The 142696-nt window shown below is 39.9% G+C and overlaps 12 protein-coding genes and 1 non-coding gene across 22 annotated transcripts in view; 5 read left to right on the top strand and 8 right to left on the bottom strand.

Annotated features, from left to right (window-relative positions):
- Positions 1-24971, bottom strand: part of LOC103712111 — a 35479-nt gene extending 10508 nt beyond the window's left edge. The window contains exons 1-6 of one of the 5 annotated variants that reach the window (XR_003386626.2): positions 24712-24971; positions 24423-24567; positions 20842-20969; positions 14212-14351; positions 13999-14067; positions 849-1073 (exon numbers count right to left, since the gene is read on the bottom strand). Coding sequence is in view for 4 of the 5 variants with exons in the window: in XM_026806591.2 (XP_026662392.1) it covers positions 935-1073; positions 13999-14067; positions 14212-14351; positions 20842-20969; positions 24423-24567; positions 24712-24817 (727 nt within the window). In the remaining variant the exon portion in view is untranslated. The remainder of the gene's footprint in view (positions 1-848; positions 1074-13998; positions 14068-14211; positions 14352-20841; positions 20970-24422; positions 24568-24711) is intronic. The other 4 variants (XM_026806591.2, XM_026806590.2, XM_039123754.1 and 1 more) reach the window with 4 other exon arrangements.
- LOC120110039 lies at positions 7789-7894 on the bottom strand. The gene has a single exon (XR_005510817.1). It is a non-coding gene; the product is annotated as a small nucleolar RNA R71 (small nucleolar RNA).
- A 2122-nt stretch (positions 24972-27093) lies between the features above and the next one.
- LOC103712110 lies at positions 27094-46442 on the top strand. Of its 6 annotated transcripts, none has more exons than XM_008798516.4 (8): positions 27094-27263; positions 34196-34324; positions 34420-34521; positions 37902-38087; positions 38199-38303; positions 40705-40851; positions 44431-44590; positions 45089-46442. In XM_008798516.4, exons 1-8 carry the CDS (start codon positions 27180-27182, stop codon positions 46252-46254), a joined length of 2079 nt encoding a protein of 692 aa, XP_008796738.2. In that variant the 5' UTR covers positions 27094-27179; the 3' UTR covers positions 46255-46442. The 6 variants fall into 6 exon arrangements, with proteins under 6 accessions (XP_008796738.2, XP_008796736.2, XP_008796737.2 ...); XM_008798514.4 differs by having other exon boundaries at positions 40705-40857; XM_008798515.4 differs by having other exon boundaries at positions 38196-38303.
- A 670-nt stretch (positions 46443-47112) lies between these two features.
- LOC103712108 (elicitor-responsive protein 3-like) lies at positions 47113-53737 on the bottom strand. The gene is made up of 5 exons (XM_008798512.4): positions 53499-53737; positions 52635-52700; positions 49232-49358; positions 48841-48955; positions 47113-47490 (listed from the first exon to the last, which is right to left on the bottom strand). Exons 1-5 carry the CDS (start codon positions 53563-53565, stop codon positions 47431-47433), a joined length of 435 nt encoding a protein of 144 aa, XP_008796734.2. The 5' UTR covers positions 53566-53737; the 3' UTR covers positions 47113-47430.
- A 1027-nt stretch (positions 53738-54764) lies between these two features.
- On the top strand, positions 54765-55704 carry LOC103712107 (chromosome transmission fidelity protein 8 homolog). Its single transcript, XM_008798511.2, has 3 exons — positions 54765-54976; positions 55101-55305; positions 55521-55704. Exons 1-3 carry the CDS (start codon positions 54815-54817, stop codon positions 55550-55552), a joined length of 399 nt encoding a protein of 132 aa, XP_008796733.2. The 5' UTR covers positions 54765-54814; the 3' UTR covers positions 55553-55704.
- Positions 55705-61463: 5759 nt separating this feature from the next.
- LOC103712142 (transcription factor MYB3R-2-like) lies at positions 61464-71214 on the top strand. Its single transcript, XM_026806589.2, has 8 exons — positions 61464-61929; positions 62751-62805; positions 63110-63167; positions 64270-64364; positions 64451-64554; positions 66394-66522; positions 67536-68720; positions 70833-71214. Exons 1-7 carry the CDS (start codon positions 61826-61828, stop codon positions 68671-68673), a joined length of 1683 nt encoding a protein of 560 aa, XP_026662390.2. The 5' UTR covers positions 61464-61825; the 3' UTR covers positions 68674-68720; positions 70833-71214.
- Positions 71215-75694: 4480 nt separating this feature from the next.
- LOC103712102 (thylakoid lumenal 17.4 kDa protein, chloroplastic) lies at positions 75695-88198 on the top strand. The gene is made up of 4 exons (XM_008798507.4): positions 75695-75890; positions 77897-78021; positions 78714-78960; positions 87494-88198. Exons 1-4 carry the CDS (start codon positions 75779-75781, stop codon positions 87715-87717), a joined length of 708 nt encoding a protein of 235 aa, XP_008796729.1. The 5' UTR covers positions 75695-75778; the 3' UTR covers positions 87718-88198.
- A 1221-nt stretch (positions 88199-89419) lies between these two features.
- LOC103712103 (probable galacturonosyltransferase-like 3) lies at positions 89420-91129 on the bottom strand. The gene is given in 2 exon segments (XM_008798508.4): positions 89420-90554; positions 90556-91129. Coding segments are annotated over 2 exon segments (1020 nt in total). The 5' UTR covers positions 91042-91129; the 3' UTR covers positions 89420-90020.
- Positions 91130-94036: 2907 nt separating this feature from the next.
- Positions 94037-99430, bottom strand: LOC103712105. Its single transcript, XM_008798510.4, has 3 exons — positions 98536-99430; positions 98148-98437; positions 94037-94351 (listed from the first exon to the last, which is right to left on the bottom strand). The coding sequence occupies exons 1-2, from the start codon at positions 99378-99380 to the stop codon at positions 98182-98184; spliced, it is 1101 nt and encodes a 366-aa protein (XP_008796732.3). The 5' UTR covers positions 99381-99430; the 3' UTR covers positions 94037-94351; positions 98148-98181.
- A 2232-nt stretch (positions 99431-101662) lies between these two features.
- LOC103712101 (luminal-binding protein 5) lies at positions 101663-107035 on the bottom strand. Its single transcript, XM_008798505.4, has 8 exons — positions 106855-107035; positions 104957-105224; positions 104660-104874; positions 104326-104568; positions 103204-103683; positions 102800-102954; positions 102603-102685; positions 101663-102491 (listed from the first exon to the last, which is right to left on the bottom strand). Exons 1-8 carry the CDS (start codon positions 106910-106912, stop codon positions 101999-102001), a joined length of 1995 nt encoding a protein of 664 aa, XP_008796727.1. The 5' UTR covers positions 106913-107035; the 3' UTR covers positions 101663-101998.
- Positions 107036-112009: 4974 nt separating this feature from the next.
- Positions 112010-115260, top strand: LOC103712100 (probable beta-D-xylosidase 6). The gene is made up of 6 exons (XM_008798504.4): positions 112010-112866; positions 112955-113121; positions 113265-113362; positions 113470-113820; positions 113904-114320; positions 114396-115260. Exons 1-6 carry the CDS (start codon positions 112084-112086, stop codon positions 114992-114994), a joined length of 2415 nt encoding a protein of 804 aa, XP_008796726.2. The 5' UTR covers positions 112010-112083; the 3' UTR covers positions 114995-115260.
- Positions 115261-115712: 452 nt separating this feature from the next.
- On the bottom strand, positions 115713-116418 carry LOC103712099 (histone H2B-like). Its single transcript, XM_008798503.4, has one exon. It carries the CDS (start codon positions 116328-116330, stop codon positions 115869-115871), a length of 462 nt encoding a protein of 153 aa, XP_008796725.1. The 5' UTR covers positions 116331-116418; the 3' UTR covers positions 115713-115868.
- A 6083-nt stretch (positions 116419-122501) lies between these two features.
- On the bottom strand, positions 122502-124723 carry LOC103712097 (calcium uniporter protein 2, mitochondrial-like). Its single transcript, XM_008798502.4, has 2 exons — positions 124109-124723; positions 122502-123100 (listed from the first exon to the last, which is right to left on the bottom strand). The coding sequence occupies exons 1-2, from the start codon at positions 124607-124609 to the stop codon at positions 122630-122632; spliced, it is 972 nt and encodes a 323-aa protein (XP_008796724.2). The 5' UTR covers positions 124610-124723; the 3' UTR covers positions 122502-122629.
- Positions 124724-142696: the final 17973 nt, after the last annotated feature.

The following is a 142696-nucleotide window of genomic DNA, read 5'->3' as shown; positions in this document are numbered from 1 at the left end:
TTATGTACCTTTCTCCATCAAAAATACAAAGATATGGTGCATGTAGATGAATGTAGGCAACCTCTTGCTTTCTATCTCCTCTTTTCCTCTTATTCCTCAAAAGCTTTTTAACATTTCAGCTAAGAAGAAAATTTCTAACCTGAAGTTATTTGTGTTCATGGAGCAATGCATTCATTGGATGGACAAATTTAATTCGATTTTATGTATTTTTAGCTATCAAAATTATAAAGATACGTATTCACTCCAGCATCAGGATATGTATGCATAAACCAGTAGACAAATGGGATATCCAGTTTTGTAACCTTACCAACAATGTCTTCAGATAAAGAATAACCTAGACAAAATGATTTTTTTTTTTAGAAAACTGAAGACTTCCTGTTCCTTGGACATAGTTGTACTTAAGAAATCAGTGCACATCGACTAGGATAATTTATATGATCTGCATGGGCTCTCATTTCAATCACTAAACCCACAATATGACACTCAAACCTACAAATATGTGGATGAAGCAAGTTTCAACCCATCTCAACACCGGACCCCATACCATCCTATAATAGTGTCAGTATGTCCGATATGGAGGCCAATTCGGCATAGTGGGTGTCAGTACACCCCTTATACCATGTACTGGTACAGTACGGTCAGTACGCACCAATACCGACTAGAACAACAAACCTTGATGAAGATTGTCTAGTTCTTCCAAAAGAAAATTATGATAATGGTCCTTGTAAAAGAATCAACTAATAATTTGAATTCAATAGTGAGGCATGTGGTAAGACAACCCAATAATAGAACCCAATCACTAAAATGATAGAGGAGTGGAAAATTTTATAGAAAAGGAGCACAAATACCTTTAATAACACAAGCAATATTATGTGTGCACGTGCACCACAAAAACAACAACAACTGTAAAGTGACTAGTCCTTATTTTGTATACCTTGTGTTGCCTGTACAATAAAGGGACGAAATTGTAAAATCAAGTTCTGAAGAGTAGCTAATGCATCTTCAATAGCATCTCCAGGTGCAGTATCAAAGATAGATATCAAAAGTATACACTCCACGCCATGGTTGAACTCCTGTTCAAAGATAAACAACAAGTTTAATTTCAAACAATGAAAACAAAATTTAATAAAAAAAACAATACAAAGTGAAAGTGGATTTCTCTAGAAACAGACATCCCAGTTCACCAAATCTGGATAAATTCAAGAAGTACCAACTATATTAGCATACCAATTTGCCCACCAAACTTTGAGTTACAAGATTTAGAAAGCAAAAATATATTTGAGAATTGATTGCAAAGCAAACCTAGTGACACTACATTTAGATATTTCACAAGAACTCCTCATACTGTTGCTAGTATTTTATAGTTATATCAATACACATGTAGATGCACATGGCCATTAAATATTTAGTTCGGATTAAGATTTATTCATGAAATTTTTTAATATTTATGTGCTATCATAGAATGTTGTACCGCCTCAAATTGCCCAGTTCAGGGTGTATCGAGCCATACCAAGGGGGACCGACACAGTTCCACCCCTCAGTTCAAGGGAAGGGAAGAGGGAGAAAAATAGAGAGAGAGAGAGAAAGGGAGGGGGAGGATGGCCGGAAGACGACTTTCACCCTCGGTTCCCCTATGTTGAACGAAACAGGGGCCTGGAGAGGATCGTTTTTTTATTTTGCAAAACACAATACCATACCATATCGTACTGCCGGCCAACCGGAATGGATTTCGGTACAGGATCCGGTACCAATAGCGCATACCTTGTTTGCTATATTATATCTTAATCTAAATAAAATTTAAAATTTTGCATTAATATATGTTTCATGAAATTATTTAAGCATAATATTTTTATCCGAATAAAATTTAAAATTTTTCCAAGACCAACAAATTATTTTGAACTTGGACTATAGAAGACATGGGGCTATGCACAAATTTAGGAGTTTCAAAGTCCAACAATATTAGAATACTTTTTTAGAAACTACAGCCAAGGGTTATTTTTGTTGGAATATGCACTTAAAAGTATCTTACACCTATTAATTTATGGAGGGATAAGAATCAAAACAGAAATTTACTATCCCCAAATTGAGACTGAGAAGAAAATAAAACCAGATTTCTGTTACAATGAGATAAGAAGTGGCTTTTCAAGTTGTCATTTATTTATTTTTTTTTAAAAAAAAATGAATGGATCTCGTAGAGGCCTATCTCATTGTTGGCTGAACTCTATATAAACCTAGAGGGGTTTTTGAGAAGACTCAGTCAATACCCTCTTTTCCTCTTCTTCCTCCCATACTGGTGCTGCATGAAGGCTCTCCATCACCTTGAACTTGGGATTGGAGGGGTTAAAACATGGCTCGAATCTAAGTGGTCGTAGTCTAGACCCTGTCGGACCTACAATGGTGATGTCATTGTGCTCCACGATGACCGCAAAACTTGCAATCGGGATCAAGATGCTCACAAGGCGAGTCAAAGATCTTGGGATCAATTGATTCAAGGTAGGTTTCTGTCCCATCTATACTGAGATAACACTGGCATCAGAGCACCTGTGCTTGCCTTTGCCCCTCTATTCTTTCTTCTTTGTTGCCCGTTAAAAAAAATTGTGATGATGGATTGACAGAGAAAGGGGCCACCATGCTATCTTTGTAGTTGGCCTAGCCCCAATTTGGCGGCCATGGCCATCCGCCCTCTTGATAGGGAAGCAAGGACAATGGCCGGCCCCATCCAGCCGTACGGATGAGAGAAGAAAGAAAAGGAGATATGATGTTTTCATTTTGTAGATCAAAATCGAGACTCCGTCGCTGGAGGGGGAGAAGGAGGAAAAAGAGAAACAGAGAGAGTGGGGGAGAGAGGGAGAGGGAGAGGAAGGAAGAGAGAGGCCGGCTGGGGCGGTAGGCGGAGGCCAGGGAGATGCGGAGGCGGGGCTCCGCCTCTGGTGCCCTGTTTCGTTCGAAATAGAGGCCCGAAGGTGGCCGCTTTTATTTTTGCAGAGTTTTTTTTGAAATAAAAAAATTAATTAAAGTCAGCAATGGGTTTACTGACTTCAACTTAAAATCTGCAAAAATAAAAGGGGACCCCTTTGCGCCCCTGTTTCGAACAAAACAGGAGACCAAAAGCGGAGCCCCGCCTCCGCGTCTCCCAGGCCTCCTCCCCACGGAGGCTCCCCGGCTTTCACTAGCCAGCCTCTCTCTTCCTTTCTCTCCCTCTCCCTCCCTCCCCCACTCTCTCTCTTTTTCTCTTCCGTTCTCCCTCTCCCGTGCCTCTACTGTGTCAGTACTGGGTCGGCATGGCACAGCGAGGGGCCGTACCAACCCGTGCCACTGAGCAACCAGTACGAGACCCGGTACCGGTACAACAGACGTTGGTTATGATCTTATCATGTTTGATTATTTCATATAGAGATTTGTTTTGTCTTCTAAAGCGATAATCAAAGAGTTTTTATGGAAATTTGATTCTATGCATTCTTGTCAGTGTTGGATATTGCTTTATTCTCTCAAATCATGAACTTCAAATTATAAAAATTTTGATGTGTCGCTATCATGATGATCATGAGATGAAAAAAGGTTCTTCGGCCTCTTATTTGTTTAAAAAAATTCTGAATGGATATCATAGAGGCGTATCTCATCATTGGCTTAACTCTATATAAACCATGGTATACTGAATCGGCCCGTACTGGATCGGTCCGGTCCCTGACCGGTCCGATCCGGTCCAAGCATGGAAAGGGGCCGGAACTGAGCGGTACAAGCCCGGTACCGGTGCGAACTGGTTCAAGCGTGGAAAGGGACCGGAACCAAGCTGTATAAGCCCGGTACCGGTGCGAACCGGACCGGTTCACACCGGTACCCGCCCTCGGGGCAGCGTGTAGGGATGAGCGCCCGCGCCGGCGCGAGTGGGGAGCCGCGCCCGCGTGCGATTTCGGAAGAGATTCCCCAAGGCAGTGCATCCGTGCGGGCGCGAGCTGGGAACCGCGTCAGCGCGCGTTTCCAAGTGCGATTCTTCGAGATAGTGTGCCTGCACGGGCACGTTTAATACTACATAGTGGCATTTAATGCGGCAGGCGTGCGTCCGCGCGCGCTGCTCATTAGCCGGTTCGGTAACGGTTCAAACCGGTCCGAGCCGGAACCGTACCGGTCCGGTAGGCGACTGGTACGCCTACCAGTACAACGTACCTTGATAATAAACCTAGACGTGTTTCCAAGAAGAATAATTCGATACCCACTTCTCTTCCTCTCCTTCCTTCCATATTCGTGCTACATGAAGGCTCACCATACCTCGAGCTCGGAATTCGAGGGGTGGAAATACGGCTCCAGCCAAAGTGGTCATAGCCTAGGCTACATCGTACTTACGGTGATGATGGCGTTGATAAGTGCTAAATAATGTATAAATTTATCTATTTTACATAGCACTTATTATTATTGTTATGCACATATTTTAAATTTAAACATAAGAAAATGTGTTTTCCCTCTTCATTACATTTTAATAAATTATTAGAGTTAATTCGAGTTTGATTTAATTATTGATTGAGCCTAATGTATGCAGGTCGACTCAAAACTCAACTGGACGAAGCCTAAACCCAATCCCATTATTTTCTTCTCTTCACACGTTCACCCATCAGAATTTTATTTTCCCCTCCCCACGTGTCCAAATCTCCCAATCTCTTTTCCCAACACATGGACATTTCCTCTGTTTCAGAATGGAGATCTTCTCAACGTCCATGATGAACCTCCCAACTCATCCCCAGCCATTCCGCTCCTATTCACGGAATCACCGCGCCCAGAAAGCCCTCCGCATCAGCCCGCGTCCCCGCCTCCTCACGGCTGCCTATTTATAACCTCAAAACAGAGCCATCTTCCAATCCAACCCGATCTTCATCCCCTGATTTCCTCCCGCGATGCAAGCTCCCCCGCTTCCGCTTTCAACGAATTCCTCCCAGCCGATTGTAGGATCCATCCTCTCCGTGGATTGCGCCCCAGCATCCTCACCTTCTCCTGATAGCTCCCAAGCTTATCATCTAAAATATCCTTCCATGAAGCTCCCAGCTCACATCTCGTTCATCTCCCAGCTCATCCCCTAGCATCCCATGATCTTCTCCCATGTCCGCAGATCAAGCTAACAGCCCTCATCCCGCTCGGATCACTCCACGGATTCCTCCGCATCCTCCCTTGCTTCAGCGGAACAGAGGACCAAATCTTCCCGTCGTAAGCGCTATCATCCACGGATTCAATTCTTCAACAGAGCCATCCAGCCATCCATGCTTCTCCCCAGCTTGATGGATCGTTATCCCAGCCGTGGGCAACATTCCAGCATCCACATCATCCTCAACTGCCAGCCACATCGTCAACGCGATCAGCCCCAATCTTGATCCCGCAGTCAGCTCCATCGATCCAGCCGTGCATCCCGCCCCAACGATCACGCATGCGTTCTTCCTCCTCTCCACACGAAATCATGGATCCACTGTTCTAGGAGGAGTCTATATAAGAAGAGAGGAGGGGCGGTGGCAAAGAGGGAGCTGGGGGGAGAAGAAAACAGGGGAGACCCCCTGTTTCGGTGAAAAGACGAATCCAGCCGAGAGAGAAGAAGAGAAAAAAGAAATAAAAAAAAAAGAGAAAGGAGGGGGAGAGAGAGAGTATTTTGGATATTTTGGGAATAGCCTTTCATTTGAAGATGGCAAAGGATTTCTTCAGCCAACCAATGAAGATGACGAGTACCATGAGCAGCTAAGCCTCGGTTTAGGGGTTTGATGAAGCCGTGGATGAGTATTTATGTTGCATTTCTTTGATTTTTAGCATTGTAAGACAGTTGCATATTTAATGAAATTCTGATCTTGAAATGTCTTGTTTAATTTGTGTAAGATGTTTATCTTGTAGAAAGCCTCTGCATGAATTAATATAGTTTATCGAAATCGAATCCAATACCTGTGGTTTGGAGGAGACTGTTATGCAACTACCAGATTTATCTTTGAGAAATTAATCATCAGATGAATCATGCTAAGTAGGACAGACCATGCCAATCCTTAGAGAAGATGGTTTGTACCAGGCCTAGATGACTCATACTGTGGGTTAGATTTCAACTTTTTGTATGATTGTCCTAACTTGTAGTTAAGAGCAATCAGATCATACACGCATCTAAATCATTGAAAGCATCATATTTACGAATCCATCGGTGGATTCTAACCCTAAACATCTTTTCCCATAAAATACTCCTACTATTGCATTCATCTTACTTTTAGCTCTCATTAATCGATAACTCAAAAGTCTTTTTACTCTAGCTTATGCCCTTTGACTTGATTTAGTTAAATCAAGTTAGCAAATTCTCCTTCTTAATTTACTTTTAAAAGAAAATTAACTTATTCTTCAATCCCTGTGGACCGACACCCGTAATCACTATCCTACAGGATACGTGCTATTGCGTGGTTTATTTTCAAAATTAAAAGAACCGATCAATTTTTGGCGCCGTTGCCGGGGATTGCTAGCATAGTTATTTTTCTTATTAAAAAAATATATTTAAAAATTAAAAAAAAAAATTTAAAAAAAAATTTCTATTATTGTTACTTTTCTTATCTTCTTTTTCTCCCTTACTAATTTTTATTTTTTTTATATATTATTTGATCAGGAATCGAGAAAAAAAATCTGGGATGATCAAAAGGAGAACTGCCGGAAAAGAAATGCTGTAGAGGTTTGCAAAAAAAAAAAAAATTAAATTGCTGGGGAAATTCCCTTTGGTAACCTCTAAACTTTTCTTATTTAAATTAATTATTGGTTTGAAATTTTGTGGTGATTGTTTGATTTTAATTATAGCAAAATTGTGAATGCATGCTTGATACACATACACAAATCAATTTGCACATAGTAAGGGCAATCATCCCAACAAGATAAGAGCCGGATTTCATCACCGGACTCTTGCCCAACTTAGGTGAACTCAATCTCACATAGTGTCACTTTAATTAAAATCAATTAGACATTGGCTCCTAGGGACATTCGAGCTCAATAGGACGAAGATCACCGAAAGTTGCACCAATTTCGCTCTGTGGCTTAGTTGATGTCTAGGCAAGCTTTGTCTCTATAAGGGAGACAGTTCATCTGTTCGAGGCAAGTGGGTTTTAAGTGGGACCTTTGCGAACGCATCGTGACCCCTCCACTTACCTGGGAGCTTACCTGGTCAACTCGGTTCATTAGACCGGATTGGAGGCTTAGGTGCCCTCTTCAAACCAGTTAGGAGCTGTCTAGTGATTTTAGGACAAAGACTAGGATTGATATGCTTTTCTCTTTTATTGCATGCTTGATTGATCGAGTACTAGTGTATGCACGGTAGTCGTTCTAGAGTACAAAACCTATTACCTTTTGACCCTGAAATAGAACGAACCCTTAGGAACATTCGAGCTAAGATCAAAACATTAGGATCATCCCCACCTTTTAAGATGGCTGAAGAACAACCCAAACTTCTGAGGGAGTACTTTACTCCCACTATTTACACTTCCCCATCTTGCATTCGATTACCTGAGGTAGCAGCTGTACAATATGAAATAAAGTCTAGTGTGATCCAAATGCTTCCATCTTTTTATGGGCTCACCAATGAAGATCCATATAAACACCTAGATGAATTCCTTGAAATTTGCACCACTGTCAAGATTCAGAATTTCACTGATGATGCTCTAAAACTTAGATTATTCCCCTTCTCCCTTAAAGATAGAGCCAAACAATGGCTGAATTCTTTAGAAGCTAACTCAATTCGTTCTTGGGATCAAATGCAACAAGAATTCCTTAAAAAATACTTTCCCATAGGAAGAACGAACCAGTTTAGACGTGCCATTACAAGCTTCTCCCAAACTGAGGGAGAAGAATTTCATGAAACTTGGGAGAGATTTAGGGACCTAATCCGTAAATGCCCTCATCATCAAATACCTAAGTGGCAACTAGTGCAATGTTTTTATGACGGATTGACAGAACGAAACCGTCAGATGATCGATGCTGCATGCGGGGGCACTTTTATGCTTCAAAATGAGCATGAAGCATGGAAATTATTTGAAAATCTTAATGAAAACTCCCTCCACCATGCTTCATGTTCTCGTCAAGCACCCCCGAGTTCTCAAAGAAAAGGGACAATTTGTGAAATAAGTCATTCTATGGACCTGTCTAGCAAGGTAGATGCATTGTCCCATAAGATTGACCAACTGATGATAGGTGGGCATTACATGAACTCTTCCCAAGCACAAGTGTGTACTATTTGTTCTAGCCCATCCCACCCTATTCATGAGTGCCCTTCAGCGCCCCAATTCCCCGAACTCGTGCAAGAACACATCAATGCTGCTCAAACACAGCCTAGACCGGGTAATGACCTATTTTCCAATACATATAACCCGGGATGGCGAAATCATCCAAACTTTTCTTGGAAGCAGCAAGCTTCGAACACAGCCCAACCCTATTCCCAAAATTTTCAAAATCCTCAAATTTTCAAACCCCACAAAATATTCATCCCTACCGCCCCTCGATTCAATTTCAACACACTCCTCCTCCACCCCAAAGAAACACAGCCTTTGAGGAGAAAGTGTTGAACGCCCTTCAAGGTTTGGAAACCATTACACAATTAGTGCACTCTCATACGCAATCAATCGCCAAGCTAGAATCCCAAATGGGTCAACTAGCTAATGCACTAAACAAGCGAGAGGAAGGAAAGCTTCCAAGCCAACCACTAAGTAATCCTAGGGGACAATACATGGCTCAAGAAAATCAACTAAATGCAATTCATCATGAACAAGCCAATGCTTTGACTACCCTAAGGAGTGGACATGTAGTAGACAATAAGATTGGGGAGGACAACAATAAGGAAGATGAAGAAGAGGATAGAAATGTGTCAAATGAAAAACCTTCTTCTTCTTCTTCACCTAGTCCACCTTCTGCCAAAACTCATATCCCAAAGGCCCCATATCCTGAAGCTCTTACTTCACCCTCTCCATTTGGCAAAAAGGGAACTTCATTAGAAGAGATGATGGAGGTCTTCAAACAAGTTAAAATCAACCTCCCACTCCTTGATGCCATCAGACAAGTTCCCTCCTATGCCAAATTTCTCAAAGACCTTTGTACACAAAAGCGAAAATCTAGGACACATGTGCCTAAAAAGGTCTTCCTAACTGAGCAAGTGAGTTCTATTCTCCAACACAACACCCCTCCAAAATTCAAAGATCCTGGTGCTCCCACCATCTCCTGTGTCTTAGGAAATAATTTCATTGATCGAGCACTCTTAGATCTAGGGGCAAGTGTCAACCTTTTACCTTATTCAGTTTATGAGAAACTTGGTTTAGGTGAGTTAAAACCAACCTCGGTATCCCTTCAATTGGCTGATCGATCTGTAAAAACACCACGTGGGATAATTGAAGATGTTCTTGTCAAGGTAGATAAATTCTATTTTCCAGTAGATTTCATTGTCCTTGATATGGAACATGAGCCCAATCCTAATAAACAAATCCCCGTGATCCTTGGGCGGCCCTTTTTAGCAACAGCCAATGCATGCATCAATTGTAGAACAGGGGTAATGAACATATCATTTGGGAACATGAAGGTAAAATTAAATGTGTTCAATGCGGCCGACCAACCCGCAAGGAAAATTGAGTGTTTTATGATAGACAAAATAGATGACCTCATAGAAGGAGATGCAAAAACTATCTCACTATGTCTGGCTGAAGACAATAAACTTAGCGCTTGTTGGGAGGCAACCCAATTCTCTTAGATTTCTTTAACATTGAGGACAATGTTAGGTTTAGGTTTGGGGGTATTTTTAAGTATTTTTTTGTTTGCATCTCTTGTCTTCGTTTTCACTTCATAATGTCAGGTTTTTCAAAAATAAAAAATAAAAATATAAAAATATCTTTTAGAAAAAATGTGTGTTCATTTTCATTTTTTATAATAATAAATAATAATAATAAAAAATTTAAATAAAAAAAAAGTTTTTGTTTTTAAAAAACCTACTTTCTATACATGAATGCGAGAATGATAAACACACAAGGTATATAAAATCTAAAAAGCCCAATGACTAGTCGGAAGTAATACAAATTTAAGTTCTTTTTATTAAGTCTCTCTTAGGGAGTTGTAAGCTAATTAATACTTTGGAATTTCACTACACACTGGCCGACCCCTCTAAGGTCTAGGCTCGACATTATGTTGATAGTATAGTAGCAACCTTGGACCCTGATGAATCATACTTATCTAATCCAAAAAAAAAAAATTATCAATAAAAATGGATTTAGTCAGGAACATCGAAAAGGGCTACCTATTGTCAAAGGTCAAGTGGGCTTGTGATGAGGACTTCGAGCATAAGTCCGTAGGGGAGTCTTGATGCCCGACACCTTATGCCAACTGGTGTGAGAGTGTCGACTGATTGCTCGTTACACGGAGAAATCACCACAAGAGTAAAAGTGCACAATTTATATATCTTTCTTGAAAAAAAAAATTAGAAAAAAAAAAAACGCTGTATTGACCTTGAAAAAGACAATAGTGTGAAAGCCGTCGTTGTAAAAATTCGAGTAAACTGGAATATTACAGATAAAGCCCGTGAGGTACTAAAGTAAACATCCACAACTCTCGAAATCCTGCAGATAAGATGATTTTGAATCAGTGAATAGGTCCCTTCGACCAATCCTTGGAAACTACTAATCTTTGCAATATTTTGGAGATCCGAACCCTTAGCTTGTGTACGGTCCAGATTTCACCGAGCACTCCAGTATAAATAAGTCTTACAACTCCCTAAACAGAAACTTAATGACTTCAACTTAGATTGCATACTAACCTAGAATTTGGGCTGACTTAGTAAATAAAATCGTGTGTGCTTTGAAATTCTTATCATTTATATATCTTAAATTAGATTTTAATAATAATAATAAAAAAAAAGAGTTTTTGAAATTCTTAGCTAGTATGCATTTGGAATTTGATTTTTACTTCATAGATCAATCGATAAAAAAAATAATAAATAAAAAATAAAAAAATAAAAAAAAAATCATTACAATAAATGATTTATTTTAATATTGAAGTTTGTGGGTATCTTCACTGAAAACCCTTACGAGACTATAACTCGTCCACTAGGGTAACCTAGGGGTTTAAAGCCTTGTTGCATATGGTAAATGCAATCGCGATTCCTGCGAAAGTGAGTTAATTTCTTTTCTATTTTGCTCGAGGACTAGCAAAATGTAGGTTTGGGGGTGTGATAAGTGCTAAATAATGTATAAATTTATCTATTTTACATAGCACTTATTATTATTGTTATGCACATATTTTAAATTTAAACATAAGAAAATGTGTTTTCCCTCTTCATTACATTTTAATAAATTATTAGAGTTAATTCGAGTTTGATTTAATTATTGATTGAGCCTAATGTATGCAGGTCGACTCAAAACTCAACTGGACGAAGCCTAAACCCAATCCCATTATTTTCTTCTCTTCACACGTTCACCCATCAGAATTTTATTTTCCCCTCCCCACGTGTCCAAATCTCCCAATCTCTTTTCCCAACACATGGACATTTCCTCTGTTTCAGAATGGAGATCTTCTCAACGTCCATGATGAACCTCCCAACTCATCCCCAGCCATTCCGCTCCTATTCACGGAATCACCGCGCCCAGAAAGCCCTCCGCATCAGCCCGCGTCCCCGCCTCCTCACGGCTGCCTATTTATAACCTCAAAACAGAGCCATCTTCCAATCCAACCCGATCTTCATCCCCTGATTTCCTCCCGCGATGCAAGCTCCCCCGCTTCCGCTTTCAACGAATTCCTCCCAGCCGATTGTAGGATCCATCCTCTCCGTGGATTGCGCCCCAGCATCCTCACCTTCTCCTGATAGCTCCCAAGCTTATCATCTAAAATATCCTTCCATGAAGCTCCCAGCTCACATCTCGTTCATCTCCCAGCTCATCCCCTAGCATCCCATGATCTTCTCCCATGTCCGCAGATCAAGCTAACAGCCCTCATCCCGCTCGGATCACTCCACGGATTCCTCCGCATCCTCCCTTGCTTCAGCGGAACAGAGGACCAAATCTTCCCGTCGTAAGCGCTATCATCCACGGATTCAATTCTTCAACAGAGCCATCCAGCCATCCATGCTTCTCCCCAGCTTGATGGATCGTTATCCCAGCCGTGGGCAACATTCCAGCATCCACATCATCCTCAACTGCCAGCCACATCATCAACGCGATCAGCCCCAATCTTGATCCCGCAGTCAGCTCCATCGATCCAGCCGTGCATCCCGCCCCAACGATCACGCATGCGTTCTTCCTCCTCTCCACACGAAATCATGGATCCACTGTTCTAGGAGGAGTCTATATAAGAAGAGAGGAGGGGCGGTGGCAAAGAGGGAGCTGGGGGGAGAAGAAAACAGGGGAGACCCCCTGTTTCGGTGAAAAGACGAATCCAGCCGAGAGAGAAGAAGAGAAAAAAGAAATAAAAAAAAAGAGAAAGGAGGGGGAGAGAGAGAGTATTTTGGATATTTTGGGAATAGCCTTTCATTTGAAGATGGCAAAGGATTTCTTCAGCCAACCAATGAAGATGACGAGTACCATGAGCAGCTAAGCCTCGGTTTAGGGGTTTGATGAAGCCGTGGATGAGTATTTATGTTGCATTTCTTTGATTTTTAGCATTGTAAGACAGTTGCATATTTAATGAAATTCTGATCTTGAAATGTCTTGTTTAATTTGTGTAAGATGTTTATCTTGTAGAAAGCCTCTGCATGAATTAATATAGTTTATCGAAATCGAATCCAATACCTGTGGTTTGGAGGAGACTGTTATGCAACTACCAGATTTATCTTTGAGAAATTAATCATCAGATGAATCATGCTAAGTAGGACAGACCATGCCAATCCTTAGAGAAGATGGTTTGTACCAGGCCTAGATGACTCATACTGTGGGTTAGATTTCAACTTTTTGTATGATTGTCCTAACTTGTAGTTAAGAGCAATCAGATCATACACGCATCTAAATCATTGAAAGCATCATATTTACGAATCCATCGGTGGATTCTAACCCTAAACATCTTTTCCCATAAAATACTCCTACTATTGCATTCATCTTACTTTTAGCTCTCATTAATCGATAACTCAAAAGTCTTTTTACTCTAGCTTATGCCCTTTGACTTGATTTAGTTAAATCAAGTTAGCAAATTCTCCTTCTTAATTTACTTTTAAAAGAAAATTAACTTATTCTTCAATCCCTGTGGACCGACACCCGTAATCACTATCCTACAGGATACGTGCTATTGCGTGGTTTATTTTCAAAATTGAAAGAACCGATCAGGCGTCGTGCTCCATCGATAATAGCAGACCTTGCAATTGGGATTAAGAGGTTTGTAAGGCGAGTCTATGATTTTGGAATTAAGTGATTTAAGGTAGGTTTCTACCCCATTGACACTTTGATAGCAATTTCTTTTGGAATTGCACAAGGAAGTCAAGCCACTTTTATATATATTAGGGATTAAGGACTAAGGATAAATTTTTAAATATTGCACTATATCACACTTCATGAAATTATTTAAGTATATTATATTTTTTATCTGAATACAATTTAAAATTTTGCTGCAAACAACAAACTGTTTTGAATTTGGAGCTCTTATTATGCATAAGATTAAAAAGTTTTAAAGTCCAACAATATTAGACTTCCTTTTTAGAAAAATATAGCTGAGAGTTATTTTTTGAATTGAAAAATTGAGAAATCAAGCCACTTTGATAGAGTTTATATTCTATTATAATTATATTATATTATATGCATAAAAGTAAAAAAGTTTCAAAGTCCAGCAAAATTAGAATTCCCTTATAGAAAGTACAGCCAAGGGTTATTTTGGGAATTGAAAAATCAGGAAATCAAGCAGCTTTTATATGGTTTAAGGATATCAACAGAGTTTGTGAACAGCTATATGGCGATAAAACGTAACTTGTCTTGATTTCCAATCAATCAAAAGAACAGCATTATGACATATATATATAAAAATAAATGTATCTAAGGGTTTAACAACCATGTGATCACCTACCTCTCCCCTCCGGAATATGGAAAGAATATCATCCTCTACTTCAGATTCATAATCCACAGAAACTGATCCCTAAGAGATCCAACAAATTATAATCACACATAACATCTTTTAGAAAAAATAAAATTCTACAGAATCTTTTGAAAAAAATGAATAAGGAATACAAGAGAAAGGAAGAGTAAGGGACTGGAAAGGTAATTACATGTTGGGGCATACATAGCAATATGGTGTGACGTGTTCCTTAAGAACTCGAGAGTAGTAAGAGTTAACATAGAACCTTGCAATGTCTTCCTTTTTTTGAAAACGCATATATACTGCATGGGTAAAATTATCAACATTTGGATCTTCTATGCAACCTGCAAGAGAAGAAATTCATTTAAAATATAAGAGAATCAAAATCTGATATTTGAATATAAACGTGGTATTATGAATAGACTTAGTCTTTCATATCCTCACACTTAAATTTATGCATCGTCACATAATATGGACTCAAATGGATGAAATATTGTAAAAAAAAGAGAGAGCAAATAGAACTAACATATGGAAAAAAGCAGGCAAGGCTGAATCATCCTGAATTGCTAGGTTCGGGATGTACCGACCTATATTGGTCAGTTATTAGGTCAGTTTGTGTGGTCGACTCAGTACATGCCTTGAATCAGCCTAAACCGACCTAAGCCAAGCAGAACCGCCAAATTCCGCTCAGTTCGGAGCAATTTAAGCCCACACCACCCTAATCATAAGTATGGAGACAGAGAGGCCTTCCCTGCCTCCTTCCTCTCCCCCCCCCCCCCTCTTGTTTTTTGATTTTTAGGGAGAAGAAGAGAAGAAATTCCAATTAAGATAAAAAAAATTTGCTTCTTAAGGTATAATCTCCTCCACCCTTCTCACCCTCCTCTTTTTTTTTTTCTTTTGCATGCAAAAAAATGGCAAATAATAGAGAAAATAAGGCGAGATTGTTCCAAAATTTAGTATGATTAGCTACTTGATTTAAGGTTAATCTACACAACACTGAAAAAATCATAATTTTTTGTTCATCATGTAATTTTTTAGATTCAAAAACTAACTTTGGATTGAAGATAATAATAAATAAAATGATGTTCAATTTTTTTTTTTTGTAAAATCAATAGAATGTCTAAAGATATACATGCTACTTGCTATCTTCAATTTGATAGCAATTTATTTTGTTTAGATATGATTATACCTATCCAAACTGGCAGTTTTGGAAACGGATCGAGAGAATAGTTAAGACAATCGCACCATTATATCAAGTGCTTAGGACCATGGATAGTGGGAGATACCCTCAAATGGGCTTCTTATTAATGATGACTACTAAGGTTGAGATCAGGCAAGCAATCCAAAGCATGTTGATTAGTATCAAGGTATACTGAACCGGCCCGTACTGAACCGGTACTGGCTCTGACCGGTCCGATTCGGTGTTAAAAATCGGTACCAGCCCGTACCGATCAGTATCGGCCCGTACCGGTTTCAAATTTTTTTGGAGGCTTTTGGATTCATGAACCAAACCAAACCAGTGGTACCGGTTCGGTACCAGTCCGAACCGGTACCGAACCGTTACCGACACCCATCGGTATGTCGATGTGGTCGGTATGGCAGACCTTGATTAGTATATTGACATCATTAAGAAAAGATAGAATTACCAGATGGCAAGAATTTATATCTAGCATGTAATTCAAGTGTGATCCTCAAAACTTGTTTATTCTTATAAAATTAAATCCAAGTACAATTACTTGAGTGTTAATTAAAACAATTACGATATGTCTTGCAGCCTACTACCTGAACTCAAAGCTCCAATACAGTGTCCTAGGAATGGACATGGACAGGGAACTATTGACCGCTTGTACAATGTCATTTATAAGAGGGAGCCAGATCCAATCATTGTTACCGGATGTTTGGAGAACGTAAATTATTTTTTTAGGATAAAGGACCATTACTTTATCAGTTCAAGCAGAATTGACATTATCTATTGTATATTTTTCACAAACTAAAGCTTTTAGGGAGGGCTCTCATAGCTTTGGTGAGAGGTAGCTATGGCAAGCAAAGATAACATGAGGTCTTGTTAGACACCAACTATAAGTAATTTAACATTTATGATAATTAATATCTGATATGCAATTTACTTGATTGTATTTGCAGCTGAAGTGGTTTCTTTTTGGGCTAGCATAAAAAGTCGAAACACTTAAAAAGGTTGGCGATTTTGATCCTCTCACAAATGGCCTTCTCCAATGCCTATGAGCATAATTGGTCAACTTCCGTCCTAATTCACAGCAATCAAAGGAACAAACTATCATAATAGTGGTTGAACGACTTGGTATATGCCTACTGCAATCTAAGGCTCAGATTGAAGTGCATCTAAGAGGGGGTGGAGCCGAAGTATGACGATCCACTTCGCAATGATTTTGTATATAATGAGGATTTGATGATTGATTGTCTTGAGGGCCAACAACAAAAGCCAGATCTTGATGAGCCAGAATCGCCTCCTTGACCAATTGGTTTCATTGCAAGGGAGGCTGGGGTGAACATAGAACAATGGATAGAAGAACACATAACATGCTCATAACCAACCAAGCAACAACAGAGGTACGGGAGAAGCTAACCATCATCGCAAGGCTCTATGTCTGAGACATCTTCTTGGAGATTTGACAGAAAGATTCTTAGAAGAGGCCATCATGGTACCTAGTTTAGTCAGGAAGGTAGGACCAGTCAAGGTGGCAGGCCTAGTGGAGCTACCCAGCAGATCCAGACAAGCAAGGGCATCTAGAAAAAGAAAGCAATCTCTCAGATGAACAACAACAAAAAAGAAAAGAGAACTGTTGATCTATTGGAGAGAGTAAATAGAAGCTTATCCATTCAAATTTTAGGATCGGTGAGCCCTCGGATGATCGGTTGCCCAGATTATCTCACTATATGAGCAATGATGATAATGGCATTTCGGACAATGATGCATTTGGCCACCAAAGAGGTAGTAACAGACATAGTGCAGGTGCATGACTCATAGTCCTATGATCTTGGTTAATTCACCAATGAGTCGTAGTTCACTTATGCCCCACAGGATACGGATCATGGAACATGACCTAGAGCCTGCAGGGATACAATTACAAATAGGAGATGCCCTCCGCGAGGTGGTTTGAGACACGACATTGCTGCTACAGATGATCTTGCATGCAAAGTGGGGTCCCCGGATTATCTGGATCCGAATTGTAAACCGGATCTTATTCCACATATTTGGATATGACCTATATCGATATCCCATCTCACAGATATTGTATTCGAGCAACTACTATCCTCCATGGTTTTAGCAATTTATGGGACAGATTTCACTGCCTTGATCTTTTCTCAAATGGGATGGCCAACCCAGTATTAGACATCGAATCAAAATTAGGGTGGCTATCGAGGAGGATTAGATTATGGGATGTAAGGATAGGCACATTATCTTGGTCAGCGTCAGATCTCAAATGCAGACCATGATTAGGATCCCGATATATACGAGCAACATAAACATTCTACGAGGAACTAGATGTCAATATATATTTTGTATTTCAAATCATTTGATCATGGAATGCCGTACCGGCCCGTACCGGCTGGTACGGGCCGGTACGTACCAGTCCGGTCCTACACCGGTACCGGAACCACAAGAAAACCGGTATTTCTCGATTTTTTAGCCGAACCGGCCGGTACGGAGCCCGTACCGGTCGGTACCGGCCGATACCGCTTGGTACCGGCCTCGTACCGGTGCGAACCGGCCGGTTCGCACCGGTACGATTTTTTTTTTAGAACCACAGCGCCTCGCGCTATGGTTTTTGAAACCACCGCGTACCGGCCGGTACGTATCGGCCCGGCCGGCCACCGGTACGCTGACCGGTACCGATACGGCGGACCTTGCATTTGATATATGCAATTTTAATTATATGTGCTTATACATTCTCAATGTCAATTATATTACAACCGCATTCATTAATCAACGATCTTATCTATTGAAATTAATATGACAAAAAACATCAAAGTGGCATTCAACTTATAATTCAAAATTTCAAATAACAAAAATCATTAAAATAATCCTTCAAAACAAAAATAGTTGGAAAAATAAAAAACCATTGAAAAAACAAAAAAATGTTTACATGTACCAAACTGGTACGCCAAACATCGTGTGTCGGTATGGTACATATCAGCAACATATTGTACCGGTCACAGACCTGTACGACACATGGTATCGGTTCGACGATTCTTGGAAAAAGGTATATAAGAAAAGAATCAAGCAAATCAAATTAATAAAGGTAATTCATTAGCAATCCTCATCATCGTTATCATTATTCGAGCCTTTTCCCATTGATTATGGGATTAGCGAAAAAGAAAAACTCAAAAAGGTGAAGGTTCCATGGAAGGATCGACCAAATTCATGACTGGCATACCATGTGGAGGAGAATATCTGTTCTTATGTGAGACTCAACTCAAACATGTTGTAGATTGGGATTCAACTCCCACCTTCATTGTTAAGCTGGAGAAATCATAAAATTATTAGGATTTGATTTTTGGTTGTTTTACATGTCTTTCTATATAGGGTTATGTGCTATTTCGTTTTTTTTTTCTTTTTTGGAAATATTTTGGGGATTAATACTTGCCTATATCAAGAATCATATTTGGCTTCGAAAGCAAGTCATGTAAAGCTTATAAAAGGATCTATTAGGATCAAATGAAAAAGCATTTTATGCGATTTGTTTTGAATGAACAAAAGGATTACTTTAGGCCAGATTTGGTCTTTCTTATCGTTTCTCTTTATCCCTATTATATTCTCTATTTCTTTCTTCTTCTCCTCCTCCTCTAATTACTTAGCTCATTTCTCGATCTACCTTGTACGGAGTCCCCGGCAGGTCCTTGGAGGTTGATTGATGGGAAAAAGTCCGAATCCCGTGTTGGCGCCCTTCAGTACCTCACTCTCACCAGACCTGACATCTGCTCTTGTCCGCTAACAACTTGATCCGGCTGGTGCACCAACCCGCCTCCATTCCCGAGTCCGAAGCCGTCGAAATGGTCATAGAATATCGGAAAGAGCAAAAAATAAAAAAAATCCGGATATTAATAGAAAAAAGGAATTTTGAGAAAGTCAACTTACTCTTACTAAAATATCAAAAAAAAATGAAAAATGCCCATGACGGGTACGTGTGGGATAAACCAAATCCTCATTGAATTTTCTTTTGACTTTGCTCGATCCATGGGGAGCCTATTCTAGTTGATACCTTTATTCCCATGTCTTCCAGCTACTTCCCTACTTTTTATTATTCTCTCTTAATTCTGCTGCTATTCTTCTTCTGCACTGGATTGTTGGCACTGCAGATTGATCTTTAGCAGAATATTAAATCAGATCTATATTGGAATTAGCTTTAAATTGTTTTAACCCTCGTTGTCCTATATCACATGCCCAACCAAATGCAAAACTTTTGCCATGATATACCTTAATGTGATGCAAATGAAGTTGTGATCTCTTAAATATGTGGGCCCCATTTTCAGTGAAGAAGCATCTACTCTAATATTAACCATAATACTGGGTAAAGCCCATATTCTATAAGTACTCTAGATATGAAAATACAATATATAGGAAAACATTAGTTAAAGGTCTCAAAATCTAGCCACGTGACTGGACTCTAAGGCTTTGCACTATACATAGTAGATAGATTTAGATATGTAAAGAATATAATCATTTTAGGAGATTACACAGTCGTATATAGTCTATTAATAAGTACATAATCTTTTTAGGAGATTACACTGTCATAAGTCTATTAATAAGCACATCCAGTCTTCAGAAGAAAGTCCAAGTCCTTTTTAATTTTGGAGCCCTTAATGTAGCTTTGAGTCCTATGGTATCAATTCTCTAACAAGGGGCATACTATGGACCTTCTGACCTGCATTCATCAAAAAGAATCATAGTATATTACTTTCTGATCCTCGCCATTGCTTAGTCAAACTATTATTGCTGCTTCATATGCAATCACTAACGTTGCAGTCCTTTTACATTTTTCACTATCTTCAGAGCTCATTACAACCCTGAACTTTCACTGGGCTAGCCAAAATCACAATAGTTGTTTTAAAGGCCAAATGAAGAGGTTTCTAAGGATAGATCATGAATGATGATGTTGTAAAAATAGTTACAAATGCTACGGGTAGAAAAATTGTCAATGACATATCAAAGCAACAATAAATAGTTCGAGATTGTCATTGACAATATTTGGCAAAGAGAACCGTGGATCATGAAGTGGTTCACTGTATACTTTGCTGAAGTGCAGGTCCCCAGGTCAATAACATACATCTTATTGGATAAAGAATAAGTAGGCAAGGTCACTGTTTAAGAAAGAACCTAGAAAGTATGAACAGAAAAAACAACAGTGATTGAACTATGTACCTCTGCCCTTATTTTCAAGACTAATGAGGGAAAGATATCATGCATTTATGGTGTTCTAGCTCAAAGCAATCTATGTTCTAGGCAATAAAGATGACAATAACTGTTTTTGATCTTTGTTTCCTTCTTACATTTCTTAAACTATTAATCATAAACCTAAATATCCTTCAATCACTAAAAGACTCCACACAGAACCCAGATTGCTCAATTGTTTATTTCACAAAATATGATCCTCGATAAAATAACCAAAAGGTCATGTTAAATATAACAGAGAAGGCTAAAACATAACCATGATAAGTGATACAGTGAACCAGGTCAAATCAAGAAAGAAAGAAAGTGGCTTCTAACTAGACCACTTGATTGAATATAGTACCAACTGAAATTCAGGATACAAGGTTTCAAGAAATGTTTGACAATGTAAGAATATAAAATCTTACCCAATGATATTGCAATAATTCCACTCATCTGATATTGTGATGTATAAAGGTGATCAAGCATGTCTTTTTCTTCAACATCAGATAAATCTGACTTTGCTCTCAGAAGAAAAATATGCTCCACAATATTTCTGTAAAAGATCATTAGCTAGAACTTCTAATAATCCCAGTTGAATATGTATTTTATACTGCAATAGTTCTAAATGCTTTTGAATTATATACCAAAAGACAAGCAATGATCTGTGATAAATTATGATGTACAAAAAGAGTCAACTTTCAAGAAAATAAGATGGCATTCACATGCTCAAATATTAAGGATAGACGCTAGAATTCCTTGCAGACAGGGGATCAGTTATCAAATCTTGGGAATCATTTGCTTCTTCTTTTCATGCATCAACAGCGGGCATAGTTTTCATGGATATGATCATGATATGCCGTACCGTACCGGATGGTATACAGTACCGGTTCAGTACTGGTATACAGTACCGGTTCAGTACTGGTATACAGTACCAGTTCGGTACTGATATACAGTATGGAGGGCATACTGACACTCGGTATGCTAAACCAGCTCCGTACCAAACTATATCGATACAGTGATAGCATGACACCGGTACAAGGCTCAGTACCGAAATGGCGTACCATGGATATGATACTGAGTAAAGATTTAATACCAAGAAGAAAAAAAAAGAACTAAGGTGATATGAGAGGCGGAAATGGGGGAAAGACCATTTCATAAACCTCTAACTAATAAATGGTACATAAAACAAGAAAGGAACCATGAAACAGGAGATTAACTACAATGAATGGCTTTGGGAAGATGGGGCTTTGATAACTATAGCTAGGATACAAGGGAAGTCTTTTATCTTGTTATATAAACTAGAATTTGTTATTCTTATCCAGATAATAAGACCATAGCATAAGCATGGGGTCAGTCTCCCATATTGTATTCAGTTTACATACAAGTGTCAGTGTCACCATCCAATAGCAATTGTGACTGTATAAAAGAAGGAATCTACTATACGTAGAAAGAATGGAGAACTTAAAGCATATTGTATGAGTTGAACTTTCTATAACAGCTAGCTTTTCATTTCCCCAGATATCATACATGGTCACTCAAGGTCAAAATGAGTGCAACCAAAAGCAAGGGTTTTGCTTCTGGGGTTACAGAAGCATAACAATTTGGATTTGCTGAAAGTAGAGGATAAGACCAGTCCTGATCACAAACGAGAATCATGAAGCCCTCTTCTATCTAGAAAGGGAATTTGGGTTGGGTGATCAAGCATAAAAATCACATCAATATTTTAATTAAAAAATTAATCTTTTAAGAATTTGATGCAATGAAAAAAGGGCTCTTAACTATGATAACTAGCAATCGCCTGATCCAATTGGAGTGGCAAACTAGCACCGATCTTCACTAGGGCTTCCTTCACCTCCATCGACATCACACTGGCTTCAAAGAGTAACTCCTTTGGGCTCTGGGGTTGCACTACATAAAAAGCCTTGGAGTTGCACTTAGTGTTGCTATGGAAGTCGCACTACAGTGAGATGAGATCATGCCACTAAAGAACAATCAAAAGGATTACATGAAAATCCAAAGATTCACTATCTTATATGTAAAGTGAATATAGCTTTCTACGAACCCTAACATCATGCCTCTAGAATTCTCTAAGCCGGTTGTACAACTTCTAGAACATCTAATAACACTGATAGCACCATCAGATTCATCAGACAACTACATGGTGCCAAAGGACGTGTTTTCTATCTTGATGAGGTCTAATCAGCAGCATATCTGGATCTGATGAAAGATTTTGAACCATCAGAAGCTTCTGATGACACCATAGAAGCCATCAAAGTCTGCATCTTTGGCAGCACTGATACATCTTCGGTATTCTGGTAATATCTCAGTCATCCAGTCTCCAAATAATGTGATTCAAGATGAATTAACAAAATAACTTTACGCTTAATTAAATAAAAAAAATCCCATCCCAAAACTCCACATGGACAAACTTTAGCAAGGCTTTAGTGTGGAAGCTACCTACGACACTCTCCTATAACTATCATTGCAAAAGTTTTGAACCTATCGGACACCTAAGAATCTAGTGATACAACTTCTGCTTCCACCAATGAGTGCTAATATGGTTTGGAGCAAAGTTCACCGTCTCGGTACCGAACCCCATACCGCTACTATTCTATTACAATGTCGGCAGCTAGAAATACTAAGTGTCAGTACAGTACGAGACTGCATACCAGTCCGGTACCGATATGATATAATATGCCTGGTACAGCAAAGTTTGGTCTAGAGGTTACTTAGGGTACATTCAAATCCACATATCCAATTTTGGCATGCATATCAGTTTTAGCCTTGCTCCAATATATCTTCCAATGCAACCAAAACTTCAACTTAAGCTATAGTGATCATCCGTTCCTTGTATCAGTAAATAAGGGCATCTGCTTACGAATTTCAATGCAATGTATATACTCTTGTCATGTTAAGAGCACCTATGATGATGCATGATATTCCTTGTTCCATGCTAAAAGAATTCATGTCCCAATTACTTCACAAAAAATTCAGGTACACTTATTTTATAGGCCAACATCAATTGGTATGAAGGATCTTCAGGAAGATAAGTATTTTTGCTTTAGGAATTCAACAAGAGAATCTCAACAATCTATCTTGCCCTGTGTCAAACCAAATCTATCATTAGTCACCCAGGCATCATTTTATAGGATGTCAATGTCCACTACTTGTTTGGCCAATGCCATCAGTTAGCTTTTGTCTTCTTAAGTAATTTTCTAGGAATTGTCTTTAATTTTTATTAAAAAAAATAACATACATAACAAATTATTAAATTGTTAATCATAGATATCAGCTTTAAATATATTTCTTAAAATTACAACAAAATTGTAACTTCTAGCCTAGAACTTGATTGTTCAAACACTAGTTTCCCTACTTGTTAGCTTCCGAATAGCGAACGTTATGCTATTCTTGTTGATGTCCATTGACTATGTCTGCATTTTTTTGAAACTAAATAAATGCATATGATGCTACCACCAGATCATTTTCCTTCTATACTGTTAGTTTTTTTTAATACAAAATAAACTTTTAGATGATTGAGGTGAAATGAGAGTGATCCAAATGACATAAGTTTTGTTCTTCCTACAAATTTTAGGATAACATAGACAACAATAAATGCAATCACTATCCATTATAAGAAGGAAATAAACATTGCATATTGTTGTTCATATAAAAGGCAACCAGCACAAGCTCCCATCAACAATCTGCATATAAAGAACTTTGGACTAATGACTTAAGCACAAAAATATTCAAGCCATCCTAAACTCTGCGCAGTTTTTCCATGGTCTTGTTCACATAGAGTTGTGGTCTATAATCGGCCGCATATTTGATGGGAAAAGGCTTGCATAAGGGATCCGTTTAACATCTCAGTGAAAGCGGATTATAGCAAGCCTCATATCCCAAAAAGAATAAAATATTCACTTTCTTGCTTATCTATCATATATAATTAGAATCATAAATCAAGATACTTATGGACATAAAATAAGAAGTGTCAAATTAAAGATTGCACCTTTTCTTCACACGATCATCTGCTAATGCATCATTAGCGGACACCAACCCATTGCAACCTAAGAAAATCTTTGTTCCATGATTTTTCCGCCTCAAATGAATACTTCCTCCTATTTTTGATCTCAAAACTGTAAGAATTTCCAAATCTAAAATGATAATCAGACAAGAAAATTCAGGAGAATTTTTCTGCTCATTCACTTGATAAGATTTCAAGGAAAACATAGTAAAAGGCACGCAAAAATTTTCTGGTAAAAGAGCACCAAATTAATGAGAGAGCTGAGCTAAATCACCATGGAGCGGTCTTTTGGGATTACAGACGACGAAGCCTTTGGGAGAAATCGGGGCTAGGGTTTGATGGTACGCGGGAACGGGGACGGTTTGGATACAAAGGGGCATTCTGGGAAAGGAGGTGAGTATTTCGGGAAAATAGTTTCTCTGCTTCTTCTCCTAAGTTTTCTTGTTCCACTTCGCTTCTCACTGCTCTGTTTTTGATGCGATTTTTCTGAGGAGGAGGAGGAGAGCGAGGGGATGCGGAAGGGCAACGGGTGGAGGGGAGGAAGGGAGTCGCCGAGGTGGTATAAAATTACCGAAATGACCCGGTTTCGAGAAGAATTGGAGAAGGGTTTCGGTTCAAGGAGTTAGGAAATTGGACATGGTATAGGGACTGAACGGTCCATGTGAAATTGTAACGGCTACGAAGAACCCTCAAAGAGGCCGTACATGGCCAGTAACTTCGAAAGTCCGAAAAGAAAGCGCATTTGTTATTTTTTAAATCTATTAGAACGATATAAACCATCTATTATAGTAAAAAAAAAAAATTACATATAATAGACAAGATTTTGGTTGATTGATGCAATATTGAATGATTTGAAATCATCATTATTGATATATTTCTTTATGAGAATTTGGCCATAAATATTGCGGATGTTTAGTAGTAGCCTAGCAATCCTGTTTCAAGTGTCTTGGAAGGAGTTATTTCTTTGCATGGCATCTTAGTTGAAAAATTATTAAATATAACTCTAACTTATACTTTAATGTCATGACATATGCATTAATATTTTATAAACACAACAAAAATCTACATACTTCAAAGTATAGAATGTGTCAAACAAACTCTTAAAAGTGTGCATAGATGCATGTACAAGCATGTCAACAAATAGTTACTATAACTTGCTCTTTAACTAGCTGAATAGTAGAATATTTTTCTTGTTTATGCTGACTGTGGGTTGATCTAACAAGAAAATCTTTTAATTTTTTTAATTTAATCTCTGTTAAATTACCCATGCAGCAACAACATTTTGTTTATTTGATAGGCAAGAACAAGAACTGAGTTGACAGGTAACTTTATCATTATGCTCAATAATCAAATCATTTATGAGTGATGCACACAGCAAGTTTAATCTATCTTGTGACAGAAAAAGAAAAAGTTTACCGCCAAATCAGCATCAAGTAGGTGAGAGAGATAGAAAAAAAAAAGAAAAGAAAGAAAGGTCTGCACCGACGTTTGTCCCAAAGCATTTTTCACCACCGCGGCTATCGTCCTCCCAAGCCCCAAGCGGCAACCTGGTTGGCAGGGTGGGGACCAGAATATCTACCCTATTAGCTTGACTGCTCTCTACTTTGAGACATCTAAATAATGATAAAAAATAGTGGGCTTCCAAGCCAAGCATCTCCTAAGAGAGATTAATCAGGACTTAGTAGTTGCTTACATGGCTAGTCATACTGAAAGTACTTTATGGGCCGAAGAGGGAGAGCTCCCTCGAGCACTACACCATCTTTATTTTATTGGATGACCAAGCATATTTTTAGAGAGACTAATGGAATACAGACTGGATGGTCGCTTATGTGGCCAGTTATACTGGGAGCACCTTATGGGCTGGAAAAGAGGAGCTTTTTTGGACACTCTACGATCTTTATTTTATTAAGTGGCCAAGCATGTCTTTAAAGAGACCAATAGGACTGCGGACTGGGTGACGCTTATGTGGCCAATCATACTAGAAATACCTTATGGGCTGGAAAGGAGGAGCTCCCTCGCGCACTCCGCGATCACGTATCCTTGTGCCTACTATATCATGTACCGCCATAGCATCAATAATAATAATAATAATAATAATAATAATAATAATAATAATAATAATAATAATAATAATAATAATAATAAAGAAACGCGGACATCTACCCCCACGTGTCTCGATCCCCCACAACCCATTACTATACTCCGCCACGGACCCGGGGGGCATAACGGTCACATCACAAGCCCCAACCGGATTTCGCTCGCTCACGTGCTCCGCTGGCACGCCGCTTTCCCCGCAACAGCGTCCACGTGTTCCCGAGCTCCTAAAGGGCGCAAGCAAACATATCGTCTTCGCCTGTATTAAATTCGTCCCACTACCAACAGGAGGAAGTGGGAACCGGATAGAGAGAGAAAAGGCGAGCATCTTGCTCGCACGGACACAATCCCCCGAACGCGCGCTCTCTCTCTCTACCACGACAGAGCAAGAAAATTATATAAAAATAAAAATCAACTCAAATTATGAATAATTCCAACCGTCTGATTTGATCTCCCGGACACCGAGGCCGCTCGCTCGTGCTCGGATCTCTAGGCGGGGTAGCACCAACACGTGGGTTTCGGTGTCTGAGGACTCTTATAATCACGGCTTTTTTCGCCGAGAAGCGAACGGAGATAAGAGGGGGGAAGGGAATAGGGAAAGGGAGGAATCCGGCGAGAGATCGCCGGAAAAGGGGGAGGGTTTTGGGAATGTTGGCGGCGGAGCGGCCGGAATGGCTGCCGGAGGGGTGGAAGATGGTGGTCAAGACGAGCATGACCGGAGATAAAGATGTGGTAAAGTGGATTCGTCTCCTCTTTAGCTCCGTTCTCCGTTTTTTTCTTTTTTGTGTCATTATTTCGCTCTTTTTGCTGTCAACTTGCAATTTGTGCATGGATTTAGGGTTTTGATGATAAAAGAAGTGTACTAATTTTGTTTATTTCTCTTTTTCTTTCTTCTTCTCTTTTTTGTGCTTCATGTTATTGCCATTTTATATCGGAAATATGGAGTTGGATTTCTGTTTTGGGATTTTGTGGAAGTTTTAGAAGAATGGAAGAAGGAAACATTTGATAGACAGTAAAATGATAAGGGAAAGGAAGGGAGGGTTATTTAGGTTCTTGTGATTCTTACAGCTGAAGTGTCGGCGGCTCCTGAGTTCTTTAGGCTTCTCAACTGGTGCAGGTTAGAAGGGATAGAAACGGGGGGGAGGGGCGCATGTTAGCTGACACCTTTTTTTTTTTTGAACTTTACCATTCCAAAATTACCAAATTGGCCTTGTCCGACACTGCTGGAAATAACGATTAGCATTCTGAGGTGTTCTTAGGTTGCTGAGGAAGAAGTTCAGAGTAAAAAGGAATTGGGGAATCATTTCTAGTGGCGATGAATTGGCACGTGCCACTTTTTGATGCTTAAGCCCCATTGGTGAGTCGGTGTAGGATTTGCTTAGCAGCTGGGCTGTTATATGGTATAAAATGATGCATGTAGGTGAGTTTTTCTAAATAAGTTGTAAAGTGTCATCTTTTCCAATGTTTTGCTGATCTTTCCACTTTGAGATGAGTATTTGAAGAGGGAAATAAGGATTTTCTTTTTAAATGATTCTAAGGTCTGATTTGCCACCCTTCAGTTTTGGATAAGATTTCGAGAGGTAAAAAAAGATAAGTCAATTAAGATAGCTAGATGAAATTATGACTGCTTTATTAACAACTTGCTCCACGATTTACTAGTTTAGCTAAAGTTTTCTTTTCAGATTTTCTTTTCTTTCTTTTCTTCTTCTTGCATTAATTAATTATCCTTTCCTTTTCTTTTCTTAAACCAAAGAAAGCGTAAATTACTTCATATGTAACATGAAGTTATAGGAAAATTACATGATTTTTAAGGATTGTCTGAATGCATAGTGGATGTTCGTCTTGTGGGCTGTTCCTATATGTGAAGGGGAGATATGCATGGAATGCATCCTGGACAAGATCGTTTTATGGGGTTACCGAGTTGAAGTTGATCAGTGTCCCTAACAGATTCTCTATTTCAATGGTGATTTGTGGTGCCTCCAGAAACCTGGGTTGGTGTTATCAACATCATTAAAACACTCATCCTATGCCTCGCTTGCTTGACTTTTATATTTCAGTTGACTCGTGGGCTTCTCAATATGTTTTTTTACCGTGGATTGGGATATTATATGAATTGGATAGATGGGCACTGAAGCATCAGTCAGGAACGACCGCATTATAAGTTTTCACCTCATCATCCTCTAGGTATAATAAGGATTCCCAAGATGAGGTCAGTTTTTTGACTGCACTGATTATGAACATCATTGCCTGGACAGGGAATGAGAAAGTGCGATACAAGATATGGAAGTGGGAGTAAACTAGCAAAGAAACATGTGATACAGGGACATAAATTGCATGGAAAAGCAAAGAATACATGACGCATAACGCACATGATTGGCCAAAAAGAGCGTAACATTCTAGCTGATCGACAAATTTAATCTCATATTGCTTGCTATTCAAGTGAGCACAGATCAAGCTGACCATGAGCTGAGTGCAAACAACTTGCAGCCTTAATGACATCTAGCCATGGTTGCAGTATGTAGAAGTCCTCTATATACATACATGTGTATAATCATATATAAATAAAGAATAAATCACTGAGAACATGCTAAGAGTATTTGTTTGTTGTATTATATGTACCAAAAACCTATTACATCATATCTCATTGATGCTTGTCCTTGAATTCAAGTTGGATATCATGCAATTAAATGATGGCTGAATCAAGGTTTGCCGTCTCGGTAATAGGCCCCATACCGGTGCCACACTAGCACAGTGTTGGTACAGTATGGTACAAATTCTTTTTGGCATACCGAGTATCGGTACGCTACCTGTACCGGTATCGGTACCGAACCAGTACGGTACGGTACGCTCTGTACCGTCTGGTTCGGGCTGATACGGCGAACCTTGGGCTCAACCATGCAACAAACAAAGGGAAGGAAACTGTGATGGTAGTATAGAAATCATTAGGTGCTGGAGATGAGGTGACCTAGGCATAAAGCTCAAAGGGCAAAGTTAGAGATGCTCAAGGATGCATGACCATGAAGAAGAGTTCATGGGCTCAAAGATGCAATCTTGTGGTTGATAATAAAAGCAGTGACAGTATGGTGAATGATGAGGTGAGTTCATTGGTGGACTCAGACACAACTGACTTAAACTCTTAAAGAAGGATGACAGTGTTTTGGCAACCACTCAGAATGGTAAATAACATGTATTTTGGTGAAGTTAACTGGCATTAGCAGATTAGCTAACAAAAATAAACTCATAGAAATGTAGACAGGCATAAAGCAATGATGCAGTCCCATAAGCATAATATCTTCAGACTTTGCATGTGGGCACTGCTGATACGAGGAACGCCACCACCAGATACCAAAAGTGGCACAAAGTATCTGACACTTTGTTGACACAAAAAGCTGATTTGTATGACCTTTTGTTGTTTCTCATCTTCTTTCTCTCCACCCCTTACTTCCCCTTTGCAGTATCTGTACGTGCTGCATCTTTGTCTTCTTTTGTCTCATTTTCTCCTGCTATCTCCTGCTAGGTTTCATGTTTAACCATGAACAACTATTACAGTTGGCTATGACTGCCGCATGTTGCTTGCCCTATTGGCGGATTCCTTTTCAAGTCATAACAAACATTGAAGATATACTATTAGTGAAGATACATGTGATGTGATTCAACACCAAATGATCTTGTGAGTGTGGAATACATCATAAAGTAAATTTTCCACCCGAAGTAAATTAACCAAGTACAAATACTTGGAGATGTACCACCCAATAGTCAAATCTTGAACCCTCCTCAAGCACAGGAGGGGGTGCGACCATGAGGGCAATGCTGAGTTTGCAATATTTTATCAGTGTTGTAGAGGTGATTGTTTAGTCTCTCTGGGATTCTTTGTTGACAAGTAAGTGATATAGCTCTAGAATTGTGACTTTTTGCTCTACAGGTGTATACACATTCAGTCATGTTTGCATAATATATTAACTCCAGATCTTTTGGAGTTCATATGAACACTTAATTGTTGCAATAAGTTGAAAACGATATTCTGAATTCTAGTGACAAGAGTGGTACCACTGATAATATGCAGATCAAATCACAAATATGAGGTTGATGATGCTACTTTTTCTTTATGCTCAAGCATACTATTCATTTCTTGATTCTAGGAGGCACAGCTAAAGTTCACTCTTTAAAACCTTTTGAACAAAGAATTGTGACATGATTATGACTTTGCTCTGAACAATATAAATATCTCAGGAAAGCTGCAGTCATATTTCTTGAGAAGTAGGTGACTGAGGCAATATTGAGAGGACGGCGAAGTCTACGATGTGAAACTAAAGTTTCAGAATTTGTACTGTGGAATTGGTCCTGATTATTTGAATTGTTTAGCTTAATGCTACAGAACCTCAGTTCACTTTATATTATGGAGGACCCTTCTTCGGAGTCATGCACTTATTTTGTACTTTATTAGACAGAAAACTAGTCCCAAATGATTCTTTTGTCTTTTTCCCCCTCCTTTTTATAGGCTGCTTGAGATTATACTTCTGCCGCCACAGAAATCTTGCTTGTGAGGACTGAGTTTTATTGGTTTTTCTGAACTCTTCTAGAGACATGTGATAATGAAGGAGAAGAGTTCTAAATGGCTACATCTTTTTGGGTGAATCATAAATATCGAGCTGCTTGGCTAGAGATCCTCTTTAATTCCTAAATAATTTGTATTCTTGTTTATAGAGTTGCTATTCCTTCACAGTAAGCTTTATCAGAATTATCGAAGGGAAGTTTTAGTTCCAATTATGAGCTGTAAGGGTATCTTGATGGGAGATCGCTGCAGTCAAGTTATAAGAGATGTTGAAAGATAAGGCCACGACATGAAAAAAATGTAGTATTCTAGCCATCATTGTGAAGTTGGGAAAACAACATGGGATAATCATGTGATATACTAGTGAGGATGGTGATTTACAGCAGTAGTGGTGAAACCAAGGGGTGCTGGCCGTGGTCGTTGCTCCCCCGAATGTGTAAAATTCTACTAGTATAGTATATAATATAACAAAGGAAACCTAGTTCTGGTATTCTACTAGTCCAGGTCTGGCTCTCCCAAATGTGGAATACAAGGATAGGAAAGGAAAATCAAATTCGTGATCTGCTGGCTCTATTTCCTCATTACATTCCTATTTTTCAGGTACAAACTATTATCAAATAAGATAGTATTGGATTGGGCACATTAACCATGATGTGGTTTTATTAATGCTGTTTGGTTTTCTCAAGATGAGAAGACTTTTTACACCTCTATCACATGCTTACTGATTTCCCCATATGATTCTTACACAACACATCCTACCCTCTTTTTTCCTTTTCTTTTGGTGTTTTTTATTAGCTAGTAACATCTCGTCCAAACTCCAGAGAAACTAAAATGGTGGCTTTCATCGTTTGTGCAATGAGTCATTGTTGCGTTCTAGCAAAAAAAGAGTCATTGTTGTGCCAGTTTGGTCTTTAGAAAGAAGCAATGACCAAGGAAAGAAGTGAAGAGCAATAGTTAAAACATTTTTTAACTCGTTGTTGTTGCTGGCAAGGATCCTTTCATATCAAGCTTCTTGATCATGATATTGTTTCCATTTAGAGGTTTTCTTAGGAAAAATCTTCCTTTCAAATTTTCGATGTTTCTCTTACATATTCATTGTCTTAATTTTAATTCTTAAATCTAATAGAAACATCTGTTTTGTCCATTGAGGTTCTTATCATTACTTGATTTGCCCATCCATTTTCCTAACCAACACATGCTCCAAATGAAGTGCACTGAATATAGGCCCAGTATGATCTTAGTAATAACTTTTTCACATAATATTAAGAGAGAGATTTCAAAATGCTAGCAAAAGACTTTGCTGAAAATCAAATGCTATTAAGTGACATCAAAATTATCATGCTATTGTTTTATCATTCCTAACCCCCCCCCCCCCCCCCCCCCCAAAAAAAAAAAAAACACAAAAAAGAGAAACAAAAACAAAAGAAAAAGGGACAAGGCAAATATCCTGTTTCCACCCCTTTGCAGCAGATTGGACCTACTAATGGATATAATTCTATGATTCCTTCTGTGAACTTACAGAAACAATCATCTAAGGAAAAGAAATCTCAAGTGTTGGGACTTGAGAGAGTGTTAAACTTTGGTTTACCAAAGTTCTGAGATTTGATTATTTTTGAAATTTCAATGAAATTTCCTTCTGTAAATGTTGTGCCAATGTGTTGATGGTTGGACATAAAAGAGCCACCAAGATGTCTCATAGGTCCTTGCTTGTGAGATATGGGTATGTCTGTCCTTTCCACTATCTAGGATCAACCATGAGAAGAAACTGAGATACCAACAGATTGGAACAACATGGAAGATGAGTGTGACAAGCCCACAAATCTATTGCATATTGGCAAAAATTAATCAAAAAATGAAGGCAGTGTGCATATGTTATGTGCATGTTTATGTACATATATTTGGAGTTGAGTCTGTCGATGTTCTTTTTTGCTCGCAAGGTTTCAAATTCCACCAGTGAGTGCCAGTCAATGTTTCACCGGCATGTATATACTGATCTAGTACTGGCCACCAGCACTTGGTATTGAGTCCATTATTTTTTTTTTCGATTTCTACTTAAAAGGGGATCATAAGTCATCATTTAATTGTTTTGTGTTTTGTCATTATTAAACCTGATATTGATTGTTTGCCTGTTCACTATCAACTTAAGCTTGTAAAGCCTTAAGGTCCAGTGGTTAGCATGGTATTAGAGCTCAGATTTCTGGAGGTTGCAAGTTCAAATCACCTCCATATCATTTATTTATTTAATTTCCTGTTGTCATCTAGTCCTTGGTGTAGTCTCTGCATGTATGATCCGAGCTGCACGTGTGGTTTTGGGTTTGGGAGGAAGGGGGGGATGCTAGGCCTAATACATTCTGTTGATCCTTTCTCTCTTCTCAAGCTTTTGAGACCTAGTGGTTAATTAATAGGCATCAGTCAGCAGATCTATTGGCACAACATTACATAGCATTTGCCGCATCAGGATGCCCAATACCTCCAGCACTTAAGTTGTATTTTGTGTTTGTGGAGGTGCTCATACATCTTTCAAGTTTGAACTCTGATTATGATGTCAGTTGGAGAATTCCAAATTAGCTTCATTTTTAAAATTCTCTGTTGTTCAATATTTGCTAAATGGTTTAGTTACATATTCTTTTTTCTTAATTTTACAAAGAAGTTAGTATTAGAAGCAAAAGTATGTAGCATGGTTTTGTATCTAAACTCCTTTTGTTCAAGAACCTTGTGTCAAATTAAAGTTTTTTAACAAAAAAAATGCAGTGTCTTCACTTATATGAAATGGAAAAATTAGATGCAATAGAATATCTTACTCTAAATCATGATTGCCAGCTTTTCATTTCATTTGGGCTGTATTGCCATATGCTGACTTTTCTTGTACACAACATGATTTATTGGTCAATTCATTAATTGTAGAAGGTCGTTTAATGTGATTAATTGTCTTTTTCTTATAAATGATGATTAAATAGAAAGTCAATTCTGCATAATAAATTAAATAGGGAGGTCATAGGTGAAAAGGTAGAATAAAAGATACATTATAGTTCATGAAAGTCATTTGGTATGTCACAACCATCTTACACAGGTTGCAACTTATACTACTGTGAATTGTTTATGTAATTTTTAGTGTTACACATGTCCAACATCTTCCCGTACATTCCATTCGAAAGAGGAGATTATGCACTATCTCAATTATGAAAGGGTAGATGGTTACATATCCAAACCAACATCTTGTTTTGGAGATAACGTGCATCCAGTAAGTTTGCTTCTATTATGGATCTATTTATTGACATGCTACGTGGAGTAATGGACAGTTTGTCCTGATATACTAATTTTTCAATAAATAATTAGCTTGCAGAACAGATAAAAGATTTTCCTGATTGGCTGCCTGCTGGTTGGGTTTTGGAGTTTAAAACTCGAAAGAGTGGCACGCACGCAGGGCGACAGTACAAGGTAGTGAAATTAAAACATATGCTTCATTAGTTATTCATGAAAGCCCAATTTGTACTTCACATTGATGCCTTACAGCCAAATTGATCTTGAGCCATTTGTTGTGTCACTATTGGGAATTATTCTGTTTAGGCAACATGCTGGTCCATATTATCTAATATGTCATGTGGTAAGCAGCTGTATTTGCTGAATTTGTGAAAATTTATTATAACGTAGAGCATGTTTTAGTTGGCATGCCAGCTTGAATCAATGGCATAGTATCATTACAAGGTATGGTAAGAACTGATTTTACAAAATTGCCTATTTGCATGATCAGTGATTTAATTCATGGTTCCATATTTAAAACTGAAGTTCCTTAGTTCATATCTCGATGGAGTAAAGGTATCATATTTTCTCAATACTAGCATATTGTATTAGCACCTTACACCTCTGATTTCCAATCATTACCAAGTGTTTTGCCAGCATTTCCTATTCTTTGCTAGACATACTTATACCTTGCATGTATGTGGTTACACATTCTTGCATGTATATTATACCTATATATTACATGAAAGTGAATGATATTTGCATTTCAATTTGGCTATACAGCTTATAAATTATACCTCATTAATCAAAATGATGCCCTATTTAATCTTGTACTATCTTTCCTCTTTGCCTGAGGATTGGATAATCTTAAACTAAACAAGTGGTATGGCAGGCCTCCCTTCTTTCCAACTAAGCGATTATGTTTCACTGCAGGCACCTAAGGTTGCCTTGGTTGGAATTTAGGCACCAATTTAGAAGCTTGGTCATAAAGCCAACCATATATATGTCAATATATATTAAGAAAAATTACCCCTAAAAGCGGATTCCTTGTAAATTGTACAACTTATCTAGCCTTGCTTGTCAAGGTCATGGCATTTAAACCTTGAAATTACCTTTCTAGGTTCATCTTGAAGAGCATGGAGATATATAGCCCAAACTCCACCTTCATTATTGCAATTAGTCTCTGAACTAAAATCTAGATAATGGTACTTTATTTAAGTAGCATTAAACAAACTGACACTGGAAATTGACCTTTGCCTTCATCTACCAAATATCTACCTCACTGGAATGCAATTGGACGACAAGAATTTGAGTATTCAATATAGAATTTAGCTGTTAAATGCCTTATTTTGCTATGGCGAACAATGGATTTTGCTTTATTTCTTTTCTTGGCTGGTCCGTGGTTTTTGGTTATTAGTTTTGGCAATAGAAGTTCACTCTTCACAATCTTTCAATCATGCCCTTATTTTGAAATTCGAACAAGTGTTGTATGCACCAAATTAACATACATCCACCTCATTCTAGTGGCTACTTTGATCAAATTATTTTCAATCTTTCTTCTACCATTTATAGCTCTCCTTCAAATTGGATGAGTTTTTCAAAGGGTTCAAGGTAATTTCAACATCTTTTTTCTTTTATTCAGGATAGAGTTTAGTTGTTTCTTGTGTTCCTGTTTGGACCCATTAAATCAAGGTCCACCGTACCGGGTCCGGTAGGCGTACCGGTTGCCTACCGGACCGGTACGGGCCGGTTCGTACCGTGCTCCGGGCGGTACGAACCGGGAAGCTCTTCCCCGCCGGAACCGGGGAAGAAGAAGAGAACCAGAGGGAGCGCGGGGAAGAGAGGGAGCGAGCCCACCTTTGGCCGCCATCGGAGAGCCGCGGAGGGGCGTCGGAGGCCGGTGGGGGGCGGCGGAGGCCGGCGGGGGGCGGGGGAGCCCGCGGAGGCCGCGGCCGCGGCCGCGTCACTGTTTCGAAAGAAATAGGGGACACGGCCGCGTTTTTTAATTTGGGGATTTTAAGTGAAGTAGGCAAATCGGTTGCCGACTTCACTTAAAAATCCCCAATGTTTCTTTCGAAACAGTGGACGCGGCCGCGGCCGTGGCCTCCGCAGCGCCCCCACGGGCTCCCCCGCCCCCCGCCGGCCTCCGCCGCCCCCCACCGGCCTCCGACGCCCCTCCGCGGCTGTCCGATGGCGGCCGAAGGTGGGTTCCCTCCCTCTCTTCCCCGCGCTTCCTCTTTTTCTCCTCGTCTTCTTCGTCTCCGGCAAGAAACCGGCCTGTACCGGTTTCCACGGCTCCGCCGTACTGGTAGCTGGCCGGACCGGTTTGTACCGGCCGGTATGGGCCGGTTCGGCATACGCTGCATTAAATCCTTTCCATGGGCTCTTAGTATTGGTCCCTATCTTTGTCTTATACAAAGTTTTAAGTGCCAGTAGCACCCAGGGTGCCAGCCACTAGCTGGCATTGGAAATGTGCAGCTTGCTGTGTGCTGTTTCGACATGCAACACATATCAGCGTGCCCCTGACAACACCAGCACTTGCTGTGGCAGACAAAAAAAGTGGGTTCAACATGGGCTTATTTTAGGTTTATTTATAAAAAAAATAATGTTAAAACTTGATTACAGGCTATTTAGAACATGTTTCATGCATTAAAACATTATTTTGATCCTCTACCTAATGTCATACAACTGAAAAACTATATATGCATGATGATTACCGTGAAATATGTCAAGTAAGTTTTTGACATCCTAATAATTCACTCAGATAAATTTAATGTCAAAGCAATAAAGATAGATTCATTAATCAGAATCTTGTTCAACTAATATAAATCATGACGACTTGCCAACACATTGTTAAATAAAGTACACTAATATGACATCTTTTAGATAACACTAATAACGCATGGACATTACCTCATCCCACATCGAGTCCCTAGAGGGTTTGTAGATGTTCACCTTAGGTATCTAATTTTCAGTATGGGGTTGGTAGATATAATCTAACTACTACTGAAGTGATATGAAATAGCGGTACCACTCATTATATTACTTACCTTATGTACTTTATGCACTGCACTGGATCATGTAATATATAACCTAAGCAATATAAATGGACGGCATAATTGGTACACCAACAACTGGCTAGTGTGAATGAGTGTGTCTATTGGTTGGGTATGACTGTACATAGAGTTCGAAGAAACATGATCTGATTGGCTTTAGCCATAACATGTACGCTTCTTCATGATAGCTTCAGGACATAAGCTGCAAGCTGCACATAAGATTTCTTCATATCTACATTAAATGTTCCAAAATTTTGCATCTGACTTGGGAAAAGGCATATCAATTCAGTAATCTCATTAATCCTGTGCTTACGGCTGGTTGCCTGGTGTAGTATCAACATAAAATTCATTGTCTGACATAATGAAGTATCAGAATATGTCACGGAAAAAAGGGAGCAACAACTTATAGGAAAAAACAAGTAATATTTGTTTAATGAATGTCCTCTGGTATTTAAGAATATCCTTTTATAATAGAATGCCTAAAATATGAGAACGACAATTTTGTTCCTTTTGTTTCTGCAGTGCTACATCAATCCAGTTACTGGTTTTAGATTCTATTCCAAGAATGAAGTACTTCGGTATATCAAGGATGGAATGTCGTGTAATCCCAGAGCCAAACGGAAAAGAAGTGTAGTTACAAAAGTTACTGAAAATGCTTGCTCTTCAACCAGTCAGAGAAAAGGCATCAAGAGAAGCACCATGGAAAATGTTTGCTCTTGATTAAAACTTCCTCCTTTTCCTTTATTGTCTTATTGTTATTCAATCATCTGAATCCTCTCTGCATCAGATGGAAATTCTGAACTTTCTGTTAATTAGCAGGTTAGATCTCAGATTGAATATACTCCAGATGGGTTGCCTAGTGGCTGGATAAAAGAAATTAGATACCGAAAGACTAGCTCGAGATGTGGAGCAAAAAGAGACCAGGTGCTACCTGATGCAGCATCAGCTTTTGTTTCTGCCATGTTAATTATTTTCATGGATGTATACTTGTTATGATGAATGATTGAGAGTTAATTGCAGTATCTACTCAATACCATATTGGTTTAACCTGAGGTCATTGAGTTAAGTTAAATTGGCATTGCATTTCGTTATCATGCCACAATCTTGGCATAATGTTTCAAGTTCAACTATTTCTTAATCTGATCTCCCTTCTGGAACAAGAATATTATACCTATTACCCTTCTAAATTTAATTGGGCTACACAGAATATAGAAAGGGGAATATAGGATGGTAAAACCCCTTACTAAAATTGAACATGTACATGTGCCTGTTGTATCACATTTATTGGGAGATGTAACTCTGGAATCATATTGCTATGTGTATTTTTTACACGAATATTATGTTGTCGCTTTGCTTATTTATTTTTTTTGATATTAGGATCTTCTTACAGTGTCAGTGATCCTTCTGCCCTAGTCATTTCTTCTAGCTAAGAAGGATTCTATGCGTTGTTGCATGGACACAGATACAAGAATCAGATTCGAATGCATATCTAAGTGTTCAACTATGCAAGAGAAAGAAAGGCAGATCGGGGATATGTTGGAAAGGATATAATTTTAAATAAATTTTATATTTACACCTTTAAGTATTGTTTGTTAAAAATAATTAGAAAGCTTTAAAAAATGAAATTGTTTGTTAAGGTCTTTCTTTTTACATGCTTCTTGTTCTAACTTCCAATTTATCTAAGGAAATCATAAAAATAATATTTTGCAAAGTTATTATTGTACCTACGTCCTTGACCGATTTCTAAATTAATAAATGTTCACTCCGAACATCAAAACAGAGGGGTTAAACTCATTGTTGCAAGACCTCAACTCTTGACAATTATTAAAAGTGGAAACCAAATAAGTCCATAAATATCCACGTATCTGGTACTTATCCAACTCGGATACATATCTGAAATGGATGTTTGATGCTGGACATGAGTCCATGTAACACAGATTCTATGTGGTAAAGGTGATCACAGTGGAAGTGGTCGTAGCAAGGTTCTTGAGATGACTGGTTGGCTTCTAGAGGCCCAATCTTGTAAAGTGTTTGTATTGTCTTAAACAGCTAGATAGTCCATTTGAACAATTCATACATACAGCTTTAACTTTTGTCAAAATCTGATACAGATCACCCACTAACTATTTGTTGGAGACTTTTGGATATGTATGTGCAAATGTTTGGATTTTTGCATAAATATCCTTGGAAAAATTTGCTATGCAATAGTAGAGATTTTTAAAGGGTATAGGTGCAAGAATCTGGAAGGGCATTTTTGTCTTTTAAATTTACATGGTAAATCATAGATGCTTAGCAATGGCATTGCAACACCAGTGGTTCAAAGACCAAAAACTATCGCTTCAAAAGTGTATGTATGCGAATATCAACTTTATAGTGATATGCAAGTTTTACTATTTGGGGAGAAGATATGCACAAAAAAACCCTGATCAGGGTAATTAGACTATAAACTATTGGAGTAAGTTTTATATGTTAATTAAACATGCAAAAACAAAGAAACTAATGATCACATGACATAAGTCACTTAGTCTTAGATAATTTTCGGATAGTTTTCCAGTTTCATGGGTGTGGCTGCTATGTAGTCATTAGCTACATATATGTGTCATAGTAGTGCTCTTTGTCTCTCTTGGTTTCTGTGGCCTTTAGTTTGGTCAGTTAAGATACAGGCAGTACCACAATCACATACCATTATACATGGTGATTCAACCCAACAATAGATATCTAGAACAAATGTTCAGGCCTCACGTATGATTGTCTCTAAAGATGATCGGGGACTGAGGAACCTGATCCCTTGCTCTGCTCCAAGCAAATTTATGGCTAAGTTTTTAAGAGTTACATAGTGCAGCAATTTACTGCAGAAGGTGATAGCCTAGCACGCACAGTGTCATAATAACTTTTACTCTCATATAGAATAAGTAAACAATATTGAAGATCCAGTCATTTCTTTATTGCATACTTCTTAAAGCTAAAAGTGTTGGTATTTACAATATATTGTGATGCATCATATCCTGATGTGTATCCTGTTCTATTGAATAACATTAACCTTCCAAGTTCCAAGGATGAACATGCTGGTGCTCACATTCTTCTTTCACTTTAAATGTTGATAGCTACTTGAAACATCATTTATTACTGTCTTCCATGTAACCAGTTCCATTTGTTATATCCTAGTAATTTTATTGACTTTTTTTCGGATGATTTGGTTCAATGCAACTTGTTTTCCTAGCTTACTTTTAATTTGGTCCTTACTCCTTAGGTTTTATTTTTATATTTATACTAGATGGTTCGCCTGAACTAAGTTATATGTATTTTATTGACTTCATTGGTACAGTACTACACTGATCCAGTAAATGGATATGTATTCCGGTCCCGAAAGGATGCCATTCAGTATATTGAAACAGGAGAAGTTAGTAAATATGCAATTAAACCAAAGAATAGAAATACCAGTGGCTTGTATACCTCTAAAAAGGAATCCCATGTAAGTGTGAATCGTCTACTTTCATTATTTTCGACATCTTTGAGTACTTGCACTGTTATTTCCAACTTCATTTTATTTTCTATTACTTGTAGCTTTGTGATATGCTTGACAATGACATAATTTTATTGTTTGGTGACCAATTTTCCACAATATCAACTCTGAAACACAAGGATGATGATGCAAAATGACTATAAGGGTAAGGGATGAGGAAGTATATAGCTCTGCAACTGGAAGGCTAATTGTAATTTCTCATGTGTTTTGGGGATTCTGTACAAAATAGGAAGAGGAAGATAATTAAATAATGAAACCAAAAGTGATACGGTGTTCAGTACAAAAGATTGTTCATTGGTAATAGGTAAACATGAAAACTATTTGGAAGATCCAATCAACCGCTAGGATTTGGAGTTATAAATCAATTCTGCAAGAGAGGCATGCATGGGTAGATTTGGCAAGTGGTTATCATAGATTGCAAGTACTAAAAATACAGTTGTCTATGCTCATTGATCCGATTGGGGAGAAGGAAGAATTTCCTCAACCCGCTCTACTCGAATCTCAAAAAAAAAATAGTAAATTTTTTTGGCAAAAGTAGAGTCTAGGTTTCTTTTTCTTTCATTGATCCCCATAACAAAGAGAGATACACAACATCTATTTATATTAGTGAGGTCTGTCCTTGCATAATTTGAGTTGGATTCTTCTTCCGATTCGAATAGGACTCAACTTTCCAAAATATGTATGGTTAGTGGAAATAAATATGAAAAAACTAAAATTCTATAGGAGGTGGGTCTCGACTTTACATCGACTTTGCTTCAACTGCCCCACCTAATTCTTCCCAGATTTGGAGATATTGTTACATGAAGTAGAAAATTTTGGCTACAGAGGCACTACCTTCCTTTTTTTTTTTTGTTTTGGGGGGGGGGGAAGGTGAGTATATTGTTGCCGCCTATTTTTTTGAGTTAGGATAACTAGGCGGGTATCATACATTATTACGAGGATTAATAGGGCAGCACCAGCCACAATATGAGAAGCAGTATTGGAGACAGTATCCAGGCTAGAAAATCAAGGCCGTGATTATGAAGTTGATCCAAATGTTTATGAGGCCCATAGGCACTCTATGTGGAACTAAAAATGAATTACATACTGTTTAATTGCTATAATTGAAGTATTTATAACTTTATTGTTCATTTTATGGTCAATCATTCATGTGTTTGTTTAAACTTAATCTTATTTTCTTTAAAACTAGTATCACTAAAGTCAGTTGATTTCTTAAGGACCTAAAAACATTAAAAATATATAAAAATTAGAAAAATATGATGTCCACCTCATTAAACTACAAAAAGAAAAAAAGGAAATCAGAAAGAAGGTTTCATTTATCGATATCAGCCGAGATGTTGCAAGTTGCAACACATCATGTGCCAATACGATATTATACTGTTACTCACCAACCTGGTACCTAATCAATACTGATATATAGATAATTTGCTTAAAAGAACACCCTTAATATTGAAAGTAATTGCTCAGTGATATCACTTGCACATCAATCTTATTTAGGATCTTCATTTTGATTTTTTGTTCTGTTTCATATTCTGTATTTTTGTTCTCTTGAATTTTAAGCCCTCAACCTATGAGTTTTTCCTCCGTAGTTGTACTTCAGCATTTAGTCTTGTCAAGTAATACTTAATTATCTGCACATTGCAAGCGCTGTAGCACAATTTCCTAAATATTTGTCATAAAAGCTCATCTAAGATTATTGTTAAAAGATTTGATCTTAACTTCATTGGAGACTTATCTGTAGGCGACATGCACTGCCCCACTTGCTTTCATGATGGCTCCTTTCTATGAGCAATTGTCTTGCGAGCCCTCTGTTTCCAAACAGCCTTTGAAGTTGTAGGTTCAAATGAAAAAAGAAATTACTTTATACCTTGAACCTTGTCACACGTAGGGTATCGAATGAATGAAATTAGCTAAATTTTGATTTTAGCAAATTAGAGTCTCTTCATGTAATGCCCTCCCCTTTTTTTCCTCACCCATCACACAATGATGCATGCTGCAAACTCTCTCTCTCTCTCTCTCTCACACACACACAGACACACTTCTCACATAAAATTAGTGAGACGTAGAGGGAGATTCATGATAACATGAAAGGTGATGCCAGGTTTAGAGGGAGAATAGCAGATTCTTTTGAATAAAAAAACAGAAAAGTAAATGTACTTGTCTTTTTTGCTTATTGTTGTTGCAAATAGACATAGAGAGGGGCTAGATTAAATGAGGTAGTTTGAATCTCTATTCAGAATAGAGTCTCAGATAAGGATCTTGATTATATTTTTAATGCATCTGTAATAGTGTAGTTTTAAACAATTTTTGAACTCCATCCTAAAAATCTTTTTCAATTCAAGATTTTTTGGTGGCTTTTGGTGAGATTTGAAATTTTATCTTACGATTAATAGTTAGCAAAATAACATGGGCCTTTTTTAATTCCTGAATTTCAATTTATTTCTGACAAAAATTAGTCTATGAGGCATACAAATTATAGAGTGCCGCTATACCATGCTTGCTTTATTGCATGTGCTGCCGCAGCAATGCATTGAGTGCGAGTGCCTTGTGCATGTGTAGCCATAGTGATTTCCATAATTTATGTCACATTGCACTAAGAAAAACTATTATTATGCAAAATTTATGCTGTTCCAGAATTTGAAAATTCTATTCCTATCTGAAAGTCTTTACAATATAGCACCTAATTGTTACACACACTTGATTTGGTATACTTGCATATCTGTTCATTGTCATGCTTGTCCATTGTATTTAAGTATTTCTGGTAAAATGCTTACAAAGTTTCCATTTATTTTTATCAATTGAACTTTATATGTATATAGTCCTTGTTCATCTTCTGGTATGAACCAAATTGGTTTTCTAAGATTTTCACCATTTTTCCTATTTCTATCACCTTGTTTGGTAGTTTCGTAGTGCCCTATATAAGTTTAATTCCGAAGTGGTTGAAATATTTCATACAATTTTTCTGTTCTGATAGATGAAAGGGGTGGAAGGTTGACATTGTGTTGACAGAATATATCTTAAAAAGCTTGCCAAGCTATGAAAAGGAATGAATTTCCATGAGACAGGAAGAAATTTTTAGTAGTTTGATATCAGTAGTGTCAGTTGAAGACATTCCTAACTAAACTGTAATGTGCATTATATATGTGTTACATAGATCCAAGGAAATTTTTGCTTGCCAATAGTTAACTTGGAAGTCATTCCATGATTTCCATCAAAATTATCATCTTTCATTCTTTTTATGCTAGTTATTAGGGGTTATTCTTATTTACTCTGATTATTACTCTTGCTTTTAGCACTATCTGTGTTGGTTTATTCTCACTCTCTTCATTTATCTGCAAATCCCATGCAATATTTCCCTTCCATGAGTTTTGTGAACCATCAAAGAGATCCATACTTAAGTTTTGACAGCAGAACCATGATATTCCTCATTGTATTGTTAGGTGCTATCTTCAAATGTCCATCTTTAGCCTTTTTTTGAGTGTGTTTAGATTCTTCCATCCATGTTTCTTATGTAGAATTTTGTCACAGCCTTCTCCTGCAGCAAGAAGAATAAAATCACAAGGAACTGCAGTAAAGCGATGCCTCTTTTCAGAAGGAACACCTGACCCAAATGTGAAGATAGTGACAGAGATCAATCAGTTGCCTGAAAGACTGTCCGTGCCACTTCTGGAATATCCTTCAGCACAGAGTAAAGTCCTTCACTATCACAGCAATAAACTGGAAAACTTGTTGATTTTTCCACAATGAATTTTCATCTATTTTGTTGAGATTTTGGTGCAAATAAACCAGGCTAACCCTCAATAAACTTGAGGAAAGATGAGAAGGAGCTGAAGGTGATGCAATTAAATTCCTGAATATCGAATGGCATTGGCACATACTTGTTGGTTTTGGCTAGGACAAAATCTTTGACCCAGACCAGCTTCTGAATGCTTGTCAGGCTTGGGGATATGCAAGAGTAACCTGTATAAATTTAAAATTTAGATACAACCCAACCTTGTACTAGACCTGTGTAAGGAATCTGATGCCATACTAGATTGGATCTCTATCCTGGTGGATCTATCTTTTAGCACTAAATTCTTTTTGTGGCATGTTTGATACGTTGCGGATGGACGGTACAAGATTTTCACTTTTATCAGTAATTTTACAGGCCATGCTCATCCTTCTAATTCATGCATCTTTATTGCAGATATGGGTGGAACTGACTCTAGTTGCAAGACTTTGTCAACTGTCAAGGACTCAGGGAATTCAGAGGATGCTCCGGACGATAGAAAGCTCGATCCAAGATGTAATGCAGTGGGAGTTTCAAGACAGACATTGGAGTCAGAAACAGTTAATGTTTCAGAACCAGCAATCGATAAGTTACCAGAACCTTTGAGCGATGCTATGTCAGAGGCATTCAACAAAACCCTTGAACTGTCACCGAGGAAGCTGGACCTGTTGAGCGATACTACATCAGAGGAATTGAACAAAACCCTTGATGAACTGTCACCGAGGAAGCTGGATGTGGTACATGAGAATCTCTCTGAAATGCAAGACAAAGAGCCAGACGAAGCAGCAGATAAAATACCAATAGAGCTTGAAATCATGAGGCCTCACCAGCAAGAGGATATGAGCCTGCCAGCTGTAGAAGGTAAGCTGGCGGAGGAAAGAAAACTGGATCCAAAGATCGAGGAACAGATGCAGCCCAATAAGCGCCGTAGGGGACGTAGGCCTGGCTCAACGAAAGCTAAAGCTCTGAAAGCACTAACCATGCCACTCCGGGCTTCCAAACGTTTGGCTGCACTAAGAGCTGATCGCATGGCCAGTTCTGGAACTGTTAGCCACTCCAGTGGTGCACTGGCAAAGTTATCTGATCAACTCCAAGCTCATCCAACAGCTACCAAGAAAAACAATCAGCAAAAGGAGATACCCATTATAGACTTGGAAATTCTGGAAGAGCCAAAAAGCAGGGAGCGTCCGGGTGAACAAGCTGCTCCTGTAAAGCAGGTTTATCTGGGAGAACTGAATGAAAATAAATCAGGATCCCCTCTCAGATTACCATTTGGAGATTCCTGGCCGGATCCTTGCATTGAGTTTGCTTTCAAGACCCTTACGGGTGATATTCCGGTGCTGGAGGATACTGCAGCCATCGAAGAATATTTCCATCGGCACCTGGGCACGAGCAAGAGCCCAGGCCAGCAAGGTTCAGCTTCGTTAACTTTCAGCAACCACAAAAGTTTCAGCCAGGGCGAGTTTTGTGTCCAGCTGCAGCCGCCGGACAATCACCTGTCGCCATGCTCGTTCGAGAATGGGCTGCAGTCCAGCCAGAAGGGGAACGAGGAAAGGCACTGGCTGCCAAAGTTAAACCGGTAAATTATTCAACCTAAGGTGAAATTAACCATGTATATAGGAACCCAGATTTGAGGTGTCTTGAACTATGACTCTCCATTTTGGTGCCTTTGATAAGGCCATGCTGTAGAACGCTCTGTAAGCCTTAGTAGATTGATGATATCTCATGGTCTTTGCATCCTTTGGTTCTGGGTGCAGTCTGGCTTGTGACACCATAAATATTCAGGGGGTGCAGCTCAAGATAAAATCTCTTTTTAGGTTCTTCAACTATGATAACCGTAGTTGAGTGAATTTGCGCCCGTGAGCAGTGGCTCTAGCTGCTCGGAATTCAAAGGTTCATGAAATGATCAGAGCTTTTCAGGTGCCTGGTTTAGTAACATATGTGGATCATTCGTTGCCGGAGTTTTCGTTTCAACTGCTTAAAGGAGTTGGTTGTTTGTGATGCATCCAAGGTCTTTTCTGCAGCATGCACCCCGGCGCCGGAATGACTGCATGCGGCCGCTGGCACTACAGACCCATCAGCACTGTGTGGCGCCAGCTGCTGTGTCCAGTTCTGCAGGTGCCGCCCGATTGCTGCTTGCCCTGGAGTGCTCGCGCCGGCCGTATGACGCATGGCTTTGAGGCTCCATGGGACATCAAACATACCTTTCACTAAGATGATATTTTGGGCTGCAAATGATAAATGAGCTATCTTGTTTGAGAATACGCCATTGTTGCACTGTATGGAGCTCAAATGTCATCGTTGGTTGTGCTTGTCTCCCTTTCCCCGCAAATTAAGTGGAGTTTGATGCTGGAGGAAGTATTTGCACACAGCTTCTGTCTTTCCTTGCTTTTATATTCACTTTATTTAAAAGCTTGCTGTCAAAAAGGTTTTACAAATAATTTAAAAAAGAAAGGGCTTCATCGTTTTCCTCGAAAAAGGTTTCATCACATACATCAGTTCAGTCTAGTTCAATGTACTTATTAGATTTTGAAAAATGAAAAACAGAAAATAAAAAGCAATACAAGACAGGCCCAAAGTAAGTTGAATGATATAGAAGTTAATAGAACTCGTAAATCTAGGAACATGAAACGTTAACTTCACTCTGAAACAATAGCTTGTCAAAGTGGAATTAAGAAGGTCGGATCGAAAAGCATCCATAGCACCTAGTTAGCTAAAATTCCTGTAGCAAAAAATGGATTTCAGAGGTTTCTCCCATCTTAGTTAGATGCCCTCCATCCACCAAAGTTCTCTTCAGCAAAGCCTTGTTGGCGATTTTCCTACAAAGAAAATTATGATGTTAATTGCATGCTAAAGCCTTTCAATATAATTAGGATTAGATCAAGAGATGATGTATATCACCTTCACTGGAATTCTAGTTCAATGAAAACCAAAGCTGTTTGCTTTCGTTTTTAGTCATGCAACTTAGAATTGGCAAAAGCCCTGACAGTTTAATGCTATTCACTAAAAGAAAAGGAACACCCATAGCAGGGTTATTCTCATTTACACGTATCTCTAAAAAAAGACTCTGTCCTCGATATAAATGCCAAGCATTTCTAGTGATTGAGGAGGCAAATAGTCTAGTAACTAGAGCTTGATATTTCCTTGACATCTAGGTGTACATACTAAAACATCACCTCACCTTCCCTTCTCTCTTTAGCATGTTCCAATGTACTCTTCAGAGAATTTTATTGATCATGAGAAAAAGCTAGTTCCTTTTCTAAGAACTTGGAAAAGCCTAGTTCTTTCTACAATAAATTATTTGTCAGGTAGGAGGCTCCATAGGAATATAAGGTACAGTTAGTCTAATTGCAAAAAATTGTCCATTGTGATCAAAGCACTCAATAATTTTTGACAAACTATATCTGACAGACAGCTTACGTTGGCATGGTCCAAGCGATCAGTACAAGTTACAGTAATGCATTTTCTGGTTGCATGTACTATTTTCAAGAAAATAAAATCTAAACTCTCTGATCGCCCATGATAGCTAATTCTGCCCAAGAGTAAGGATTCACATCGGTGATTTTGCTTAAGCAAGAATCTAAACTAAGTGGGTAAGTTGGAAACTGCAACAATCATCATGGCCAAGCAGGTGACCACAAGTGAAATGTCTTACCATACCAGTGAATCTCTAGGTTCTTTTATACTTCAAAATTTTTCAATAAAAAGCTTCACTGTTTGATGGGAATTTGAGCATCATTTGAATTAACTGAAATACTTGACTGCTTAAGCACATACTACAAACAAGAATGAAATATCAATATACAAGATTCAGCCTGGAGAATTTTAGAAGTCACCCTTCTGCTATGATATGGTGGACACATACATGTAAGTCACATGACGTATATTCAGATTTTAGATATGACAATTCCTTAAAAGAAGATGATTGAACACAGGGGCGAGTGCATATACAGCTATATGCACTTATGTGGCAAATATATTCATATTTATGTATATGCATGTCTATAGGCAATTTAAATATCGAAGTATAGTTAAGCTACATTTATCTAGTTCTTCAATTATACATGAAAATACTTTACATTCTACCAAGTATCATGCACAATCTATTCTGTGATAGTATTGTGCACTTGAAGTATCATGAAGCAGGACAAATTTTTTAGAGAGAAAACCTGTGGAGTGAAGGTGAGGCCAACTTTGATTTCTCCACGATATTCTTGATCCTTGACAACATTGTAAACAGTTGGAGGAAGGCTACCCTCAGCGAATACTGGTTCTAAAGGGATCCTGGAAATAAAAACAGAAAAGGAAAGAGTGTCACAGGAAAAAAAATTTTGTCATCATAAGAAACTAAAAACAGTCAAATTGGGTGAATATGATGCCCAAGTCTCATTATAGTTTTGTGATTAATTTAAACACCCCTTCAGCAAAACATAAGACTGGAATATATATAGAAGTTTTAGGACTAATTTGCATAACATGCACTTTCAGTATGTTGTGCAGTAATAAATGCCATCACTTCACATCAATACTTAGAGATCACAGATGACATAAAATACTCACTCTGCCTCTCCCACAAAATCATCACCACTACCAGCATCACTGTCCATCAGCTTGATACAGAGCTCTGTGGCATTGTCAGAGATGGTGAACACAAAGCTCTCATTCCATTCAGGATCACTTCCCTTTCCTGCATCAAGACATGCACTGGAACATCAACAAATAGAAACAGAAACCAGGTATGATGAACCCAAGTTAAAACCCTCTTAATAAAGTACAATAAAATATTACATACTAATAACAGGTCATGAATTTTTGATACTATACAAAACAAGTCTGGTTGATCAAGTTAAACACAATAAACAATTGAGGAAATAAAAGCCATCAGTATGTAGGATCTTAACGATATTTCTAACACATAAGGCCATTCCATGTCAATCTTAAAACACACTTTCTCTGTTAATATATGAACCATAAAGCTAAGTAGTTCACTGGTGCCAAATTAATATATATTTTACAACCATGCACTTCTAGCCTGAGAACACCTTAATATAAGCATATGGATGTAATGACTGTGTATGTGTGTGCATACTATTAGTTTGATGTTTCATTTTGCAAACGTTAAGTGATAGATGAAATAATATTGTGTTGCCCGTTATTTCCACTATTTACCTGTTACAGGAGACATATCTAACTTTTCACTTCCAAAAACTCGTATCACTTCCAAAAACTCATATCAGAAAAGCCTCCGATTGCTTTGCCTAGCAACTACATAACATTGCAAAAACTGTAACGATCTAAAGGCATATCTGAACACTTCTCTGACATTTGGAGTGTGGAGTAGTAACACATCTTTTTCCTATACTGTTCTGTCATATATAACATTAATTCTATGTTTGGTTCATAGCATGAGGGATGAAATGTGATTCAAATTCCATCCTTGGTCCATGTTACCATTTGATTTGCCCAATGAGTAATGGAATCAAGTTTTCATTGGAATCACCATTCCCTTAAATTGAGGAATTGTGATTCCACTTTACATGGGGAGAATGGCCATTCTAATCCTTATGAGAATGAATAATACCGTTGCTATATATTAATCAGCAGCATTATGGTTAAAATATAAACGAATAGTATCTTAGAATCCATTTCTTCCATTGCATGGGGACCTATATTATTTTGCTTTAGGGGCTTCCACTCTCAATATTTGAACACCAATATAAATCTATAAACATATTTCAATCTGTAAGAAATATGTATTGTATATTTCTCAGCTGACACCACCATTGCTTTTACCATTTACTGCTGCTAAGAGTACTCCTTTCTCTTTTTATATTATATAGTTAAAATTGTTGAGTTTCCTCTATAGTCCTTTCCATACTCTGTACTCCAGAATGTTGAAATCTCCTACCCATATTTCTGTTATCTCTTTAGTCCATTTGTCCAATAGTCCCCTTTTCATGCTTCATCCTCTCCATTCTTACTGCATTATGCTTACTAGTTTCTCTTCTTCTTATGCCCTTTGCTCATTTATTCTCTCTTTCTACTTCACTCTATATATTTTTCTCTTTAGTGACAAAGGCCCATCTCTTTAGTTCCCTGATTAATATCCCTCTTGCCATGAATTCCCAGCCTTTTCAGGACATTTTGGCCCCCTTGAACTTAAGAATCCTATATGGTGAATCAAATATTCTCATTGTTATGGTTACCTCTCCAAAGGTTCATATCTCTCACAATTTTTTCCCTTTCCATCCCTGTCATATTTTATTAGGATTCCCTGGTGTTAGGATAGTGGACAATATCATGACAAGATAATGTTGCAACTATATATCGGAGTAAATTTTGATGATCATTTAAGCAAATTACAACTAAGTCAGTTACTGCAGATTACTAGCATGAAGATCTTTTCTAGATAGCTTGGAACTCTATTATTGCTATATAAAAGTGGAGTAAAACCATCATTATCTATAATTGGATGACTTGGATGACTCCATTTTGAACTGATGACTTAGAAGCAAATCTAGCATTAGTTCAAGGAAATGAAATAGAAAGTGACATTAGTCACCTTTCAATCTTAGTTATTATTGAAAATGCAAATTATGAATTCCTAACATTATCTTTCCCTTTCATTCAATAGATCTCTCTGTGATATCCTTGTTCACTAGTTATTTTTAGATTAAGATTTTATTTTAATGTCAAGGTGTACTTGTGTTCTGTTTTTGGGTGACTGATATTTTGTTCTAGTTTATGTTTCTGTTAGATTAGTTTACCGGTTTTTCTCATGAATTTCATCTATTGCTCTAATAAGAGTGATATCATATCTTTATACTTTAATTCTAATTGTCGAATCTTATCTTTCCTACTTCCATAATGATATCTTCAAATTGGTACAGAGAGATGAAACCACCTTTATCCTGAATGAAATTGCAAAATCACATGTAACAAGCAAATGTAGTACCTGCCTTCTCATAAAAGCAAGCACAGCACATTCATCATCCACCTCACACTTCTCTAAAAGTTACATGCTCGAGTTAATATCTAAGATGAGATATTATATTTTGAATCCTAGCCAGTGCAGCATGGATACAATTACAAGAACCGGATTTGGACACATGTCCAAGTATTTAACTCGGCCAAAGAAGGAAAAAAAAAGATACAGGGATCCATAGAAAAAGATAATTTTAATTAAATTATATATTTATCTTTTAAATATTGTTTGAAATACAAAATTAGATGATATTCTTTTGTTAAGGTCTTCAACAATATTTGTTTCTTAATAACTTATAAAAAGGATATTTTGCAAAGTGATCGTAATATCTACACCCTTGACAACAATATCTAAAAAGGAAAAAGGTCACCTTCAACATAATTATGGTGTGTTAGACTTTTCGAGTCCTCAAGTGCCTAGCATTTTTTTTTTAACGTATCAAGAATTTCAATACATATCTGTATTCTTTTCTTGCAACCCTGTTCATGTTATTTTAGGTCTTCCCTTTCCACTTCCTATATCCTTCAACAAATGTTAAATTACCCAAGTTTTTAGTTCATCTCATCACCTTGCACCAGTACCTAGATATTTTACTTGTTATTCTCACTGCAACGGGGTGACTGATGTCATATATATATATATATATATATATATATATATATATATATATATATATATATATATATATATATATATATATATATATATATATATATATATATTAACTTTGTCATGCCAAATCCTTTCTGTCAAAATACAGGTAACTGTCATGGAGTTGAGACATCAAAATTAGAACCATCTAGAGCTCCTCAACAATGAAGCTAAGTTTAATTGTCCAGCTGATTTCCTTTATATTTCCCATCTGCTATCTCTTTCATTCAGAAAAAAAAAAACATTATGATCCATACGGGAATATTTCTGCTATGTATTGAAAGAAATCTAGAATGCGCAAAGTTTACAAACTATTGATAAAGTTACCTGATGCAACACTACTTTTCTGCTCCTGCGTACGACATACTAGGATAGCATATGGATCCATGTTACCTGCTCCACGATTTGCAATATGTTATACCGGCAGTTTACTCCGAACACATAAAACCAATGTTTCTAATCACATGATAACAATTACCTATGTCAGCTACCAAAACTGAGATGAATTAAAATCTTGGTTTATCTCGGCCCATGTACAGTAAATGAGGAAATTTGGAGGGAACTGAGATTTTTCAAGATCTCAGCCGATAAACTAGGACTGAGACATCATATCTCAACCAGTACTGTAAATCCAAGATTATCAACTATATTTAAGCATTAATTTCGAGATTTATTAGTCAAAAAAACTGAAATAAGAAATATTTTTTAAAAAAATATTGACCTCGATATGCTGGATTTTATCCATTTACATCAGCCGGGATAATAGGGCTGAGATTTTATACATGCATCATACGGGGAGGTCCCGGATTCCAATACAAACTTACATCTTGGCCTTGCACAAAACTATTCCACGGTCAAATCTAGAAAAGAGAACAAATTCGGTACAAAACTTGGCAAACAAAATAAAAATAATGTTTTTGGCGAAAAGAGTAAATCCGGAGATCCAGCAGACTATATCTAATCAATATAACTAACAAACTATTGGCTTCATCGCAAAAGCGTACGTATCGGAGAATCCAGACCCCGGCCAAAAGTAAATCTAGATCTGTCACAAGAAAAAACCAGAGATCGAAGTTTCGTGCAAAGATACTGGAATTTCAGCCCAAAAAAGCCGGTGGAAAAGCTGTCATTTAACGATCTGTGGAATCAAGAAAAGAGATCCACGAGAAATTTCAAGATGGTAGAACGTACAGAGGAAATCGGTGTTCTCGAGGCCCTTGGCACCGACGAGAAGCACTTCCAGCGTTCCTTGGACCATCGTCTCTCTCTCTCTCGCTTCGCTCTCGCTTCTCGCTATGATCTGGATTGGTTCTCTTCTTTCTTTGCGATGGGTAATTATAGAGTGCCGTGTGCAATGAATGCGAGAACAAATAAAGAATGGGCGGACGATCCGGTTGCGAGGTATTCGGCCATCGGATCCGCCATTTCAGCGGTCCGAACCAGCACGCATAAAAATAATATAAAAAAAAATTAAATGGATCAGGTCCAGATGTATCTAAGATAAAATTATAGATGGATTCATTTCAAATGAAATTATTCAACCCCGTTTGCTAAAGATGCTGATAGCAGATCTTTTAGGCGTAAAACTTTTTGAAGTATAGCTTTTTATAAAAAATAAAAGCTATAAATTAAAAAAAATATTTTTAATACGATAAAATGATCATAAAAAATATTGGATAGTATTATACAATATAAATATAATAAAATATAATATATATTAATACATAAATATATAATATTATATAATATTACTATAATGTAATATAATATTATTTTAATATACTTAATATAATATTATATGCTATGGCATAATAATTTAATATAATTTAAAACTATATAACATATATTATAGAATAATATAATGTAATATTATATTTATAGTATAATATAATATTTTGATATAAAATATTATAATTAGAAACTAATAATTGTTGGGGCTTCTGTGGATTTTTTTTTCCGTGTATTACTATATGATGGGATACTTACTATACTTATATGATTTTATGGGTGTTTTGGTCTTAAAAAAAGTATAAATCTAAAACAACTTTTCAATGTGTTCTAAAAGTTCTCTTCCGATGAAGCTTCTTCTAAGTAGACGTTTTCAGCTTCCTAGCAAAGCTAAAATAGTTTTTCGATTTTTTTACCAAATATGAATGTACCATTCAAAAGTATTTTTGGAGCATCAGAGTATTTTCTGACGTGTCAAAAGCTCTACGGGCATAAGTGGATTGCTTTCATCCTAGGTATAACCTAAACCCTTGTGAATGACACCTGAATCAGGCCTTGCGTCATGGTTATGGGCCTCATAGACTCATGCATTGCCAGCCCAAACCGAGCCCAGCGCATGAGGTCATTTATAGGAAGAGTTGGTAGTCGCATGCGCTCGGATTCTCGCGCCATTTTTGCTTGGCGGGAAAGTTCAAAACTCCCGCGCGCCATCGGGACTTCTCATTTACAACCTCCCCGACGAAGTCTCGGGAGGGAGAGCAGGGAAAGGAAACGCCGGGATGCAGATCAGGATCCGCTGCGGCTGCGGCGAAGGGACCTGCGCCGAGTGGGCCGTCGTCGAGCTCCAGGGCGTCGTCGAGCCCCAGCCGTCGATCGGTGATCAGATCCAGGGTCTTGAGATCGGACGCCTCTGCTGCACCTCATCCTCTTCTTCCTCTCCGGTCAGCAGCATACTCTCCGGCACTCCTCCATCGATTCTATTCACCGTTCGATCGAGATCCCCTGGCTGTTACTTATCGGTGCGTCTTTTTTTTGGTTTTTTTTTGTTCTCTCGGTGGACTTAAGGGAAGCTACACCTTCACCGTCGGCTACCATGAATTGACCGGGTCGAAAGTGGCACTGAAGAAGCCACTGTTGGTGCTGAAGAAAAGGAATGCAGCGGGTAGAGAGGAGCCGGAAGTGGGAGGCTCGTCGGTGGTGGAATTGGAAGCCATTGGAATTATTCGCCACAAGATACTCTTCAAGAGCAGGCCCAAAGCCTTGATTTCAAGTAAGCAATTTCCCTGCCCCTTAATTTCAGAACGAGCATATTCGCTTGGTTGTCAAAAGAATAAAAAAAAAAAAATCTGTCTTTTAATTTTGGTAAACTGCGATGGGGTGGAAAGCATTGATGGAATATGCGGTTCAATTGATCATGAATGCCAAGCTTTAGGAAGTTCCAATTTTATATGATTTCTCATGCATTTTTAATTTATTTTTTTGCAGGGGCACAAACAAAAGAAAAGAAAATCTCATAAAGACTGAATGCATATGGCTAAGGGGAAGATTTCTTCTATTGCCTGAACTCAATGCTTTTGAACTATGGAAGTTTTTTCTAAGAGGGTGATGGATGTGTGGACAAATTCAATATAACCATGTTTTCATCAATAGATGTCAAAGTTTATCTGTACTTGTGAGTAAGATATAGTTTTTACTTTTTTTCCCTACATCATGGTAAATCTAATTGGCACTTCACTTCATCCTACCAATATGGCACATATAAGTCATTACAGTGAGATTGGCAAGTGGCAACCTCCTTTAAATATGATAACCAAAGAAATGTTCCATATTGTCATTGATGTTGGGTCCTAACTTTAGTTCAAATGTTATGAGTGCATGACACTTGAGGCAAGGAGTTGGGGTGGGGGGTGTATAGGGAAAGGGGATTGGATTAGAAGCCTTCCTAATCTAAAAAATAAAGAAAAAAAAAAGTGGTATAGTCAACTGCAAGAAAAAAAAACATCTCAAAAATAATTAGTTTACCATCATGTCATGAACCATCATAGAGCAAAGGGGAGTAGATGCAAGCAAATTGCAAGGCAGCATTGGTTCAAGAACAAGAGAAAAGTTACCTTCATAAGAATAGTTGTCACATTAGTTATGCCAACTTCATTTTGGCTCCACTTTTAAATAAAAGGCACCTTCTTGGATTAGCTTTTTGAGAATAACTTTTTTGCTCATAAAAAAAGAAAAGAAGTAGATATAAAAGAGGTATTTATGCCAAGAAATATTTTACGACAGCTCTCCTTTGAAATAGTTATGCTTGCTATAACTGCTCTTTAGTTATGCCTCTTTTCCAAATGTTGTTAGACAGGCATAAAACTTATTCCAAGCTTTACACCCACTTCATGCCTTAACCAAAATATGGCCCAACTCAGTATAAACTTTGAGGTCCATTCATTGTCCAACATTAGTAGTTCAAAGGATTATGGGAATGGAAGGTTTGGATAATATGCAAGGTGTTTGATTAGGAATGTAGAATGCTAGCATCATTCCTAACGTTACTAGTTCAATTCAGGGAGGGGAATGGACATGGAAATGGTGTTTTCTGATTATCAATTAATGCATTGCTAATTTAGCAAGATAATTGGATTGACAGACTGCTTTGTGGAATCTTGCCAGAAATTTAGTAGGATCCTTGGGGTAACTGTTTAGGTGTGACTGTTGTGGCAGCATTGTTCTGCTATCTCTTGTGAATTCACATCTAAATGTCCCTGCATTGACTTTGATTAGTTATAGTTTTCTCTGAACTTCAGAAGAGAATTTAGGATGTGGTTGCTTGAATTTTAGGGACATTTCAACAATCCGAACCAACATAGGATAGCTCATAGCTGGCTATAATTCAAGGAGAACTGTTGTTTCTTTATGGTTATACCTGGTCCATGTGTGCTAGTTCTGAAATTGATAAAATTAACTAGAGAAAATATAACCCTCTATCCAAAAAAAATGATGAAAGGTTGCAAAAGTGAATAAAAGATTTAAGGAAGTTGGTGGCAGAAAAGAAAAGGGAATTGAAGAAAAGAAGGAAAAAAAAAAGAAATTTAATGAGTCATAAGTTAGCAAAAAGAAAAAAAAAAGTGAATTAGGGATTGAGCCGATGAAGGGAATTAAAGGGTGATGCATGGATACATCCTGAAATTTCTTGATACAAACTATTTCTGGTCCCTGAATTTTGGTTTCGAGGTTCCTATAACATTTTATTATGTAAATACTATGTTTTTGCAAGGAAGGTGTCATTGTTGAGGTGATAACACTAGTTATGGTTTCATGTGTGATGAAGTTAGAATTATGTATATTTATTTTGTCACTTCACCACAACATCATGCAAATTGCTTCTTCAATCTACTGACCCCACCACCATTACCTATATTTTTATGTTAGGTTTACTGCAACCTGTGCTTGGTACCCAACATTCTCCCATGTACCCATCCAAAATCCCTCTGCGTATGATTGCCCTCATCCGCCATCACATAATCCGAAAGCATGAATATGTGTGAATAATCAGCATTTGTCACTCTGATGGATTGTAGGCAATAACTTCTTAAACCATATTTTTTTTATTATTTTTAAATTTTAAAGGTTTTATACAAATAGGGTAGAAGTTTAAGTCCGCCATTAGCATCTAACCCTTGTAGCCACATTTCATGTATCGGTGAATCAATTTATTTATTTTTCTCTTTTAAATATTTAATACCTATTTTCAAGCATATGCATTTTTAATTAATATATATTAAACTTTATAGAAGAAATAATTTTGCTTGAAAAAATGAACCACTTATCTCATATAGTAATTTATAAAGACCTAATACTTCTGTTTTTTTTTTAAGCTGTAGTATTTCTAATTTTTGTATATTATTTCAAACATTGCTTCTAAAAGTTTAGAAAATTAATGAAATTTTATTTTTGGAAGCAAAATAAGCTTTTATCCCATAATGTAGTCTAGTTAACAGTTTCCGCATCATAACAAATTTTTAAAAGGTTTATGTTTTAATAATAATTTTTAGATAATCATATTTAAAAATTCTGAATAATGATAAAATTAATTTTAAGTGAGAGCTTTTGTAGATGGGTGCTGAATGTGTATCATGTAAAAAAAAAAAATCTACCTAAATGGATGTATATTTGTTGAGTTAATTTCAAAGTTTTCTAATTTTCGGGCTTAGGATCAAGTGGAGCTCGAGCATTTCCAAATAATATATGAAAAATTGGTAGCATGCAGGTGCCACAATCAAAAGTATGATACTGAATTTTATTCATGGATTTTATATATTTAATTTTAATATTATTTGCTAGAGAAATAATTTTAAAAAATAATTAGTAGCTAAAAATATTTGGTATGGATGTTAAATAAACGATTCTCAACACATATTCAAAGCTCATCCCAAACAAATTTCATTTGATGAATTTAATATTAGATTAAATAATTTTTTGGGTGTAAATTTTGGGGCTAGATATAAAATATCCAAAATTTAAGTATTTTAGTTTTGATCCATTATCTCAAACGTGAATCCAAGCATTACAGATTGATTTCACAAAATTTTTATAGCATATATCTTAGATTTAGTGATTTTGGGAGATTTCGACTTGGATTTTGAAAAAAAAAATAACAAAAAGAGAGGGAGCATGGTTCTTACCTTGGTGGCATGGTTTTTCTATCTTAAATCTATGGATTTAAAGTGCAAAAAAAATTGCGATTCCAAGCCCCCAATCTCTCTCTCCCTCTCCTTGCATTTCTGCCGGTTGGAATAAGCATAGTGTGAGAAAAAAAAGAAAAAAAAAAAAGGTCCCGAGCAATCTCTATACATCTTGCTACTAGTATGTTCGCCTCAAATTGCTTAAGCCTTGTTTGGGAGAGCTTTTGGAGGGCCAAAAAGCACTTTCTGGCCCTCCAAAAGTACTTCTAGATAAAAAATGGTGTTTAGTAAAATTTTCGAAAAGCTGTTTCAGCTTTTGCGGAAAGCTAAAAAAGCTTTTGGGGAGAAGTTCTAATTTGGAGCTTTCCGAAAATGCTGCTTTCAGCTTTGTCGGAAAGCTGTATTTTTGACCAAAATACCCATATTAAAATATAATAATAACATAGTTTGTCCCTTTATAAACCTAAAAATCTGCTGGAGCCAAGAACCCTAACCGTCAGATTTCCTTCTGCAAGAAAAATTGTTAGAGAGATAAATGGTCATTCGGAGGATGAAAAATTAATGTACACTAATAATTAAAATATTTTATATCTTTATTATTGTATTATACTATAAATATAATATTATATTACATTATATCATAATACATTAATATGTTATTTTAAATAATTTAATATTATGTTATATTATGAAAAATTAATATATACTAATAATTATAATATTTTATACCTTTATTATTGTATCATACTATAAATATAATATCATAATACATTATATCATAATACATTAATATGTTATTTTAAATAATTTAATATTATGTCATATTATGGGAAATTAATTGTTACTAATAATTATAATATTTTATACCTTTATTATTGTATTATACTATAAATATTATATTATATTACATTACATCATAATATATTAATATGTTACTTTATATAATTTCATATTATGTTATATTATGGGAAGTTAATTTATACTAATAATTATAATATTTTATACCTTTATTATTGAATTATACTATAAATATAATATATATTACATTATATCATAATACATTAATACGTTATGTTAAATAATTTAATATTATGTTATATTATCAAAAATTAATTTACTCTAATAATTATATTACTATTATGCTATATTATAATAATATTATTTTATATTACAATAATATTATACTATATTATATATTTATGTATTAATATATGTTATGTTTTATTATGTTCTATTGTACAATACTATGCAATGTCCTTTATGATAATTTTGTCATACCAAAGTACTTTCTCAGTTTGTTTACCCAAACATATATTAAAGTACCACAACACTTTACAAATATATTTACCAAACATCAAACAGCTTTTTATAACAGCTCTACTTCAGACAGCTCTACTTCCAACAGCTCTACTGCCCACAGCTCTCCCAAATAGGACCTTATTCTACATGCACTCTAGCAGTTCTAAGTGTGGTTCACACTCGGCTCAGTGATTCTTCATCCCTGCGAATCAATACCATCTTGGTTCAATCTGAACTATACAGTTCAACAGAAATTATGCGAGTTTCCAAATACTAATTAAATTTACACAATAATATATATATATATATATATATATATAAATTATAGCGGTATTTACATTGCCTATGTTTGTCTTAGTCTATTGTTTTAACTTTCGCGATTATAACAATTCGGCCAACCCTATTATGTTATAATATATAATAGGTGAGAAAGACAATAGCCATTATTTTATGTTATTTAGCATTAAAAAGTTCATTATAACATAACTAAATATTGTTATATTTACTTGTACCTTTTTTAAATAATTTTTTGTTTTAAAATCTATTTTTGTTAAATTTCCGTTGGAAGTTATTATATGGTCCAAAAATAAATAATATTTTATTCAATAAAAAAGTGAATCATTATTGCTTTTTATTTTTTTATAACACCATTGCAACAATCATTATAACATTTCTTATTTTATTATGTAAATTTTAAAATATTATTTTTTTGAAAATAAATAATAATCATTTAATAATTATAACAATTAATAACAATTTTATCTTAACATTTATTTAAAACCTTAGATTTAGCTATGTAACAAGGTATTCAATTTTGGCTCCTACTCAATCGTGGGTGCTTGAACTTTCTTAAGAAGCCAATGAAGCAATTGAAATTTTTCTTGAGGCTAGATGCATTATTGGACAAATATTTACTAATCAACCATACAATTTAAGTTGCACAAATCAATTACTTAGGAACCCACCAGTTGTGGGTCTACAATATATTGATTAATACCACTATACATTTAGTTGTAACCGAACAAGCCTTAGCCATTCTATATTATTTGGCATCTATTTATCTTTTTTATGAGATTAGAAGGGAGTAACTGCCATGACATGTATCCTACTTCTTTAAGCCTTTGGATTCAACTTGAACAAATCTTGGCTTGTTTCTCGGATCAAAACAAGTTACAAGCTGAGTTGTTCCATTAGCAAGGGCATCAACCCACCTTCGCTAATCCAACGGTCCATATTTCAGGAGACCAATCGGACGGTTGTCCATGAAGCATCAACGAGGGTAGTAGCGGTAAGTTGCGGACGTGGAGGCGCGATCTACCTTTTTTGAACCGTTAGAAATCTCTCTCTTTGAGGACTCCCTTTGAAATCAGGAAACGAATCGGAACGAAAAAACTGACAAAATATTATTAAATATTTGTTACCGTTTATAGCTCTCTCTCTCTCTCTCTCTCGCCCTCTCAGCTATCTCTCGTTTTCTTCCCGCGGCGTCGTCGTCTCGACCTCGGCGTCTTCTCCAAATCCCTCTCTTGGCGTTTGGAATCCCTCTCTTGTTCCTAATGGAATAGAATTCTCGATCTCCTCTCCCACTCTTCTTTGCCGTCTCTCCTTTTGCCTCTGTCTGAGAGCCGCCAAAGGTGGTTACTTGGAGAGGTGTTTACGAAAGCGAGCGATTGGAGGGGCCCTAGGATTAGGATTGTTTGTTGGTTTTCTTCGATCGTTTTTACTGGTTCTTGAGTTCAACCGGGGAAAAAAAGGTATCTTTAGGGTTTTTGATCTTGTTTACGTTTTATTGGGATTGGGATAAGAAGAGGGGTATAGATGGTGTCGGAAGTGAAGCAGGAGGACGAGAAGGGTGAGGGGATTCAGGAAGCTGCTCCGACTTCGGATATTCGTTCGGAAACAAAGCCTATGACTATTCCTGGGTATTGTTTTCTACTCTAACTCGTTACTTCTCTGTATGTTTATTAGATTACGAGAATTCTGTGGAGAACACGCCTTTGGATTCTAGTTTAGTTTTTTGTGACTCTGTGTACCTCCTTTTTACTTCACAATAGCAAAGTTTGCATCTTTACCGATGAAAGGAGAACATATCTAACGGTTTTAGGGTGTTCTCTTTGTTGGGTTATTGATTTTTGTTATTATACACTCATATTGCAGGAATCTGATCAACCAAAAGATTTTGAGTTTTAATTTATTGTGATTCAGTATATTGGTTCTCTTCCTCTGTTTTGCTTGGTAGCGGGAAGGAAAATTATAGAGGTCTCGGGGTTTATCTAATTGTTTTTTTATTTTTATTTCATTTTTTTCATTGGTTGTGTTGATGGGAAAGTGATAGCTATTGGTTTTCCTTTGAATGTGAAATCTATTATGGGTTTGCAAGGTATCCTTTTAGTTTTCTGTTGCTGTTATATTTCCTAAGGACTAATATTGCTGTTACTGTGTTACTTTGATGGATCATAACTTTTCTTGTTGAACCAAACAAGAACTGAGGAATTTAATCAGTGACTTTGACAGATATAGCTGCATCAGCTTATTAAGTAACATTCTTCTTTTTCCTAGACATAAAAAATACGTACTTGTTAGTGGATATCCTTTTATATTCTGTGTTGTTGGTGTTGGACACCTCGTATCATGTATCAGATTATCTTCTGGCTATACATGCGCAACTTTTTATTACGTCCCATGGCGCTGATTTGCACATAGTTCTTTTATATCTTAGTGACGGTAGCTTTTCTTGTTTCAGAAGAACAAGTGGTCCAACCAGAAGATCAACAAAGGGAGGATGGACAGATGAGGAGGTGACTACATTTATATGGTTGTGCTTTGTTTAGATTGTTATTATTCAAATGCGCATGTAAATTATTCTGTTTTGGCTTTGGCAGTAAATTTTCAGAAGAAATTAATCTGACATGTTGTCCAGTTAAAATATTTATTATGAACAACCTACAGACAATACTGTCATATTAAGTAGACCCTGTTTGAGAGAAAAAAGACAGCTCTTAGGGACAATAATTTCAAGCAAAAAACATGCTTTATTTTGAGAATATTTTGAATTTAAGAATGGACACTGACTTCTATATAATTTTTATTATTTCGGCACAGGATGATATGCTGATCAAAGCTGTAAGACAATTCAATGGGAAAAACTGGAAGAAAATAGGTAATTCTTTTCTATCCAATAAGTGTTTTCCTGATTCGTTTTTAAGTTTCTTTATAATGTGTTTATATGTATTAACATTTTTCTCCTGCTTGGTTACCCGAATCTTACCTGATCTGAGCTCTTTTTCTTTTTTGAGGATCTTATTTTTTAAAAATTAATGTGATTTAATGTGATGATCGAATTTTAAATTAATCATTCTACTGTAATTTTCATGAAAATAAACTGCAGTTTCTGGTATTCTAAATGAATGGTATTCTTATTTATTTCTATAAAACCCATTGTTCAGTTAACTCCTTGTTTCATACTTGTTTTCTCAAAATAAAGATTTGGCTCAGGATTTCCCATTTTTAATTCCCGTACTGTGTTTAACAAGTTTCATCGCATATTTTTTGGTTTAGCTTTAGCTGTGAGTACTGGTCCAGCATTCACTACCAAACAAACATGGTCCCTGTCACACTACAGATATCCATAGTCCCTTTTACATCATAGATGCAGCACATAAGGTATTATACCCTCCAGTTTATAGTCATTGCTCGTGCCAAAATATGTGGCCCATGATACTTAAATGCAGTGGGAAGTCAGAAACAGTTATGACCAATGAATTCTTTTTTTTTTTTTTTGCCTCCATTATCATGCTCTAGTATGATAAACAGCATAATCCGGTAACTCCATTATCACCACCATTTTTTTAACTGTTTTTTTTTTCCTTAAAGTTTCACCTGGAAAGTAATCTAGTATTTCCATCATTACTACTTATTTCTTAAAATTGTTACTGAGCTTTTCTGAGAGTTTCACTTAGAAAAACTTGATCTTTTGGTGAGTCAATTCTTTCTCTGTTGCTTGTTAAAATAAATTTTTACTTCTTTTTTCTTTCTTAATAAGCACATGAATATGAAAGATGTTAAAGGATAAATTTCAAAATTTAACCCTATCTTCCAGTTGAATGTTATATTTCAACATGACCTTCTTGACTATCCAATATTTGATGGAATTGTGATTCACTTTTGTGAAAGAACATTTGAATTATAACCGTCAGACACCTCTCTATTGAAAATGTTCAAAATTATGTGTATCTTATCTGACAATGGTTGTGCTTTCCCAGCTGAACTATTTCCAGATCGAACAGATGTTCAGTGTCTCCACCGCTGGCAAAAGGTTCTCAACCCTGAGCTAGTTAAAGGAACCTGGACCAAGGAGGTAGAATCCATCTTCTTTTTGTTCTATGTATAATGTCACTGCACTATGTTTGTAAGTTGGTTGATCGACTGCTATTTAATATGCAGGAAGATAACCTTATTATTCAACTAGTTGAAAAGCATGGATGCAAGAAATGGTCGGTCATTGCAAAGTCCTTGCCAGGTCGTATAGGCAAGCAATGTAGGGAGAGGTAGCGTGATAACAGTTCCAGCATGATTTTATATTAAAGAAATAAAATTTTGGAATATTTTTCTCTATGGAACTGATAATTCTCATGTTTGTCACACATTTTCTGTTAAAACTGGTGTAGTAATTCTCATGAAGACATTATAAAGTAATGAGTTTGATACCCTAAAACTACCTTTCCTTTTGCTTTGATTTCACCCAATTAGTTTTTGTTTTTGATTTTTGATTTTTCCTTTTTTCCATGAAGTTTTACTTGTATTACAAGTTTTGGTCGTTGCTCTCTCATATGAGTGTAATGATTCAAAGTTGCTGCTTGCAAATCATACCCTAGTAATTATAGCAGATGGTTTGAAAAGTTTGGTGTTGACCAATTCTATAATACTGCTATTACCAGATCTGTTATGTTAATTTATCACATTGGGGCTTGTCTTCAATTTAACAAAAGAGGGAAATACTTAATGATCTTGCTTGATCTTGCTAGATTATGATTTAAATAATCACTGTGTTTAGCACAAGTTTGGATATAAGAAAATCATTTGGACATGACGAAACCAAAGTTTGTTAAGACATCTGCAAGATTACAGGACTTGTATATAGTGGAGAATAAGTTTTTGCACTTGTTGGAAAATGACCCAATTATTTTTGCTATGACTATTTCTGTTATGGGCTCTATGTTTTGCCAAGACAAGCTGTTCCAATTTTTTTTCTCAAAACTGTCCAGTTTGTTATCTCAACTCTTCCTAGGTACATAGTTTAATCTAATAACAGAACTGGAAGCTAGTTTAATCTAATAACAGGATTGGAAACCCTTCTCAAAAGGAATACATCAAAAAAAAGGTTTTGAAAATTAAGGTATGGACCCGTATCAGTCACTGGCCAATGCAGTGTGTACTGCAGTGTGGCGTTGGCACCGTCTGATACTGGGCCAGTTAGTGTAAGAAGAAGAAGAGTGGTAAGGCACGTATTGAGTTATACAGGGCATGCGGCCAGTATGGAGTTTGGTACTTCAATCCTTCCCTCAAATCTTTATGTGCCTATATGATCTCATTTGGTTCACTGCTTTGGCCACCTTCATTTCGCATCTTTATGATCTCATTTAGTTTACTGATATGTAGTCCCCCACCTTCATTTCATGTCTATATCATCTCATTTAGTTTACTGTTGTGTTGTCTTCTTATCTTCCTTGCTATACTCATCATCATCGTATAGTTTTAGTTTTCACACGTTCACATCAGTGTTATTATCCCAACCATGCTCATTTCATGTGCTTGAATCTTTTAATTGCCTAACAATCTGAAAAGCACGACAATATGGGCTTTTGCCATCTTGTGTTAAATTTTTCTTTCAAGTTTCAAGACCTATGTGTCAAACATTTGGATATCTGTTTGATGTCTTTATTTGTCTCCCAAATTATTTGTATAGTAGATCCACATTAATGAATCAATATTACCTATATCTCTTGGTAATCAGTTTTGATAAGGAATTCACTTTGTGCTTGTATCTCCATTTGAACGGTAATCCATATACTATTTTCTAGTTCAGTTGGTCTATAACTTGTTTCTTGAAAACTTCTTATAATTCACTTTGGCATGCTCATTGTAAATGCAACATAATTGGCAAAATTCAGCTAGAGACACAATCTAAAACATAAACCAATCAGTGTTGCAATTCCTCAGAATTTTTTACTTTCATGATATCATCATTAACCAAAAGTTCTGTTGAAATTTAGATTTGTTTGTTGTAGGGTTAGTTATGCTGTTGTATATGAATCTCAAAAAATAAAGTCATGTGTTGATGTGCTACACATCTTCTAAAGACTGGAGAATAACTATTTCATTGTTAGGTGGCACAACCACTTGAACCCCGCAATAAAAAAGGGTGCATGGACAAGAGAGGAAGTGGAGGTTCTAGTTCGTGCCCATCGAATATATGGAAATAAATGGGCAGAAATAGCCAAGTATTTACCTGGAAGGTACTGCTACACCTGTTGCTATCTAGTAAGGCCCGCTATTCTCATATTTCATATGTATTATACTGAATTCTTTTGATATTACTGAAGATGTTCTCAATCTATTGTTAAGGTTTGACCAAACATCATCTTTATTCCAAAAATAATGATCACTGCGCTTGAATAATTCGTATCTTAAACTAGTCTTAGTGTAAAAGCATGTATGTGTTGAGTTCCAAGTATAATTGATATGATAATAACTCTATTATGAAAAGCCATTTTTTTCCTTTTTTCTGGTGGGGGTGGTACGGGAGGTGGTGATGAAGGGAGGGAAAACCCGACCAAATAACAAAATTCAAAGCTATTGATAGATTTATTATTCTTCATCTCACATTTCTTTTGATGTTATTGCTGCCAGAGAAATATCTCGTTTGGCGTCTTCTCTCTCTCAGAGAGAGGGAGGGAGGGGGAGAGAGAGAGAGAGAGAGAGAGAGAGAGAGAAAGAGAGAGGAGGAGATAAGCCATCACAATCTCTCTCTCTCTCTCTCATGTTATTTCGTGGTTATTTGTCCTCTTCTCTATCATTTTAACAGGAAAGTTCCAATGGATTAATATCCAATAATATGGGATCAAACTTGTTTATTGTGGCTCACAATCCATGTCAAACTTATTAAAACAACCTATCAACAGCTTCTACTATTTAAACAAGTTTATGTTAAATGGAGAGCAGGTGATTATTGGTAGCATATGACTGGTCAATTTTAATTTGTAGTATGGCGGCTTATAATCCCTGGATACTTTAGCTGATTAGGTAGCTTATTTTTTCTTAGATGTGTTGATAGTTCAAAATTGTTTCAGTATTTAGAAATCATTTAAATACATAATCATGAATTGGAATATTTTTGAAGAGTTGCAGTGACATGCATTTTTCTGTGAGATGCGTGTCAATTTACTTTTGTCAGAATTTAGCATGCTGCACATAATTATCTTTACCCTCTTGTGTATCTATGACTTATTTTTATTGTTTTTATTATCAGGACGGATAACTCCATAAAGAATCACTGGAACTGTTCTCTCAAGAAGAGATTGGATTCATATCTAGCATCAGGGTTCACGGAACAGCCTCTTGGGGCTGCTGCCCTTGATTTGAACAATCATGCACAAAATGCAGAATGTCCCGAAGCTGATCCTCTGAAGAGATTTGCTAATGGTTTTATATCACATGATTGGAAACTAAATGCAGATAGGCTTATTGCTTCCAATGTGGGTTCAGGTTATCGAAATACCAGCCCAAAAAATCAGTGTTTGGAGTTGCAGTCGACTTCTAGAGGAGATTCCAAATGTTTAAGATCTGGGAGCATACCTATACTGCCAGAAGATTCCAAACATTCAAGCATAGAGTTGGAACCAAATACAGAAGATGATTCTAAGCACACGACATCTGGGGAAACTGATTCCAAATCTTCAAAAAGATCACAGTGGAACTTGTCAAGTTCTGGTGAGTTGGCACTTGGTGATATGAACAAGAAAAATAAAGATACCAGTATTTCAAGTTTGCCAGCATGCGAACTAACTGGCAGTGACAGGACTGCTGATATTAACAGAATTCTTACTACACCTCTACATTGTGAGGATGGAAATCTTGGTTCCTCGTGTTATGCACCTTTGCAGTTGATGAATGTAGATGGTTGCTTTTCAAGTGAAAAGTTGTCTATATCTAATAATCATATTCAACCTACACTGAGCCCCATTCATTGTTCTACACCAGACCTTTCTTTAAGTCTTGCTTGTATACCAAGCAGCCCAGAGTCTATTTTAAGAAGTGCAGCAAAGGGTTTTAAAAAAACTCCTTCTATTATGAGAAAAAGAGGACGCAATAGTTCTAAGCCATTGCTTCTAGAACAATTGGAGTTGGAAACTGTTGATAGAAAATGTCCTTCTGGCATTAGCAATTTTCAGTGGAGGGCTGAAAATTTTAAGGATGATTTGGAGTCCGAATATGCGCATCAGATAGGAAGCAACAACCAAGTGAATTTCAACAGATCTGTTTGTCTGAATGGTGACCAGCTTTGCTCCTCTCATAATTTTTTGAAACATGAAGATTCTGCTGCCACGAAGTCTGTAGAAAAAAGGCTAGAAGGAGAGTTCAACACAGAGTATGGTCTGTCATTGTGAATTACGTTTTTTTTACACAAGGTTCAGCTGCAACAGCAACTGACAGAGTAAGATATTACTATAGATTTATTCCAAAAGCACATTTACATATGATGCTATCAATTTTTTCCTTAGTATATATTTTTCATTAGATGTGTTCCCTTTGGCATGTCTTATGTTTCAATTCTCAACATTACATTGCTGGATTTAATTTTTAATGTTATCATCCTTCTGATTTGCACCCCTACAAGCAGATAATGCTTTTCTGAAATGTGTATTTGATTTCTTCCTTGCATTGATGTTCATTGGTGCAATAATGCATTGGCATGTGTCTCGACAACTGTTCAACAATGGTCCTCCACAGGTTTTGCCTTTGAATACATTTTTAAGCAGACTCTTTTAACAGATGTAGGAGGAGTTCAGTGTCGATGCCTAAATCTTTAGTTCATGGAGAGTGTTCTTGGTAATACATTCTAATTTTCAGAAGTTGATGCTCCTTGTCTTTTTTATTATACCATGTGGTCACCAAATCTCTGCCATCAAGCCTTCTAAGTTAGCTTTGATAACATGCCGATAGTAAGGCGACATTTAGATGCTTTGTTGCTTGCCCAGCTGAAATCTCAAACAAATCTAGATACTAGGGAAACAAGAAGCTATCAGAAACATGAATGACAGAGCTCTTATGACTTAAACTAGGACATGCAGAAGTTTAGTTCAAGTAGAGAACCAGTTCTTATACGTTAGGTGCAAAAAAGTTCACTGGAATGTTTCTAGGGTAGCAGCACATCATTATATGTGCTAGTTTAAGTATATTCTTTTTCAAAGGTCACTTAAATTAGATGTTTTGTTGCTTGCCTAGCCAAAATCTCAAAGAAGTGTAGACACTAAGGAAACAAGAAGCTATCAAAAAACATGAATGACAGAGCTCCGACAACTTAAACTAGGACATGCAGAAGTTTTAGTTCAAGTAGAGAACACTTCTTATACATTAGGTGCAAAAAACTTCACTTGAATGTTTCTACAGTAGCAGCACATCATTAGTGTGCTAGTTTAAGTACATTCTTTTTCACAAGTTCTAGAAATATCCTTGTAAGACATCTTTTGCCTCTTCATTTACCTATTTAAGGCTATTCTACTGAAAACCCTTTAGAAGAAAGTGTGCATATGTTTAGAGTCTCTTGAAACATAATGATATGCCTGTGACAGATTTTCTTGGAGAGGTATGCCTATGGACAACAGGAAATGCTAAAACTTCCACCAAGTTAGCACAATACTTTTTACAGATGACAAGACAAGTAGTATAACCTATTTGAGTCAAATTTTGATATCATTATGTATTACATTAGTCAACATTATCACATGGGTCTTTAATAGAATAAATGAGAAAATAGTGGGAAACTTAAACACAAGGACCAGACAATAAACTATAAACTATCCTATCAAGTATCAAATGCTGCATAAAAGTCTGTCTTTTCCTGAAGTTATCTGATTACATTAAAATTTCTCCCCTTTTAATTAATTTTTTTAGTTTAGAAAGTCATTTATATTTTTTTAAAAAAAATGTTTTATTTTTTGAATTAAAGAAAAAAGTTTAAATTAGAACCCATAGAACTACAATTGAGAGCATGGATGCCACTAAACTTTTGATACAGGCTAGATCCTAAGTTTAGGCTGCAACTTAGTTTTGAAAACCTTGTCATTCATAAAACTAATTAACTAAGATTGTTTGAAATGACATACTTTGCTTTATGTTATTTATTGGACGTGTCAGTATTAATTGCATCATTCATATAATGAAGTTTTTTATAGGATTAGGCTAACAGATAGTAGTACTGATTTATAGCCCCATAAAAAGAAGAGTATCACTTTAACACTTCCAGGAACTAAATCCATATATATTTGTAGACTATGGTCCATATTTCTGTCCTTTTGACAAGTTCCTGCTATTTCCTTGAGGCTTGGTTCTGCTTTCGCTTCGCTTCCACTTTATGTGGTTTTCTCCCCAGTTGTTAATGCAAATATCTTGATTATTTATCTTCCAATCCAGGGCCATGCCAATGAAATGCATCTTCGAAATGTGTAGCATTTTTACCTTCTGATGTACATATATATGGTGTAATCTGCATATCCTGTGCTGAAACACCTAATATTGATTACTTTCTGATTTCCTGTTGTTGTAGGAATACATGCTTTCTCACAGACGGAAGACAATACTGAAGAAGGTACTCTTCTCGTGTGCCAAAAGTTGTCTCATGACTCCAATTAATTGGGAAGCACTTTGCGATCTCTCTTGGCATCCACCACCTGAAAGGCCTGTGCCCATTGCATTTTTTATCTTCAGATTTATTCCTACGCATTATGACATTAGTCCCTTACAATGGTTAATGTTTTTTGAATCAACAAAATAGGTAATGTTTTGGGACAAAAAAGTCTCAATGTTATGTTGGTTTATATGTATTGGTTATCAAATCCCAAATTTTCTTTTTCTTTTTGTTACCATTTAGACATTTAGCCCACCAACATTTTGGAGTAAATTAGTAGAAATAATTCAGTTTGTTCAAAGGTTAGTATGTGATTGTGACAGTTCAATTGGTAGAGCCATTTGGTAATTTAATTTTGCATCCCATTTGCATCTCTGCAAAAGATTTCTGTTTTCATCGGTGCCAAAACTAAAAGAAAGCTCATTTATTTTAGCCACAAATATACTTAAAAACCAGATATTCGTTCTCTCTTACGACTTCAGCTCTAATTCTAGCACCATTGGCTTACTTAGCTATATGCTCACCTTGGCCCTGACATATTCAAAGGGCACTCACAAGAATAAACATCTCCTGTGCCTCTCATAGAAACTTTGTTTGGCTCATTTTATAATCTTCTTCATGCCTTCACGTTGTCTTACATTTAATTTAATTGTTTTAGCTTCCCCCTTTTCGAAATTCTGTCTCAGCTTAGTTACCAAAAAGAAATCTACCAGCCTTTCAGGCTTAATCCATGCTGAGCTGCAAGCTGCACTATGGTATTCTTTTTAAATATTGTTATAGGCACATCAGAGGGATAAGAAACTACTCTATGTTATTTCTGAAGTGTAAACGAAGCAATTATTCCTTGGTGTGTACATGGTGTAGGGAAGATTACCTGGAGATGTCCCTAAATAAGAGGCTTTCTGATTGTCGGTTGTAACCACGAACATACTCATATAATTAAGAACAGCACCAAGTGCAGTGCAACAAATGCATGATAAGAGGATGACGGATGGCTGTGCTCTAATATATTATTTTCTGATTTTGAAGCTTATTATTTTAGATGTTAGATGTGATGGATGACAAATGCTTTCCTTTGGTTGCTAGTTTCCTTATTTTCCTACTAAACAAAGAGAGAATTGCTCTCTAAACCAGAGTGCCTGTATGTACAAAGAGAATTGCTCTCTAAACCAGAGTGCCTGTATGTACAAAGAGAATTGCTCAGTATGATGGTGAGGTGCAGAAAGTTCAGTAGCTTGGTATGATGGTGAGGTGGATTATGTTTGTCATACCTCGAACCTGCCTCTCGGGTCAGGCTTTATGACATGGCTGCATGTCCCTTTTGGTATAATCCTAGAGTGTATGCAAGGCTTAAAGGAAAATATTTCATTCATAAATAGGGGTCCAATATAGTATGGCTAACTCTCCCACTAAAATCCCAGATCACTCCATGAAGCTAATTGCCGTGCGGCTCTGAAAAGAGAGATAAAATGACAGCATGAGTTTACGGCTCCATGAGAATCTCCACATATGCTCATGGTATGAAATGATAGTATGTATGTATGCATGAAATGATAATAAAATACTGATTCCATTAAATTTTTGTGCCAACAGCTAACAACCAGTATCGAGTAGCAATGCCAAACATGTATCACATATTACTAGTATAACAGTTTCAATTCATGCAACATATCACTAAAATAACAGCTCTGATATGCATATCATTTATCACCAATTTAGCAGTTCATTCAACAATAATTTTAGTTCAAAATATTTTGGATCTGACAATGTTAATTTCATGGCATTTGGACTAACAAAGATCATGACCTAACCTAGGATCGGCAACATCTTAATCTAAAGCTAACAAATCATATACGTTACATTTTTATCATTGATTAGCTAGCTCCAACATGGTTTGACAAAGCTCATGTCATTTAATTATTCTTACTTTTGCTTTTCCTAAAATTTCAGTTTTGGGCAGACAATGTTTATCTATTTTTTGAATCTAAATTTCACCGAGAATGATCGAAGTCATCCATCTTCCTCTTTCGTACATTGCACGTGCGACACTAGTGTAATAAAAATGACCATGTTCAAGGCACTTGCTCATAAACTAGAAGCCTATTTTTCTTTTTTCTTTTTGGTAGAAAGAGGAGGAGCAGCTCAGTTATAAAATAAGGTATTACAGAGTCTGTAAAGATGAACTCAAAGCAATTCCTGACATGGAACATACAATATAACTACAAACACAAAGGCAGCACACAATCTACATCTGAAAACTAGGAAAATAAATAAGCCACTCAGCTTATCCAATTTGCTAGATAATACCAGCTGCACAAGTGGCTGTAGTAGGCCAAATAAAACAGCGATTTTGTATTGAGACCTGAATGCAAAGAGTTGTTTTTGAACATCCAGCAATTCCTGAATCAACATGCACAGTGTTGCATGAGAACCTGATGACCAAACTGATCATAATCCCCAAACTGTTTTTTTAACAGGAAAAAAAAAATCAACTTTTTTCATAATCCCCACCCAACAAATCAACACTGGCACTCCAACAATTCAATCATTGGGAAATATCACTAACTAAATATGGTGGATCTAAGAGAAATAATCAATCAAGAAACTTCTCATCCAAATTCAGATCCATCATCCCTAAACAAGCACGGAATTGCAATACCCAGAAACAAGGAGCATTCATCGTCATGTACACAAACAGGCAGGCAAGAAACAAGAATGATCCACCATTCGTGGGGTTCGGGTTTCATTAACTGTTTACGAGGGGTTCAGGTTGTATCTTTCGTGCAAAAGAACGATTCAACTTTCTTTGGATCGTGGCCACTTCAAGATCTATACCGTTGGATGAAAGGAAGAGTTCGGAATGCATTGACAGTTATGCAAGATGAGATCCAATCCAATGGTTGGCGTTGCGAAAGAAGATAAATTATTATTTCATGCAAAAGATGCAACCCAATATTGTTTACGAGATCGGTAACTCACACAAGAAATCTGTGTGATCTTCTCCTTCCCTTGATCTTATTCTTAGGTAGGTCATAGACATGATTGGGTCTAAGTGGATGCATGATTCACCAAAATTTATTAATATGCACCAAATTTGTTAATTAAACGGGTCAAAAATCCAAATAAAAACCTAGTTATTTTATTAAATAAGCTATACCCTACCTATAATAGATTGAATTAAGTTAAACAGATTAAACAGTTAAGCATTGATAGCTGTACCCATGAATAGTATACAAGCGATCATCTTACTTCTCCTTGAATGCATTTAAATTGTGACATAATTAGGCACGGCCAATGAATATATGATGGCACACCCTTTTTCATGAGTCCCAAATAAGCTTGCTCCATTTTTTTAGAATTTATCCACTAGTTAAACTGTGTAACTCTAAGCGAGTGCAGCTGTTTATGTTTGATGATGCGGCAGGAAACTTTTCAACTTTATTACCACAACTATTAGTAAGTGTGGGAAGGTAAATAAAGGCCTTACATGATGGAGTTATACTCTAGCATTACTTTGTTATTAACCAACTATTATTGAACCTTCAAAACCTTCCACTTCATCAAAATTTACAAAACTAGCTGTCTCAGAATCAATCATGCTCAAGGGTTTGCATTATATCAAAGCCCAATGTTGATTGCCACCCATGCACCTACTTTTATATAAATGATGATAACTATGTGCATGTATAAAATATGTATTTATCTCATGTATATAAAGTATTTTGTACGAGTATAATCATCTCAATACTTTATAAGTACTTTTAAATTATGAATTTTTTTACTAAATTCCTCTAAGTACTCTTGGCTCTTTTCTTCCTTCTCTTTTTCATAGCAAAAAAGAAACCTCGCAATTAAATTTGTAGATGCATATGTCATGTGAAAAAAAAAAAAAAATTCATCTTACTTTCACATTTATATGAAATGGTAATATGTTATAGATTTATACCCATACCTTCGTATGAAGGTGTACATTTATCCTACTCGATGCATGTATAACCGATACAAGTTAAAGTATGAAATGATCATATGATTTTAAATTTGATAGCAAATGTAAAATATTCTAGGAGAAAAATTAATTTGATCTTTTTTAAATAATACTTTTTGCAAATTTCAATAATGACAAATTTTTTAAGAATTTTTTTTTGCATGAATACCCTCGTAAATATCGAATTTTGCATGAATACCTTTCCAAAAGTGATATTTGCATATATACCATTATAAAACACTTGTTTTACTATTTTGCTTCTTTTTTTATTCTTATCTTTTCATATGTACCCATACCATCTAACACCGTTAAAAAATTAACAGTTTCAAATTAAAATAACTAAAATATCCTTAATGGGTAGATGTGTAAAAAAAAATATTTATAAGGTGATCAGATAGGAAACAAAAAAGTAATTGCAAAATTATATTTTATTTTTAATTATAATAAATATGGTTTTTATTAACGGCGTTAGAAAAACGGTTATATTAGAGGCATTTATGCAAAACTAGTGTTTTTATAAAGGTATAGAAATAAATATAAATTTGAAGCGGGTATACATGCAAATTTAAATTTTTTTAAAAAAAATCATATATATGAAAAAAAAAATTAACAAAACATCTCGTTTATTATTATTATTATTATTTTAAATAATCCTGACCCCATAAGCGGTTCATTCGTGACTCTCTCCTGCTGCCAGATGAAAGGCATGGAAGGCCCCTGTGGGCCCCGCTTATGTTTGATCTCGCCACGTAGGATTGATGTGGATTAGATGGATGGAGGGGAGCGATAAGATGGAACGAAGCGCGGGCGACGGAGGCGGCCAAATCCCGGCGCGCTTGGAATCGAAGCACAAAAAGAAGAAGAAAAATACTCGAACAGCATGGCCACCGTCTGTCTCCCCGGCGCCGGCTCCGGCCTCCATCCCGCCTCCACCGAACGCCTTCGCCCTCCGCCCCCCAGATCTCGGTCTCGGACTCGAATCCAGTGCTCTGGTAGGAATAATTACTCTAAGCAGCGCATAGTGGAAATTTAGCACCTTTTTCCTCCTCTTTTTGTGCTTTAGTATGTGTTTGATGATGTCAAATTTGAATCCTCGTTTCGATTTCCTTTCAAAAATTCAAAACTGGAGACCTACGAGTAGATATTTGAGAAATGGTGACCAACCTGGAACTTTCTAGAGGAAGAGATCTTGTGATGCAATCCTTGTATCTTTAATAACGTTGACAAGAAAAAGGAAAAGTAATTAGGAAGACAATCGATTTGTTCGAGGGGACTGGAACTCCTGCCATTGATGGTATTCAAAACCTAATCATTTACTTATTTAAACACTCCTCTTTATCTAGTTTTTGGTATCGAAGGAGTTCTGTATTTGCCGCTGAGTAATGTAATTGGTAGGAGCTATGTCCTACGATGATCACATTGCTTTTATGCAAAAGGGTTTTGAGTGAAATTAGTTTTGTACACTGAAATAGAGAGGAGGAAGGGGAGCAATATATAAATGTGTCGGAATTTTGCACTTATCTTCAACTGTTAATGTAGAGGAAGTATAATGTTTTTAAAATCAGATTGTATGAATCCAGAATCCCAAGAACATGATCGATTTGTAGATCTAGTTACTGATCGATATAATATTTTTGGGGAGTCATGGAATTATCCAAGAAATAAGACCAACAAAAATTAAGTCAAGTTCCAATTCTTAAAAGGTATTTTAGTAACTGAACACAACAAACAAGAATGACCTTCAAGTTTAATTAGTCAATGGTTTATATGCTTAACCCTATTTACAGCCTTGTGCTGTAATTCGTTCCTCTAAGTTTGATATTCGTGAGTGCTTATCTGGTCCGTCCACCTCCATTCTAATTCTATGCAATCAGTTTTAGCCTGTTGGTCCATTATCTCATATGGTAGATCCAAGCTAAATGACCAGATTGGGTTATCTTATGGCCATCAATTTTGATATCCTCATTAGTCCATATTATTAACTTTTGGACATATGTCCTGCAACAACTTTCTTCGTAATCTTGTTATGTGTTCAACCCTATTCTTGTTCACATAATACAAAAGGTCCATATCTTCTGCTGCCACTGTGAATGCATATGACATAGTATCAGCAGATGCTGTAATGTATTAATGTCATAAACCAAGGTATGAGGCAAGAGATAATGGTATAGGTGTACTGTGTTCTTAACTTCTACTGTCTGTACATTGGTTTTGTTATTTATACATGTAGATTGCTCCCTTATTGTAATTTAGTATCTATAAGTTATCATATGGTTCCTATTAGTGTTATAATTTGTGTTCCTTTTTGTTTGATTGTTCTGATGAAATGCTAGTTAATATCATCTGTTAGACTTATTTAGATAGTAATCTGTACATGTACAGGGCCTTTGTATTAGAAAGCTAGAGATGCTTGAATGATGTCTCCTCTTCACTAAAAGGCAGTGAGAGCAGCCTTAACATGAAGTTGGTTTTTTCCTAGCATAATAGCACTACCCAGTGCTAGTGCTTGGCAAATATTGGCACAATATGGTGTGCTATTTGTATCGTGCTAGTCCTTGAATTTTCTCATGGGCACAAAATGGCATAATTCAATTCCGATGATAAGTAGTCCATCTACGTCTTTGGTTTTTATCTGAGATGATTAATATGTGAATATTTCATCCTATTTACTGTCTCTGTCCTAGCAAAACACCCATAACTGGAATCATCATTAGCTGGGCCTTGCTAGCAACATCAAAGTCTGCGTCATAATGTTCTGTGGACCTCTAGTGCATAACTATACCACAAGAATTCTATGCTTTATAACAGTATTATGCATACAATTTCCTAAACAATGGAAGATGAATTCTAATTCTACCTCAATCATAGAGGAAGTGCTGAACTGAATCTATGGACACTCGTATGCTGTTATATGTCATGTTTTATCATAGGTCTTTACAAACACTGCAAAATTTAATGAAGCATAATTTTTCCCCTTCCTTTTTTGATTTTTATGCAGCAACTAAGGAAAGCTCTAGTTCTATGGAACACTGTTCCTCATTTAAAGGCATGAGAAATGTTGCTTGTGGCTTGCTAGCTGCATGGGCAGTTACAACTGCATCCCCTGTTGCTGCTGCAAATCAGGTCAGAAATGTTCCATTTGGTATATTAGATGCCAATATTTCTTTGCAGAGCATACACTCATTGCTATTTTCTCCAATTTTGACTATCTTGCACAACTTCAGTCTGGTTTGGACCTTTGCCTTTCTCCATCATAATATGTGGACTACATGCTAATATAGTAAAGGGTTTGACCCTCTTTAATCCTTAAAAATTATTAAGTATAGGAAGAGGGTAATACAGAGGCAGAAGCCTTCATTTGTCAGGTCAAAACAAGGGGGCAGGTGCAGCACATAGATGGACAACGTCAAAGATGCTCACTTGCTATGAAATGGTGTATTTGCTTTCATGTATTATGTTGCTAGCCCGGAAACATGGTTGTACTTACCTGTTCTTGCACATGGACATGCACATGAGAAAGAAATCATGACTATGCTTACTAAATTTATGCCCTATCATTAAGTTGAAAACAAGAATCTTTTTCTTCATATTCATTTACGAAGTTGTTAATTTGGAAGCTAAGTCATTGCTGAGTAGTTCTGTCATCATTAATGGCTAGCGAAAAGTGTTTGTCATGAACAAAATAAGTCTTTTCCAGATACTCCAAACTATCAAACTGAGAAGTAGGCTAATCTAATCATGTTCGTGCTCTGTTAGGCAACTAGTACTTCTATCTATCGATGTTATTGTTCATATCTTTTCAATTTGTTTTGTAGAGGCTGCCTCCACTTTCAACAGAACCAGATCGATGTGAACGTGCATTTGTAGGGAACACGATTGGTCAAGCAAATGGTGTATATGACAAACCAATCGATCTTCGATTTTGTGATTACACAAATGACCAGTCAAATCTGAAAGGGAAATCTCTTGCAGCAGCCCTAATGTCAGATGCAAAGTTTGATGGTGCTGATATGTCAGAAGTTGTGATGTCCAAGGCTTATGCTGTTGGTGCAAGTTTTAAAGGTAACAAAACACCTCCATCTTTCAGCATCACTAACTCAGTGGTTATAGTCATTGACATCTAGAAATATTAAACATGGTGAAATTCAGGTGGTTTCCTTGTCAAAATGAAATTTCTGAACATAGTCGAAATTTCAGTAACCTAAATCTAAATCAAGGACTCACTTCCTAGAATGTCCTGCCAGTTCTGTTCCATTTTGACAAGAAAATGGTACCCAAGACACTTTTCGGAGTGCTGTTCTCTCATGGGCTGGGATGTCCCAACTCTCCCTATTGGTACTGGTCGGGATGGACCGGGATGCTTGCATCCAAACACTAGGGATGGCCTGGTATTCTGTGAAACAATATTCTTAATTTTTTCTCCCAGACTCTTGTTGTTAGTGGTCATTCCAGCCTGTTCTGTTCTACCCCTACCTGTTCTTGTAGTGCTCCTACCAGGGATCAATCCAGGACGGGTAAGATACTGAGACTTCAATCCTTGGTTTAAATCATTTTTTAAGTTAGCACATCTCAGAAACTGAAATATATGTGACTGCATGTTACAGATCTGTGCTCTTTTGAGTGTTTTAGGTGCATGAAACGCAACTTCCATTTGCTTGCTTTGATGTCGTCTCTTCTTTTGCACATTAGTGATGTTTTGTACACAGGGCTATCATTGAACCACAAACAAATCTGAAAATTTTCTCTTGCCAGGGTCTGCTGAACCGACCGGTACCGGTCCGTTCAGCCCGAACCGGACCGGTACCGACTGGCACCGGTCCAATTCCGGGGTATAAAACGGTTCCGACCCAATATGGGTCCGAACCGTTCGGTTCGATGCTCGAACCGGTGCGAACCGAGCCGGTTCGCACCGGTACATGCTCGAACCGGTGCATTTGTAGGGAACACGATTGGCCGGTTCGCACCGGTTCAGTGCTGGATTTTAGTGCCAGCGCTGTGGCACTTTGAAAGTGCCACACTAGAGGCACTTTCAAAGTGCCGCTTTGTGCGGCACTTCAATCGAAAGTGCCGCTTTGTGCGGCACTTCAAAAGTGCCGTGCTGTGGCTCACAGTGGTACTTTTCAAAGTGCCACAGTGCCTCAACGGTTGGCTATAAAAGCCGACCGAATGCTGAAGCCAAATCCATCAGCTTAGGTGAAGGAAAGGCAGAGAGAAAGGAGGAGGAAAAGAAAAGAAAGGCAAAGACAAAGACATGAAAAAAAATTAGAAAGGTCGGAGAGCGTCGTTTTTCTTAAAGAAAAATCCAGCAAAAACTAAACAAGGTGAAATTTCTTTCTCCTACATTGTTTTTTTAATATTTCATTTAAATTGCTTAAAAAAATTAAGTCAAAAATTGCCAAAAAAAGGAAATGATTCAATGATTCCATTTCGTCTTGAATTTTTTATTTGTTGTCGATATATGGACGATGTTAATGGTGACATTAACTTTTATTTTTACAGAATTTATATAATTTAAAATTTAATTAAAAAATTTAAACATTAATTTTTAATTAAAAAAATAGAAATTGAAAAAAATTAATGTGGTTGTAGGAATGGAGCCGTCAAGGAGAGGGCAACCCCAAGGGCGTAATATTGGCTGGGAGCATGGGAAGATGCTCGGTGAACGGCACTAGTTTCAGTGCAATTATTGCCACAAGTGCTTCAAAGGAGAAGTAACCAGATTAAAGCAGCACTTAATCGGTAATTCTCGTGAGATATCTGCATGCTCGGAGTGCCCACCGAGCACCCGTCAGCTGATGAGGAAAAACCTCGCTGAGATCAAAGCAGCCAAGGAGAGGGCTGCCAAGCAGAAAGCGGAGGTGGAACGCCAAGCTGCAGAAGCACCTTCATATCACTTGATGGAGTCACAGGAGGTCGAGGGTCCAGATGAGGAGGAGGCACAGATCTAGGCTGCCATGCGGGCGAGTCTGGATGATCGGTGGCAGTAGGAGGTGGCGAGGCATCGGGTTCGATTTGGGCCCTCGTTTTTCGAGTCGGGCGCCGGTTCTGGTGGAAGCAGACAAGATCCAGAGTTTCAAAGGACAACCTCAGTCAGGAAGGGCGAGGGCAGAGGACGTAGCCGGATTGCATCTATCCTGGGTGGTTTTGGTGGCCGAAAGAAGTCTTCCGGAGGGATTCCACCAGGTGCGTCAATTCATGATATAGATCCGCATGCCTTCCCCAGGAGAGATTCGAAGCAGCAAAGGGTAGACACAATGTGGAAGAAGGAGAAGAAGAAGGATATGTGGCGAGCTATTGGATCCTGATTCCACTTCAGCCACATTCCAGCGAATACTGCAGACAATACATACTACAAGTCTGCCATTTCTGCCATACAGTCTGCCAGTCCCGGTGTCGATCCTCCAGGCCCGAGGGACATCTACGGTGAGCTTCTTGACAACAATAAGGAGGAGCTAGAGAATTGGATTGGCTCATATAAGAGCAAGTGGCCCACATATGGGCTCACTCTGATGTGTGATGGTTGGACCGGTCCGACAAAGCGGGCCATCATTAACTTTCTGACATACTGTGATACGAAGACCTTCTTCCACAAGTCAGTTGATGCTTCGGATAAGGTGCACAACGCCTCATACATCCTCAGACTTATGGAGAAGGTGATTGATCAGATTGGAGAGGAGAATATCGTGCAGGTCGTCACTGATAACGGGCCGCAATATAAGTTGGCCGAGCAGGTCTTGATGGAGCGGCGACCACAAATTTTTTGGACCCCATGTGCTGCACATTGCATCGACCTCATCCTGATGGATATTGGAAAGATCCGTAGGGTGCAACATACGGTGGAGATAGCCCAACGCATCACCAGGTGTATTTATAGCCATACTTGGGTTCTTTCATTAATGAGAAAGTATGCAGGGGGAGAAATTCTTAGACCAGGAGTCACACGGTTTGCTACGAATTACATTGCACTTGATAGCCTTATCGAGAAGAAAGGAGCCCTACATCAGATGTTTGTTAGTTCCGAGTGGCAGGAAAGTAGATATGCCCAGGCCGGCACTGAAAGAAGCAGGATGGAAGACTTGGTAAGCAGGTAGTCATTTTGGCAGCGGGCCAATGCAATAGTCAAGGTTATCAAACCATTATATGAAGTGCTGCGGGCCGTGGATAGCGAGAGGTACCCCCAGATGGGCTTTTTGTATCACATGATGGAGAAGGCAAAGGCTCAGATCATGGAGGCAGATGTAGCCCATGCCCAGGAGTACATCGACATCATTGAGCGGTGGTGGGGAGTCCAAATGGATAGGAAATTGCATCTAGCAGGTAAGCGATAATATTGATAATTATACTGATTGATATATTTGTATAATTATACTAAGATGGTGTCATCTATGTGCAGCATACTATCTAAATCTCCGATTTCAGTACGAGAGTAGAATTGGTATGGATGATGAACTTCTTCATGCTCTGCTTAATGTTATTTATAAGATGGAGCCTGATCCAGAAGTCGCCGCGTTATGTATAGAAGAGGTAACTATGATTTAGTAACATATGTAAATATATCGGATCTTATATTATTGACATACTACAACAAGCTTCTTTCCACAGACTAAATTATTTAGAGAGGGCAGTCATAGCTTTGGACAGCGACCAGCTGTCGTGAGCAAGACAACTATGAATCCAGGTACAATACAAATCTGCAAGACATTTTTGCATCTGAATTATCTTCAACTATGAGGTCATCATATATGTAAAATGTAATTATCTTCAATATTTTTGCAGCTGAATTGTGGATTCATTTTGGCGGATCCGCAAAAAATCTTAAGCGGATAGCTCTCCGGATCCTCTTCCAAACGGTCTTCTCGAGTGGCTGTGAGCGCAACTGGTCCACTTTCGGCCTCATCCACAGCAAACAGAGGAACCGTTTGACACAAAAGCGCCTCAACGACCTAGTTTATGTGCACTACAATCTGCGGTTGAGGCTAAAATGCATTTAGGAGGAAGTGGAGCTCAAGTATGCAGATCCCATCTATAGGACTTTTACAGATGATGATGATAATCTTATGCTCGACTGGCTTGCGGCCTAGCAACAGGAGCCCAAGCTTGATGAGCCAGGATCGCCTCGACGACCAGCCAGCATCATAGCCACCGAGGCTATGGTCGATCCACAGCAATGGGCTGAGCGCAACATTCCACGCACTCCTACAGCTGATAAGACGTGGCTAGAGGGGAGCCAGTCACCGCATGACTGGTACGACGCTTCCGTTCAGAGAGATGATCCTCTAATGCGAGGACGAGGACGCTCTACTACCCAGTCGACTCGATCAGAAGGGCGTCAATCTCAGCAAACAAGAAAAGGAAAGGAAAGGGCCCCAATGGAGAGTGTCGAGGAGGAGACTTGGACCAGCAGCGATGAAGGTTCTGGTGGTGATGGATCTACTAGCCATGGAGGAAGTGGAGGACTACTTATGAGACACAGCCGAAGGGAGGTTTTCGATACACCGGTGAGTCTCAGTTTACACATGCTACACAAGATACGGACCACGGTAGGCCGTCTGATATAGGCCGGTCAGATACCATTGCATATCGAAGAAGAGTTCCTCGAAGTCGTTCCAGAGGCCAGGATGCAGCTGCAGATGACCTCCCATGTGGAGTCGGATCCATTGATGTATCAAGTTCCGAGTCTTCCTATTATCCGTGGCTTCAGCCAGCCTATGGATATGGTGCATCGGAGTCATCTTCCGGTGGCTACTACTCTGCGCAGCCCGGAGGATCTTACGGGTCGGATTTTGGTGTCGGCATATTCGGATGGGCCCCTTATCAAGACACCTCTCAGAGCCAAAGCTTTAGCGAGAGATCCGAGAGTTCTTATGACCCAACGCGCATTCCTCGAGGATTGAGCATACAAGACTACAATGCCGCTTGGTTAGAGAGATGGGTTGATCTGCCTCCATATTATGCTGATGATCCAGATATTGACGAGAAGCATCGCCACTTGACCCGATTTTAGATATTCGAGAGTGCTTTAAATGTATGTAATTGATTGTATCTTAATTTGAAAATTTTTTATGTTCTTCATCTCATTATTTGAATCATTTGGAAGTAATAAGTTGCATCATCTAGTTTTAACCTTAAACTTAAACATAAAAACATCCAAAAAATATCCAAAAGTGAAAGAACTCCAAAAAAAAAAACGACGATGGGGTCGAAACCAGGCCGAATGTGCCCTATCGGTACGGTATCGGTTCGGCTCGGTTCGGCACTGATACCGTACCGATACCGGAGCCGACCAGTACGTCGGTACGATCGGTACCCGCGAACCTTGTCTCTTGCATTAGTATTTTCTGAGTTGTAATTAATATCTATAATAATTCCTGAATTATTTTAGGTTCCAATTGTAACCTCCAGATTTGCTGGAAAAGAAGGACTGAGTTCCAACTTCTAAAATTTTTCCACCCTCAAAGTTGATCTTGCAAATGGGTTCCTAGTTAACAAGGTGGAATTTCTTAGTATCATCCTCAAGCTTTTCCAAACACTCATAACTCATAAGCATCTTAAAGAGGGAAATGGAGTAAGTGGAAGGTTAAAACAATACATAGACCGGCAAAAAATTGACTTCACATTAAAATAACTCTTTGAAGAGGCAAATTTATTCTTTATCTAGCCTAATGAATAGATGAAGGGAGAAATTCTCATGGGAAGGCCAAGGGAAGGTAGAGGGAAAGATTCCACCATGCAATTCAACAAAAACACAGGGAGACAAGGAGAAACCTTAAGTTGTTTTCAAAGTATCCACTTTGGGTCCTAACATTGAAATGTGATAGCATAAGGCTGACGCCAGTGTTGCATGGATTTGGACACAAGGTCGAACTTGGACACGTGTCCAAGTGGCCATTCAGCAAGACGAAAAAAGAAGATATGGGGGATACATAGAAATGATAATTTTAACTATATTGCAATATATATATATATATATATATATATATATATATATATATATATATATATATATATATTGCATGAAAGAAAGCATTAGAAATATATTGTTTGTTAAGTTATTCCAATATGCATGTTTCTCATCCAAACTTCCTAATTAGCTAAGTATTTTAGAGAAATGATGTTTTGCAAAATCATCTTAGTATCTACATTCTTGTCCAATCTCTAGTAAGAATAATAGCTCACTTTTAATACCATTGTAGCGGGTCAAACTTTTTAATCGAATGTTCAACTCTAGCAATTTTTAGAAGCTGCAAGTAACAAAATTTGATAAGTACCCAAGTGTTTGATGTGTATCTAACTCAGATATGTATCTGACATATATATTAGAGCTGGACACCAAGGTCCTGGTAACACAAGCTAACACTAAATAAAATTCTTTATCCTTTGCCTTGATACCTTTGAAAATATATATAAACATATAGCTCTTTTAAATACAAAGTAAATGTTAACTTTTTTGCATATTAATATAAAAGTATAATAGTGTCCAATGATACTTAGCATGTTTATGCATTAACTTTATCAGCCAAAAATCTAATGTAAAGGGTATCCATGCAAAAACAGAGTGATTTGAAGCATATATATGTAAATAGTGATTTTAGGAGGGTAAAATATGCAACAAGATGATAATATTGTAGTAGACCAATAGGACCAAATAGCACACAAGCAAACCAAGGTAATTAGGTGATGAACTTAATATACATGTGTTTGAAGCTCTAGATCAGAGTAAAGATGGTGGCCATTTAAGTCCCTACCCTTATCTGTAAGCATAACCTTTACTATCATTGTCTGTACAAGTACCAACCCTTTGGGTCCTTCACATATCCTTACTTCCATCACCATTTAAAAAATTCTAAGAAAATGAAAGTCGGCTAATGACTTCCAGTTTAAAGTCCAAGAGGAGAGCAGGGGTGGGGAGAATAAAGTGGAGAAGAGAGGGGAGATGACAACAAGTAAGAGAGGAGGTGGTTAGTGGAGGAATGCAGCAGCCATCTTAGGGGATATGTAGCTGGTCCAGGTGTTAAAGAGAGCAGCACATTTGATGGCTACTTCGCTACTTCAAGCATGATGTTATTGCTCATGAAGATGCATTGGTTTTTGCTCTGAGCATAGGTGCCAGCTGACAGTCATTACAATTGAATCCCACCCCTTGGAGAGGTTGTTAGATATTCTATGAAGTTGGCAATTAGTCCATAGAGAGGTAAGTGCTCCTAGCCTGCCTTGAAAGTAGAGTTGAGATTTGAAGGGGAACCAAACATATGGACTTTAAATACAAATCCATGGCATCTCCTTATCGGTTGATCTTCTTTGCATATGCTTTTACCATTTTAGTCCGTGCTCCACCACTATATATACAGTCATGCAATTTTATTTTTGCCGGTGTACACTGTTCTTGACATATCTTTCTTAAGTCTGCTGCACATCCACTTTAGCATTTTAATCTTTTCTTGCTCATTTTGTTTATTTTTAGGTTTTTCTGTTCACCGTTGTTAGCTATAAAACATTGATACCCTTGCAACTAAGGTTTTAAATTCCGTGGGATGGGGGTATCCCTATTTCTCCATGGAATGGGATGCCCCACTATCCCGCCTTGTTCCGGCGGCAATCCCAATCGAGAGTCCTGTAGGTACCCTCTGTCTCTCGCCTCCTCTTCTTTCCTATCATTTTTTTTCCTTTTCTTTATTTCTTTCTTTCTTTTTCATCTATATCTGCTTTGTTTCTTCTTTTGTCCCTTTTTTCTTACATTCCTTTCTTTCATTTCTCTTCTTCTTTCTTTTTCTTTTCCCTTCTTTTGCTTCTTTTTGTCTTTTCTTTTTCTTCTTAGTCTTTTCTTCCTTCTTTCCTTCCTTTCATTCTTTTTCTTTTTTCTTCCTTTCTTTCTTTCCTTTTATCTTCTTCTTTCGTCGCATGGATGAGTTTCAGAGTCTCGGCTTTGTCCTGGTGCCGTTTTCTCACAAAAACTGGACGGGACGGCCGGACATCCCCCATCCCGCTGAGACTTCAAATCTTTCTTACAACTATGTTATAAACTTTCCCTTGTATTGAAGGCATTTGCTGATTCCATATCACTATTCCACTTCACTTGGTTCGGGTTTAATCCATTTAGAAATGCCCTTGACCTAATGATGTCTAAACTTCCTTCATAACTGGTGGTTTTAGCTCATGCTTTGTAAAGTTGCCACATCTTCATGTAGGGCACATGATAATTACCTGATTAAAATAAGAGAGAAGTAGACAGGGATCTTCGTTACTCCACAAGAACCATGTAATGAGCTTTTAAAGGATCTACCTGCTTATAAGAGAATTGATATTTGCATATGAACCTCTGTCCTAAGCTCCTAGGTCGATTTTCTAGGGTTCAGCTCTCAAGAAATTCTGAGTGAGCTCGGTCTTCTTCTTGGGTTGTTTCTGACTTGCTTGGAGGAAATGAAGAAAAATCTTTCTTTCCATCCATGAATGGAAGAGGGAGTACCTCAAATCAATTTGGAGCCTTTTCGAGATAAAATTAAGTTGTTAGAAACTAATCTAGCTACAGTTCTATGGTATCAGCAACAACCTAGTGCAATTACCATTTCTGTTGTATCTCTCTTCTTCATTGCTGCAGGTGTGAACTTCTCAAATGCAGTTCTAGACCGGGTCAACTTTCAACAGGCCAATCTTCAGGGAGCAGTTTTTAAGAACGCTGTGCTGTCAGGCTCTACCTTCAATGATGCTAAACTGGAAGATGCTGTTTTCGAGGACACCATAATTGGCTATATTGATCTTCAAAAGCTCTGTACAAATACTACGATCAATGCGGAAGGAAGAGTGGAGTTGGGTTGTAGATAACCATGCCATAGTGATGTTTTTCACATCATTGTTTCTAGCCACATCCTCGGTTCCTTCCCATCTTTCCATAGGCCAGCTTATCATAGAGGAACTAATGAAAAAAGATCCAAGGTTTTGTTCAAGTATCCTTTCATGGTAAGGGGCAAGAATTTTCTTTGCCATACAATCCGGAAGTCTGGTGCTTATAATTATGGCTTGTCTTCAACATGCATTGTTTCTGTTCCTTTTAACTGAAAGGTCATATTTTATTAATTGGCTCGAAAGGTTTCGGTAATGGAAAATAAATGAAGAAAGGACATGGACAAGCCTTTGTTCGATGTGAGGGATTTCTGCTTTGTATAAAGTTACTTGGACAAACTCTGAAGGAATTACACAAGGAGGCTGCTGTGCATTATGGTCAATTTCTTCCAACAGCTGTTAATAAGTTGATATAGTCGAGGATAGACTTAATGAAGCTGGAGATCCATCTCTTTTATCTTTACCTTATATGTCTTGTTTGTCCATCCATTTAAAATATATTAGATGTCTTTGAAATTTTATTTCTATTTATCTCTATTGGACCTAACAACTGCTCTACTTATGTTCAATTTAGTAGCTCATGGGCACATGACATGCTATTCTACATTAGCAAATTGACTGACTCTTTTTTTGGTCATTCAGGTTTATTTCATTTGATCGAGTTCAAGCCATTTGATTTTGAGAAATAACTTGGTTCAAAAGTTTATCAATATGCTGAATTCCTTCTGAATTCTCAATTAATAACTGCAGAGTTATTAGCAGCTCCACTCCCAAGGCTAGAATGGATTCTGGTGAGGTAACTATTGAGGGCAGGATGTATTGCCTCCCTTGAGGAAAGGTTATATTCTAGTCTTGAGCTCCACGCATAGGTTGGGTCTTCTTTGTTACCAAGGAAAGGTTCCTTGGTATGTCACCATGCAAGTAGTGGTTGTGGAAGTGTAGAAAGAGCCTCTATTTTTCTCCTTCAGCTTTTATTTCTGAGGAACTACACCATGTTTGCTAACTATTTCATTGCTTGGTCGACAAAATCGTGGTTCGGTAGCTAGGGATGGCAAAAATTGACCCGATACAAAACTTAACCACGCCGGATGTTGTTTATTCGGGATTATGGTCAAGGGTTTTTTGGTTCAGATGTGGATCAAATTTTCTAACCTAAATTTTAAATAAGTTGTGTATGGTTAGAGCTTCGACCTTAGGATCACAAAGATAGAATTCTATGTAGAACAGAACAATTTAGATCAAGCTATGTTGGGTAAAACATTTTTGAGTGACCTAGATTTAGACACATAGATAGATATGGATCGAGGGATCTTGACCTAATATCGGGTTGGATTGGATAATTTAGGTTTTATATGCTATTCTCTAAACTCGACCCAACATGAATGCCATCCAACCTAATGCAAACTACCAATAATAGTTATGCCAACCATTCGCTATGTTGGCTCTAGTGGTTTGGTGTAACCAGTGCTGGCACAAAAAAAATCCTATCCCTCATGCGAGGAGTGGGCTTAAGTTTAGTTGAATAACAATCAAAATGAACTTAATTTAATCAACAATGGTTAAACAAACAAAGAATGATTCCTTGAGTCCAGAATCACGCAGCCTTCTCCACCATCTATCCTCTCCATTTTCGTAGCCACGGAATCAAATTCCATCCAAAGAAATAATTCTCGGCAATCCAGGCAAAACCAAAAAGAATTCATTTCTGTCTCATCAAAGTTAGCACCTGAATTAATAAATTCATATCTAAATAAAGAAACAGAGTTGATCCATTTGAGAACAACAAAACACTCCCATCTTTTCCACCAGCTGTCCTGTGGAAGAATAAAATAACAAATTTTTTGTCACATAGTTTTCTCCCACCCTGCCTATAACTATATATTCCTCTCACAAAGTCTATTTCCGCATAAATTACCACCTCTCCAGCTTTTAATCCACGAGGCCTAAATGTACATCATCCTCGCATCATTATACGTTGATCCAAAATCATATAAATCCTGTTCTTAAAGGAAACCATCCAATTTTTTATATTTCTAAAGAAATCCGGACGCGGCTCCACCGACGCAGACCCGCGTCGCCCCCGATCGAATACCTGCCGTCGCTTTTGCCTGCCAGCTGTCTGCCCGATCGATACTTTTTCATCGCTTTCCGATTCGCCGTCTCGCCAGGTCATTGGCCGATCCATCCATTTCCTCGCCGTAGTAGAGATGAAAAGAAAAGAAGAAAGAGAAGATTGGTGATCCCAGGAAAGCAGCGAGAGATCAGCGGCAGCCGTCGCCGGCCGGTCAACCTTCGGCGAGGAGGTCGCGGCCCTTGCGGCGGAGGAGGTCGTACGGGGCCCAGAGGCTGTCGAGGGCGCACGGCCGGCCGGCGTCAAGGCGGAGCCACGGCTTTCCCTTGCCGCTCCAGTGGAGGAGGCTCACAGGCCCCGGATGGAGGTCTCGGCACAGCCCCTCCACGTTGTCGCCGCCGAGACCGTGCTGGTTCCACCGGTGCTCCACCCCCTTGACCTCGCCGGCGAACACCAGCAGGAACGGCGGCAGCGAACCCAGCTCGTAGATCCGGGCTTCCTTCTTCTGGATCTCCATCCAGGACTCGAGCTTCTTGGTGTAGTCGCCGGCGCGCCACCGCTCGAGATCCATGACCATGACGCCGGTGTTGAAGTAGCACGGCGGGCGGCGGCGGGCGGAGAAGGTGAGGGGGTACGAGGGGTCGGACCAGAAGCGGTCGGTGAAGTAGGAGGTGAAGTTGGCGTGGCGGTACTCTGGGGCGCCGAGGACATGGGGACCGAGGTCGATGGCCCAGAGGCGGGCAACGTCCGTCGACGACGATGAGGTCGGAGTCGAAGTAGATGACGCGGCGGACGGCGCGGGGGAGGACGTCGGCGAGGTAGATGCGGGCGTAGTTGAGGGGCTGGTCGAGGGCGCGGCGAACGGAGGTCGAGATCTTGCCGCGGACGAGGCCGGCGTCGAAGCGGTAGATGCGGAAAGGGAGGCCCGGGAAGGCGGCGACGACGGCGCGTCGGAGGCGGCGGGGGGCGGTAGCGAGGAAGTGAAAGACGACATTCTCCGGGCAGGAAGCGTGCTGGAGGACGGAGTGCACGCCGGCGAGGGATCCCCGGAGGTAGGTCGCGTCAAGGGTCATGGCGATGTGGATGGTGGGGGAGACGGCGGCGCCGCTGCACCCCCGGCCGTTACGGAAAGCCGGGGCCTCCCGGAACTCTGGCAGCTCCGCCGCCGCCGCATTGCCGGCGGTGACCAGAACTATCGCGAGTAGGAGCCGGAGGACCTCCGGCGGGGACAGCATCGCGAGGTCTTCTCTACCTCCGGGTTTGGGGATTGGGTGGAAGCCCAGCAGAATTGAAGAACGATAATAATGGAAGGGGGTTGGAAGGTGGACAGGCTGGCATGACGTTTTTTAACATTTTCATATTTAGAAAAAAAACGTGTTTTTCAGGTCTTTTCTTAACTTTTTTATTTTTTTACAAAAAAAGGGTTTCCTCTTTATTCTAATTTTATTTTTGTTTTTCTTTTTTAGGTAAAGAAAAAGAGATGAAATTGACGCCCACTCGCCAAAACCCGACACACGGAATAGTGTCGCTTTCGCGAGCCGGTACGGGGTAAATTTAAATTACATTGGCGGTGTTATTAAGGAAGCAGGGCCCGCCGTTATTATATAATAAATAATATATATATATATAAAATAAGTAATAATCATACATAAAAATAAAGTTACGGGAGCCATGAATCCGGACTGTGAATCGGCCCACTCGCCGTTCCGTTCCGAATTTGGATACGCTCCCTTTTTATTATACGTTTTTCCAAATTAAGAAAAGCGGCATCCATTTAACGGCACCACCACGATCATCGCCGGTAAAAGGGAACTTTTTTACTTCGTGCTTCGAGATTTTGCTATCCGGACCGGATTCATGGACCGTGAAATGTGGCACAATACTTTGCTTTTGCCCAATATCAAAGAATCCATTTAAAAAAATGAAGTAGGGCCCACAAGTTGGTTGCTCGGATGCTATCATGCTACCATATTTCCCTCTCCTCCAAGTGTCGGTCTGTCCTCCTCCTCTTAGAAGCAGTTTATTATTGCTTTAATCTACTAATTATGATTATCCTAAACAATTTGCTCTAGTTTATTAGTTGGTTTAACTTGGTTCCTCCTCTCTATGCCATCAACTCTGGCAGGAAAAGCCAATGCAATGCTATGGTGTGATGGAAAAGTTGCAAGTGGTGTTAAGAGGTAACCCAAAGCAAACTGGCCTCTATCCTTTCCTTGTTTTGTAGCATTCGACTTTAGTGCTTTTGGAGTATACCTGCATTTGGAGCATCAATATGAACTTGTTTTACTAATTTCTTTTTCTCTATTCTGTGGATGATGTCCTTGAACATGGCTTTTGGGTGATTGATTAGCAACCTGACACTATAGCTGTTGTGATGCCCCTGTTTGTGTCCTCCATTTTAAGTAATGTATACTCTTACGAATTAGGTGGTAGGTTTTGATTAGTTCACCGAGGGTGACCATTTCTTTGTTTGCTTCCCTTGGGAAAGATATTGCATGGGTATCAGAAGAAGTACAGAAAGAGCTGTGGATAGAGTTTTTGGGAAAATTCTAGTGCAAGTTTCGGAGTAATAGTAATTTGACTGATTCTAAACAAGGAGAAGGCTTGATAAATATAACTTCAAAAAAAACAAGAGGAGTTTGAAGGAATTTTGACTGTGATCCTTGATGTGATTGATTCAACTGTTAGATAAATTAAGGTGAAACTATATCTCACCTGCTTCTTTTGAATCTTAAAGGAGTAAAGGATGAATACTATTCTTCCATATTTTAAAAAATGTACAAGGTGGATGATACGTCAATTCAAAATGCTTAGAAGTTAAGTCAGAGCCTTTAGTTTGGAATTTTTGATGAGCTTTGATATTGCTCGCCATCATTTTGCCTCTGTCTCTGACCCTAAACAATTTCGTATATCAAAGGTGGAATCCCCTTCTCGCTTTCTTCCTCCCCATTTATTATTTTAACCACGTAACCGATCTCACCCAATAATACACCTTCCATGATGTTACTTACTTCTCTCGATCAAAGCCCTACATGATATCTCAGTCTCTTCTGAAAGATTGAGGCATCCACTCACTTAAGAGAGAGAACGACTCTCTCCACTAAGCAGCCTTTTTACTTTATTTTTAGGATTATGGCTGTCCATGTATGTCTTTATCCCTTATCTCGCATATCATGCATGTCCACTTTTGTTCATCACGGGTGTTTTCTGCTAGTTGTTACTTTAAAGTTTGAAAAGGGGCTTCAATTAAAGGTGTACATATATATATATATAAACACTCATGTAATTTCGCATGTTAAACAGCTATTAGGTTTAATTAATATTTGGCTCCTCCAATTAGAACTCACATCCAACATTAGAAGTATGTAGAAACTAAGAGATAGACTATATACATACATACATATATACAAACATACATACATTTATATATACATGTATATGTATATATATGCATTCTTAAATATATATACTTGGTATTCAATATTGATTTTCATAAATATAAATAGAGATATTAATGTACTTTGGGACATAGAACCCTAATTCAATAATTTATCGTTAACATACAATCAATACATTAATTAAATGATTAAAATGAAAAATTAAGAGAGATCAAGGATTATTTGACATGCCAACTATTATTTGTATGTCAATGTCTGAGTACTTGGAGGGGGCAACTAGCAAGACTCCCTCAACGCATGATAGGCATTAGGATCCTGGGAGTGGATGAGGAATAGAAGCCACAACCCTGTACTTTCCATTTGTACTATTAGATTTTTCACACTGAATATACTAAAAGAAAACCTCTATTCACTCGCTTTGGATGAAAATTTGAAGAAAAAAAAACATGGTATCAAATCAACTGTCATAACAACTTTCAAATAACTCGATGAGTTAGCCGAGTCAAGACTAAATCAAAAACCTGAGTTTACATAAGCTGAGTCTCCTACAGGATCAGCTGGAAAACTTGCAGGGTCGAATTGGCTCATCGAGTTTCAAGTTGACTTGATGGGTTTTTAGATTGTGATATAAAGAATGTGCGAAGTGGTGATTGCGATAATTCGGTTTTGGGAAACACATAATGCTTGGGTAAAACTTTACGCATATCAAAAGAAAAATATAAATCAATAGAGATAAAGTTAATTGGATAAAACTAATGAAAAAAATAAGGTAAGGAAAGGAAACACATTGAGATTTATTAGGGGGAGCTTCTTTAGGGTAACATGACAAGTTAACTACCAATGACAATTTATCCTTTCAAATTATACTGATACTGTTGACGGATCACTGAGAAGAATCCCCTCGTTCAAGTCAATGCTATGAGGAATAACAAATGGCTAATGATCGAAATAATGTTGTAGAATAGTTACAAATCAATATTTCAAGAAAGTTATAAGCTGTCACAATGTAAGGAGTTGAAGGGGCTTATAACCTGTTCAGGCTAGTTGCCTAGTACCATGAGCTGTAGCTTGTAATATTTGAATGCCTGAAGAGATTGTCAAATCCAAACTGCATAGGCAGACAGGGCGTACATGGGCCTCTTTGGTTCTGATTACATGAAACAACAAAAAAGCGACAGTGAGGTGGTAAAGCTCCTAAATACAATTTAAAGCAAGGAAGTACTTAGTAAGTCAGATGCAAGGGTGTGACATTAGAATTGAACCTATAGACTGGCAAAGATGTTAGGGCTTAAATAGATGCCAAGTATGAGTGAGAATTTATACTGGCATGTGTTTTGTCCCATATTGGTTATTTGCTGAAGAGATCTTAAATATTTATACAAGCCAATAAATTCAAATAATACATTCCAACAAGCTTTTTGGATAAAGTTTTGAATTGTTACAAATAATATCAAAGCTGACTCGATTTATAGCCCATGTTACAGTCTCTTTTGAAGCTGATCACAAACCGATCATAATATTTGTGATTAGATTTCTAGTATTTTTTATTATATTTAATTAAATTTAGAATCTTAGCCTGGCCATGACGCTAAGGCTTAAGCTAGGAAGAGGGATTATATGTGGCTCGTGCAGATGTATGTTTAGCTCTATATCGATTGTGTATTGAGTAGATCTTGGATATATATATATAGGGCCAAAAAATTTAAACAATATCTTCTAACTAGCCTTTTTCAGCAATATTCTAGGTAGTTAAAATTGTATCAAAGTGGACTCGGTCCATAATCCATGTGGACTAGGTGTTACCGCAGCACGGACCCAAGTCTCAAATGGGGAGAGTATGTGACGATCTATGTGGGCATATGTTAAGTTCCAAATTGGCTATGCACTAGGTAAATCTTGGATACTTATACCTGGCAAGAAACCCAAATAACATTTCTGAGTGATGGATGTCCTAGGTTAATTGTATTAGAGTGGACCCAACCTACGATCCATGTAGACTAGAAGATACTGTAGCTTGAACCCATTGGACCAACTACGAGCTGATCTTGATATTTGTAATTAGATTTGTAAGCCATGTGATTGGATTTGAATGGATCTGGATCCCTAATATGGTGAGAGAACCCACGCTTAAATAGGGGAGCATGTGAGAACCCATACAATCGGGTTTAGTCCCACATTGGTTGTGCATTGGATAGATCTTTTATACTTATACAAAACCAAGAAACCCAGATACACCTTCCGGCTAGCTTTTTTGGATGAGATCCTAGGTCATTATAACAGCTTATCAATATGTGATGAACTTGAGGATTGGGAGTTTAGGATTACACAGTACAAACAGAAGTTGCAGCTGACTCCTAAGCTCAAGTGTGACACCTAATTGCTGTAAATGTAACACGCAATTGTAGATCTTCTTAGCTGTTTAGCACATAAAAATGGTTTTGCATACTCCGGGAAACTACTTTTGGCTTTCAAAATGCATGAGCTCGTGAAAATTTCAAATACTTGGTACTTAAAGAGTGGGAATTCAATTCTGTTATCCTGTCTTACAGAGTATGTTACATAATTTATGGAATCTGATAGAGATTGTGATTGAAGGCAAGAACACATCCATTTATGACTCCTAATGTTCTTCTAAGCCTTCCAATCTGGAGGCATCTAAGCTTTACAAAGTCTACATTCCTGAAGACAACATCAAGATATTTGCATTCATACTTATACTTCTTTTTCCTCTTGCAGATCATATTCTTCATTAATATTCACTTTGTTCATTTCATGCTCTAAAAGACAGGCAATCAACTGTTTGCACTAGCTTCTGAGGATGGTGCTCACATGTCGCGAAGAGCAAGAAGGTATACAGATATATAGAGAATCATATGTTTAACTAGACTTCTTACTATGTCATGGCATAAATACTAGCAGCCTTTTGCCACCAATTTGGTCACACTTATGAATCCATGAACTGTTATTGTCAAACAGAACTTGGCATTTCTCTAAATTACATTAAATATATGTTTTTTTTTCTTAACCACAACCAAGATTTGCTTGCCTCTTCAATTTCATCAAAATCATAGTTTAATTTCTTTCATACATTTTGGGCATCTTTTCAGCACTTTCCTAATTGTATCTTACTGATCAATTGTTCCTATGTTTGAATGACTTCCTTAGGATCTGTTTGGCACCATTTCTGTTTTTTTTTCCTACAAATTAGCAAAATCTGACATGCTGATAAATGTGGAAGACAGCATTTGTACCAAAGTTCCACTATTCCTTGCTGCTACTTGTTGCTCGTTTCTAAAATAGATAAATCTTTCCTTCCAAAGCTTCTGGAGATTTTCACCAAACAACTTCAAAAAGCAAAAGGTTTTCATGGTACCGACTCTGGTCCAGTACAATTTTCTCTTCTTGGGTTTCAGAAAACAGAAACAGAAAAAAGAAAGCAATACCAAACCAGCCCTTATTTTCTTTATTTGCCAATTTAAAAATCTTTGCAACTTCCAACTTAATAACATGTTTCTAAACTTGGGGAAAAGAAAACAAACTACAATTGTTGTATCTCAGGTGATGGATTTGACCCTCCATGCAGACTGGCTACAAAAGAAGCAAACCGTTCCTTGACTCATGCATTCCAAAACTCGAATCTCTACTTGCATCTGTATGCTGCATGATAGCGTTCGGCAAATTTACAGCGAAGGAACCAGACAGAGATGTATATATGTTTTACAGTTCTAGCTCTTCTACCATCCTTCTCCTATATGTTAACATTATCCCTGCAAATTGTTAGTGTTTGTCTCATATATGGTGCAGGCATTTGTTTTACATTAACTCATAATTTGCTGCAACTATTAAGCCTCCTTTCCCCTATGTTTCGCAATCTCTATGTTCATGTGTGTTGCATACATTTTTTTATCATAACCATCAATGGTCAATACATACAGCTGATTGCGCCAAATGAGTAAATCTTTACAATTATATGGTACAAAATTAATCAGCGCATGAATGGCCAGAATGACCCGCTCTTCTATGTGTTATATGGTAATAATCATAAACTGGCATGAGAGCTAGTTGTAGATATCAAAGCTAAGAAAGATCACTATAGCTCGGCATGTGCAGAAAATGTTTAAATTAGAAAGATGGTTCATGTTTACTCCTTTTAATGCTTTTATTTCTGTACAGCTTTCATATCTTTTGGCTTTCATCCTAGCAATGTTATATCAGTAATGTGAGGCTACAACAAACAAGAAAAAAGACCAGCTCAATATTTTCTGTAGCATCATTTCACTGGCGACTGATCATTTTTCTGAATCATATCTGACCTTTCCATGAAGATGGTGGTTTCATTTTGCTACTGGTTTTTGTCTGATTGCTAGTAAAACATAAAGCCAAACCCACCCAACTCGGCCATCTCTGTTAACTAGCTCTATCAATAGAATGAATAATTTTTTTAACACAAGAACATAATATTGATTCTTTTCATCTTAACTAAATCCTTGTTCACCTAATTATGAATGAATATGAAACAACATGATCCAACTACATGCAACGCAGGTACACTGTCTAATATGCGATTTTAGACAAGATTTTGTCGCATATATTGCATCACATTGTTCCGCATCAAGACCATATCATAATTAAAAGTTTTATACAAATAATAATTTAAAGGAAGTAACAACAGGATTTGCAGCTTGTTTTGTGCTCGATGAAAACTGTAAACCAAAACATTATTTGAAAATCGAACACACATGCTAGTAGACTTAGAGAGCTCTAGAGTGGCTAATCAGACGAGAGAACAAAAGTTAGTTCTTTATGAAATGAACCGAATAAATAAATGAATGAAACAAATCCCCTACATCCAGGCTACAAGATTTCCAATTCTTCAGCAACCCCAACATGAACCAGACTAATAGCTAGCTGTTTAATTGAAAACAAAGAATTAGAAAGCCTACCTGCCTTTGTAACCTCGAACCATAAGAGTAGGAGTCACAATTCCCGGCAATCTCTTTCTTCATTAGCTTCCAAGGGGAAGCAAGTATCCTGTCCGCCGGTCGTCCATAAGAACCAGGCATAATTACTCCTGTGGTAGTCGTTCTCTGGGTCGGCCTGTATCGCCTCCAAGAACATCTCCTCCGCCCCCTCGAGGTCTCCACGGCCGCGCCACAGGAACAACGCGTACCTGCTCATCGCCTCCCCATCCGCCGGCTCCGCATTCACCGCCCAACGGAAGAAATGGTTCGCTCTGCCACCCACCAAAAAAAAAAAAAAAAATTACATTAGCAAAAGAATGTAAGAGCCAATATGGATATCAAGGATCAGCGAATTGATAGGGTTTCAGACCTATCGAAGTCCTTCTCATACTGATAAAGGAGCTGCGCGTAGTTCGAGAGGATCAGGGAATTGGTCCCCTCGTTGGCGATCATGTTCTCGTAAGCCATGCGCCGCCGCATGGAGTCGGGGCACCGATCGTCGAATGCCGCCTTCTCGGCGCCGTCGAGGATTCCGAGGTCGGACCAGCGGCGCCCGTAACTCCCCGGCGGACCGGGTTTCGAAGCATCGGGGCCGTCGAGGTTCCTTTCTTCCGCGACGGCTGCGAGGACCTTCGGCTTCTCCGTCCCCACCGAGGCGACGAAGAATTTGGCCATGAGAACAAGGAGGCCGACGGCGAGATTAGGCGAGGAGGAGAAGACTTTCCGGAAGAGCCAAACGATGGAGTCGCCGGTATCTCTGGAAACACACTCGGCGGTGTCCTCCGCCTCGTCGTCTTCGGAGAGGATGGATCTCTGGATTTCCTCCATGAGAGAAGCGAGGGACCAGACGGCGTTGCCGACGGAGCCGAGGGCCGGGGGGGAGGAGGAGGAGCGGGGCCGGGGGGAGCTCGTGCGTTTCTTCCTCAACTGGACGAGGCGGAGGGAGAAGGGGATGCCGGTGGCGGGGCTCTTCAGCTGGAAGCCGAAGAGCGGCGGCGTTTCGCCGGAGAAGGGGTTTGCGAGGGCGGGGGGAGGGAGGACAAGCCATGGGGGCTCGGGGCTTCCGATCTTCTTGTGGTGGGATCTCCGGTGGCGGATGGTGGAGTTGAGGACTTGGATAGGCTTTTGGGGCGTCGGTGTTCTTGGGATCGGCTTATGGGGGTGGGTCGGAAGGGGTTTGGAGACGGGAAAAGAGGAGGAGAGGTGAGGTGTCATGGCATGGGGCGAGAGAGAGAGAGGAGGAGAGAGGAAGGGTTTAGAGTGTGTGTGTGTGTGTGTGTGTGAGAGAGAGAGAGAGAGAGAGAGAGGAGGGAAAGCGAGAGTTGGGGATCGAGTGGCAGAAACTTCGGTCAACAAGACGGGAGAGTAGGGACGTTTTGGTTTGCGCTGGCCGTTGGGTTGCCGGACTTCAAAGAAGAGTGGTGCGCGGGTGCTGGGCAACTACTTATTATTATTATTATTATAATTATTATTTTGTCTCTCTCTGAGAAAAAAAAGTGTTTTTTTTTTTTTGCCTTAAAAAAAGTGAAAGAGGGAAGGAATGGATAAGCCCACCCCGTATAGCAGCCCTCATTGGGCCCCCACCCCGCTAGGAGAATATTCGATGCCGACAGAACTGACCGTGTGTTGGGCACGCCGACCATTTTTACTCATACCCTTCCCACCCATGGGCCCAGCTCGGTCACCCCTCTGGGCTCCAGCACGATTTTTTTGTATGAGTACGTCACACCAAGCACCGCCGAGGTTATCAGTGGACCAATAAGCCCTCCTACCCCACGTATCCGAGTGGGGAGTATTCGGTCTCCTCATTTAATCGACGTTCGGGCGTTTCGAACTCGAACCGCACGGGTGGAAGTAAAGGCCTAGTTTCACTGAGCTACCACCTCAGTGGCAAAAAAAAATAAATAATTGCAAGTGGAATGTTGCTTTTTTTTTTTTTTTGAAACCATGACAGAAATAGCTAAGATCTCATTTTGCATCATTTTTTAATTTTTTTAAAAAAAATAGAATCCAGGAGGAAAAGAATATATTTGATGTTTTTTATTTTATCTCTAACAATTATTTTTTTTTCTAAAAAATACTTTTAAAATAAAGAAGCATCACCACTACACTATGGTTGTATTTATCATATGATCATCTACATCTCCATGCTATGCTATCGCCATCATCATTATCACTATCATTAATGTCATTACTTCTAATTTATTCATCACCATTATTTGTTGCTGATATTGTACAAACATCATCATCGTTACTATCCGTAGCATTGTTACCCTTACGCTTATGCCATCGCTATATATATTTATTGAAATAATTAAATCTATAAAATATATATATATATACATTAAAAATTAAGATATTAATAAAATTTTATTTATTTTATCCTTAATATAGAAAAAATAAAAATAATGCCAAATAGCACCATCGGTTTTTCTTAAAAATAAAATTTTTAAAAAACTAATTTTATTGCACCAAAAAATTAATTATAACAGTTTTTGAATTTATTAGTTATCTATAAACCGACTCATTGCTTCCCATAGAAACCCTTTCATGTCCAAATGATCTACCGAAATCTCCCATTTTCTAAATTTTCAAGAGGCAAAGTTAAAATTCCGCTCTCTAATAACCCGACTTGCCATGCATGGTGCTAAAAGGTCAGGTATACACTTATTCTGACCTATTAAGTAAACATTGCAACATCCTAATGCATTTGCTTGGAACTATAGTCCATGATACCTCCAACCATATGTTCTCTAGTAAAATATTTAAGTTAAAAGTGTAGGCAAAAATTTTTTTTCTTTTTTTTTTGTCAAAACAAAAAGTGCTCAACCACAAATATTAGGGCTTTTCTTTTTGACAGGACACTATTAGGGTTCAGCGGGTACAACCTGCGAGATGATTGATTGGCATGCCACTGATAGGTTGACGATCTCCGGGTTTCAATCACCGTCTATGAAAAAGCTAATGAACTTCCTTTGAAGATTAATCATGGAACCACTGTCGAACATTTCATAGAAAAATTTTTGGAGAAACCGCAAGGATGCAGAACCCCAAAGAGACTTGTTGACGTGGATTGGCCGAACTTAAATGAATGCTCAAACTTCGTATTTTGGAGCCACAGCCACCGAGTTGTAGTTCTGTCGACATGAAGAACTGATCAAACCTCCCTCCTGTCCCCACAGAATTTGGCAAACCACACTATTTTGCCTCCTACTGCAAGTTTGCTGCATTTCCAATCCGAAGATTTGTGGCCGAGAGTGTTTCTCTAGCCAGTTTAATGCTCGTTCTTGCAACCTTTAACAGCCATTACGACCAAAATCATTATACACAGTCATCCTTGATCGTAGAGCATATTTATAACACCAACTTAGAAGATTTAAAATTCTGAAGACGTATCTATTATGCTTCAAATTGTTGTAGTTGATCAATATTTCAAGAGCCTATGGAAGCCAATTCTAGCTTGATATTGCCCCATATAATCTGCAGGATAAAGAGAATTTAAATGTGTCAAAAATTGTCATTCAACAGGAAGAAATAAAATCTGAAGCATACAACTTAGGAAAAGTGTCACCACAGGACACATTTCAATAGCAACAGTATGCTTTTCCATCTTACTTTGGGCAAATGGATTTGTCAAACAAAATCTCCACAGCATCCCTAAGATTGACAGACTAGCCCACATATAGAAGAAAAATCCAAATTAATAAGGAGCAATCATGCCATGCCACCCTTCCTCCACACTCTTCCATTTTAAATCCAACTGCTACAAAAAATTACAAGATACTTTTTAGTCTCGCGTCATCTACACTACTCCACCCTTACAAGTTGAGGGCTTAAAGCTCATCATGTGAGTCGTCATCGTCGGAGCTTCCCCCGGGGGCACCACCGGATCTCTGATAGACAGCAGAGATGATGGGGTTGCATACAGCCTCGACCTCCTTGAGCTTCTCATCGTAGTCTTCTTTTTCAGCATTCTGGTTGTCATCGAGCCATTCAAGGGCATCCTTAAGAGCTGCATCGATCTTGTCCTTCTCTTCGCTCTCAAGCTTGTCGGCGAGCTTGTCTTTCTCGTTGATGGTGTTCTTCATGTTGTAGACATATGTCTCCAGCTGGTTGCGGGCATCAATCTTCTCCTTTATTTTCTTGTCTTCCTCGGCAAACTCCTCTGCCTCCTTAACCATGCGATCAATCTCTTCCTGACTCAGACGCCCCTTGTCATTGGTGATGGTGATTTTTTCTGACTTACCGGTTCCCTTATCTTCTGCTTTGACATTCAGAATGCCGTTGGCATCGACCTCAAATGTGACTTCAATCTGAGGTGTGCCCCTGTTTTTTCACCAACCACAATAGTTTTTAATAGCTGAAGAACACTGCTACAGAAAATTGTTCTTCTTGAAGATGAAACGCATTTGAAGAGATGGATGCGAGGAAACAAACCTGGGAGCTGGAGGAATTCCAGTTAGATCAAACTTCCCAAGCATCCTGTTGTCCTTTGTAAGACTTCTTTCACCCTCAAAGACCTGCATTTAAAGATACATGAATCTGTAATTCACAAGCAACAAATTCGCAAAAGCAGCACATCATTTGGGGGAGCAAGATAAGATGTCAATTGACTTCGAGGAAAATTCCAATACCTGAATAGAGACAGTAGTCTGCTGATCCTGGTAAGTGGTGAAAACTTGAGATTTCTTGGTTGGGATGACAGTGTTTCTTGGAATCAGCTTGGTCATCACTCCACCAACCGTCTCAATCCCAAGAGTTAAAGGCGCCACATCCAACAAGAGAATATCTGCAACCAGATCACATTAGAAAACACAGATCAAGAATAAAAGTAGAGTTCAAATTAGTGCCAGCTGAATCCGTGACCCACGATACCAGGCTATAAAAATTTACTTTGGCATTATCTATGCTCTATTTCATGGTACTCATTTTACATCTTACAGGGATGCAATATAAGTGTTATGATGAGATTGCTCTTAATTATCTAACTCTGCGCATAAATAGCATACGGTAAAAATAATAGCAGAAGATAATTTACCTTTGGTTTCTTCACCACCCTCCCCGCTCAAAATGCCTCCTTGGACAGCTGCCCCATATGCAACTGCCTCATCCGGGTTCACGCCCTTGCTTGGTTCCTTCCCATCAAAATAGTCCTTCAGAAGCTGTTGAACCTTTGGAATCCTGGTGCTCCCGCCCACAAGGACAATTTCATCAATCTGGCGCTTCTCCAGTCCAGCATCTTCCATAGCCTTCTTCACAGGTCCCATGGTCTTCCTAAAGAGATCATTGTTTAACTCTTCAAACCGGGCTCGGGTCAGAGGCTCAGAGAAGTCCAGGCCTTCGTATAGTGACTCGATCTCCACCCGGACCTGGTGCTGATTGCTCAAAGCTCTCTTGGCACGCTCACACTCCCTCCTCAGCTTCCCAAGAGCCTTATTGTCCTTGCTGATGTCCTTTCCGTGCTTTTTCTTAATCAATTTGATGAAGTATTCCATGATTCTCTGATCAAAGTCTTCACCTGCAGGATAGAAACAATTTAGCTTGTGTCAGCAATACTACCAAGAAAAAACCACTCAACAACTGCAGCATCCCAAGTTGATGACTCATAATGATCGAAACTACATTTCCCACTAGGACTGGTACATGAGGGGCACATGCAAAGAAGTTAAGGATGGCTGTGATTATTCAGAGAACCACACAATGTATAGATGCTGGAATCTAATGTCTTGCTTTCTCTCAATTCTTACTGCTGATTCAAGTATTCAAAACTTCCAATTAGAACGTGAATTTCCCTTACAAATATTGTTTGCTTAGTTTGTTTCCTGGTAAAATCAAAGAATCCTGATATTTCTTTACTTGGAATGGAACCCCTATGCCTGGAGATCCAGCCATCCATGCTGTCCTCATGTAGAAGGCTACAGGCGAAACAGCACATGCTGGACTCTAGGCCTTTCATGTTACAAAGATACCTCAGTATTTCAGGGAAAGCCTGAAAACCAAAACTTAGAATGTATACCACAGAACTGGATCATAATTAATAGGTGGACTAGAAATCACAACTACTAAAGAGAACTCTGTCATTGATTATGCCAAAAATTAAGCTGAAAAATAATCAGAAAAGTTGTAAAGAACCTCTACTGTCAGAAGCCTAAGGTCTTACCTCCAAGGTGAGTGTCCCCATTTGTTGCCAAAACCTCAAAAACTCCGTTATCAATAGTCAAGATACTGACATCAAATGTCCCTCCACCAAGATCAAAAACAAGGATGTTCTTCTCCCCACCTTTCTTATCAAGACCATAGGCAATAGCAGCAGCGGTTGGTTCGTTTATTATCCTAGCAACATTCAAACCAGCTATTATGCCGGCATCCTTAGTTGCCTGCCTCTGAGCATCATTGAAGTAAGCTGGAACAGATTAAGGACAAAAGATGTAAGAAGATGATTGCAATTAGAATTTAACTAAAAAGTAATTTCTAAATCAGACCATTTTTATTACCTGGGACAGTGACAACAGCATCCTTAATTTTCTTCCCAAGGTATGCTTCAGCTGTCTCCTTCATCTTAGTTAGAATCATGGCACTAATCTCTTCAGGACTAAAAACCTTGACCTCTCCATCCCTGATTTTGACTTGGATGTAAGGCTTGCCATCCTTGTTCACAATTTTATATGGCACAAGTTTAATGTCCCTCTGTACCTCTTTGTCCTCAAACCTGCAAGAGCACATAAATTATATCATTGCACTGGTTAACAGAATTCAGGTAGAGAGAGAGAGAGAGAGAGAGAGATTCTTACTTTCTTCCAATAAGCCTTTTAACATCAAAAATGGTCCTCTCCGCATTTAAAGCTGCCTGGTTCTTTGCAGCCTCGCCAATTAATCTCTCGCTATCAGTGAAGGCCACCCAGGATGGTGTGATACGGTTCCCTTGGTCATTGGCTATGATTTCTACATGACCATTCTTGTAAACACCAACACATGAGTAGGTAGTGCCCAAATCTATACCAATAACTGTCCCCAACTTGGTGGCTTCTTCTTTTGCAATCGAAAATGCAAAGAGACATCCTGCCAAATTATCCTCCAAAGTTAATACCTCACTGCTTTTGCACACTACCATAACTAAAAGCACAAGCATATATCATCTTTTTTCTCCTATAGAAGAAAGAAACCTACCACATATTATCTGCATTTTCTACATATTAATGATACAAAATAAAGAAGGTTAAATCAAAAACCATGCATCATCAAACAATGACTAAACAAATATTTGTTGCATAAATGAAAACGCATAGGGAGGCACCTATCAATGTACATCTCATAAGAATATAAAAAAATAATTATAATTTAATTGGTAAAATGATATGCTTAACTGGTTCATACATAGTGTTACTAAGTTAGTTGTGGCCTTCTAGCCTTCTCTGATGATTGCATATGTTTCTTCCAACAATTGATTAAATTATTTACCATTGGAAGCATAGAAGATAATATTTCTAAAAGGACCTTCAACATTTATTTCCTAAACTCTGTCTAGAAACCTAGCACTCATAGTTACCCAAGAAACCCAAGAAAACTCGTGCTTCTGATAATAACCACCAATGGCCAATAAAAGAATTAGTTTTTTGATCAGTTCAATTTGTCCTCCAGATGGTGCATCGGTACACATAAATTAGGTTAACCAACACACAATCGACAACCTAGTTTGCATCGACAGAAATCCACTAAACTAGTAAACATAAATAACGTTAACTATTACACGATTGACATCCTAAACAGAAATTCACTAACTTCTGATGATCATGATGTTTTGCCAAGTGTTTACGCATAAGCTACTAAAGATTTGTTCTAGACCTATATTCTTTGTTCCAAAAGGTTGTTAAAAATAAAAACCATTATACTGAACCACAAAATCAAAGGAAATATTTGGTTATATCAGTTTTCAAAGAATACAAACTCTGACCAGATCCAACTTTATACAATATAGAAACATTAACGTTTCTTGGTAAGAGAAATAATTGGGTAAAGTTAGTTAGCAGAAATTCATTTACGTCTTAATGCAGACACAAGCTACAAATGATCACTAAGAGCCATCGAACAGTTATCCAAAAAGTGATCTTTACGTTTTCCCATCTGATATTACAATCTATGTCTAATCCAGACGAGGTAGTCATTCCACAAGCAATTATTCAAACCTAGGACGTATCGAAGCCCCTTTCACGCAACCAGCTCTGAATAAGATTAAGATAATTTCTGACGTACAATCTAAGCAATAAACTGATAGAAGTTAAGGCTTCCACTAAATCAAGCATATCAAAATTTCGTCATTATTTATGAGATCAACGCCACACTACAAGGGCATAAAAAAATCCGTGATTTTACTTGGCAGTAAAGAAAAATCTGGACAACAAACTCGGTTTCTCCTTCTCTATCAAAATGACAAATGATCAACGACAAACCCCAAACCGTGCAGCTAGATCAATCCCTCGAAGCAGATCTCGTTCCCTCGAAGCAGATCAGCAACATAAACCCATAGAAACAAGTCGAAATGAAAGAAACAAACACACCAGTCTATCGAAATAAAACCAAGCACCAGATCTAAACAACTATACTCATCACGATAGGAAAACAGATCCCAGGAATCAAACCATCAAAACTTGATCTAACAAAAGAAAACTCAAGGGATCCAAACACTTCATACCTGAAAGCAAGATCCCTAACAAGATCGCGGAGCCGCTATTTCGCATAGATCGATCCATGGCTGCTTCACGAGCTTCTCCTCCTCCTCCAAAACCCTACGCTGGAGACGGATCCGATGGAATCGCTCGCTCTCTCTCTCTCTCTCTCTCTTCCCGGAAGCTGGCGAAGACTTAACTTGCGAGATTGAAGGGTTTCAGCGGTATTTAATGGAACGATTTGGGTCCGAGCGACACTGCAACACGTAAACCGGATCCATTTCCACGAATCCGGAGAAGGGTACATGTCATTGCAATGACGTGGACCAATAGGGTTTCAAGGTTTACGCGTCTCCGCCAATGGGAGCTCGAGTTGTTGTTGGGGCGATCACAACGGTTTATTCCATGGATTTAAACGTGGAAGGTTCGCGAGATTTAGAACACGCGTATTGATGGTATCCCGAAGACCACGGCAGTTCTGCTACGTGTCTTGATCAAATGCCGTCCAATGGTGCATCTATTTCCGTCCACATATTTGGGCCTTGAGGAGGCCTAGTGGGCTTAAACAATGAGGCCCACTGGGATATAACCAAATAAAATTCAATGCGATCCTGCTTCAAATAGCTAAGGCCCTATTTGGGAGAGTTGTTAGTAGTAGAGCTTTTGGAAGTAGAGCATTTATAAAAGGCTGTTTACTGTTTGATAACTATATTTTTAAAGTGCTGTGGCACTTTAACATGTGTTTGGTAAACAAACTGAGAAAGTACTTTTGTGTAATAAAATGACCAGGATATTACCAGTATTATATAACATAGCATAATAAAATATAATATATATTAATACATAAATATATAATATAGTATAATATTAATATAATATAATATAATATTATTATAATATAGTACTATAATATTATGTATTATAGAATAATAATTTAATATAATATTAAATTATTTAACATAACATATCAATGTATTATGATATAATGTAATATAATATTATATTTATAGTATAATACCATAATAAATATATAAAATATTATAATTATTAGTGAAAATTAATTTTTCATCCTTTAATGATCATTTATCTCTCTAACAAATTTTCTAGCTAGGTGATAAAATTGGTTACATAATTACTAATATTTATTTTTATTTATTGTCTTCCTGTTCTGGCTCCTTGCCTGTAAGCAGCCGGTGCTGTGAGAGTCATGCCGAGGCGCGGTGCCTTTGGTCTGTGTTGCTGATCCCTACCTTGCTCAATGCTAGGAGTAGGGGCTTTCAACTTCTTCCCGTCGGAATCTCCGCTCAGTATAAAAAAAATATTATTCGGCTGGCTTTCCACCTTTCTATTCACGAAGCTATTACACAATCAATTTATTTATTTAGATCATATTATTTGCCACTCACTCATTATTTTTTTATTTATTTATTTTATTTACTTATTTTATTTATTTATTTATTTATTATTTTATTCCATTGAAACATAGAGGGGTCGCTGGCCATGGGTGGTGGCTGGCATGGTGGCTGCCACCGTGGGTAGCCACGAGCTCCCAAAACAAAAAAAAAAAAAAAAAAAAAGAAGAGAAGAAGGAACAGAGGCGGCGTTGAGAGGAAGAAGATAGAGAGGGAGAGGGAGAGGATGGGTGAGAGAGGAAGCGGCCGGATGAGGGTTTTGGGAAAAAAAAGTGTGATTTAAATGGGGGTATTTTGGTCAAAAAAAGCTTTCCGACAAAACTAAAAACAGCATTTTTGGAAAGCTCCAAATTGGAGCTTCTCCCCAAAAGCTGTTTTCAGCTTCCTGCAAAAGCTGAAATAGTTTTTCGAAAATTTTACCAAACACCATTTTTTATCTAAAAGAATTTTTGGAGGGCCAGAAAGTGTTTTTTGGCCCTCCATAACACTTTCTAGCCCTCCATAAGCTCCCCCAAACAGAGCCTAAGACCTTTATTTCTTCTTCTTTTAATAACAATTTGCCAAGTGTAGGCCTTAGATATATTTCTTATATATCCCTTAGATATATGAAATAGCAATTATAAACAAAATCCAAATAACTTCCAAAATCTCTTTGTGCAAGATGTTTGAACTACTGCTAATAGTAATTTGCAACCTATGCGAGTCTAGAATTAGAGTTGGGATGGTGGCACATATAATTTCTAAATTTAATCGAACTATGAAAAATAATAAAAGAAATAGTTAAAAGAAGTAATTCAATCAAAAAGTAATAAGCTGTTGGAGAATGAGTCGGTGATATATCAAACTAAATATAACGCCTCAAATGGATCCTTGGATGCCACCAAGGTGGTAGCCTAGTGGTACTGGGCAGCAATTCTAACCACAAGGTCCCAAGTTCGAATCGCTGCGGCGACGATTAAATTGTGGACCGGAGCTCACTACTTTGGCCACTGCTTGGACTTGTGGTGTAGGACCGCTCTTGAACCGCTAGTAGCCGGGGTGGTGCCGGGTGTGACGTACTCACACGTGGGACTCGAGCCAGAGCTCAGAGGAGTAGCTGAGCCCGGCTCACGGGTGGGGAGGGTATGAGTAAAACCGGTCGGGGTGCCCAACACACGGCCATTTCTGCCCGCATCGAACATTCTCCTGGCGGGACGGGGGCCCATGGGGGCTGCTACGCGGGGGTGGGCTTGTCCCTTCCTCCCCCCTACCCCTTTTCTTAAGCAAAAAAAAAAAAAAAAAAAATGTATCCTTGGATCATCGAATGCTAGACTAAAAAAGATGATAAATATAATGTATATAGAAAGTAGAATTCAGAAAATATAAAATATGAATGTGAGGTCCATCTCAATCAATTGATCGACCAACCTACTCAGGCTCTGCTTGGTGCTGGAGTACGGCCTAGAGCATCTCGTTCCTAAATTTAATCAAGGCAGAGCTCCTATTTGAGGAGGAGGCGGACTCCTCCTCCTACCCCATCACTATTTTTTTTTTTTTGCTAAAGACGGATTTTCATACAATACGTATACGAATATATCCAATAAAGTCAAAAAATACTAACTCACAGAGAGCTAGTGGCAGCTCCCCCTCCCACACCCAAAGGGTGTATCTTGAATGATAAGCCGCGAAGGCAGCCATCCAATCGGCTGGCCCACTGCCCCATGAGGTGGCGCTCCACACACACTCTTCTTCTAATCCTCTCTCTCTCTCTCTCTCTCTCTCAATCTTTCCTTAGCCATCCTTTTTATCTTCACCGAACTTTGGTCCCAACCTCATCAAAGATGAAGCAAAGGTACACCACCACTCCAATTTCTTTTTTTTCTATGTTTTCCTATCAAGAACCATCATTGCTAACATATTTTCATCGATCATGCATTAGAATTTTGCTGTAATACCCTTTCGCTACTGGTTGACCTCCTTTTATTTTTGAAGCCGGCTGTCCTGTTTTTTATTTGGCCGTCACACCTTAATGGTCTATTGCCAATGACAAAACCCTAGCCTCTTAATCAACGACTAAGGCACAATTTGAAACCATGTTTCACTATTTTCTCGCCTCTTTTCCTCTTTTATAACCACAGCAACTATAGCTTGTCATCAGATGTTCGGCCATGACCATCGGCGCCACCAGCAGCCACCCCAACCTCTCTTCTCTCTTCCTAGGAGAGGCAGCTAAATCCCCTATTTCACTAACCCTCTTGCTCCTCTTTTCTCTCTCTCTCTCTCTCTCTCTTCTCTTCTCTTTCTCTCTACTCTCTTTCTCACTTTCTCTCTCTTGGGATGGGTAGACGTCAGAAGAGGGTCCCCCTGTAATCTTGCTCAACCTTGGTAAAGGGTGTTTTGAATTGCTTGGATGGTCGTGCAGTGTGTCAGCCCTTAGCTGAGCTATTGTTGGGTATAATTGGACTCCATTATCAATCTCATTATATTATCATTACCCTAACCTAATTTTCATTTCATAATTTGACCGGTTGGTTTACTTGATTAGATCGACTTGAGCTATCGAACACCGCCACCTGCCTAGCCCTATTTCCTTCCTTCAACTCTTCTTGTTGTTTTTCTGCAATTGCTCATATCTTGTCTAGTTGTTGGGCTTGATTCTACGGAGGAGTACAATTATCTAGACAAAGAGAAGTCTAGCAATAGGATACTACATTATAATCCTTAAATCGAGCTTCGAGAGAAAGTTCTCATAATTTTTTTTTATTTGTCGATATATATTCATAAAAAAATAATGATCTAATTTTCCTAGATTTTTAATTAAATAATATAATCTTTGATATCAAATAAATTATAAATTGATTTACATGTGATTTATGAGTTTTATGAAATTATTTTTTGAACAAAAAATAAATTTGTAATTTGGAAGTAATCTTTTCACTAAGGAATATTGTTGTTATTGTTTGTAGCTTTTATATAGATTACGAATATTTTGATTGGAATATGGTATATGTTATTATGTAAATAACTTTGATATATTGTGGATTTTGGACTCAGCCAAACTATGTTTTGGCGGTTATGCATTGGTACTCAAACTGTTTTATCTAGCCTAGCCATAGGGAATAAATATATTATCCTTATCTGCTCCATAGAGTATTGGTGCGATTCTCTAACCCAACCATATGGTGTAAGTATGATCATAGTTTGTAGAGTTGCAGAGTTGACTTACGATATTCTAAACTATGCTTATGGATTCGAATACGAACGAGTATAAATATAGATATCATTACTAGAAGAAACATGAATAATCTTGATTACTAAAATTATTTACCTAAGTATAGTGATTTCTCTTATATACTTAGTATTAGCAAGAGTACTTATAACTTGAATTATCTAGTTGAAGTATTTTCAACATAGTGCATAGGATGGAAGAAATATAGAGCCAATCCCCTTCTGACACATGGACTTAGGCTTGTCCTTCCCACCAAATTTGGACCCCAATGCATTTTGAAATATTGTAAGCATCTTGGTATATATTGCAACATGCACTAACAAGATACTCTTTTGGATGTACCGAATGCAGAAAATTACCGTTAAAAATTTAAAATAGAGGAAAGAAAGCAAAACTTTTAGTCATCAAAAATTATATAAAAATGGTAGGATTTTTTTTTTATAAAATATATAAAAATGATATTAATTCGAGGAGTGAATCATAAGTTTTCTCTTTCCCAATAAGTTTTATGAGTAGATCCTGACAAGATAACACTTGGATTCAGTTTCTAAAGTGAAGTATCCAACACTCATGCTATCCAATCTCTAAATCACACGCCCACCGGCCGCGCCCTGCAAGCCAAGCAACACACTGAAATGCCACTGCTCTCCCGGGATTGTCGCTCCCAGCCGCCAAGATGTCTCCATCTCCTCCTCCTCCTCCTCCTCCTCTTCTCCCTCTCCCACCCGCCGATCGCCGCCGCCGGCGGCCGCCAGTACCCATGCAAGCGCCCCCACAACTCGTACCCCTTCTGCAACGCCTCCCTCCCCGTCGCCACCCGCGCCGGCTACCTCGTCTCCCTCCTCACCCTCGACGAGAAGATCCAGCAGCTCTCCAACTCCGCCGCCGCCGTCCCCCGCCTCGGACTCCCACCCTACCAGTGGTGGTCCGAGTCCCTCCACGGGCTCGCCCCCAACGGCCCCGGCGTCTTCTTCAACGGCACCGTCCGCTCCGCCACCGTCTTCCCCCAGGTCATCGTCTCCGCCGCCGCCTTCAACCGCACCCTCTGGCACGCCATTTCCAGGGCCATTGCCGTCGAGGCCCGTGCCATGTACAACGTCGGCCAGGCCGGCCTCACCTTCTGGGCGCCCAACATCAACATCTTCCGCGACCCCCGGTGGGGCCGCGGCCAGGAGACCCCGGGCGAGGACCCCATGCTCACCTCCGACTACGCTGTCGAATACGTCAGAGGGTTTCAAGGGGAGGACGACGGCGATCTCGAAGATAGAATCGGAAAATCAAGAATTTCGGAGGGATCGCGCCGCCGCCGCGGCGGCGGCGGCGCGGGCGAGATGATGGTTTCGGCCTGCTGCAAGCACTACACTGCTTATGATTTGGACCAGTGGGAGAATTTCAGCAGATATACCTTCAATGCTGCGGTAAGAAGGCTGCTTTAAAATTAGAATTGCTACAAATTTTTGATTTTTTTTTTGTGATCGATTCGAAGCTATTCTGGTGCATCATCAGGTGACGAAGCAAGATATGGAGGACACGTTTCAGCCGCCATTTCGGAGCTGCATCGAGGAAGGCCATGCCAGCTGCTTGATGTGCTCTTACAATCAGGTCAACGGGGTACCTGCTTGCGCTCGGGGCGATCTCCTGCAGAAAGCTCGAAAAGAATGGGGGCTTGAGGGGTACGTGTTCATCTCTTGCTTCTATATTCATTAGTCCATTTGTTCATCAAAAGAATAGAATGCACCACTCCTATTTGATAGTATTCCTGACTCATTTCTGTATGGTCTTCTCATGGGCGCATCGAATTCGAATCCGAATGCAGGTATATAACCTCCGATTGTGATGCTGTTGCCATAATCTATGAAGACCAAAACTACACGAAATCACCTGAAGATTCCATTGCTGATGTGTTGAAAGCAGGTGAGGATCGATGCGCATGCTCGAGGAGCTGCTTGCTTGCTTTGGCTGGGAGAATTTTGTGACATGCTTTGAAGTTTGTGGACTAATTTGCTTCTCTCTTTGGGAAGGAATGGATATCAACTGTGGAACATATCTGGTTCGATACACTGGTCAAGCAGTTAGGTTAGGAATTGTTCGAGAAGAAGACATTGACCGCGCATTGCTCAATCTATTCTCCGTTCAGCTACGCCTTGGGCTGTTTGATGGAAACCCAGCTAAAAATCGGTTTGGGGAGCTTGGACCCAGTAATATTTGTACCAAGGAGCACAGGGAGCTGGCACTGGAAGCTGCAAGGCAGGGCATTGTACTTCTGAAGAATGATAGAAGTTTCTTGCCACTAAGAAAGAATAAGGTTGGCTCCTTGGCTATAATCGGTCCTGCCGGTAATGACACAAACATATTGGGTGGTGATTACACAGGTAAGCTGCGCCGGTTGATTGGTTTGTATCTCCATCGGATCGTTTCGACTGAAATTTGCTAACATGGTTCTTGTAATCTTTAGGCGTCCCTTGCCATCCGACGAGCTTGTTTGAGGGTCTCCAGACCTACGTTGCAGGAACATCATTTGCTGCAGGATGCATTGATGTACCATGTGACTTGAAAGACGGATTCAAAGCAGCTGTGGCTGTTGCTAGGAAAGCAGATGTAGTGGTCGTGGTTGCTGGACTGAACCTAACAGAAGAGACCGAAGACCACGATCGGATTAGCCTACTGCTGCCTGGGGAGCAGATGGATCTCGTAAATGCTATCGCCAAGGTGAGTAGGAAACCACTGGTACTGGTCCTTATGGGTGGCGGACCTGTCGACGTTTCCTTTGCAAAAGACAACCCAAGGATTGGAAGCATTCTCTGGATTGGATATCCAGGTGAAGTTGGTGGCCAAGCAGTTGCAGAAGCTCTGTTTGGAGAATTCAATCCAGGTAAGTAATTGGGAGTACTCCTGAATGCTATGAACTTGTTACAGTGGCAATTGATGTTATTGTGTGCTGGAACAGGGGGACGGTTGCCGGTGACTTGGTACCCAGAGTCCTTCACCAAGGTGCCAATGAATGATATGCATATGAGAGCTGATCCCTCGCGAAGGTACCCGGGACGAACTTACCGATTCTATACAGGAGAGGTGGTTTACAGATTTGGATATGGTTTGAGCTATTCAAGCTATTCCTACAAGTTCTTCTCAGTGCCTGAGAAAATTAGTGTGCGAAGTTCATCAACCGAGGCTTATATCAGAAAGGAACCCCAAGATGCCAGGAGAGATGGATTGGACTCCTTGCGCATTGATGAGATCTCATCTTGCAAGGCTTTAACATTTTATGTGCAGATTTCTGTGATTAATGGTGGCAATATGGATGGGAGCAACACTGTCCTATTGTTCGCAAGATCGACCGCAAACATCAAAGGCTCCCCAAAGAAACAGTTGATTGGATTCGAGCGTGTGCATACAACAGCTGGCAGAGCTACTGAAGCTAGGATCATGGTGAATCCCTGCAAGCATCTGAGCACAGTGAATGAAGAAGGCCAATGGGTACTGCCATTGGGAGCTCATGTCTTGATGGTGGAAGATTTAGAGCATGTATTGGTAATTGAAGCTTGATCAGGGATTCAATTGAAATCCAATCCTTTAAAGAATTTCTTGTTGCCTCAGTGGGGCACTGTTGACTGTTGTTGTAACTTCAAATTGGTGCAGCAATTAAGGAAACAGCAGATCATGTTTGAAGATCTCGGAATTGGTTTGGCTAGCTAGCTGCTGATTTTGCTATCCCTGACACTAAACTTCTCAGGATTTCTCCATTCACCACTATTTCTTGCTGTCTTTCTTGCTATGATCATTAATGCATCAATAAAAATGTTGTTTTACAAGTCATGGTTGTTTCTTGCTCAGGTTAAACCTCAATTTCTTGATTCACCTCCCAAAGTTTACTAGGAAGCACTACAGAAATCTAGTATGGTATGTTACTTGGGCCTCTCTAGGTTCCTCTCCCTCAGAATTTTCACCAAAAATGTCATTGTCCACAAGAACAGCCCCATTGTGTACAAAAACAAACCCCACAAATGGATTCCAAACTCACCAAACTCCAACTACCATGAAAGCAGCCCCCTGAAAAAAATAAAAAAAAAATCACATAGCCAACAGCCAGTAGAATTATCAATCTAATTTAAGCACCACCTAATACGTTTGCCAATCTAAACATGACAAGAAAACCCTTCAATATGAGCTCTGTGACCGATGCACAATTAGTATATACAAAGAAAGCAATCATTCAACCACTTCCAAGCGCAACATGAAGCCATAGGGAAAAAAATAATAATACAATGCAAACAGTATCCAAAGAGCCATGATTTCATTAGTTAGATTTTTTTATACCACCAAAGACGCCCCTTTGCACAATATTTCCAAAACCCCAAGCCATTACCCACCTAAAGCTTCCTTTAAACTACTTCAAAGAGGAGGGAAAAAAAAGGCATAACTAAGAGCTGGTAAACTTGGTGACCGCCTTGGTCCCCTCCGAGACAGCGTGCTTCGCAAGCTCCCCGGGGAGAACGAGTCTGACCGAGGTCTGGATCTCGCGAGAAGTGATGGTCGGCTTCTTGTTGTAGCGAGCGAGCCTGGAGGCCTCCTGGGCGAGCTTCTCGAAGATGTCGTTGATGAAGGAGTTCATGATGCCCATCGCTTTGCTCGAGATGCCGATGTCCGGGTGGACCTGCTTCAGCACCTTGAAGATGTAGATCTTGTAGGTCTCGCTGCTCTTCTTCGACTTCTTCTTCTTCTTCTTGTCCGTCGACGATGCCACCCCCTCCTTCGGCAGCCGCTTCTCCGCCTTGGGCTTCTTCTCCGCCGCCGCCGGGGCCTTCTCCGCCTTCTTCTCCTCCGCCGCGGCGGTGGATGCGGGCTTCTTCTCCGCCGGCTTCTTGTCCGCCTTGGGAGCCATTCTGCGGGAACCAAACAATCGAGGATGGAAGGGAGAGAATGAAAGCGGAAGGGATTCGAGACGTCGACGAGCGCGATGGTGAGGGAAAGAGGGAGTCGGTACTTATAAGGAAGAGGAGGTGGACACTGATTGGCTTGGCTTGGTTCGCGCGGATCGACGTTCCGAGCCGTTGATTTTTTTGGAGAAAGAGAATAGACGGTAGAGATTAGTTGAAGTGGGTGGTGGGGGAGAGCCAAAGCGGGAAGGAAATATTGGAGCGGAAGATTTTGAAAACGAGCGCCTTCTGCCCATATTTATAGAGAAAGCGCAGTGGTAGACTTATGCAACTATTCATACAAAAATTATTATTTTATAAGTTTTTTTTTTTTCAAACACATATCTTTATTAATATTAAAAGGGCATATCGCTCTACTAGTACCTCGGTGGTACCAAATGTGACGTACTCATACGTGGTATTCATGCCAGAGCCCAGAGGGATAACGAGCCGGGCCCACAGATGGAAAGGACATGAGTAAAACCGGCCGGAGTGACCAACACATAGCCATTTCTGTCCGCATCGAACATTCTCCTGGCGGAATGGGGCCCGGTGAGGGCTGCTATAAGGGGGTGGGCTTGTCCCTTCCTCCCCCCTTCCCCTTTTGCCTAAGCAAAAAAAAAATATATATATATATATATTAAAATTTTCATTAATATTTTTTTAAAATTAATATTTACATATACATATATATATTCTTTTGAAATATTTGTTTTGTATGTATACCTTTTATTTTTTTTCATATATGCCTACACCATCTAACGCTATTAAAAAATTAGCAGTTTAAAATTGAAAATGACTGAAATGCTCTTAATGAGTAGATATACAAAAAAAAAAATATTTATAAGAGTATGTATGCAAATAATATTTTTGCGAGGGTATTCATGCAATTTTATATATTTAGGAGGATTTACATGCAAAAAATTTTAATTTTATTTTTTTCTATTTTAACTTGTTTTAACACTTAGATTTGTTTGGTGCCTACTCCTTAATATTTTTTATAAAAATATTGCTTAAGAAAAAATCTAATATTTAGAAAGGTATTTATGAAAAAATTCAAAAAAAAATTTGCGTGTATACCCTACTAAATATATGAAATTAATACACTCCAAAATCGCTATTTGCATCTATACTCTTATATTTTTTTTTTTTTTGCATGTTTACTATTTAATGGTATTTTCGTCATTTCAATTTTAAATCGTTAGCTTCATAATGGCATTAGATGACATGGGCATATACGCAAAAAAAAATGGTATACATACAAAACAAATATTTGATAAGGGTATACATGCAAATATTAATTTGGAAGAATATTTATACAAATACTAATATTTAGGAGGGTATGTACGCAAAAAAAATTCTTATTTTGTAGACTATGGTATTATGGTTTTTTTTTAATTTTTTCTGATTTACATGGATCTATTTTAACTAAATTGATTTATTAAACTCTGATTTTAATTTTTTTAAAAAAAACATTTCTTTTTGGGTTAGGAACTTCATAATGTGCGTGGAGTTCATACTCGATATTCAAATTTGTATTCTGAAACAAATCTTTTGAAAAGTGTTATCATAAAATTCAATATAAATATCAAATTGAAACCGGGCACTGTACATATGCAAGTTAGCACTCTCCCTCTTCATCCTGCCAATCTCATCCACTTTGTGGCAGTATCTAACTTTCACTGTCTTTGATGAGAACTTGCATTGCTATCCTACAGTTCTTATTATCTCATAGCACAGCTTATAAACTCAGTCGAACCAAAAATCAAATATCTCATATCAAATAGTCATTAATGTCTCTTAATTTAATATATTGATGGTATGTTAATAATAACGTATAGATTTAGAGTTTTATGCGTTCATATATTTACATTTCTTTATTTGTATTCTTAAAAAGTAGAATTCAACAACAAATGCAAATTTTAATAATGAATTATATGTATATATTACTGAACTTTGATGTTCAAGATCGACTATTTTAAATTGACTTAACTCAGCTAACTTTCAAATCAAGTCAAGTTTTTCGATTTCAAACTATCCCTTTTATGGTATGTTCTTTACATGGTTTTGACTTCTAAAATTTTCGCTTGGCTATTAACAACATAATATGAATTTGATCATATCATTTAATGCTTTTCATCTATTTATCTGTATATTTTAAGAAAAATATATAAGTTTACTAAAGGACCTCAAATTGTTATAAGTGTCAATAGAAATGGGGCCAATCGATATCTAAGAGCTAGAATTCAACAAAAATAGCCCACTACTAGCAAGTTAAACTTGAAAACAAATACGAACTATAATATCTTGTCGATTATGAAGATAGCTCTATCACGGGTTATAGTGACCGTAGCGCAAATATATGAACATTGTTTTAATTGAAAGTATGGATAAATAGCAAATATTCAATATTTAAAAATATTTTATATTGCACTTCTAGCTTTACAAACTTGTATGAATTATGAATGCATAATTGGCTTTATGACTTGTTTTAATATACTATTATATGAAATACTTTATTTTGTAATATTTGTTAATTTTCTTAAATGATGCATCGATATGAAAAAACTTATGCTTGATCCAGTAAGATAGGCTAAGATTTATTTACTGAGTTGTGGTGCATATATATCTCTATTTTTATTTTTATTTTTCTCCAAGCCAAGAGGGTCAGTAGAGATGAAGGATGGTCTAGCTTGTAGTTCGTGCTAGCAAGCTTGACAATCTATATAGTATAACTTTAGTTCTCCAATTGATTATGAATTTGTAATTTTGTGATTTTCTAATTTTGAGAATTATGAGTTTGGTAGTTATGTTTGGATTTAGATGCTCTGAACCAGTATTAGTTGCATTTAATCGATAATAAAATTAGATTTTTATTTAATATAGTTTGTTTGACATGAATTTAGAAGTTAAATAAAATGTTTGGCATCGTGTTATCATGGGTTCAATAGTATGGCCGTATTATGTCCTAGATTTGGGGCGTGGCATTTTATAGTATCAGAGCATACTCTGCTATGGCCCAATGGACTAAAGAACACTGTAGCATGGGCTCACTATGGCTTGCCACAGGCCAATCATGGTGTTTATGATTAGATTTGAATAGATTTAGACCTTTAGCATGACGAGGACGTCAAGGCTTAATCGGAGGGTATATGAGAATCCATGCGGATGTGTGTTTTGGTCCCACATCGGTTAGCGCTAGATAGATCTTAGGTACTTATACAGGATCAAAAAATCTAAATAATATATTTTGGCTAGCCATTTAATTGAGGTCTTGGATTGTTATATTATAAGCATTACTTAAGTTCTTTAGAGTCTCCTCCTGGCACCAAGTTCAAGGTTTTGTGAAACATTTTAAGAATGCGACTCTATTATATATGTAGAATGATAAGGCTGTCCCATCTTTTAATCATCTTTGGATTAGTACTTTTCAGTGAATTTTTAACACAGCATTTCTTGGCATGTTTATCAATCTGCTGGTACAGCTTCTTTTCCCTGTTTTATCATTTTTCTTCCTCTTCCAACAAATTGATATCATGCCACAAAGGATCAAATCCATATGTTCTAGCTTTTCTTCATATTGATTCATCGATCGTAATTTCTTCTCATTTGTCCCTGAGAACCTAAGTATTTACAGTCACCTTCATATAAAAACTTGAATTTTAGATCCTTTAGAGCATACACTAAGTGTTACACCCTTCCTTATTTTCTCAAGAGTTTTTTTTTTGGTTACTCTTATATTGTTTTTTTGCTGATGATTTAAGTATTGATTTATAAAGATATTACTGTTTCCTTCTGAAAAAATCTTTGTTCCTCCTTATTATATAGTCCAAGCAGCTAGCTCTCGCACTGTTTGATCATGTACCCTTTGATTATGATTAGTATATAGATATATATGTATGTATATGTATAGAGAAAAAGAGAGGTAAATTTGGCTACACTCGAATATATTATAAACCAATATTCAAATCCAATTAGATCTAAATTATATAATAGAGGTTCTATTTCGATGGATCAAGTTGTTAGTTATGATCTACTATCTTTAAATTACTTATATACTAAAAATCATAATTTGAAAACTCTTAGCCAGCATATCAAATAGTCAAAAAATAAATAATTTAAATAATATAAAATAATATATATATATATTTTGACCACTCGAGTGTAATCACATCTCTCTCTCTCTCTCTCTCTCTCTCTCTCATATATATATATATATATATATATATATATATATATATATATATATATATATATATATATATATATATAAGTTGAAAGAAGATAATCCCTACGATGGTTGAGCCACGACTTTCTTCCCTCTTTTTCTCTGCTCAACATCGGTGACACTTGCTTTGCCTACATAATGACCACGGCCCTTGACTTGCGGAATTATTTAGTATATGTTCCAATATTGAATTAACTTATTGCCATGCAAGGGAGGAAAATAAAAGAAGAAAAAACCCAATCCAAGCTTGTTAGAATCCAGCTCATGCTCCTCCGACGCGCAAGAACAGTACAGCTTTAATTTAAGATGGCACGGGACCAGCCAAACAAAACGAAACTATAGGCATCGTTAGAGAACATGAGGTGGGTATGACTCACGAGAGTTATCGGCAACCACCACCGGCACACGATACGCGGCGACCACACGCCGAACACGAGGTGGGCATGACGCTCGCACAAGGAGGTTGCCGTTGCCGCACACGGCAGTCAGCCCCATACCGTCCTCTCGTTTTAAGCATGGGAATATCGCAACGAAAAATTATAATCCCACATCACGTGCACCACCCGAGGGTGCACCACATCCACTCGTTTTTTGGACATCATTCATCAAACGTTCATCTCGATGCATCAAACATTCAACTCCATAGAATAAGCATGTCAGCTATGATTGCTAATAGGATAAGCATGTCAGGCTTATTTTTGGTAAGGATGTCGCGTTCATTCATAATTGGACCACTCTAAATATGTTAATACTAAGTTATGTACCTCATTTTTAGGGTAAGCATGGCACGTTCATTTATAGTCGGACCACTCTAAATATGTTAATACTAAGGCTGCAAATGGGTCGGATTGACTCGAGACTCAACCCGACCCGGTCCAAATTTTAGGACCTGCGAGTTTGGGTCGGATTCTAAAATTGGATCTGAATCATTTTCTGGATCGGATCTGGATTTACCGAACGAACTCGACCCGATCCCAAATAGATCGAGAGAGAGAACAAAAAAAAGTTTTTTTTAATTATTTTTATATGGGTTGCGGCACTATTGGTCCATTAGGATTCTCTTGCGATCTATTACCCTGTTGATACCTCTGGTGTCTCGCTGGCTTTTTTTTTCTTTTTTTTTTTTCTGTTTTTTTAACTTTTGCTGGGAGAAAGTGAGGGAACACTGTACTGAAAATGGGTCATGTGCCAGTTTTCTGCAATGGAATTGGATTTTGGAAAAAGGTCAGGGATTTTTTTTGTCCTCGTGAGAGGGGAGCTGGGAGACACCAAGTTCTGTCCAATCAGTCATATAGACAAAAAATAGTGTGACATGAAATTTAGCTAGTAGACCGACTTAGTTAGTAAGCCATGGGTCATCCGCTCTGACTGGAGGTCCATTGCAAGTCTTTCGAGCCACGAGCCATCCAGCACCTCATAATTATGATATGACCAAATTAAATTTGCCCAAATTCTTTCTCAAAAGCATAGACCCTATTCGAATCCGAACCCCATCCGATCCACTCTTCAACCAAGCCGGATTTGGATACCCAAACAAAAAAATGGATCGGATCGGGGTCGTCCAGGACCCAACATGACCCATTTGCACCCATAGTTAATACTAAGTTATCTGGCTTATTTCTCTGACCCAAATTTTGCTTGTGGAATGGGGAAAACATTTGTCAAATTCCAAACAAATGATATTAGAATCATAGTTAAATTCCTGGGCATCACCAGCCAGGCTTTCTAGATGAGATCATGTCATCATAACCAAAGCAACACCCTAAAACTTATCACTAGAAGTATATGAATCATCTATTTTCAGAAAAAAAAATAAAATAAAAAACAAACTAACCTAAACAACTCCAATAACTTCTTCCTTAGATTTGCTCGAACGTTAATAACATTTTTGTCCTAATAACATACAATTAGAATGATCCTTTTTAGTTTTGGGTCTAATGTTGGTTATTTTGCTCATTTAACAACTCATCTCGAACAAGGATTGAAGTTGAGTTTTTAAATCAGAATCTACACAGTTTAATTAATGCACAACTTCAATCAACATCCTTTTCTCATACAAGCAGAGGAAGGAAATTCTTCTGAAGGTGATGATGGAGAAGGGAGGGGGCAAGCTGTCCTGAGCTCATTGAAGCGGTGGAGATCGAAGTTGCAGACCTTCATGAGACGCTTCTGCTTTGCAGCAAAGCGGTTCTCGAAGAAGCCCTCAAAGGAAGGGTCTTTGGAAGTCCTGAGGAAGAAGAAATAGCCAGCCATGAAGTAGACGGAGGTCACGTAGAAGCAAATAGGCTCCATAACATCCCATGACAGCTCCCAGAAAGTCAGCCTCATGAATCCAACCGTCTGCATTACCAAAAATCCCAACCCACACCAGAGCTCCCTCCTCACCCGAGCCACTGCCTTCCGATCGATCTCCGCCTTCTTCTCCTCCATCTCTCTTAGTTCCTTCCGCCGAGGGTCATTCGGTTGAGTCATCGACAGAGGGATCACATTCTCAATTGCTTTGGCTACCTGAAGCATACAAAGGAGAGAAGATGGAAACATAAATCTAACTTTCTATCTACTGTCCCTAAAAGAAAATAATCAAATCTTTTGAAGATTAAGATATAATTAGTTGATTAGAATTAAAATGAATGCAGAAGCAAATGCAAAAAAAATGAAACTATATACAATTTATGTAAACTTTTTGGATGTCTCTTCATCAAACCCAGAGATAAAAGAGAATCCACTAAATTAGGACAGGTACAATTCGAACACAGAATTTATTCTGAGGAATCCTTACAAGCCACCCCTTTTTTTATTGTGTTAACCACTAAAGAAACCATCTTTTTTATTCTGATGAGATTTACCTTGCGCAAAAAGAAAAGATGGTTGCTTTTCACACACAAAAAAAAATTAATACAAAAATTCTGTCTGCATGTATATAACCAAATTGTATATATAAATCCCAAAAGATATAAATAAAAGCACTGCATACAATTGAGAGCTTAATGCTCTCTGACAATTCTAATAAGAGAATGGAAAATTGGTAATATTCATTATATTTATAGTTTTTTTAGAGAAGGTATCAAATGTCAGGATGACAAGCCTTCTAAAAAAAAAATTTCTTAAAACACTCTCGCTTTTGCAAAGAAGAAATCTGGAGAGTTCTGAGAATTATTCTAATTTCTCAAAGGTTGTCATCTTAGCATTTACTTATAATGTATATAAATATATGTATTAGAATTAATTCCCATTCATTTAATGGGATTTTGAAGGAAAAATTTAGAAAAATATAGCGGTCTCCTGCCACCGTTACCATCTCACACACGTAACTACGGTTCTAGACCCCTTCCTTTATTTCCTGTAGAAAGAGAAAATACAAAAACAACCCAAGAAAATACTATCAGATCTCAACCATTGAATCCAAGAAACCTATCGCTATAATAATCTAGGTAGCAAGAAATTAAGAGAAGAGGAAATTAAATAATCCCTTTTTTTTTATGAAAATAATTCAAAAGGGTTAAAATAGAGGAATACCGATTCGGGGCGGAGGAAGACGGCGTTCCCCAAGACAATGACGGCGCCGGCCTCGTCGAGCGAGCGGGCGATCCCGGCCCCCTGCTCGCCGCCGGATGCGTCGCGGCAGATCTGGAGGAAATCCGAGTAAGGGATGCAGCTCATGGGGATCGCCCTCAGCCTCGCCCTCGCCGCCTCCATCTGCGACGCCCTCAGCACCTTCCTCGCCTCCTCCACCGTGATCCCTCTCTCCGCCGCCGTCTCATCCTTCACCTTCTCGGCCGGCGGCGGGGAGATACCGCCGAGGCGAATGCGGTCCGGGTTGATGCCGCGGATCCGGTCGAGGAGGCGGTCGCCGGAGGGGAGGAGGAGGAGGCGGTCGGGGGGGACGACGGGGCGGCGCTGGAGGAGGCGGCGGCGGAGGAGGAAGGGGGAATTTGGTGGGGGCCGGATTTGGGGGTCGGGGGAGGAAAGCTTGGCGAGGTGGAGGAAGCGGCCAGCTAGGGTTCTGCGAAGCGCCATAAGTTTCTCTCTCTCTTTTTTGTCTCCGAGCTAGGTTTTGGTTTCAATAGGGCACAAGAGAAGAAGGTCAGGGAAGGGGGTTTTATATATAGCACAACGCGAGAGAGAGCAAAACGGGGGTACAGAAACAATGAACAATTCTTTCTCGCTATTATCGCTTGAGCGCGAGACCCGGTGCGGATATGCTCCCTTGCTCGGATCATAACTCCTTTTTTTTTACTATTTCTCTAAGAAATAAATTTTATTATTTCTTATGTAAAAAAAATTAGAGATGCTAATTAGTTTCCAAAGATAATTGTGACACGTCCTATTAACCAAAGTTGAAATCCAAAACCCCTTTTTCTTTGTATTAAATGTAACTTAAGTCCCAATAAACAAGATAGATTAGGCCTATAAGCATTATTTAAACCAATAAGTATGTATAATTTAGCATGAGTGAAAGTTCCGTATACCATAAGTATAGTGTTACCGTAAAAATCTTCAATACTTGTTTATATGAGGATCTCAATCAGATCAAATTATATTATTAATTATTTCAGCTAGAAATAAAATTTGTCATATATCGTACTGGTGCCATACTAATATAGCATTGGTATGGTATGGTACATAATTTTTTACAGTACGTCTGGTACCATTCGATTTCGTATGGTACGGTATATCATAGTTAGAAATAAATTAGATGTTTTGCAATTATACAATTTACATATGATAACCCAAATAATGCTAATCGAATGCGCGATACATATACATTGCACCCCCTTGTTGGGAAAAAAAAGAAAAATTTTAAAAAAGGGCCAAATTAATTAAATTCTATGTCATTATCATCAACAAAAATTTGTGAGGCAACTAATAGTTAACAAAAATAGGGACCGAGATTAGCTGCACCAAGTGGAGGGCAATACCTCGTCGGCCGCCCATGCCGTGTGGAGTGGGAACTGAGTCTCAACGGCTAGCACTCCAAGTCCGTTACGGAATTTGCCATCACCGCCAGTTCAGTGCTCGTTTCCACGAAGCCGGCGGAAGCGGCGGTCCTCATCACTTCTCACCACAATTCCCGGACAATAATATCGTACGGCGATATACTCGCGGAATATTACGAACACTTTCCGGTTTCCGACACGTGGAGCCCATAAACGGAGAAAAACCTGGCGCGAGACGTAACGTAAGGTAAATGAATCGGAAGAGATTGCGTATGATGTCGGCAGGAACAATGTAAAATTCGTCCGATTAACCGTTCGATCGGGATCCAACGGGTCGTAGATGCAGACAAGCTGGGGTAATTTTATTCGAACAGTTAATAACCAGGGAAGGTCGGTTGCGCGCTTCCCCCTTCCCCACCACCGTCCGATTTGAATGGTACTTCCTCCCTCCCTTCCCCAGATGCGATTTCCCCGAAACCGGCGGTACACTGTGACTCCAAAACAATAGGGTTTTCTTTTTCTTTGGGTGGCCCAGATCACAGGCATCAAATATCTTTTCTTCTTGGTTGCCACGTGTATCCCTGGCATATGGGGCCCACATGAAGCACTAATGCTTTCCGTGAATACGTTCTGGGGTTGTACGTGTCGATTGGATCGCATCCTACACAGATCGCAAAGCATTCTAAAATTCTTCATGATCCAATGTTGGATTTATGGGAAAGTTGAGAAATCCTACTTTCATACGAAAGATGCAGCCCTGTCTCAGATGGGGACAGTGATTTTCTAGCTATAAACATATGTAATATAAGCAGCTTCTTGTTAATCTCTTTTTAGAAAATGTATCGAGAGAATTGACAACCTAGCAAACAACTTGATTTTTCTTAAGCATGTTTTCTAATTTGGAGTTGCTCTTTTTAAAATTTTTCGGAAAAAACCTAAGCTAGTATTAATTTTAGAACCTCAGTCTAATTTAAAGATAAAATGAAAACTGTCCTCTTGGGACTCCACAATAAGGATAAATCTCATATTCACAAGTGTTTTAACTCTTTGTTTCCAGTTCCATACATAATTTCTTTATCCTTAATTCCATCTGATTTATAGGAAGAAAGCTATCTATCAAATGCTTATGCTCCGGAGCCGCACAATGCATCACTAGTGCATGTTTATATCATTGTCATCATAATTCCATTCATCTATTAGATCAAGACTACCACAATAAATATTCATTTTTCTCAAATTATTAAAGAAGAAGAATCATAACTTAAATATTGTTCCAATTGTATGGAGAAGTATGAATGACAAAGCCTAGAAGACTTTCAAAAAGTTAAAAAAAAAAAAACTACATGCATAGCCCATATTTCAAGTTTTGATGTTATTCAACTAGGTGTCACTCATCAAGTATTTGTAGTTTAATTTATCATTTAGTGCATTAAATTTTTTTACATTAGTTTTGAATCTATCTTTTACATCGCATCTATTAAATGTTCCACCTTTTTATTTATGGCAGCACATAAAAAGGAAAATAATTACTTGACATATAAGTATATGTGGGTACATTGAATGTATTAACAGGTTGCATGTCCATATGAAAAATCTCTCCAAAAATGCACCTAGAATAATTTTTTTTTTTTTTGAAGAAAATATGATGGAAATGCTGTCATAAGTGTTGGAATCCTAGACCTCTCCCACTTAACAAGATCTTAAAAGAACTAGAACTACTACTAGACCATTGGTTCATACAAAAGATACTTTAAGCCTTGTGAGATCATGAGCATGTCAGGAAAACATGATAGTTTGGCAATTCAGGAGGAGTTAAGTGACTGCATTCTATGGATAACTATGATTCTCCTCAGTATTCTACTCTCTCCTTGGTATTCTATGTCATTTCACTCCTAGTAAATGCAGGAATATCTGCCAATTTTTGTATGGTTATGTTGTCTACAACATCCTATTCATTGTCATGAATATATCTTGATATTAAGACTCTTAGTTGAAGAGGTCTGATGTCATCATTGCATATTTAAAAATAGTTTTGTAAAGTTTTTTTAATGCCCATATTTAACTCTAAATAATGTTGTGAAATCACAATTTTAAATGAGGATATGAATGCTAAGAAACCTCTAGACTTCCAATTACTTCATATTCCTATAAGAGCCCCTTAAGTTGCTATTATCTTTCCCTAAAATACATTGCTATTCAATTTGGTTAGCTTTTCATTCTATCACGGCATCGAAAAATTTTATATACCTTTCACATAAGATGTATCAATTTCTGCACTAAACTGTAGATTGGATTTGTGCATACACAAGAGAATGTTCATTTTCAGTGAATTTAGTTTTATTTAGAAATTTCGTGGATATCAATTATGTGGTCTGTTCTGCCAATTCAAAGGAATTGGCACAATGTGTCAAAAGATGATTGGTTGCTAATTAAGTGATTCAATAACTATAACATTTTATTAGAGAATCAATATAAACTTATATATCATCATCTTGGCGAACTATATAAGCATTGTTGTACATATATCGTATATGGCTCGACACGATACCATGCATACTTTTCGACTACAAACATGATGTTTCATATCGATTTATAGTTTTGAGGACCACACTTATTATTGTCATTGGTATAAACAATGCCATATATCATAACTTTTCATAATTGTTCAAAAACTAGGGCAATCCATGATGCGTGTGCATGAATCCTTGCTTATATTCATGCATGTTCATGTATGTTGGCTAGGGATATTGCTAATGGATGCAATATAGGGCTTGGACTAATGCTAACAATTAACTTGTCAAATTATGTCCATAATTCTAAATTTTCTCAAGCACTCATATGATTAGATAGTTAGCACGATTTAATGTTTCAAATATTAAAAGATTAATTCCTTTTGCCTTTTCTCATCCTTTCCCACTCTCTTCTTCTACATCTTCTACAGCTTCTTTTCTCTTTCTCTATTCCTCTCCATGGAACACTTTCTCACACCACTAAAGGATGCCCAAGCCCCCCTATTCAAATGCTTGACCTCAAGGAACTTTTTCTTCTTACAATGGAAAATGTGGAGTGCCAAGTCTGGGTTCCCAATTGTCATGGAATTCACTTTCTTAAGAGGATTCCCTATAACTACTTAGGACCTTGGACTCTTTTCTGACTTTAAGATCTATATACAATAGGCATCTAGTATTCCTTTTGACTATAGGTAAAAAACAAGCATAATTTATTTAACTGGTGTTACAAAATTACATGTAAATTGTTTCTGAGGAGCATACATTATTCCAACATTACAAATAAGTATCATGCTTAAAATTTGTTATGGCTCAAAATTTTAAAATGCAACCTTGTAGGGGAACTCAAGATTCTCCCACCATAGAAAGAAGTGTTGGGCTCCTTGGAGAAACTGCCTTGACCTCTCACAATCAACTAGAACACTAGAGGATCAAGATAGTAAAGCTAAAGTACATAATAGCAAAAAGTCATCCACTTATTCATGAAATGAAATATTCAAGTACATTTTTGCATGGGATTTTATTTCTAGCTTTCTTAATCTTTGGATTTTCTATAAAATTGTTTTTAAATAATTGTGATTAAGTAATGCAAATATTATTTCTTGCTGACAATGAATACAATTTTTTCTTTGAATATCACCATATTACAATATAATTTGTTAGCTTACGAACAAATTTACCGAGCCAAAGTTTATAGGAGATATCTAGAATCATAAATATATATGTTGCTGGAAATTGGACCCGGGGGCAGTCTTCGGTCGAGGAGAGGGAGCGGCGATGAGTTCTCACGGCGGGGCGGCGGTCCGTCGGCGAGCAGCGTCCTCCGTCTGGGGCAGTCGGAGAGAAGGGGCGGTAGGTCCTCGTGGCGAAGCGGCGATCCGTCAGTTGGCGGCGTCCTCCGTCCGGGTGCCTGCACACAAACCGGTGGCCGGGTTTTCCGGCGCCGGCCCTCCGACGCTCAAGTCAGGGAGGGGGCAAATAGTGTAGAAAGGGAGATAAATAATGTCTGTAGAGTGTATCAATTTTCCAACCCCCTCCTGAGAGGCCACGGCTCCCTTTTATAGGCGGGGGTCGGTTTACCTGCGATGTAACAGGGCGAGGCCGTAGTACGGCTCGGCATGTTGTTCAGGTCGGCGCATGGTCAGGCGAATCATTGCTCTGATGTCGGCGGTGAGGGCGTCGTATAACCCGAACTAGCACGCTGTCAGACGAATTATTGCATTGGTGTCGGAGGTATGGCCGAGATCAGAGACTTATCATAGTTGACTAGACTCTGCTGGGCTGATTTGCCGTGGAGAGCTGAGAGTCCGTAGATGACAGGAGCCATGCGCATTTATGGTGGAGTAAGCCGGAGATCCGCATTTATTGTGGAGTAAGCCGGAGATCCGCATTTATTGTGGAGTAAGCCGGAGATCCGCATTTATTGTGGAGTAAGCCGGAGATCCGCATTTATTGTGGAGTAAGCCGGAGATCCGCATTTATTGTGGAGTAAGCCGGAGGGTTAAGCGACCATGCGCAATAAATGCCAGAGGGGCGTCAGGGTATGGTCCTCGGCCAGACCTCTGAGGCGCACGGCCGTAGTAGGTGGCTGACAAGAGTAGACCTCGAACATCGGGGTTTTTCTTAGGTCGGAGGTCTCGAGGTCGGGCGTTCCGAAGTCGGACGCCGACTTCGGCCGTCCGGGGTCGGAAGTTGTACGGCTTCTTAGGGGCATTTATGTCATTTTGGGAAAAAATCTTATTCCCCCCAACACTACCCCCCGACTTCCGAGTTCGAGCGACTTGTGGGCTCGGACGTGGGAAGTAAAGTCTGTCACTGAGGTTGGGGGGCGAGTCTCGTCCGCCCCCTTGTGCTTCTCGGAGCTTTCATGGTGAAACCTGCGCCCTTTGGCGTCTCGAGGGCTGCTTTATTCAGTGAGCTTATGATGAAGCTCGTATCATTACGCTTCTTGAAGCGGAGGTGGCGTCTCTTGAATCGCCAGGATCGCCTTACGGCGGATTAATGATGGGGGTCCTCGAGCTCGTCGAGGCGGTGCCTCAATCCCGTAATCGAGGCTTCTCGCTCATTAATGAGTGTGCCGTTACGGGGTTTAAAACGGACACGCGGCGTGACCCAAGGTCGGACGCTTCCGATTTCGTGTTACTGGATCATAATTCCGGGGAAGTGGAGGCCGCATCGAGGCTCCACGTGTCCCAGATCTTATTAAATGAGGGGAGCGGGGCGGCGTCCGCTCGTTCCTCAAGACGATTTGATTTTGCAGACCCATGATGAGGCCCCGAGATCCGACGGGACAACGCTTCGATTTCGTACCCGATTTATTAATCCGGAGTGAATACGGTGCCTCGGCTTACCGAGGTCGACGCGTGGCGCAACCCGATCGGGGGATGGGAACCGACTCCATCGATCTGGGCCGTCAGGGGGGTCTATATAAACCCCTTGAGGTTGCCCTAAAGGTCTTATTTGGCTGCTTCTTATTTTCGTTGCCTTTCTCCCTTGCTTCCTTTCTTAACCGAACCTTGCCGTCGGTGCCCGGAGCGATTTCCGGCGATGTCCAGTAGGTTTTCACCCTGTTTTCACTAGGGTTTCCTCTTTTTTTTCTCCTCCCCAGCTTCCATTTTCCGCTTTTTTTAACTTTTATTTCGCTCTTCTGTGGGAATGGGTTTGGGTCCTGAGGAAGTGGGATCGAGCCTGTCGGGGGAGGAGTTGGAGCTGATCCGCTCCCGGTTCTTCTTCCAGCCCGGGTTTCGTCTTGAAACTGCGGGGCCGGAGGACAGGGTGACGCAGCCGCCCCCAGGTCGGATCGCGGTCTACCGCGAGACACTTTGGGCTGGCCTGTGTTTTCCCGCCCACGAGTTCGTGAGCCAGCTGTTGGCCGAGTACCAGCTCGTCCCGGCGCAGTTGGCTTCGAACTCGTGGAGGACCATAATCGGGTTCTTGTCCCTGTGCCTTGGGCACAGGATCCCGATCTCGGTAGGCCTCTTCCGCCGGTGTTTTCTGTTAAAGAAGAACCCGGCGGATGCAGGGTGGCTATACTTCGCCTTTCGGGGCGGTATGTCACTCTTCCAGGGTGCCCCTTCCTCGATTCATGAGTGGAAGGGGAAGTTTTTCTTCCTGGCGTCCGAGGCGCCTTGGGGGTTCGACCCGAGGTGGGGGAACCCTCGGTTGAAGACCCTCAATAAGCTCTCCGAGCCCTCGAGGAGGGAGCTGAGGACCCTGGACTCCGTGCGAGCCCTCGGGAGGGGCAACGACCTGACCGAGCTCCTACGGGAGGACGTCCTGGCGAGCGTAGGTCTGAGCTCGGCGCGCCCCGAGGGTAAGGGTGGTTACATTATTTTATTTTTTCTTCGTTCTTTGCTTTTACTGTCACTGGCCTGATACTTAACGAAATTTTGATTTCAGATATTCCCCGCCTGCCGACCAGCAACACATCACTTTTCTCTCGCCTGAGGAGGCGAGAGGCCGAGGTCGGGGGAGCTAGGCCCCAGCCCCGGAAGAGGGCGAGGTCGGACGGCGCCTCCAGTTCAGCCGGCACGAGTGGCCCCGAGGCGGGGGCCCCTGCAGCCGACCCGAGGCGGGAGCGGGTCGTTAGTGATGCGGGCCGTCGGCCCCTCCTTGCCCTGCCCCCCTTGCCCAGCGGGGGGAGTCGTCCATGGCCCCGCAGCGGCCAGAACCCGGGCTTGCTCGAGGCCCCGAAGCGAGCGGCTCCGGGACCTCGGGCCCGGTCGTGCCGAGCTCTTCCCGGGCTTTCCGAGAAGAGTCGGTTGAGCCGGACTCCCCTATTCCCGAGGGGAGCTCGGCCTTTCAGGATGCCGAGGTCGCGCGCTCCATGTTGCGGCGTGCGGTACTTCCAGCGGACCGGGCCGTGTTCCGGAATGTTTCGCTGGAGGAGGTCGTTGGCAGCGCTTACTGCAACACTGCCCGGGTAAGCTTCCTTCTTAATTTCCTTAAGTCACTAGTGTACTTGTGTGCTTTTCAACTCACAATACCCTCGTCTCTTCCTTTTCAGCATATTCTCGAGCTCGACACCTTGGCGTTCATCGCCCACGGGTGTCGGGAAGAGGTCCGACAGCTCGGCCGACAGCTAGAGCCGGCCAAGAAAAGAGTCGCCGAGCTGGAGGCGGCGTTGGCCGCGGCCGAGTCTCGGTGGGCGGCCACCGAGGCTGAGCGCCTCGCCATGGCGGAGGGGCTCGGGGAGGAGAAGGCCGCCCATGCCCTAACCAGGTCGGCCTTGCGCGGCACGGAGGCGCGCTTAGGGGAGGTCCAGGCCGAGGTCGCGGCCCTCAGGCATGAGGACGGGGTCTCCCGCCTCCGAATCGAGCAACTTGAGGCCCGGGAGAGGAGGGCACTCGAGCGAGCCGAACATGCCGTGGAGCTCTTCAAGGAGTCGCAAGAGTTCCGCGACATGTTGGAGGAGGAGACAGTGGACGGATTCCTCCGAGGTTTCGAGAACTTCCGGGCTCAGATGCGCCGGTACTGCCCTCAGTACGACCTCTCGACGGTCCGTCCGAGGGAGGACCTGGGCCTGGGGTCCGACGTGGAAGCCCTCCCCACCATTTTGACATCCGAGGCGGGGATATACGAAGAAGACCCCGCCGAGCCTTCGACGGGGGCGGCCGAGGCGATTGGCACCATAGAGGCGGCTCCAGCGACCGAGACGGACGCCGTCCCGGAGGCGGTACTCGAGGCCCCTACCCCGACCCCGAGCCTGTGCCGGCTGAAAACCTCGAGATCATCAATGTGCCGGACGACCCCCCGGACGTTGCTCCCGCCGCTTAGGACTTAGCGTATTTTTTCTTTCTTTTTCATTGTATCCGAGGTCGGCTCTTAAATGGTCGACCTCCAATTTTGTAATCGGCCTTCGGCCTTCTGTTAATCAAAAACACTTTCATCATCATGTGTTTGCCTTTGTTTTTTGTTGCGAACGAGGCTAGAGCCTTAGCTAACTGCCTCGACGACCTCTAACTTCACATCTTAGTTTTCGGTTTGCTTAACGAAGTTGTTCCCTTTTCCCGGGCTATGTCTTAGCCTTCTCGGGTTCTAGTCATTCCGACCAAAAGGAGCTCCAAGTCTTAGGTTTTTTATAAAATTCCTCCAAGTCCCATAGCTCGGATCTAAGGATCGTGGAAGTCATCACGTTTAGCCTTTAGGGAAATCCCTAAGGCATCGAGGTCTGGCCTTAGCCCTTCAAGTAAGACCGGACTAGGTCTATGCCTGCTGCTATTCGGAGATTTCAGTCGGGTTTCCGAACTTAACTCCGAACCCCTCGTAGGGAGCGCGGGCTAATAAGTAAGTCATCGTCGAAGGTTTTCGTAGTTATCGTTCTCGGACTCTGCCGAGGTCTCGGTGAACAAGGCTGGGATTTCCAAAAATTGCCTTGATATCGATGTTTGGCTGATACACTCGTGGTCGGGACCACTTTCTTAGCTAGATGTCGGAGTTTACGTAGAAGAGCCGAGTTGGGCCCTAATTTATGAAGCCTTCGTACAGATTGCGGAGACTTGACGAACGGAGCCTGCATAATGTAGTTAGGGGGTCGATCTTAAGCCGACCCATTGGAGAGGCCCGACTTTGAGGCGAGATAAGACTCCAACGTTGGGATTCCGCTCAGCAATATGTAGATAAAATTTAACAAGGAGGGCGTCTAGCTGGATGTACCTCTTGCATTCTCCGAGTCACGCTTCGCATGGTGGAGCAGGTTGCCTCCTTTCCTCGTTGACCTCCGGAGTCATTTTGACTTAAAGGGGGGCTCGGGTTTCTCACGGACCCAACAGCGCCCACCGAGGTTGAGAGGATTTGGCGAGGCTTTATTGAATTATAGCTCTCTGCGAGGTCGAGGGAGTTTCAGACCCCATGGTAGGACCTCGGGCGCCTCAACCTTGGTCGAGGGATCTTGCGTCGGGTCGGCGAGTCCGTGGACGCTTTGCTGACCTATGGTGCCTCCCGTGATCGAGGGGGTTTGGAACTCTACGGTCGACCCTCGGGGCATCCCGACCTTAGTCGAGGGATCGTTCGTCAGGCCGGCGGGTCTGGGCACGCTCTATCGACTTGCGACGCTTTCCGAGGTCGAGGGAGTCTGGTTCTCTACGGTCGACCCTCGGGGCATCCCGACCTTAGTCGGGGAATAGCTCGCTTCGGGGATCGGGGATCGTCGACCACTCCCAAGGGTCCACTTCGTGGCGCCCCGGGTGGAGCCACCCTTTCCACCCCTTACGGCTTCTTCCCGAGGTCGAGGGAGTCTGGTTCTCTACGGTCGACCCTCGGGGCATCCCGACCTTAGTCGAGGGATCGTTCGTCAAGTCGGCGGGTCTGGGCACGCTCTACCGACCTGCGACGCTTTCCGAGGTCGAGGGAGTCTGGTTCTCTACGGTCGACCCTCGGGGCATCCCGACCTTAGTCGAGGGATCGCTCGCTTCGGGGATCGGGGATCGTCGACCGCTCCCGGGGGTCCACTTCGTGGCGCCCCGGGTGGAGCCACCCTTTCCACCCCTCACGGCGCCTTCCCGAGGTCGAGGGAGTCTGGTTCTCTACGGTCGACCCTCGGGGCATCCCGACCTTAGTCGAGGTAGGAGAACGAGCCGAGCTCGTCTGGTCAGAGAGGACCGTGCTCATAGATGGAAGTTGATGGAGAACGAGCCGAGCTCGTCTGGTCAGAGAGAACCGTGCTCATAGATGGAAGTTGATGGAGAACGAGCCGAGCTCGTCTGGTCAGAGAGGACCGTGCTCATAGATGGAAGTTGATGGAGAACGAGCCGAGCTCGTCTGGTCAGAGAGGACCGTGCTCATAGATGGAAGTTGATGGAGAACGAGCCGAGCTCGTCTGGTCAAAGAGGACCGTGCTCATAGATGGAAGTTGATGGAGAACGAGCCGAGCTCGTCTGGTCAGAGAGGACCATGCTCATATCTTGACGTCTCGAGTATCCCTATAGCCGCGGCATCCCGACGAACCGGGGCATTCTGACCTTAGTCGAGGGAATTTCGCGCCAAGTCGATATTTCGCCGTCCTGCGATTCTTCCCGAGGTCGAGGGAGTTTGGGACTCTACGGTCGAGCCTCGAGGCATCCCGATTTTGGCCGGGGAATCTGAGGATCACAGACGACCCAATATTAGAAGAGAATTACAGCCATCAAAGATAAGAGAATTGGTTTGCGAAAAGAAAGCTGAGTCCATTGTCCTGATTGTCTTGAACCCCTAGGGGTTTTACTGGTAGTACATTCGTAGATTCTCGAGTTCCAGCTTCGCGGGATCAGGTCCCCTCTAGGGACTTTAATTTATACGCCCCTGGTCGTTGTACCCGGGCGATCTGATACGGCCCCTCCCAATTTGGGGCGAGCTTTCCTTGCTCAGCGGTTGAGAAGCCTTGGCTCTCCTGAGGACGAGGTCCCCCACTTTGAAGAGCTTGGGCTGACTCTAGAGTTGTAGTATTGGGCCGTTCGCTGTTGGTATCTCGCCATGCGGACCCCGGGCAACCTCTCTTGTCCTCTTCGACGAGGTCCAAGTTGCTCCTGAGCTGGGAAGAATTGGTGTCGGGGTCCGTAAATGCTCCACCCTTGGAGAAGGCAGGCCGATCTCCAACGGGATGACGGCCTCAAGTGCCGTATGCTAGTTGAAGGGGGTCTCTCCCGTGGGCAGTCGGAACGTGGTCCGGTACGCCAAAGGATATGTACAAGTCCTCGACCCACCTGTCCTTTGGACCGATCAATGCCTAGCCTTGAGCCCCTGCAAAATAGTGCGGTTAGTTACCTCAGTTTCCCGTTTGTCTGGGGGTGAAGCGACTGAGGTGAAACGGTGATCAATGCCGAGCTCAGAGCAAAATTCCCCCTGAACGAACATTGTCAAATTGTCGACCATTGTCAGATATAAGGATACGGGGTATCCGAATCTGCAGATTATGGACTTCCACACGAAGTCTCGCATCTTTTGCGTCGGTGATCCGGGCGACGGGTTCGGCCTCGACCCATTGGTTGAGTAGTCGATGGAGACGACCAGGGAACTTCTCTGTCCGGTGGCCAGGGGAAAAGGGCCCCAGGATGTCCGATCCCCCATGGGCAAACGGCCAGGGGGCGATGATGGAGGTCAGCAGAGCTGAAGGTCGGCGCTGGACATTGGGCGTTTCGCTGGCACCGATCGCACTTCCGGACGAAATCCGTTGCATCCTCTGGAGTGTGGGCCAATAATATCCTTGTCTCAGGACCTTATGGGCTAATGCCCGACCCCCCAGGTGATTTCCGCAGATCCCTTCATGGACCTCTCGGAGGGCATAGTCCGCCTCGGAGGGGCGGAGGCACTGAGAAGGGGAGAAGTAAATGATCGCCGGTAGAGTCTATTCTCGTATAAGACATACCGGGGGGCCTGGCGCTTGATTCGGCGAGCTTCCGTCTCGTCGTGAGGTAGGGTTCCATCCCGAAGGTAGCAGACGAGCCCATACGATCCAGCTTGGCTCGGAGTTGATGCACCATGGTGGGCTCGGGTTCCTCCGTGCTGGGGATCCGAAGATACTCGAGCGCTGTTCCCTTGGGAAGCTCGCTTATGCGGGAGGTTGCCAATTTGGATAGTTGGTCTGCCCTAAGGTTTTCCGCCTCTGGGGATGTATTGAATATTGAAAGAATTCAGGGCAGATATGAGTTCCCGCACCTTTTGGAGATACTTTTGCATGGATGGCTCTTTAGCTCCAAAATCTCCTTGGACCTGGTTCACCACCAGCTGGGAGTCCACTGAAGGCCGTCAGGTCTTCCACTCTTAGTTCTTTCGCCAGCTTGAGCCCGGCGATGAGAGCCTCATACTCGGCCTCATTGTTCGAGGCCGGAAATTCGAGGCGCAAAGCTTGCTCGGCCACCACTCCGTCTGGACTGGTGAGGATAAGTCCGGCCCCGCTACCCCCGAGGTCGAAGATCCGTCCGAGTGCAGGACCCATGGCTGCCTCGGGGCCTCCTCTACGGATTCGGGTGGCCTCTCGAGGTTGTCCGGAAGGGTGCACTCCACGATGAAGTCGGCGAGTATCTGAGCTTTGATAGCCGGCCTGGGCCGATATTCGAGGTCGAATTCTCCGAGCTCGACCGCCCATTTGGCGATCCTCCCCGCACGATCCGACCTTTGCAATATCTGCTTCAATAGGCTGTCGGTCAATACAGCTATCGTGTGGGCTTGGAAGTAAGGCCTGAGTCTCCGAGCTGAGATGATGAGAGCGAAGATGGTCTTCTCAAGTTTAGAATACCGGGGTCTCAGCATCCCTGAGAACCCGGGCTGGTGTAATAGACCGGCTTTTGGAGCTTGTCCTCTTCCCGGACGAGAACTGAGCTCACTGCAGCTGGGGAGACGGCCAAGTATAAGTAAAGAATCTCGCCTTTTTGGGGCTTGGTGAGCAGCGGGGGAGAGGCCAGAAGGCTCCGAAGCTCCTCAAAGGCCTGCTGGCATTCTTCCGTCCACCGGAAGTCTTTCGGCCGTTTGAGGCTCTCGAAGAAGGGGAGGCATCGCTCGGCTGACCGAGAGACGAACCTTCCCAGGGCGGCAACCCGCCCCGCGAGCTGTTGCCCTCCTTAACAGTCTTTGGAGGCGACATCTCTTGCAGTGCCCGGATTTTCTCCGGGTTGGCTTCAATTCCGCGCTGGGTCACTATGAAACCCAGGAACTTGCCCGAGGTGACCCCGAACGCGCACTTCGCCGGGTTGAGTTTCATTTGATATCTTCTGAGCTTGGCGAATGTCTCGTTGAGATCGGCTATGTGGTGTTCCGCCGCTCGGCTCTTTACCAACATGTCGTCCACATAGACCTCCATGTTCCGGCCGATCTGGTCTTTAAAAATTTGGCTGACCAGTCTCTGATAGGTGGCCCCAGCGTTCTTCAGGCCAAAGGGCATCACCTTGTAGCAGTAGGTGCCCTTGTCGGTGATGAAGGCCGTCTTCTCCTCGTCTTCTGGCGCCATTCGGATTTGATTGTACCCTGAAAAGGCGTCCATAAAGTTAGCAGCTGGTGTCCTGAAGTGGAGTCGACGAGCTGGTCCGATGCTCGGGAGGGAGAAGCTGTCTTTCGGGCAGGCCTTGTTCAGGTCGGTATAGTCCACGCACATACGCCACTTCCCGTTGGCCTTCTTTACGAGGACTACGTTGGCGAGCCAGTCCGGGTAGGAGACCTCCCGGATGAAGCCGGCCCCGAGGAGTTTGTCCACCTCCTCAGCCGCAGGCTCGTTATCGTTCCGGGGCGGAGCCTCTTTTTCTTCTGCTTTACAGGCCTGCTGGTCGGTCTCACCTGGAGTCGGTGGACCCATGACCTCAGGGTCAATTCCTGGCACGTCCGCGGGCGACCAGGCGAAGACGTCAGCGTTGTCCCGCAGGAAGCTGACGAGGCAATCCCTCTCGCGGGCGCCGAGGCCGGAGCCGACCTGCACAGTTAGCTCGGGAAAATTTTCTTGTAGTGGGATTTGAATAAGGAGCTCACCGGGCTCTACTTGCTTCTTCCAGATGGTGTCCCCTCGCATCGAGGATTTCTATGGGCAGCGAAGGGCCCATCGGGTGGTCCGGCGCCTCGGCTGGTTTGCTTTAACTGTGTGGGCCGCCATGTAGCATTGCTTTGGCGACCAGCTGGTCTCCGCGGACCTCGCCTACTCCTTGGTCGGTGGGGAACCGCATGAGCAAATGGCGAGTTGAAACCACGGCTCGAAGGGCATTTAGCCCTGGGCGCCCAAGGATGGCGTTGTAGACCGAGGGCAGACGGACCACCAGGAGGTCCATCCTCACTGTGCTCTCCCGGGGGCGAGGCCGACTGTGACAAGGAAGCTAGCCTCACCTTCAACGGGACTGCATCTCCGGGTAAACCCAACCAACGGGGCATTGACTCTCCGGAGGTGCCCTTCTGTCAATCCCATTTTTTGGTAGGCATGATAATACAAATGTTGGCTGAGCTTCCATTGTCAACTAGGACACGCTTTACATCAAACCTATTTACAATCATAGAGATGACCACAGCGTCATCCATGGGGGGTTTCGACCCCTTCTAAGTCCTCATCCGAGAACGAGATGACTTCACCAGTACGTTGGGCGCTTCGGGGGTGCTCCCAGGGCGGCCCGTTCCTGCGAGGCCCGCCCGATCATGTTGATGGTTGCCGGCGATGGGCCTGTTGTCGCCCGGATTTTTCGGTTGGTGCGACATTCTCCGCCGGCCTCCTTCCCTCAGGTCGGTTCCTCACGAACCGGTTGAGTACTCCCCGTCGGATGAGCGCTTCTATCTCATCCCGGAGTTGGTAGCAGTCCTCCCGTGTCGTGCCCACGATCTCGGTGGAAGCGGCAATACTTCCTGGGATTCCGGGGGAATCCCGTGTCTCGCATAGGAGGCGGGGGTCGGAAGAAGTCCCGACCCTCGATTTCCATCAGGATTTCGGCCCGGGGAGCGTTGACGGGTGTGTAGTTCTCGTACTTTCCCGGGTACGTCCGAGGCCCGTGGTGGGAACCTTCGGCCGAGGAGGGGTCCTTTGCTGAGATCGCCTCTGCTGTCGGGGCGGACTTCTCAGTCTGGGGAGGTTCTTCTCTCGGCAGGGGGATCGGCTCCTTTGTCGGCCGCGCTCCTCGCGGCGTTTCTTCTGCTTCTTGGAGGCGGGCTCAATTGCCCCCCGCCTGGATGCAACTGCCTCCTCGGCCTTGGTATACTTCCGGGCTCGGGCCAACATCTTCAGTGAAGTCGGCCGGGAAGCTCTTCTCGATGGAGAAGAGGAATCGGGTAGGAGCGAACCCCAGTCTTCAGAGCCGACATAGCCATCGACTGGTCTAGCTCGCGAACTTCCCATGTGGCGGCGGTGAAGCGGTCCAGGTACTCCTTGAGGGCTCCCCCTCTTTCTGTTTGATGTCGAGGAGGGAGTCTGACGTCCGTCGCTGGCGCCGGCTGGCAGCGAAGTTGGTGGCGAACTGCCTGCCGAGCTGCTCAAAAGGAGGGACACCGTATTCGGCTTCAGTCCAGAAAACCAAAGCCGAGCGGTCCCTCGGAGGGTCGCTGGGAAGGCCTTGCAGAGCATGGCCTCCGAGGACCCTTGGTAGGGCCATGAGGGCCCGATAGCTCTCCAGGTGGTCGAGAGGGTCGGATCCGTCCCGTTGTAGGGTTCCACCTGAGGCATTTTGAACCTCGCGGGAACCGGCCCATCCTCGATCTGGCGGGAGAAGGGGGACTGGTGGTGAACTCAAAGTCTCCCTCTTGTCTTGCCTTCTTGCTGTGGAGCGCCCGCAATCTGACGCTCCAGATGCTCAACTTTCCGGTCGAGCTCCCCCACCCGTGGGATTGTCGCTGTGGTTTGCGCCGGCTCACGGTGATCTGGGGCTGACTCTGCCTCAGAAAGTTGGGGCCTCCGATCGAAACCTTCTCCCGGTAATTCCCTCCGGGGAGAAGCTCGTTCTCCGTTGTTGGCTCTAGAAGAGCCATGCAAGTTTGGCTTGGGAAAACCGGGCCGTTGGGGAGACACTCCGGCGGGGCCTGAGCCCGTGGGGGGAGCGTAGGTAAGGCTTCCTCGCGCCGCAAACTCTGAACGCCGGCGGCCAGGGCCTGGACTTGCTGTACCAAGGCGTCGAGCTATTCCGGCTGGACCAGAGGAAACTGGGTCAGCCGGAGTTGGAGAATTCTGGACAGAGTGTCCAGGGCTTTGCGGGGGACGCCGGGAGATGTTAGAGGCTCCCTTACTCCTCAACTTCATGACTGGCTACTCGGGCCTTCCTCTAGCGCCAACTGTTGCTGGAAATTGGACCCGGGGGCAGTCTTTCGGTCGAGGAGAGGGAGCGGCGATGAGTTCTCACGGCGGGGCGGCGGTCCGTCGGCGAGCGGCGTCCTCCGTCTGGGGCGGTCGGAGAGAAGGGGCGGCAAGGTCCTCGTGGCGATAGCGGCGATCCGTCAGTTGGCGGCGTCCTCCGTCCGGGTGCCTACACACGAACCGGTGGCCGGGTTTTCCGGCGCCGGCCCTCCGACGCTCAAGTCAGGGAGGGGGCAAATAGTGTAGAAAGGGAGATAAATAATGTCTGTAGAGTGTATCAATTTTCCAACCCCCCTCCTGAGAGGCCAAGGCTCCCTTTTATAGGCGGGGGTCGGTTTACCTGCGATGTAACAGGGCGAGGCCGTAGTACGGCTCGGCATGTTGTTCAGGTCGGCGCATGGTCAGGCGAATCATTGCTTCTGATGTCGGCGGTGAGGGCGTCGTATAACCCGAACTAGCACGCTGTCAGACGAATTATTGCATTGGTGTCGGAGGTTATGGCCGAGATCGGAGACTTATCATAGTTGACTAGACTCTGCTGGGCTGATTTGCCGTGGAGAGCTGAGAGTCCGTAGATGACAGGAGCCATGCGCATTTATGGTGGAGTAAGCCGGAGATCCGCATTTATTGTGGAGTAAGCCGGAGATCCGCATTTATTGTGGAGTAAGCCGGAGATCCGCATTTATTTGTGGAGTAAGCCGGAGGGTTACAGCGACCATGCGCAATAAATGCCAGAGGGGCGTCAGGGTATGGTCCTCGGCCAGACCTCTAAGGCGCACGGCCGTAGTTAGGTGGCTGACAAGAGTAGACCTCGAACATCGGGGTTTTTCTTAGGTCGGAGGTCTCGAGGGTCGGGCGTTCCGAAGTCGGACGCCGACTTCGGCCGTTCCGAAGTCGGACGCCGTCTTCGGCCGTCCGGGGTCGGAAGTTTGTACGGCTTCTTAGGGGCAATTTATGTCATTTGGGGAAAAAATCTTATTCCCCCCAACAATATATGAGAAACTTAAATATGTAATTGATTAATAATTGCTCATTTTATCTAACCTTCCTTGTATATAGGGGTTGTATCTAGGCAAGGTGATAGGCTTCATCAGGTCAGGTCGGGTTTGATTTGAACTGAGAAAAGTATATTGGGAAAAACCTGCCAATATGAACTTAACCTCTCTATTAAATGGGTCAAAATCTGAACTTAACTTGATCTCTTTATTAAGCTAGTAATTCAACCCGATCTGCTAAATTGTTAAATAAGCAATATTAGCTAAAAATATATCCTACTACATGTCAATATAAACTTAGGTACCACCTGCTAAATTATCAAATTGTTAAATAATCTGTTAATATAAACTTAACCTATTTTGGTAGTCAATAGTGAAAGAATAGATGCCCTACAAGCCAATCACAATATGTATTGTGAAGGATTTTTCTTTTGATTTTTCAA

This window comes from Phoenix dactylifera, chromosome 2 (assembly GCF_009389715.1).
Source record: "Phoenix dactylifera cultivar Barhee BC4 chromosome 2, palm_55x_up_171113_PBpolish2nd_filt_p, whole genome shotgun sequence".
Lineage (NCBI taxonomy): Eukaryota > Viridiplantae > Streptophyta > Magnoliopsida > Arecales > Arecaceae > Phoenix > Phoenix dactylifera.
Note: the sequence above shows the minus strand (reverse complement) of the source record. Positions and strands in the feature narration are given on the sequence as shown.

Excerpts from the sequence above, each read along its gene's own strand:
- LOC103712110 (XM_008798513.4), top strand. The coding sequence starts at position 27,180 with ATGTTGGCGGCGGAGCGGCCGGAATGGCTGCCGGAGGGGTGGAAGATG. Across the intron at positions 34,325-34,419 it reads TTGGAGATAACGTGCATCCA|CTTGCAGAACAGATAAAAGA; the intron begins GTAAGTTTGCTT and ends ATAAATAATTAG. Across the intron at positions 40,858-44,430 it reads AAAAGGAATCCCATGTAAGT|CCTTCTCCTGCAGCAAGAAG; the intron begins GTGAATCGTCTA and ends ATTTTGTCACAG.
- LOC103712108 (XM_008798512.4), bottom strand. The coding sequence starts at position 53,565 with ATGGTCCAAGGAACGCTGGAAGTGCTTCTCGTCGGTGCCAAGGGCCTC. Across the intron at positions 49,359-52,634 it reads GAAAAGTAGTGTTGCATCAG|GAAAGGGAAGTGATCCTGAA; the intron begins GTAACTTTATCA and ends GTCTTGATGCAG. Across the intron at positions 48,956-49,231 it reads GATTTTGTGGGAGAGGCAGA|GATCCCTTTAGAACCAGTAT; the intron begins GTGAGTATTTTA and ends TTTTATTTCCAG.
- LOC103712107 (XM_008798511.2), top strand. The coding sequence starts at position 54,815 with ATGCAGATCAGGATCCGCTGCGGCTGCGGCGAAGGGACCTGCGCCGAG. Across the intron at positions 54,977-55,100 it reads CATCCTCTTCTTCCTCTCCG|GGAAGCTACACCTTCACCGT; the intron begins GTCAGCAGCATA and ends GGTGGACTTAAG. Across the intron at positions 55,306-55,520 it reads GCCCAAAGCCTTGATTTCAA|GGGCACAAACAAAAGAAAAG; the intron begins GTAAGCAATTTC and ends ATTTTTTTGCAG.
- LOC103712142 (XM_026806589.2), top strand. The coding sequence starts at position 61,826 with ATGGTGTCGGAAGTGAAGCAGGAGGACGAGAAGGGTGAGGGGATTCAG. Across the intron at positions 61,930-62,750 it reads AAGCCTATGACTATTCCTGG|AAGAACAAGTGGTCCAACCA; the intron begins GTATTGTTTTCT and ends TTCTTGTTTCAG. Across the intron at positions 63,168-64,269 it reads GAAAAACTGGAAGAAAATAG|CTGAACTATTTCCAGATCGA; the intron begins GTAATTCTTTTC and ends GTGCTTTCCCAG.
- LOC103712102 (XM_008798507.4), top strand. The coding sequence starts at position 75,779 with ATGGCCACCGTCTGTCTCCCCGGCGCCGGCTCCGGCCTCCATCCCGCC. Across the intron at positions 78,022-78,713 it reads CTGTTGCTGCTGCAAATCAG|AGGCTGCCTCCACTTTCAAC; the intron begins GTCAGAAATGTT and ends TTTGTTTTGTAG. Across the intron at positions 78,961-87,493 it reads TGTTGGTGCAAGTTTTAAAG|GTGTGAACTTCTCAAATGCA; the intron begins GTAACAAAACAC and ends TCATTGCTGCAG.
- LOC103712105 (XM_008798510.4), bottom strand. The coding sequence starts at position 99,380 with ATGACACCTCACCTCTCCTCCTCTTTTCCCGTCTCCAAACCCCTTCCG. Across the intron at positions 98,438-98,535 it reads TATGAGAAGGACTTCGATAG|AGCGAACCATTTCTTCCGTT; the intron begins GTCTGAAACCCT and ends GGTGGGTGGCAG.
- LOC103712101 (XM_008798505.4), bottom strand. The coding sequence starts at position 106,912 with ATGGATCGATCTATGCGAAATAGCGGCTCCGCGATCTTGTTAGGGATC. Across the intron at positions 103,684-104,325 it reads TGGGGACACTCACCTTGGAG|GTGAAGACTTTGATCAGAGA; the intron begins GTAAGACCTTAG and ends TCTATCCTGCAG. Across the intron at positions 102,686-102,799 it reads AGACTACTGTCTCTATTCAG|GTCTTTGAGGGTGAAAGAAG; the intron begins GTATTGGAATTT and ends CTTTAAATGCAG.
- LOC103712100 (XM_008798504.4), top strand. The coding sequence starts at position 112,084 with ATGCCACTGCTCTCCCGGGATTGTCGCTCCCAGCCGCCAAGATGTCTC. Across the intron at positions 112,867-112,954 it reads GATATACCTTCAATGCTGCG|GTGACGAAGCAAGATATGGA; the intron begins GTAAGAAGGCTG and ends GTGCATCATCAG. Across the intron at positions 114,321-114,395 it reads GTTTGGAGAATTCAATCCAG|GGGGACGGTTGCCGGTGACT; the intron begins GTAAGTAATTGG and ends GTGCTGGAACAG.
- LOC103712099 (XM_008798503.4), bottom strand. The coding sequence starts at position 116,330 with ATGGCTCCCAAGGCGGACAAGAAGCCGGCGGAGAAGAAGCCCGCATCC.
- LOC103712097 (XM_008798502.4), bottom strand. The coding sequence starts at position 124,609 with ATGGCGCTTCGCAGAACCCTAGCTGGCCGCTTCCTCCACCTCGCCAAG. Across the intron at positions 123,101-124,108 it reads TCTTCCTCCGCCCCGAATCG|GTAGCCAAAGCAATTGAGAA; the intron begins GTATTCCTCTAT and ends TGTATGCTTCAG.